This window comes from Ochotona princeps, chromosome 2 (assembly GCF_030435755.1).
Source record: "Ochotona princeps isolate mOchPri1 chromosome 2, mOchPri1.hap1, whole genome shotgun sequence".
Taxonomy (NCBI): Eukaryota; Metazoa; Chordata; class Mammalia; order Lagomorpha; family Ochotonidae; genus Ochotona; species Ochotona princeps.
The window spans coordinates 132,309,716-132,452,023 of NC_080833.1; the positions used below are offsets into that span (position 1 = coordinate 132,309,716).

The 142,308-nt window shown below is 50.1% G+C and overlaps 3 protein-coding genes, 1 long non-coding RNA gene, 1 other non-coding gene and 1 pseudogene across 5 annotated transcripts; 2 read left to right on the plus strand and 4 right to left on the minus strand.

Annotated features, from left to right (window-relative positions):
• Nucleotides 1–1,353: 1,353 nt before the first annotated feature.
• On the plus strand, nt 1,354–63,649 carry LOC131478296 (transformation/transcription domain-associated protein-like). Its single transcript, XM_058656917.1, is given in 49 exon segments — nt 1,354–1,422; nt 1,623–1,749; nt 1,752–1,813; nt 3,201–3,366; nt 5,165–5,421; nt 6,940–7,155; nt 9,857–10,008; nt 11,195–11,391; nt 12,729–12,946; nt 13,056–13,253; nt 13,837–14,097; nt 14,517–14,678; nt 16,152–16,248; nt 17,778–17,899; nt 18,138–18,308; nt 24,508–24,576; nt 26,658–26,711; nt 26,831–26,851; nt 28,305–28,424; nt 28,669–28,788; nt 29,023–29,140; nt 29,143–29,180; nt 29,258–29,439; nt 29,607–29,805; nt 30,070–30,197; nt 31,393–31,396; nt 31,738–32,004; nt 36,501–36,645; nt 36,648–36,706; nt 37,377–37,534; nt 37,625–37,772; nt 38,773–38,883; nt 39,518–39,664; nt 42,812–43,013; nt 43,372–43,497; nt 46,829–46,975; nt 50,900–50,928; nt 51,551–51,814; nt 52,678–52,880; nt 54,681–54,732; nt 55,018–55,205; nt 55,207–55,277; nt 56,855–57,080; nt 57,605–57,822; nt 59,014–59,198; nt 61,128–61,338; nt 61,417–61,585; nt 61,587–61,599; nt 63,050–63,649. Coding segments are annotated over 49 exon segments (7,152 nt in total). The 3' UTR covers nt 63,335–63,649.
• Nucleotides 63,650–71,581: 7,932 nt separating this feature from the next.
• LOC101529259 (E3 ubiquitin-protein ligase SMURF1) lies at nt 71,582–91,572 on the minus strand. Its single transcript, XM_058656928.1, is given in 18 exon segments — nt 71,582–72,473; nt 73,095–73,170; nt 74,749–74,950; nt 75,613–75,736; nt 76,423–76,557; nt 77,123–77,301; nt 78,505–78,619; nt 81,713–81,816; nt 83,061–83,259; nt 84,529–84,675; nt 85,790–85,805; nt 85,808–85,867; nt 86,458–86,699; nt 87,865–87,940; nt 89,124–89,189; nt 89,335–89,468; nt 90,432–90,540; nt 91,566–91,572. Coding segments are annotated over 18 exon segments (2,091 nt in total). The 3' UTR covers nt 71,582–72,373.
• A 221-nt stretch (nt 91,573–91,793) lies between these two features.
• On the plus strand, nt 91,794–93,843 carry LOC131478298 (angio-associated migratory cell protein-like). Its single transcript, XM_058656937.1, is given in 4 exon segments — nt 91,794–91,803; nt 92,144–92,588; nt 92,590–93,411; nt 93,453–93,843. Coding segments are annotated over 4 exon segments (1,353 nt in total). The 3' UTR covers nt 93,529–93,843.
• A 1,319-nt stretch (nt 93,844–95,162) lies between these two features.
• Nucleotides 95,163–95,602, minus strand: LOC131479536 (U6 snRNA-associated Sm-like protein LSm4; annotated as a pseudogene).
• Nucleotides 95,603–100,458: 4,856 nt separating this feature from the next.
• On the minus strand, nt 100,459–103,030 carry LOC131479537 (uncharacterized). The gene is made up of 3 exons (XR_009244947.1): nt 102,961–103,030; nt 100,934–101,101; nt 100,459–100,545 (listed from the first exon to the last, which is right to left on the minus strand). It is a non-coding gene; the product is annotated as an uncharacterized LOC131479537 (long non-coding RNA).
• LOC131479734 (small nucleolar RNA ZL1) lies at nt 100,628–100,818 on the minus strand. Its single transcript, XR_009245083.1, has one exon. It is a non-coding gene; the product is annotated as a small nucleolar RNA ZL1 (small nucleolar RNA).
• Nucleotides 103,031–142,308: the final 39,278 nt, after the last annotated feature.

Consider the following 142,308-nt stretch of genomic DNA (forward strand, 5'->3'; position numbering starts at 1 on the left):
TTGGAGATTGTTTCGCCCTTGATGTTCATTAATGTTTGCTTCACATAGTTAGACGCTTTTGCATTTGGCGCATATGTATCTCTTCTGGTGATCGGGAGATGCCAAATTGATTTTGTTCATCACTCAGGGACTGCAGAGTTGTTGTTAAAATTACAGCTCAAAATCCAGAGAGGGTTGTCCTGTACCTGAGCTGGATCAGACATCTACCAGTGTGTGCCATGAAGTGACATAGAATGTCCTGCTCCCACAGAGAACTCTTGTGTGTTTCAGCAAATGTGGAGACCTAGCTAGTGCATGGTGCACCTACCATTGCTTTTGCAAGCCAGGTCGATGCTAGAGCCTAGCCTAGTTTGGCACACACCAGATCCGTCCACATGCATGTTGAGGTATACTGCAGTCCTTTCCAGTGCAGTTTGCCACCCCATTCTGGCTCTTGCACTCACCAGTGGGAAACATACCCTACCCGGGGCATTCTCTTAGCTTCCTGAGAACACCTGCTCCCAGCCACAGAGCTTGCCCATGCCAGTGGTTGCTCTGACACAGCCTGGCATAGTCCATCACCCATCTTGGCCTTTACCAACAGATGCTGCTGCAGCCTAACCAGATTAGCCAGCCCAAGGCTCACTTCTCATGGTCAGCGAGGTTGGGTGCCCCCTAGCCTTGCCAAACTTTCTGCCATCCCTGCCTTTCATGCTAGCAGATGCTATGATGGGCAACCCTAATGACACACATTCCATCTGGGATCCTGCATATACTAGTGTGACAAGATTTTCTCTGGCCCTGCCACATCCAACAGTTACCCCTCCACTAGAAATACTCAAAAAGAAGTGGTTCAGCCTTATCCGGACTGACCACTAGCCAGGCTTGCCTCATGTGCTCAGCAGTGAGAGCTAGAGCCCAGCTGGGGAGATCCCCACATCCCCCCCACCAGGCCCACTCCCACACCCAGATTTCACTTGTTCCACAGGTTTCTAGCCCCTAGCCCTGCAGCCTGCAACCTCTGTCTTGTCCTTCATGTGAGCTGATGCATGTTGTGGCCCAGACCACCCTACATTATTTTTTTCAATTTTCCTACAGGTGCTGCATCCTGGATGAGCTAGGTCTGTTCCCAGCCCGAGTTTCCATGAGTGCCAGCAGGTCCCATGATCATGCTCAGCCCAACCCATGGCTCCCCTAACTCTTGAGCAAACCAGTGAGTATTGTAATTACACAAGGGTGAGTCACATATCCCGCACATTCTTCCTCAGACATGGTTCTCTAGTGTGTTAGTTTCATAATGCAGCCTAACATCACCAGTCCCTCTTCCTATCCTCAGAGGCAGGTACTGTGCTCTAGCGGTGCCAGGTTGGGGCCATGGTATTTGTGCCTCAGCTGGCAGTAGCAATTAAGCATTTGTTGCTTGTAGGTTGTTCATCTTTGACGGTGAGAATATCGTAGAATTTGGTGCTTGAAGCTCTCAGAGCTCGGTGGTCCCATTAGGCTTTCTCTTCATGCGTGAATGATTCAAAGCTTAGTGTCGGATTCAGGATTGGCTTTGTGTTTGGGGAATGCCCATCAAATCACTGTGTGTTGATGGGAGGGAGGGGGGTTCTGCTGCTCACAAGTGGCTCTCATCTTGCCAGATTGTCGCCAATTCCTTCTTGGAGAATCCAACTACCTCTGCCTTGTTGGCTACCATTCTGGTGGAGTTTCTCCTGGACCGCCTGCCAGAGATGGGCTCCAACATGGAGCTCTCCAACCTGTACCTCAGGTGTTCAAGTTGGTCTTTGGCTCCGTCTCCCTGTTTGCAGCTGAAAATGAGCAGATGCTGAAGGTAAAGCTCCCTGAGCTAGGTGTCTGTATTCACGTCTGATTCTCACTCGGAGGGGATGCTTGGTGACTTGAGTGTGTGCTGTCATTGCTGCGTGTTTGCCACCTGAGGGCTGGAGGTGGCAGCATTTTCTGGTCTCTAAACAGAGCTTAGGTTATCTGATGACTTAGGAGGAGAAACGTGGAAGGTTGGGTGAGCCTGTATGTTGAGATTAGCAGTGCTGCCGAGTAATCTCTCCCTGTGGATTCTCCAGGTCAAGCTGGAGCCACTGATGTTTAAGCAAGTGACAGTGTGCAGGGACGTGTGTTTACCTCTCTATTTGCAGTCAAGACCAGGAATCGGTTTGTGTTTGCTTCATGTTCTGAAGAAATGAAGAAGTTTGCATAGTTAGAGCTCATCCCTTGAGTCTAGAATGCCCAAAACTTTTCCGCTGTTACGTGCTAAGAATAGCACGTGGCAGAACAAAAACAACCTTGTCAGAATTCATTTCCTCTTAAGGCATAGTGTTCAGCTGCCACAGAAAGCTGTATGCTGCCACTGTTTGCATCTGAAGAGAGCTTTTTTGAGGGGAAAGTGGGGGTGTAGACAGTGGGAGTGGGAGTGTAGAGGTTGATGTTTGTAATAACAGACAAGGTAGGGCCCGGTCAATGCCATAGTTTTTAAAGTCCTCGCCTAGCACGTGTCAGGATCCCATATGGTCACTGGTTTTAATCCCGGTGGCTCTGCTTTCCGTCCAGCTCCCTGCTGGTGGCCTGGGGGAGCAGTCAAGGATGGCCCAAAGCTTTGGGACCCTGCACCCGCGTGGGAGACCCGGAGGAGCAACTGGCTCCTGGCTTTGGATTGACTCAGCTCCGGCCGTTGTGGTCACTTAGGGAGTAAACCATCAGACAGAAGATGTTCCTTTCTGTTTGTCCGCCTTTCCAATAAAAATAAATAAATAAATCTTTTTAAAAAACAGACAAGGTAAAGATGCAGAAGACTTTATCATGATCTGTGGCCAGGTAGCTAGCACTGCAACCCCTTCAAGTGCTTTCATTGTTGCCAGCACTGGATGCGGTGAAGTGGACAGATTGGCCCCATAGGACACACCGAGAGGCTAGGGCATTGGAATATTGTGCCAAAATGAATGTCACAGAAAACAGTCTGTACTGTACTCCCACTGTACACAGGGCAGCGACTGTGCCAGCAGAGTGCACTGCCTGTCGTACGTGTGCCGAGAGGTGTCGTGTTATGCAGCCCGGCACACGTCAGAACTGCCACGTGAGGGAGGCCAAGTGAATGTGAGGCACAGGGGCGGCAGCAAGGACTTCCTTGGTCAGTTACCTGGCGCTCTTGGGTTGCCGTGGCAGCCTGCCTGCCTGCAGCCCACTAATCCTTTGTTCCCCCACAGCCTCATCTGCACAAGATCCTGAACAACTGAATGGAGCTTGCGCAGACTGCCAAGGAGCTCTACAACTACTTCCTGCTGCTCCGGGCGCTCTTGCGCTCTATTGGTGGGGGTAGCCATGACCTCCTGTACCAGGAGTTCCTACCCCTCCTCCCAAACCTCCTGCAAGGTAAGGACATGGACAGTGTGGCTGTGTGTGGCCAGGTGTGTCTCTGTGTGGCTGTGCATGGCCGTGTGTGGCCAGGTGTGGCAGTTGGGGTTCATACCCTGTACTTGGCAAAGGTTATGGTTGGTGAGGCAGTATGTGACCTTTCCCTGACCTTGCTCTGGGACACTGAGGGAGCCGTGTTCAGGCCTTTCCTCCTCAGAGTTGAACAGGTTTGGGGGAGTTATGACTTGGTTGTCTTTTTTTGGTGTGTGGGAAGCAGGTCTAGAAAGAAAATGTCTTCTAAGAGTTAGAAAACTTGGATCAGGGATACCTAGGATGAGAAAAGGAAGGAAAAAGCAGGCTGTTAGTATTTTCTAGTTAGTTTGTAATTTGCATGAACAGGAGCTTACAATTTCTGTGACTAGGAATTATGAGTTAATTTTCTTTTCAATATTGTTTCTGTAGTAGAGAGAGTTGAGGACTGCACGCCCCTGTGGGCCTCTGACTGTGGGCGGGGTTGAGGTGTGGAGGAAGGTGAGTAGGATATATGCTTCAGCTTTGTTTGCTCTGTCAGCAGGCAGGAGGGAAGGGGGCCTGCCTTTTGCTGTCAGACATCAGCACTGGAGGGCGAGGGACAAGAATGCTTTGAAAATACTCACTTGAAGGGCAGTTTGGGTCCATGCAGTGTTTGTGGGTGTGAACTGACTTGAAATTCTGTCCAAGGGTTTTTTTCTTTCATGAGTACTTAGTTGTGAAAAGCTGCTTAGGAGATGCTGTGCTCAGGTGTGCCAGAAGTCCTCTGGGAAGGGTTTTGGGGCTCTTGCATCCAGGCCTGATCTGTCTGCAGTCGGTCTGGCTGGACCACTCGGCATCTTCCCTGTGTGCACACTACCGTCCCCAGCATGTCTCCCCTTCTGGCTGTGCTGGGGGTCCTCTCCCGGGAACGTGGCTCCAGGCCCCCTCATCATCATCCTTTGTTGTCCTGGATCTGACCCCAGTGCTTTGTTGTGGCCTCCCGGTGAACTCTCAGCTCTTCTACTGCAGCCAGTGCCACATGGGCATGCCCTGCTGGGTGCCCTGTTGGCTGTTGGCACTAAGAGGGGCAGCGGCAGGCAGGAATTCAGCAAACACTTGCTCATCTTCACGAATATGGGTGGGTTGGCTCCATGGTATGCAAAAGGGGAATTGAAAACCAATGTCCTGAGGCAGACCCGGGGCCCATAGTTAGGATGTGCACCCCTGTTGGAGCGGCTCCAGCTCCCAACGGCAGCTCCTGCTGAGGTGGCCTCCGGCAGGCAGCAGTAATGCTTCTGGTGGTTGGGTTCCTGCCTTGTGGTTCCTGGCTTTGGTCCAGTGCTGGCTGCTGAGGGAGGGACTCAGCACATGGCACACACACTGTCCTGCTGCTCCTAGTGAAGAACAAATGTTTCCTTCAGAGCATAGATTTTAGCTGTGTTCTGTTGGGAGCCTGAATAAGGAAGGCTGTGAATTGTCAACGTGTAGCAGTCAGTGACTTCAGATGGGGCTTCTAAAGAGTGTAACAGGTGTTTTGGAAAATGACTTAAAATGTAGTTTAAGGTTTAAGGGCATCATGTTTAGATGAGATTTACTATGCTGAGTGTGAAATGTGGTTTTGCAGTCATTGCCTTCAGCCTGCTTTGGGCGCCAGGGGAGGGGTGGCAGGTGTGGGTACAGGGCATGTCGCAGGGCACGGAGTCCTGCACACGGCGCCTGCTCCTAATGTTTGTGATGAGAGGGGCCGGCTGGGCTGTGCACGGGCTTGGCTAGGTGCTGGTCAGTCTCCACTTCTTCTTGACAGGTCTGAACATGCTGCAGAGCGGCCTGCACAAGCAGCACATGAAGGACCTCTTCGTGGAGCTGTGTCTCACAGTGCCTGTGAGGCTGAGCTCTCTGCTGCCCTATCTGCCCATGCTGATGGATCCCCTAGTGTCCGCGCTCAATGGCTCTCAGATGTTGGTCAGCCAAGGCTTGCGGACTCTGGAGCTGTGTGTGGACAACCTGCAGCCCGATTTCCTCCAGGACCACATTCAGCCCCTGCTCACTGAGCTCATGCAGGTAAGTGTGCTGACCCCCCAGTGCCAGCAGGGGGCGCCAGATGCTCGAGTTTCTGGTTTTTTTCCTGAGGATTTTGTCATCCTTGGAGTCTGTCTGCACTCATGTGGGCTTGTGCACCCTGAATCTGCTGTCCTGTAACATAGACAGCGATACCAGGGGTGTTGAACGGAAGCTTGTTTTGCAGTTGCCTTGCTTTCTGACCACTCTGCTGGGGCTGCAGTCTGCTCCCCGTGTGGCTGTGGACGGGGACCCTAAGATTGCAGTCCTATGGTAGTGAGTGAAGACAGAGAAGGGAAGGTGAGGTGCCTGCTGGCCCAGTCCTGGAGAAGGAGCAGCTGATGGTGGAGACAGTGTGAAGGCACAGATTTTGTTCAGAGGGTGTGATGTGCTCAGGCTCGAGGTTGCCCTTCGTGTAGCTGCTGTGCCGACTCGTGCTTATGGGCCTTGGAGGCCTGAGCTGCTTGTCGGTCCCTGTAGGACACAGGACTCTGTCCAGGTAGGGGTCAGATGCCTGCTTACTGGGCAGGGACTTGGCTGCTGCCGATGCCAGGGGTCTCTAGGCTGCACTCCAGAGTGGCCAGGAGACTTTCCTGCGCTGCTGACTCTCATCCCTGGGGCTCCCTCTGGGTCGCTTGGGGCGGGATGCTGGCTGACAGCCTGTCTCAAGGGCAGCATTGTGGGTACTGAAAGGCAGCTCAGGTGCTGGCCCAGGTGTGCGGGAGCAGCGTGGGGATGGCAGAGATGGCTGAGGCTCAGGACACCCAAGCAGAGGCAGGGTCAGCCACTGCAACCCGCCATCCTTGGGGCAATCTCTCCACTCCCGTCAGCCCACCAGGACAGGATGTGGGCCCTGAAGTCGAGAACTCTCATCCCAGCACCCCTGCTTCTAGGGACACGTGAGGCTCAGTCGGACTGGAGTGGCCTCAAGACTCCACCTTTGCAGCCGTAATTGAGGTTCTTTGAAGGAATGAGAGGATTGGGATTTTAAGAACTGAAATGGTGTGTGGAGCATGACTGTGGCTGGGCCGAGACATTTGGCCTTGTCCTAGAGGTGTTTTGAACTCATCGAGACTGTGACCTGCAGGAATCCCTGGCACTTAGGGTAACCCTGATCAAAAAGCGAGCTGAGTGTTGAGGGTGCAGTTCTGTGATGAAGGTGACACTGGGGCCCGTGCTTTCTGCTGTGGTGTTTGCCAACTGTATAGAACCCTGTAGGCAGAAGGAAAAGCCCTTGAACTCTGTCCCTCACTGCCGTGGGTCTGCGCCCGAGAGGCTTCTGCGTGATTGTCCGACATCAGAGCTCTATACGTGGCTGTAGCATGCACACTCCATCTGTTTCACAGAAGCACCATTCAACATTAGTGTGTATGCTTACGTGCTTTCAAAGTTGTATTCCCTGGAAGGATGACCAACTTTGGTGTCCCCTGAAAGGGAGCTATATGGGTGGGAGAGGGTCGCTGTGCTGTGACTTGGAGTTTTGAGTTGTGACTGTGGTTGCCTGAAATGATTTCACGAAAGCACATTGAATTTTATGCTCTATGGCGCACTTTACGCAACCCTGCCGACAGCATCTCTCATGTGGCCTACCGTGTGCTGGGGAAGTTCGGTGGCAGTAATCGGAAGATGCTGAAGGAATCCCAGAAGCTGCACTATGTTGTGACCAAAGTTCAAGGCCCTAGCATCACTGTGGAGTTTCCTGACTGCAAAGCATCTCTGCAGCTCCCCATGGAGAAGGTGAAGTGGGCAGTTGGGCAGCCTGGGGAGGCTGCCGAGCCTGCTGCCAAAGGGGCTTTCACAGGAGCCCAGGCAGGCTTTCTCCATGGACATGGGGCCTTGGCACAGTTCCTTCTGTCCTGATGCCTGGCCCCTCTCGCCCTTGAACTCCAAGATTCCTGCTCCACGTGGACTTTGGCTGCTGGCTGCAGTGTGATTTAAAACAGGCTGGCCCATCTTGTCCAGTGCTCAACTTGCTGCCCTCTTCCCCCTAGACTGGGCTCATGGCCTCTCATTCCTAGCTGTCCTCTGTGTCCCTTAGAAACGTGTTTCCTTGTGTGAAATACAGGATGTCCCCATCCTGGCTCATGATTGTGGTTGATTTTGGCCACAGAGACTGAGCTGGTCTTCCCTGCTTGTGTGCTGGCCTGTGGCCTTGCCTGCCCAGGACTGTTGACCGACTCACGTTTTGGCTGAGAGTTTACACAATGTCACAGTAGCCTCGTGAATACAGGCAGGCGAGTGTGTTGGAGGCCAGAACTCCTGCGTCCCTCATCAGCCAACCAGTTCAGCTCAGCCCTTGGGGGCCCAGGCTTTGCTGTGGCCTTGGCGGTGCCCAGTGGAGCTTGGTTTATGTAAGCTTCTGCATGTGGTGGGTCTGGTTTCTGAAAGAGATTTTCCATCTGCTGGTTCACTCCCCAGATGGCCACAAGAGCCAGAGCTGAGTCCAAAGCCAGGAGCCCGGAGCCAGGAATTTTCTCTGGATTTCCCACACATGTGCAAAAGCCCGAGTCCTGGGCCATCCTCCACTGCCTTCCCAGGCCCGTTCAGCAGGAAGCTGGTTCAGAAGTGGAGCAGCTGTCATTAGAATCGGCGCCCATAAGGGATGCTGGTGCCAGAAGCAGAGGACTGTGCTGCTCTGCCACCTCCCACACTTCCCTTTTTTTTTCCCAAATTTTAAATTTATTTTAGTTGTTATTATTATTATTATTACTTAAAAGGTGGACAGAACGAGAACAGATCTGCATGCTGGTTCACTCCCCACATACAATGGTCAGTGCTGAGCCCTGATTTAAATGTTGTATTGTTCTTTTTAAATACCAGACGTTCCCAAACACTGGGCAGGGAGGATGAGTGAGAGCCACTCTGGATTTGTTTTCAAAGAAGCACACTGTCCTCAGAGAATACTGGTATCCAGAATTCTCTACTGATGGTGGAAGCCACCCCAGCCAGCAGCTTTGTGTTAGTATCACCTTGTTTCATCCCATGCCGCTTCCTCAGCATGGGGTCCCATGAGTCTTTGCCCTGGTTAGTGTTGGTTGGAGAAAGAGAAGGCATGTGTCTCCCCCTTAACTTCTGCCTAGGCCAGGCATAGCAGCAGCTTCTTTCAGGAGTAGTTTTGGCCCAAGGAGCTGTAATGTGGGAGCAGTGAGGTTTGTCTGGGTCGTAAAGACAAGGAATGGTGCCATGGATGCCTTAGTGTGGACAGGCGTGCTTGCTGACAGCTGTGGACAGAGGCTGGGTCCCGGAGCCCACTAGATGCTGGGAGCCATTGACTTTCCCTGCCAGCCATGTTGTGTCTGGCAGTTAGCAGCTGGCTCACAGGTTCTACTGATTCTTAGTGGTCTGTAGTTACTGCCATGACTTACTAGCTGTTGCCAGCGACGGTAGACACTCGGGATCTCAGGTGGTGCATTTGTCACACCCAGGGATCTGGCCCTATTGTTCCCTCCCTCTGGTTCCTCCCACAGAGCTTGGGTTTGTGCAGTTGTGAGCACCTAACAGTTCTTGGATTGAGGTGTGATTGCTATGAGCACCGAGGTCTTGGCTTCAAGATAAGTATGTGTGTGATTGTGCTCTCCCCGTGCCTGTAGAGCTCATTGAAATGAAGAGGAGGGGCCCGGCGGCATGGCCTAGTGGCTAAAGTCCTCGCCTTGAAAGCCCCGGGATCCGATATGGGCGCTGGTTCTAATCCCGGCAGCTCCACTTCCCATCCAGCTCCCTGCCTGTGGCCTGGGAAAGCAGTTGAGGATGGCCCAAAGCTTTGGGACCCTATGCCTGCATGGGAGACCCGGAAGAGGTTCCTGGTTCCCAGCTTCGGATCAGCGTGCAACAGCCCATTGCGCCTCATTTGGGGAGTGAATCATTGGACGGATGATCTTCCTGTCTGTCTCTCCTCCTCTCTCTGTATATCTGACTTTGTAATAAAAATAAATAAATCTTTAAAAAAAAAAAAGAAATGAAGAGTAGAAGAGTTTATGCAGCTGTGTTGGTTTTCCAAAAAGTAGTTAGGTTTACCTTACTCCCTTTCAAAGAGCTCGGGAAAGCCATTTCTCAGGTTGAACTTGGGGCCCAGACCGAAGTGTATGGCCTCAGGAAACTTGTCTTGTTACTAGAACCTTGATGAGTGTGACACAGATTCTGGATGCATGTGTGTGTGTGAGAGAGAGAGAGAGAGAGAGAAACGGGCATTCTGTGTGTGGCATAGAATCTGGTTCAGTCCAGCAACTCTGTCCTCAGAGACTTCCAGGCTCAGAAAATCTCCTTAGTCACCCTGGCCATCTTACCTGCTTGTGGATCCTGCCACCCCAAGTATCGTGACGAGCTGGGGGTGCCATAGGAAGGATGCCTGATGTTAGATTGTTCTGTGTGTGGCTTCGTGTGAAACTTGTCAAAATTATGCTTTCAATACAAACTATAGTTTTGTGTACCTTTGTTGCAGGCCATTGAAACCGCTCTGGACTGCCTGAAGATTGCCAACACAGAGCCCTACTACTGGCGGCAGGCATGGGAGGTGATCAAGTGTTTCCTGGTGTCCATGATGAGCCTGGAGGACAACAAGCATGCGCTGTACCAGCTCCTGGCCCACCCCAAGTGGGTTGCTGTCTGCTGCCTGAACTGGGCATCTCGTGGTGGGAATGTGCGCTAGGGAGGACCTCCTGGGTCCTCGGTGTTGGGTGTGCCTCTTCAAGTCAGGAAGAGCATGCGTTTCTACCTAGGGATGCTTCTCTTGGCCTCCAGAATGTGGAGGAGAACTTGGGGTGCTTGGGAATTGGGGTGATGCTGTTTACCATCTGCCTTGTTTGTTGCCTCCATGTGGGTTTATGGCTTGAGAGAGTGAGGCTCCCGACCCATTTGCCCTGAGTCCTGTGGTGGCCTCCATGCCTGACGCCTCTTTCTGCAGCTGTGGTTCACTTCCCACATGGTCTGCAGTGGGTATGACCAAGAGCTGGGCAGGCTCAGGCCAAGGTGGGCTTACTCTCAGTGTCACAGTATTGGCAACAGTATCCTGCTTTGCTGAGCAGCCACTGAGCAAGAGTGGAAGTGGGAACCAGGAGGCTTCTTGGAGCACCTCGAGCCCAGGGGCATTTAAAGAGCACTGTCCCAGGTGGGGCAGTAGCTGAGATGGCTTTGTGGGTGGGTGAGTGTGGCGGGTGCCCACCCTCTTCACATCTAAAGGTGTTGTGTGTAGAAATGCCAAGTCCCAGTGGGTTTATCAGCTTCAGAAGCAAAACCGTGGCAGGGGGTAAGTGGGGTGAGATCTGAGAGGCTCTGTTGTTGAAGCTGTGGAAGTTGGAAGAAGCCTGCACCATTTTTGAAAGGTTTGGGTACTGTAGCTTGTCCTTCCTGAACATTCTGTTTTGGGTGTGTTTGCCTGGGTGCAGGAACTGGCAGGAAATGCTTTAGGGTGGCTGGCCTGTGTGAGTCTGTTCTCGCTGTGGCTTTTCACTATACCTTCGGGGTATAGTGTTTTCATGCTTGCTGGATTGTTGATTGAAGTTACTTCTTAGAATTTTGGTTTATTTAACTATCAAAGATCAAAGCACTGGCTTTATTAAAATAGGGAATGATGATAAAAAGACTATGCCATGGTCCAAGCTCATACTAAGGACACGTGTGGGTGTTTGTGGCACTGGCCATAAGGGTTCATGATGAGACTCATTCACAATGTCAGGTGGTGCTGGAGTTCAGGTAGGGAGATGAACTTGCCCAGGCCTCACTGTGTGGCTCCAGTGGCCCGGGGCTGGGTGTCTGATGGTGAGTTTCATTCTGTCTTCAGCTTCAAAGAGAAGACCATCCCCAGCGTCATCATTTCCCATCGCTACAAGGCTCAGGACACGCCAGCTTGGAAGACATTTGAGCAGGCCCTGACCGGGGCCTTCATGTCGGCTGTCATCAAGGCTCTGCAGCCCAGCACCCTGCCCTTTGTGGCCAGCCTTATTCACCATTACACCATGATGGCTGTGGCCCAGCAGTGTGATGAGTGAGGACTGCTGCAGGGAGCAGCTCCAAGCACCCCATTGCCTCTGGGCTTGTGCGTCCTGACTGCTCACAGTGCTGGTCAAGGTGTTTCCGTGGTGGATGTTGGGAAGATGGAAGGTCATTACCACATGTCAGCTGGGTAACGTTAGGCCCACTTGAATGCTTTGGCCCTTGTCTTTCTGAGAGATGGGGTCTGAGTACTTGTAGACGCTGCACTTCAAAGCCAGGTTGGCTTTTGATCTATTTCATGGTGTTCTGCCTCTCCTGGGTGATCTCTTCTAAGCTTTGGCTTACTGTTTGTGCTGCTGGGCAACCCCTACACGACCCATTTCTGCTCTCTGGAGCAGGCATTGCCACCTGCTGCAGGCCTCCCAAGCTCTTTGATGTAAAGGACCAATTCGGTTTGTCAGTTTTCATGTTCAAATTAGTACAGATGATGCTCTTGTAAGTGACAGTCGTGGCCCTGCCAGTTGCCATCAGGGCCACGATCTGTGCATTTGTGCATTCTGATGTCTCCTGGCAGAGGAGTAGCAGTCAGACCACCTGCTCCTGGCTGTGTGCTCAGAGCTCCTCACACGTGAGACTGGCAGGCAGTGCGCAGAACTTGGTGCCTGCTCTCCTCCTCCTGAGCAGTCTGTGCTATACGATTGAGCACTCGGCCAGGCTGGTGCTGGGTACCTGTGAGGCACTTGGCCAGGCTGGTGCTGGGCACCTGTGAGGCACTTGGCCAGCCTGGTGCTGGGTACCTGTGAGGCACTTGGCCAGGCTGGTCCTGGGTACCTGTGAGGCACTTGGCCAGGCTGGTGCTGGGCACCTGTGAGACACTTGGCCAGGCTGGTGCTGGGCACCTGTGAGGCACTTGGCCAGGCTGGTGCTGGGTACCTGTGAGGCACTTGGCCAGGCTGGTGCTGGGCACCTGTGAGGCGCTGCCTGCTGGTTGCTGCAGCTGCCTGGTCTCTGGGTGCACTCTCCATCATAGTTGGCTGCTGTTGCTGCCACTGCCTGTTTGTTGCACAGAGCTGTGCAGAGCATAACTCAAGTCATTCCCATGTCATGTCCCTCATCTACTTCATGATAAACCTAAAAATAGCTGGTTGGGATTCTTTTAAGCAAGTTTGCTTTAGAGTAACTAGAGATAATGGGAAACCAATATAGTGGGTAATGGAAAAACTTCAGAAAGCTAGTCTTAGAATCAGGCCCTTTGTTTTTAAGTTAGTTGGCTGCACTGGGCTGCTCACTCCCAGGGAAAAGTGACATAGTTTTGCAGCTTGAGGGATGAGTGTTCATGTTGTGTGCCGAATTCCGTCTCATGCCTTCCCCTCTCTTCTCAGGTCCATTCTTGCTGCCTTGCTACCAGGTGGGCAGCCAGCCCAGCACTGCCATGTTTCACCGTGAAGAGAATGGGTCCACGGGGATGGACCCTCTGGTTCTTATTGACGCCACAGCTATTTGCATAGCCTATGAGGAAAAGGAGCTGTGCAAAATCGGAGAGGTGGCCTTAGCCATGATCTTTGATGTCGCAAGCATCATCCTGGGCTCCAAGGAGAGGGTAAGGAAGGGTTGTCTTCTCATTTTGGGGGGGGGTCCTTGGCCCCTGAAGCCATTGAGGCGGTTGCAGGCCACTGCAGCCATGCACTTGAGTTTGCTGTCTCCCTCAGGCATGCCAGCTGCCTCTGTTCTCCTACATCGTGGAGCATTTGTGCGCATGCTGTTACGAGCAGGCTTGGTATGTGAAGCTGTGGGATGTGGTGTCCATCAAGTTCCTTATGGTGCGGCTTCCTCTCACCTGGGTTCTGCAGAACCAGCAGATGTTCCTCAAAGCGCTCCTCTTTGTCATGATGGACCTGACTGGAGAGGTGGGTGACGAGCGCTTGGCGGAGGCTGCTCACCTGCAGGGCAGTTGGGCTGGTGGCTGTGCCAGCAGCTGCCTGGCAGGAGGGCTGGCTGAGACTTGGATTTCATGACAGTGTCTTGTACAAGGACAGTGCAGAACTTGCTAGGCTTTCTCAGAATGTTTGGATGCCTGCTTGCCTTGGAAAGGGGTGGTCACAGGCCGGAGCACTCACTGGGGTGCAGCTGAAGAGGGAGAGTGAGGCACAGCCCTCATGTGTGCAGATGCGTCCTCCAAGTTGCATCCTTCATGAACCCACATGCATTTGTAATTCACACTAGTAAAATATGACAGCACTACTGGCTTGACTGTACTAACTGCCAGGGTCCTGCCTATTGGATGTATTCTGACAAGCAGGAATTAACTTACCGGAAGAACTGAGTGGTTCTGCAGTAGTCTACCTAAAGCAGCTGCTGTGAGAGGCATGGTTCTCCCACCCCTATTTGCCCCTGGGACAGCAGGTGGCACACAGGTGGGTGAGAGGCAGAGCATGTGGTGTGTAACACATGGCCTCAATGCCTTTGTCTTAAGATGGCCCTGACCTGCAGGTTTCCAATGGGGTCGTGGCCATGGCCAAGACCACCCTGGAACAGCTCCTGATGAGGTGTGCGACTCCCTTGAAGGACGGGGAGCGGGCCAAGGAGATTGTAGCGGCCCAGGAAAAGTCTTTCCAGCACGTGACACATGATCTGGTGTGAGAAGTCACCTCTCCAAACTCCACCATGAGAAAGCAGGCTATGCATTCCCTGCAGGTATTGGCCTAGGTCACCAGGAAAAGTGTGACGGTGATCATGGAGCCCCACAAAGAGGTGAGATTTCTGGCACCTGGGTAACTGGGATGAACTTTGGAGGTGGCTTTTCATTTGAAAGTCTGGAGTGCTGCTCCATTCATCCCCCTGTATCCTGTTCTGCCTACTCTCTTGCCTCTGCTGTGCGTGGAGTAGCTGATGCTGGCGCCGGCTGGGAGCTTGTTGGGGCCAGGGCTGGGACAGTTTGCTGAGCCCCTGTAGCACAGTCTGGTGGTTGTATGGTAGTGTTGTTGTGTTTTCTTCATCTTTAGAGAAGTTTCGATGAGTCACGGGCATTAACCCGTCGCACAGGGCACATCCCGCCTTCCCTGATGTTGTTCTCACAGTGGCTCTCAGACTGGTTGCTGGAAAGTGTTGTGTTGAGACACTTTGCTTTTGAGGGCAGCCAGTGAGCGGTGCGTCCTCCTTGGCTCTCCCAGGTGCTGCAGGACATGGTCCCACCCAAGAAGCACGTGCTGCTCCACCAGCCCGCCAACGCGCAGATCGGCCTCATGGAGGGCAACACATTTTGCACCACGTTGCAGCCCCAACTCTACACCATGGACCTGAACATGGTGGAGTATAAGGTGTTCTACACAGAGGTAGGGGTGGGTGTGGGTGTGGAGGCGCGTGCATGGTGCTGCCGTGTGTCTGCTAGCCCGTCTTTGTGTGCGTTCAGAGATGGCTCGGGAAATAATGCAGGTAACCAGCCCTGGCCTGGCCCTGTGCTCTGTGCAGGTGTGTCACCCCTGAATCTGGTGGAAGGGAGGCTGGGGACAGGAGAGGTGCAGCATAGTGTTGGTGGCCTTGGATCCTTGGAACCCTGTCAGCCCTCCAGGGGACCTGGCCTGGCTCTGACTTAGGATCCTCATTTGTCTTAGACAGCAGATCACTAGCCACTGCTTTAATCAGTCTGATGTCTGGAGCCAGTGTGTGGAGGCTGCTTGGACTTTCCTGGTGGGCTCCGGTGGTGCCCTGTGGTGTAGATGCTGTTGGTTCTAACACTGGAGTTGCAGGAGCTGAGCCTGATGCTTGTGTTGTCCGAGCCACCGAGTAGGTGAGCTGGGAAGCGTGGATGCGAGCTCAGCCTGCTGCTTTGCCTGCATCCAAATACCAATGCTGAAAACTTGCTTTTTTTTTTTAACGATTTATTTTTATTTGAAAGGTAGAGCTACATAGAGGAGAGAATCTTCCTTCTGCTGGTTCACTCCCCCTGGCCACAATGGCTAGGAGCCAGGAGCCTTCTCCGGGTCTCCCACGTGGGTGCATGGGCCCAACAACTTGAGCCAGCCTTTGCTGCTTTTCAAGGCCATAAGCAGGGAGCTGGATCAGAAGTGGAGCAGCCAGGATATAAACCAGTGCTCATATGGGATGCTGGCACCACAGGTGAAGGTTTAGCCTACTGTACCACAGTGCTGGTTCCCATGGCAAATATTTGTCACTGTAGATGTTCCAGTGTGGATATTAGACAGTGATGGACAGAAGTCAGACTGTGGAGGCAGTCGAGTTCCTGTATTCAGAGTCCTGTGGTGAGCTAGTGACCAGTGCCCATTTAAAAGTTTTGGGATATCAGTCACTTCTCTGTAGGAGTTGTCGGGGGAAGCTGAGGTGAAAGCAAGCAGGACGCCATGGTCCCCTCTGAGTCTGAGTTTCCGGTTAGGAAGCTGTCCTTCCTGGTCTTTAAATCCTGTGCTTTCTGCTTCAGCGTGCATGCTGTGGTCATGTGGTCCAGCTCTTGTTAGGGCCCTTGTGTCAGTGACATGCTTTTGGCTTAGGCAGGACCAAGAGCTCCTGGGAGATGGGCAGACAGCGTCCCTTGGCCTGTCTGGAGTCCAGGTGCGTTATAAGCTGCACCTCAGCTAAGGGCAGAGGCTGGCGGTGCTGATGGCCTGGGCCGCCGTGAGTGAGGAAGCTCTGTTCACCTGGATACTTGAGTGCTTCAGGATTGGGATGCAGTTTGTCTGTTGCTGGTTGAGTTGCTGTGTGTGTGTGGAAGATTGCTGTGCTGTGGTACTTGCAAGGTTAGCATGCCTTTACAGTATCAATGGGCTAACTGTCATCATTGTGTCTTCCAGCTGCTGAACTTGTGTGAGGCTGAAGACTCTGCTCTGACAAAGCTGCCTTGTTACAAAAGCCTCCCGTCGCTTGTACCCCTGCGAATCACAGCCCTGAGTGAGTTCATGCACATCGGAGATGGGCAGCAGGTGTTGGAGGTGTTGGTTAAGCTGCCGCCCGCAGTGCTCACGTCCCATTTGAGCACCAGCTCTAGTCCTGGCTGCTCCCTGATGTCCCTGGGAAAGTGCTTGGGCCCAACCATCCACGTGCAGGACTCGGATAAAGCTAGCTTTGCCTCAGCCATTGCAGTCCAGAGGGGTGAGTCAGTAGGTGGGTGATCTCTCCGTGATGCTGTCTTTCAAAGAAACAAATACATCTTTAAAAGAAAAACAGCTTTGCTGTTGACCACTATCTGATCCTTGTGATATTTGTGATCTTTAGGTGGGATCAACAAGTTGATTTGTTTCCTGAACTACATAATGAGATGTCAGGGGACTGTATGCATGAGTAGAATGTAAGAATTCTTTCTGTATAGTAGCTGTGTGTTCTGTAGTTGTGATTCAGGTGTTTAAGAGAACTGTCCTGTAGAGGCAGCATGCACAAAGGGGCCTGCAGCTCTTGTGCACCTGATGGGTCCTGAAGTCTGCTGCTGCTGCTGCTGCAACTTGAGTCACTACACGTAAGGATTGTGCAAAGTGTATACTGACAGTGTGTGGATGTGTAACCCCGAACAAGCTTTTTTAATTGACTCTTGCTTAATTATTATTGGACACTTAGTAAAATGTTGCCAGAATCCTCTCTGAGTGAGAGGTGAGTTTACTGAGAAGTCAGTTGGTAAGATGAGACAAGGCGAGGCCAGGGACACTCCACTGGTGGGAAGTGCATGTGGAGGGCATGTCTGGGGACTCCCCGCCGTGCATCCCAGGGCCATTCACTGCCCTTAGCTAGCCTTTGTAGTGTGTCTCCTCTCCAAAGAATGTTGGTGCTTTCAGACACTTAGAGCTTAATCCCCAAATGTGGTGGTGGCCGCCCGAGCAGACAGGGCGGTGGGGAGAAGCTGTGTGTCAGTTCCCTGGACAGTGGCTCCGATGTGACTGCTGTGACTGAGGATAGCTTGGGGCAGAGCGATATCAGGCCCCTCCTCCCCGTCCTCCAGCTTTTCCTCCTTTCAGAAGGTGTGAGGTTTCTCCTGGCCTCCCCCCCCCTTTCTTTGTTTTTAATTTGAAAGGTAGAAACAGAAAGAAAAATCTATCTGGTGGCTCATTTCTCAAATACCCCTAATGGCCAGACTGAAGCTGGCAGTCTGGGATTCAGTCCAGGGTTCCCAGTTGAGTGGTGGAGCACAACTCCTTGAGCCACCACCACTGCCTGCCAGCTTAGGCGCTGGTGGGAAGGTGCAGATGCAAGCAGGGCTGGGACTGGAACCCAGACACTCCTCGGGGTCTCAGCTGCCAGTCCACACGTCCGCCTCCACCGCAGCCTTTGTGGTTGGCTGTTGACATCCCTCTTAGGTATTATCAGCCACTTTTCCTGGGCGCAGATAGTAAGAAAACGGGCGAGAGGTTCACATTATTGATCCTCTGAGAAATTGTTTAGGTATGTTTCTGGTTTTCATAATGAAATTGCATTGATTTCTCTCTCCCAAGATACACTCGCAGCCTGCAACTACCTTCCTCAGTCCAGAGAGAAGATCATCGCTGCACTCTTCAAAGCCCTCAATTCCACCAACAGTGAGCTGCAGGAGGCCGGGGAAGCCTGCATGAGAAAGGTGGCTGTGTGTGTGTGTGTCTGTACACCCCGGCATGCCTCACACGAGGTTGTAATAAGTCTCTTGCTTGTTTCATAGTATGAGTTTTTTGAAATGTTATAAGTAAAGCCATCACACATTTCTGAAATACGTGAGTGGTATCCAAGTTTCCTAAGGAAAGGCAGACATGTGGTGCCAGAGTCAACACAAAAGTTTCTCTCTGTATTGTCTGTCTCTTTGTAACTTTACTGTTTCACAGTTTCTAGAAGGTGCGACCATAGAAGTGGATCAGATTCACACCTACATGCACCCTCTGTTGATGATGCTGGGAGATTATCGGAGCCTCACCCTGAATGTTGTGAATAGGCTGACGTCCGTCACGAGGCTCTTCCCAAATTCCTTCAATGATAAATTTTGTGATCAGATGATGGTAAGTTGTTGTGCAACACACTGGTACATGTGAGCTTAAGTTTGTTTTCAAGCTAGCAACCAGTCCATTCCTATGGTTTAAGGTTCAGAAGGTGTTGGGCATCTGCAGTCTCCTGCGGGTCCCAGTGTCCTTTCGCAGACACGCCCGTGAAGAGGTGCCTGTCGCTGGACACGGACAGGCTCCCTGGGCTCCGATGGGAGGAGTTCCCGAAGCCAGTGCTTGCCTTCCCCTGCATCCGAAGGGCTGCTGCTTGGCTTCAGAGTCTTTCTGGTTTCACTCTGTGGAGTTTCCATCCTTGATCGCTGCCCTATAGGGAAGGTTTAGTTTGCTCCTAGTTCTTTGTTCTCCTGGACACTGATGCAGTGAAGTTGTGTGTGGTTTCACATGCGTGCTCATCTCTAGGATAAATGATGTATTTTATCTTGCATACATTGTTGTGTTGCTTCTGAAGAGATTTAAAAAAAGATTTACTTTTTTTATTAAATAAAGCAAACATTTATTAAATTATGATAAAAACATTCCATCAAATTACAAAACCTGAGCAAGAAAAACAAACGGCACATGCTTAACTGTAGTTGACATTCAAATGAAATTTGCACTCCCAAAATATTATACAGTAATTAGAAAATACCAGCCAAAGTAATATTAGGATACTTTTACATGCGATCTCAACAAATTTGAACAGAAGCAAGTTTTAACAAGGGTAAATTTTACAGTGAAACATAGCAGTAGATCAAGGATCTTAACATGTTTGTTTTACTGCTCTTGACACTGTGATACAAAAATAAGAGGATTTACTTGACATTTTTAGTAAATATCTCATGGGCTGTTGAGTGCCTTACTGGTGAAAAGATTTAACTGGCTAATCTCATCAATCCATTTTGTAATTTAGTAAGCATCAATTCTGCCCTACATAACTCTTAATGCAATTCACAGCACACAAATGGTTATCATATTAAATACATAATCAACTCGGACTTCTCAACAACGAGGAAATTAGTAAACCATCAAATGGACTGCTTACCATACACTTTCCTCATAACTAAATAACACAAAAAAAAATCAAAATAATATTTGTCATCACTCTAAACTATTGCCAGCAAATGACGAAAACTGCCAATTTGCCATATTCATGTTCACAACATGCTAAATATACTCTGCTGTTCCTTCATCCATGGAATGCCTACATGCCTAGAACAGAGAATCTTCAACATCTCTTGCTGTGGCACCTGACTTGCAGCAATCTATATTTAGATCAGAACTAATTATAAAGAAGTACAATAATTTTAACAGTAACATCAGCCATCTTTTCAATGATTCCCATCTCTAACACTGCATATGCACTTTTACACATACTGATTAAACTAAATGCACGGCTCTTTCAGCTAACTATAAATCATAGCATTTTACAAGGAAAATGACTGACTAATGTAAATTAAACACATCAATCACAGCATGAATAACAGCAGCAACAATGTCAACAACAAATTGTAACACCTTGATTAAGTAATGTGTCACTGAGTAGGCAGCACATGCTTAACTAAAAGGAAACGCAGAAGTCTCTTAGGAACTATGTTTCCATCGCATGCTCCATGGGCACTTGATGAACTCCACCTTTCCATGTTGGCTTCCTTGTATGAGAGAGAATATATGGTATTTATTCTTTTGTGATTGACACATTTCGCTGAGCATAATAGTTTCTAGTTGGGACCACCTGGTTTTGAATAGAATAATACCGTTCTTCTTGACAGCTGAATAATATTCCATTGAGTAGATGTACCACAGTTTTTTTAACCATTGTTCCTTAGACGCACATCTGGTTTGTTACCATGACATTGCTATTGTGGATTGTGCTGCTGTGAATATAGGATTACAGATCCCCTTCTCATATGCAAATTTTACTTCTGTTGGGTATATTCCTAAGAGTGGGATTGCTGGGTCATATGGCAGGTTTATTTGCAATTTTCCAAGTACTCTCCATATGGATTTCCACAATGATTGTACTAGCCTACACTCCCACCAGCAGTGAAGGAGGGTACCTTTTTCCCCACATCCACGCCAGCATGTGTTGTGTTTCGAATTCTGAATGTAGGCCAGTCTTACTGGAGTTAGGTGGTACCTCAAGGTGGTTTTCATTTGTATCTCTCTGATGGCTAGAGAGCCTGAGCATCTTTTCATATGTTTGTTAGCTATTTGTATCTGTTCTTTTGAGAAATGTCTGTTCATTTCCTTTGCCCATTTTGCTACAGGGTTTATTTTTTCACTATCCTTGGGTTTCTGAAGCTCTTTGTAGATCCTGGATATTAGTCCCCTGTCACTTGTGTAGAATGTAAAATTTTTTTCCCATTCTGTTGGTTGCTTCTTCACTTTTCTAATTGTTTCCTTTGCTGTACAGAAACTTTTTAGTTTGATATAGTCCCATTTGTTCATTTTGGATTTGATCGCCATTGCTTTAGGTGTCTTTTCTAAAAAGTCTTTCCCTGTTCCTATATCTTGGAGTGTGCTTCCTATGTTTTCCTTAAGTAGTTTAATGGTTTCTGGGTGTAGGTTTAAATCCTTGAGCCAATTAGAGCTGATTTTTGTATAGTGCGACAGGTACAGATCCTGCTTCTTTATTCTGCAAGCTGCTATCCAGTTGTCCCAACAGCAGATTTATTTATTTTTATTGGAAAGTAAGATATACAGAGAAGGACAGAGAAAAAGATTTTCTGTCTGCTGATAAACTCCCCAAGTGGCTGCAATAACTGGAGCTGAGCTGAGCTGAGCCAATCCGAAGCCAGGAACCTGGAGCTTCTTCCTAAAGTATACATACATATACTTTTTAAAAAAATTATTTTTTATTTGAAATGCAGTTAGAAAGATCTTCTGTCTGGTGGTTCACTCCTTAAATGCTTGCAAGAGCCAGACTTGAGCCCATCTAAAGCCAAAAGCATCCTTCTGGGTCTCCCACGTGGTACAGGGTCCCAAGGTTTTGGGCCGTCCTCGACTGCTTTCCCAGGCCCAAGAAGGGAGCTGGATGGGAAGTGGGGTCGCCAGGACACAAACCAGTGCCCATATGGAATCCTGATGCATGCAAGGCGAGGACTTTAGCCGCTAGGCTACCTCACCGGCCCAAGATTTCTTTTGTTTTAATCAATTTTCCCTCTGTCCTATAACATAGATGAGGCTGCCCCCCCTTCCAAACACTGTGAGTAAATTTAAAAACTCTTTGGGTTTTGAGAATCTTCAGAAGTGTTTAAGCAGACAAAATGTGTTTGACAGTGTTTGTAATTGAGGTGTTGTTGCTGACCCTTGCTGTGCCCAGCATGAGGGAGGTACCTCAGTATGCATTTCGGGTTTGTTACTTGGGATTTCCTGGTGCATCCCTATAAGCAGGACTGTGGTGTTCACACTCCTGTTTCCTAAGTGACCTTTGACTATTCTGACATTTTAAAATGCTGCAAAGTTTCTGGTTTTGGTATACTTCCCCCAGCTCTAGGTAGCAGTTAGTGGGTAGAAATAGCCATGTGTATATGGATACATTTCCAGGGGAGTGAAATGCAGATCTCATATATGAAGTTACTTCAGAAAGCTCATGGGAAAACTGGTGCATGGATTTCAAATTTTTTTTTTCTAAATATTTCTCATCAACTTATGACATAGCCTTAGGTGCAGAGTGCAGAGCTTTTTATTTCACATAGGTCATGCTTTCTCCACACTTGCAGACATGGAGTGACTAGTAAATGACCAAACACTGAAATTAGCACCAGCACCCAAATATTAGATTGTAACGAGGACGTAAGGTGTTCTCTGAAGTTGAGTTTTCCAAGTTGGAAACTCCTTCCTCTTGAGCTCCTAAGTACATATAGTACACGTACACACCTTCACTCCTCCTAGGGTCATACGTAACACACCTACGCAGTTGCCAGGGACACACGTGACACACCTACGCACCTGCCAGGGACACATGTGACACACCTGCACACCTGCTTGGGGACACTCATAATATACCTACACAGCTAGCAGGGACACATGTGCTACCTGCCAGAGTCACACATAACACACCTGTGTACCTGCCAGGGACACACGTTACACACCTACACACCTGCCAGGGACACACGTGACACACCTATGCACCTGCAGTGTTGGGCTGAGACCTTCAGGAAGGGTTAAAGAGGAGCATTACACCAGTGAAATTGCACTGAGCGTTTTGTGCTTCCCCTGTGTGGTCTGTGTCTATTGTAAGTGCCCTGAGGCCAGGTGACTTTCCCTAAAGCCAGCTGAGTGCTTTTAAGGTTTTTTTTGTTTGTTTGTTCGTTTGGGTTTTTTTTTTTTTTTTTTTTTTTTTGCACTTTGGTATTGTTGCTGTTTTGTGGGTAGTTGTAAAATCCCACAACAGCAGAGCATCAGTGTCCCTGGACAAAGAATGGTGTGGGTCTTGCTTACCCAGCGTTTCCTCAGGCACCCACCCAGTGCTCTGAGGCCTACCTGTGCACCTGGTGGCAGAGCTTCTGCCTCTGCTGGCAGGGCCTGACTTAGCCTGAGCTGACTGTGCTCAAGGGCACATCAGCTCTTCAGGATCCAGCGTGGTCACTTGTAGAGCTTTGTCTTGCATGGTGTGCTCTTGTGGTTGCCAGCTCGAGGCGTCAGCTTCCTGTTAGAATTTCTGAAAATGTTCCTTGCCGAGTTTATAGTTTTAGCTCTTAAGTTTAGGTCTCTGAACTCTTGTGAGTGAGTGTTTGTGTGTCATGTGAGAAAGGAGCCATCCTTGTTCTCTGGCATGTGATACCCAGTCCTGAGTTCACGCTTGAGATGCTTGGCTCCTGAAGTCTCTCTTGTGGGTGCTTGTTCAACTAAAAGTGATTATTTTTCCTAAAGATTTATTTTATTTGTGTTGGAAAGTCAGATACACAGAAAGGAGGAGTGACAGAAAATGATATTCCATCTGCTGATTCATTCCCCAAGCAGCCACGACAGCCAGAGCTGCACCAATTCAAAGCCAGGAGCCTGGAACCTCTTCCAGGTCTCCCACATGGGTGCAGGGTCCTAAGGCTTTGGGCCATCCTCCATTGCTTTCCCAGGCCACAGACAGGGAGCTGGATGGGAAGCAGGGCTGCCAAGACACAGACCTGAGCCCATATGGGATGCCAGTGCACATTCAAGGCAAGGACTTTAGCCGCTAGACTACCACTGTGCCAGGCCCTAAAAGTGAATTTTATATGCCAGTTAGTGTCAAGGTTTTCCTTTAGGAAATCTAAAAGCAGAAAAAACAGTGATGGATCTGAGCATTGTCTCCACCTCTAGTTCTGTCATCCTTGTTGGCGTCTGTATGAACAGCCATCCCAGTAGGTGCAGCTTTCATTCCGTGATAAATCCCCTTCAGGGCTTTTGTTGGTAAAATGTTATATGTTTGATACTCTGAAAGAATGGCTGGCACTTGATATCTTTCTCCGTATGTGTTCCTCGGATGTGCTGCCTGCCCTTCTGACGTGGGCGTCTGGAGGAGCACGTGTGACATTGAAGACCCGTGTGTTCCTGACTGCTTTAGGCTCCAGTGCTTGTCTGTTTACTTTGTCCAAATGAGCCGGCTCCTGTGTGCTGGGTCCGACTGATGGCAGGGCACCTGCTCCCAACGCAGCATCTCCTCATGCCAGGCAGGTGGAATTGCTGCCCAGCTGGATGCTCTCCTTGTCTGAGCAGCCATCTGCTGCTCCTCAGCCACAGTGGCCACCTCCTTCTTCCTGGCCTCAGGCCGTGGTCCCTTGTCTTGCTGCCTGAGTGGTGCAGGAACATCAGCTTTTCTCTGTGTGCCTGTGCAGGTGTACAGCGGCTGCGGGCCCTCCTTCCCCGTCCCCCGTCCGTAAGGTTTACATGACTGGTTATGCCTAGCGTGTCTCTGTGTCTCCCCGCTGGACCACGAGCTCCACTGGGGTGGGTGTGAGTGCTCCTTTGGGGAGTACAGTGCCCACAGTGGAGCCAGCGGGAACTGGAGTAGGGCTGGACAAATTTCAGCATGCCCTCCATTGTATCAGGACAGTGTGCCTTCTAATTGACAGAATGTGAACAGATGCTGGTTCCTTATCTCCCTTACTTGGTGCTTGGGCCATCTCAGTAACAGGGACGTGAAGCGCAGGGGCACTGAATGACCTAGGGCAGTGCCCTGGGAGCTGGATGCACCTGTTATGAGGCCGTGTCGTCTAAGCATGTGCTCTTTCCACAGCAACAGCTGTGCAAGTGGATGGAGGTGGTTGTCATCACCCATAAAGGGGGCCAGAGGAGCGACGGAAATGTGAGTGACTTGCTTGTTTCTGAGCAGGGCCTCCGGCCGCGCCGCTGGGCTCGTGTTCACGCTGGAGCCGGTCAGAAATCAGTTCATGTCATTGCAGTCCATGTGAATTGTTAAAACCCACATGTTGGCATTGCATTTTGCTTTCCGTCTCCTAATTGCTGAACATTCCTTTCCATGTTTAAAATCTCCCATGTGCTCACTTGAATCACCTTGCCGCTGATGAGAACTGGGGGAAGCTTGCAATGTTAGTATTTCCATCTGACTAGTTTGCCTTACACGGTGTGTTTTCTAGATGTTGGCAGCTGCTGTTGACGTGGTGGTACGTCCCTCAGCTGTTGTGTCCATTGCTTTTCATCACTGGGTGGTCGGTAACGTCTGTGTGTAATTGTCATTGCCTGACAGAGCCAAATAGAGCTTTCTCAGGACTTGACAAAGCGTTCAGGAGACTGTCATGAAACATCACAAAAACACTGGCCGGGGTGTTTTCTAGGCTGCATTCCCTGTCCTGATTGTTTGCCAAACAATAAATGACCCCTGCAAAGCACATTTGTATGGTTTTGAGGAAAAAGCCAGTGCACTTACATCTTTTCTAAGTATCTGATGTTGGTTATCATGACTTTTGTCTCCTAAAAAATGTATACTTCCTGCTGTTTTCAATCTAATACTGTTTGTATGTGTCAAATTTACAAGTGTTTTTTGTACCTTGATGCTGTCTTGTCAGTGGAAGTGACACCTGGTGACCGGTGTAGCAGCGGCCCCAGTAGGGAATCCCTCCTAGTTCCTCGGAGGTGTCCCTCACATGGCTTTTCTATCTTCTGGTGCCTGTTTGTGGAATGCTACTTTTCATCCAACTTGTGTTTCTTTCTAAGTTTTTCTGGCTTTATTATGCTTTCCTTTCTTCTTCTGCTTTTTTTTTTAACCATTCTATGTCTAGAGTGTGTTATTTAGCCTCATTTCCTCCTGCCTCTGAACAGCCAACCAAGCAAAACTAGAAGAGCATTTGAAATGGTTGGGAAAGGACCCCTGAGAGGGTGTGGGATTTTTGGTGGAGAACAATGAGGACCTCCTGGGTGTGTTAGTCCTGGGAATGGCCACGGGTCTCACCACTCCCTGCCAGCTCTCAGCAGTTTGTCAGGAACACAACTGCTAGGTAGCTAGATGACTTCCACCAAATCAGAAGGCTCTCTTAAACCTTGCTGGAAGTGATGTGGAGGCAGGGGCAGTTGTGGAGGGATTGGAGTTGGGCCCGGGGGTGTCACTCTAATCGCCCTGTGCACCATTCAAGGAGCCATGGCATCCAAAGGCAGAGGTGGGACCTTGGCCTGATCACTCAGGCTCTGGGCCAGGCTGTGTTTAGCTGTCAAGCTCTGCTCATTTTTTTCTGGGTGACAAATGACTGATAGACATTATTTTGAACCTGTTTGGAAGAATCCCTGCATAGGATTGCTTACTAGAGAAACTGTAATTGCAGAGATGTTAAATTTATGACTTCCTGTAGCCCTGGTGATCAAAAGTTTCAGCCGTCACCATGTTGAGGAGGGCCAGTTTGCAGAGGTGTGATCTGCTTACCTCAGGTCTGTGTGCACACATGTGTGCATGTGAGTGCACAGCCCTCCCTCCCAGCTTGTGTCACATAGACTGTGTCACTTCATAGGGTGACCCTGCTCGTTGGAGTGGCCTGTGTGTGGCATCCTCACGTGCCCCGGATGGGTTGCCCTCTTCTGGAGACAGTTGGGAAAAGGGTGGTTTTTTGCCATTTGTTTAAGTGTCTTAACACTCACGTACAATCTTGAATTATTCCCCAAGAGATTCTGTGTGAGTGCGTTGGCATGTGGCAGGGTCTTACAGGTTCTCCCCTCAGATCACCCTCTGAAGCCCTCTTGCTGATGTGTGACCAAGGGGCAAGGTCCGCTATGAGCCACTCTTCCTCTGTGGCTGTCGAGCTTCCTTTAAGTTCTGTGTCTCTGACTGTTGTGTCTTCACTGTCCTGTTAACTCCAATCATCTGACGGTGTCGGCGTGTCTGGAAGTTTCTCTGCAAATAACACGAATGGAAAAGCTGACTTTCCTTCCCATCCTGAGGAAAGCATTTCAGAGTGCGGGAGGTGTTCCTTGTCTCCATTCTGTCAGTTTGAGGTGAGAACCATCGATTAAAGTCAGTTTATGATTTACAATGTGAAGAAAAGTTTACCCTTTCTTTTCTTTTCGACCTTTCTGTTGCCTTTTTTCATGCTGTAATTTTTGTTTTGGTTCAGCCTGCCATGGAAGGGGTAGAGGTGAGAATTTCAGTGGAAGTGCAGGAGGGGGTCGTTGTCATACTGGTTTTGATGTGACTCGTTAGTTGTGCTGTGTTTCTGTACTGGACAGTGCGTTGTGCCTTTGAGTGCGGTGACCTGTTCGTCTGTCTGTGGCAGAGTCGTCTTAGTATCATTGCTGTGACTTGTCTGGGTGCCACGCATGTTTCCAGTCAGGGCACGGGAAGCCAGACCCAAAGTTCCCCCGTTTGCTCCATGTCAGGATGCCCCTCTCCCAAACCTCTTGGGATGTTCATAGTGTGAACTCAGCCAGCCAGCAGCCTCCCAAGAGGAAGCTCCCCAAAGAATGTATGAGCCCTGTTAGAACTGGGGAACCCTTGTATTTTCTGCCTTGGCTTAACACTTGGCCCTTTTTATAGCTCTCTTTCAAGTATGCACGTGTGCACACACACACCCCGATGTAGGTGCACCACAGTGCAGCCTTAGCTCTCTGGGCCTCCTTCCTCTGTGAAATGAGAATGATAATGTTGTTCCTTTCTGTCTTGAGTGCTGTGAAGTTGAAGGGAGTGATGTGATCAACAGCACTTGGGAACAGAAAAACCATGGTGTGAAGGAACCAAGCTAGAGGGCTGCACTGTTGCGACAGTGCTCCTTCATCTGAAGCCTTCAGTTCTGTAGAGGAGAACGCTGATGGTGGGAGAGGTGACCCAGAGCTGATTTTTCTTAGTTTGGTCTTAAGGGACCTTCTGAGAAGCATCCCCCAGGCCCAGGCTGCTGACCTCAGGCCCTTGGACCAGTGTTAATCATCCCCATTTCACCCCGTCTGGCCCTCATGCAGGGTGCCGTCTTCCCCAAGGGCACATGGAGGTGATGGCAGAGGCAGGGCTGTGAACACAGCTTGTAAAGGTGGAGTGAGCTCCCAGCATTCCCTGCCAGGCCACCAGCTTCTCAGAGAACACATGTCTCCCATGATGTGGGGCCTCATTAGTCATCCTTGTTTTTAGGCCTGACGGTGCTTTGGGCTACCATCAGTTGTCCATTCACTTTGATAATTGGTTTCCAAGGGCAATACTTGAACATTTTTTGAGGAGCTTTTCTCTGCTGGGTTTTGAAAGCCAAAGAAGTCTGTGTCCTGAGAACTTAATGAACCAAGAGGACTCCACGATGCCACAGCAAAATGGGGTGATCTCCATGCTCTCAGGCCCGACTGTCCCTGCCTGAGTGAGGGGGTCAACATAGGTGCCACACACCACACCAGCCACCCTGCCGGTGTGTGTGAAGACCCCATGACAGAGGGACTCGGCAGGGCCCTGCCTCAGGACCCACACGGTGTAGTGTGAAGCAGGTACGCTGTGGCTTTGTCCATGTCCCTTCTGCTTCGTCGGCCAGTAAGGCTGTACGAGGACCTAGTGACAGTGCCCTGTCTGGCCAGCAGCACCGATGGCCCTCTGAGAACTCTGGTTTTCTTTATCAGGAGATGAAGATCTGTTCGGCCATTATCAACCTTTTCCACCTGATCCCAGCTGCACCTCAGACCCTGGTGAAGCCTTTGTTAGAGGTTGTCATGAAAACAGAGCGGGCCATGTTAATTGAGGTAGGCTTGTCCACAGCAATGCTTCCCAGCAATGCCTCCTCTCTGTTGCCGGAAGGCTGATTTTCATTCTGTGATGGCTAAAGTGCCCAAGCTGACAGCACACCCATGCAGACACTGCCTTCAGGCTGCCAAGGCACTGCACCTGGGGAAGGGGTGTTCCTGGTGGATGGGGTAGTGGGCAGAGCTGGCCCCTAGGCCTGGGAAGAGCAGTGTGGGAACATAGTGCTCCCCACATGTGTTGCAGGCGGGCAGTCCTTTCCGAGAACCCTTGATCAAGTTCCTGACTCGGCACCCTTCACAGATGGTGGAGCTTTTCATGATGGAAGCCACTCTGAATGACCCGCAGTGGAGCAGGATGTTCATGGTGAGGGCTGAGCTCCTCTGCCAGGTCTTTGGGCAGAGGAAATGCTCAGGTCCTAGGGTCACACTGGGTGGGTATGCTGCCAGGCCTGTAAGATCATAAAGTGCAATTGCCTTGAAAAGCATTTCCAAAAGGTGCCAGGTAGAGAGCTTTGGAAGGAGCCTTAGAATTCATGCCCTTCAACATTTTGTGTGTTGAATTAGTTTAAAGTGGCTTTCCTGTCTCTTCTGCTTCCAGAGTTTCTTGAAGCACAAGGATGCCAAGCCCCTGCGGGACATGCTGGCTGCCAACCCCAACAGGTTCATCACGCTGCTGCTGCCAGGTGGTGCACAGACAGCTATGTGCCCCGCTTGCCCAGCACCAGGTGCCTGGACCTCCAGTTCCAGGCTATCAAGGTAGCTTCCTTGACAGGGCCCTGGGATCCCCAACATCTGCTCAAGACACAGTTCCTAGACTGTCTCTTCTCTGACAGATCATAAGCATCATAGTTAAGAATGATGACTCTTGGCTGGCCCATCAGCATTCTCTGGTGAGCCAGCTGCATCACGTCTGGATCAGTGAGGCCTTTCAGTAAAGATACCGCAAGGAGAACATGGCGGCCACCAACTGGAAGGAGCCAAAGCTGCTGGCCTATTGTCTGCTCAACTACTGCAAGTGGGTGCCCCTGTGATCTTGGCCTATGCATTGGCTGAGCTGCTCTGGGGCCTGGGATCTGTGGAAGGGGCTGGGCTGTAACCCTGGGCTGGTGGAGGGCTCTCAGAGGTGCTGCTGTGGATGAACTTGGCCACAGGCTAGCCTGTCATCTCGTCTTGATCCCTCAGATGGAACTACGGAGACATAGAACTGCTGTTCCAGTTGCTGTGAGCCTTCACTGGCCGTTTTCTCTGCAACATGACATTCCTAAAAGAGTAAATGGAGGAAGAGATTCTGAAAAATTATAGCATCTCCCAGAAACGTGCCCTGTTTTTTCGCTTTGTAGACTTCAACAACCCCAAATTTGGTGATGAACTGAAGGCCAAGGTGAGCACCTGGGCAGCAGAGGGAGGCTGCAGGTGCTGGGGCAGAGTGGGGAGTGGGGGCTGGACCCTTTCCTGTCAGGCCCTGTCTGTTCTGCAGGAGGTAGGCGTCCAGGTTGCTGAGGGACAGAGCTCACAGTCGGTGGTGGTGTCCTCGGCTCTGTTCTGACCTCACAGTGCCGTGTGGTCCAGCTGCTTAGCCTCCCCAGGTTACTTGGGGACCAAGCACCTTGGCCTTATTTCCGTCTATCTTCTTATTTTTTTGTAGGCTCTGCAGCATATCTTGAATCCGGCTTTCTTGTACAGCTTTGAGCAGGGGGAAGGAGAGCAGCTCTTGGGACCTCCCAACCCAGAGGGAGACAACCCAGAGAGCATCACCAGCGTGCTCATCACCAGGTGCTGCTTCTGGCGGGCTGCTGAGTGAGTGTGGCTTATCCAGACAGCTGCCCCTCCCTAAAGCTTTTATTCCTGATTGTGTTCTTAGAGGGACATTGCATTGCTGAGCTGACAGGTGGATTTCTCAGGACAGTCTCATGCTGTCAGGAATCACCCCTCTCTATTAGCAGATTGCAGTCACAAACAATGTATCTCGGTAAAAATTCAAACCCCAGGCAGTTACTGTGGGAAAACATCAAAATCTCTGCACAGCAGAACTTTGATGTTGTGTTGTTTCTAGCTTTACAACCGACTCTGCTGCAAGTCAGTGAAAATCCTCACTTGGTTGTGTTTCTCTGGGATCTGGGAAGCACAGTGGGTTGGGCGGGCTGTGTGAGGTCAGTGAGGTTCTGCATCTGTAAAGAAATGCTTGCAGCTACCCAGGGGGCTTGTTGGGTGGGCTTCTGCACTCGCTATCATGTTGTCTCGAGACGTGCTGTGTGCTGTTGGTGTCCCTCATCTATGTGTGGCTGAGTAGTCTCGGGACGGGGCTGCTCTTACACGTTTCACCTGGGATGAGGCCAGAGGACACAGTTGATAGGTCCCCAACCTCGCTGCCGCTTCCTTCCTGCCGTTTTTGATTCTACCCTGAGAGCTGAACCTGGGGATTTATATCTATATCTATATCTCTATATATGTTATGTATATATATATATAATATCTATATCTATATCTATATCTATATCTATATCTATATCTATATCTATATCTATATCTATATCTATATGTATATATATTAAATTGGAAAGTCAGAATTACAGAGAGGAGAGACAGAAGGGTCTTCGGTCCACTGGTTCACTCTCCAAGTGGCCACAATTGCTAAGGCTGAGCAGATCTGAAACCAGGAGCCAGGAGCTTCTTCTGGGTCTTCCATGTGGGTGCAGAGCCACAAAGCTTTTGGCCGTCCTTGGCTGCCTTCCCAGGCCACAAGGAAGGAGCTGAAAGGGAAGTGGGAAAGTCAGGACGCACACCAGCACCCACATGGAATCCTGGTGGATGCAAGGTGAGGACTCTAGCTACTAGGCTACCATGCTGGGCTCAGGACTTTCTCAAAAAACACTGAAATGGTCCGGCACAGTAGCCTAGTTGCTAAAGTCCTGGTCTTGCATGCCTGGGATCTCATGTGGGTGCCAGTTCGTATCTCGTATCGCTGCAGTGCGGTGACTTGGGCAGTGAGCCAGTGGATGGAAGATCTTTCTCTGTGTGGCCTTCACTTTGTAAAAATCTGACTTTCCAATAAAGATAAAATAAAATCTTAAAAAATAAAAACAACACACTGAAATGAGTGAGTGACTTTATGGTCCATGTATGTAAAAGAAGTAATGCTAATGTTGAGTCTCACTCCCTTAGCAATATGTAGGATTAACATGTCTGTGAGTTGAAGAGGAAAGTGGAAAGTGGACTGTGAGGGTGTGTGTAGCATCTGAACGTGGGTGAGCCTTGGTGGGGAAGGTAGTTCAGAACTGGAAGTGAGTTCCCTCCTTCTCATCTTGGCCGGCAGGTCCTCGACCCAGAGAAGCAGGCGGTCATGCTGGACTCGCTGAGGATCTACCTGCTGCAGTACACCACGCTGTTGGTGGAGCACGCCCCGCACCACATCCACGACAACAACAAGAACCTCAACAGCAAGCTGTGCTGCCTCATGACCTTCGCATGGCCCTGCCTGCTCTCCAAGGCCTGCGTGGATCCTGCCTGCAAGTACAGTGGACACTTGCTGCTGGCACACATCATTGCCAAGTTTGCAATACATAACAAAATCGTCCTTCAGGTACCTGGCAAGGCTCCCCCCACAGCCTCCCTTCCTGTGGCCATTGGAAATGTTCCCCTCTGCCTGCCGTCTGGTGAGACCTAAAAGCACTGCTGCCGTGTGGTCCTGCATGGGATGATCAGACTCGCAGACCAAGTGGTGTTAACAGAGCTGGACGAAGGGGAGGAGGTGCTGTTGAGTGTGGGTGGAGTTCCAGCTGGGAGGGGAGGGTTGCTCCCACCCACTGTCACTCACATGGTCATGGGTATGTTCTACCAGCCTCCCAGTGCCTCAGTCCTCCCTTTTTTCCCATGCCATGCCCTCTGCTGCCTTTTAGCCTGGCTTTGTTCTCCTGTCTCCCACTCGTCTGGCTGGAATTCTGGCTTCTGGTTGTGACTTGATTGTTTCTGTCCAGATCCCAGACCACTACTCCTTCTGGGACTTCTTCCTGAGCTGCCCTTTGGTGGTGGCTTTGACATCAGGCAGAACTGGGTTGAGTTTTGTTTCCTCCACTTGAGTGTCCTGTGCTCCTGAGCAAGTTACTATCCATGCTAGACTCAGAAGCCCAGCATACGATTTTTAAGAAGTTTCTGGAAATGGGAGGTATAGAAAGGTGGAACACAGTGGTGCAAAAATGCATGGCACCGGTATTTTGAATGGTATCTTGCTGGTTAGATCTTTTTCCAACTTGGGGCTATTAGCATACACTATGGCTGTTGATTTTTGTTCATTAATTTTGTACCCTGCCACTCCACCGAACTCTCGTATAAGTTCTAGTAGTCTCTGTGTTGAGCCTTTTGGCTCTTCTATGTAAAGAATCATGTCATGTGCATATAGAGAAAGCTTGACTTCTTCATTTCCTATTTGGATTTCTTTGATTTCTTTTTCTTGTCTTACGGCTTCAGCGAGTACCTCTAGAACTATGTTGAATAGCAGTGGAGAAAGCAGACATCCCTGTCTTGTTCAAGATTTCAGTTTGAAGGGTTCTAGTTTTTCTCCATTCAGTATGATGCTGGTGTTGGGTTTTTCATATATTGCTTTGATTATGTTGTGGAATTTTCCATCTATGCCTACCTTGGTTAGGGTCTTTAGCAGGAAGTGGTGTTGGATTTTGTCAAAAGCTTTTTCTGCATCTATTGATACTATCATGTGATTCTTGTTTTTCAGTTTTTGGATGTGGTGTATCACATTGATGGATTTCCTTATGTTGAACCACCCCTGCATTGCAGGGATGAATCCTACTTGATCTGGATGAATGATCTGTCGGATGATTTTTTGAATTCTATTGTCTAGGATTTTGTTGAGTATCTTAGCATCAATGTTCATCACAGAGATAGGTCTGTGGAAATAAACCTAACCAAAAATGTAGGAGACCTATTTGAGGAAAACTACAAACTACTGAAAAAAGAAATTGAACAAGACCTAGAAAGATGAGTAACATCCCATGCTCCTGGATAGGTAAAATCAATATCATTAAAATTCCTATATTGCCAAAAGCAATATATACATTCAATGCAATTCCAATCAAATTGCCAAAAACATTCTTCATGGAACTGGAAAAAATGATCCAAAAGTTCATCTGGAAACACAAAAAACCACAAATAGCTAGAACCATCCTGAAGAACAGGAAGTTATCAGGGGGAATCACAGTCCCGGACCTCTGGACATACTACAGGGCAGTGGTTATCAAAACAGCCTGGTACTGGCACAAAGATAAAGAGGAAGATCAATGGAGCAGAGTAGAAACACCAGAAGGGAAGCCACACAGATACAGTCAAATAATCTTTGACAAAAGGACAAATGATAATCCAGGCAAATGGGAAGGTCTCTTCAATAAATGCTGTTGGGACAACTGGTTGATAGTCTGTAGAAACAAAAAGATAGACCCATATCTCTCACCATATACTAAGATTAGATCTAAATGGATAAAAGATCTAAACCTGCATCCCGAAACCTTTAAACTTTTGGAAGAAAATGTTGGAAATACTCTGCAAGATCTAGGGGTAGGTCCCTACTTTCTAAGAAGGACACCAAAAGCAGTAGAAATCGAGATCAAAATAAACAAATGGGACCTCATCAGACTAAGAAGCTTCTGCACAGCAAAGGAAACAATCAACAAAGTAAAAAAAGCAGCCCACGGTATGGGAGAAGTTCTTCGCGCATGATATAGGTGATAGAGGACTAATCTCCGGAGTATACAAAGAATTACAAAACAGCCAAAACACCAAAATAAACAAGCCACTCAAGAAATGGGCATGGGAAATGGGCAGACATTTCACAAAGGAACAATCCCAAATGGCAAATAAACATATGAAAAAATGCTCAAGCTCCCTGGCAATAAGGGAAATCCAAATTAAAACATCAATGAGATACCACCTAATGCCAGTAAGGGTGGCCCATATGAAAAACACCAACAACACTTGCTGGTGAGGTTGCGGGGAAAAAGGAACCCTACTCCACTGCTGGTGGGGTTGCAGATTGGTACAGCCTCTATGGCAATCAGTATGGAAAACATTCAAACAACTCAAAATCGACATAGCGTATGACCCAGCTATAGCACTCCTAGGAATATATCCAGAACACTTGTTTTATGAGAAACCAACATGCACTCCTATGTTCATTGCAGCACAATCAGTAATTGCAAAAACATGGAAACAACCAAAATGCCCATCAGCAGAGGATTGGATAAGAAAGCTATGGTTCATCTACTCCGTGGAATACTACTCAGCTATTAAAAAAAAACCAAAATGCAGTTCTTTGTGGCCAAATGAGCCAAACTGGAAACCATTATGCTAAGGGAAATGAACCAATCCCAAAAGGTTAAATACCACATGTTTGCCTTAATTTTTTTAAATTATTTATTATTTAACTTTATTAATTACATTGTATTATGTGACACAGTTACATAGATACTTGGGTTCTCCCCACCCCTTCCCAAACCCTCCCACCATGGTAGATTCCTCCACCTTGTTGCATAACCACAGCTCAAGTTCAGTTGACATTCCCCCATTGCAAACGTATACCAAACATAGAGTCCAGCATGTTATTGTCCAGTCAAGTTCAACGGCTTCTTAGGTATACCCTCTCTGGTCTGAAGACAGAGCCAGCAGAGTATCATCCCAGTCAATTGAAAACTCCAACATACCATCAGCAAAAATTTACATCATTATGGAATTGTCATAGTAATGAGTAACCAATATGTTAAAAGAAAATGCGAGTTCCCAGCCACCTTCTGTGACCACCTCACCTATACTTCAATTTTAGTTTATACACAACATATAACATTCAAAACATAACATGTTATACATAACATCATATCATCTTAAATTAAGGCAAACATGTGGTATTTAACCTTTTGGGATTGGCTCATTTCCCTTAGCATTATGGTTTCCAGTTGTTTGCCTTAATTTAATATGATATGATGTTAAGCATATCATGTTATGTTATGGATATTATGTCATTTGTAGTATATTAACTAAAATTGAACTGTGAATGGGGGGTCACAGAAAGTGGTTAAGAAATCGCATTTATTTTTAACATGTTGACTGCTCAATACCATGTCAATTAATTCCATAATGATGTTAATTGTTGCAGATGGTATATTAGTGCTTTTATTTGACCGGGAGGATACTCTGCTGACTCTGCCCTCAGACCAGAGAGGGTCTTCCCAATAAGTAGTTGGACTTGTCTGGACTATGGGATGTTGGACTCTATGCTTGGCAAATACTTGCAGGGAGAGAATTTCAACTAAACTTGAACTATGGTTATGCAGCGGGGTGGAGGAACCCATCATGGGGGGAAGGTGGTGGGGGAGAATCCCAGATTCTGTGTAATTACAACACAATGTAATTAATGAATAAATTTAATTAAAAAAATGCATGGCACCAGGATGCACTTGCATCCATTTCATTCTTCTGTGGCCTTTGGATCAGTGAACCGGTGCCTTGGCAGTTACTTCCTGACCACTTTCTCTTGAGAGCTAGCAGGGTGCTGAATTCCAGACCTCAGGTACACCCGCTTGTCACCCTGCATCTCCAGGCCCACTGATGAGGACTGCTTTCCCCATGGCCCAGACACTGGCTGCCTGTCCCCTCGACCTTCGGTCAGGTCATGTTTATTGTCCTTGTGGCCCTATGTTAGGCCTTTGCTTCCAACCCAGACTTTGTAGTTGCTGTTGGTCCTTGACCCTAGCCTCTTTGACTCCATTTTCCTCACTGCAGCCAGAGGGAGGGGGTCCTGTGGCCGTTCTCATGTCCTGATGCTTAGGTTTAACATGAGAGTCCTGCTGAGGGCTGAGGCCACACGTGACATGGGCACGTAGCAGGTGTGAGAGTCAGCATGTCTGTTGATATAAGCCAGGAGAGAGAAGGCAGTGAAGTTGTTTTCTATTAAGAGAATCCTGAAGATCTTATTAAAAACTGTGTCACAGAAAAACAGACATGTCTTGGTTTCAGGTGGTGGAAAAGAGTGGAAAAGCCACTCGTTTCCTCCTCCATCAGAATTTCTGCTTCCTGTAGGTGTACCACCGTCTGCTCAAGGCCCATGCCATGGAAGCACGCGCCATTGTCAGACAGGCGATGGCCATTTTGACGCCTGCAGTGCCTGCCCGGATGGAGGACGGACACCAGATGCTGACCCACTGGACCCGGAAGATCATCGTGGAAGGGGGCATACAGTTCCGCAGCTCATTCACATCCTACACTTGATAGTGCAGTACTTTAAGGTGTGTAAGGAGAGCCGTTGGCTGAGTGGCCTCTGGCATTGACTTTGGATGTTTGCCTTTCTTTTCCTTCAGTGGTCAGGTGGTCCTTCACCTGTTGGGAAAGCTGTCTGCCGCCCTGCATTTGGGTTGTGTGTGTTTGTGTGTGGAGATGCTGTAGGGTAGGGGCATGGCCCAGGGCTGTGCTGTTCTCTGTGTCAGGCTACATTCGTTGTTTGACTCAGTGCACCCCAGATGCAGATGGCGGTTGCTGTCAGGAAAGCAGTCTGGGTGGTGAGCACTTACAGATTTTGGTAGCTTTGCTTGAAGAGTTATACTGCAGTCCCTTCTTCATAGCCAGATGACCTCCTTGGAGGTCTTGGAGATTTTGCATAGTGGAGAAGAAATTGCATAAAGCTAATTCTTCCCCATCCAGCTCTTTCAATGTTGGAAATTTGCTTCTCAGTATGTTTTCAACTGTTATAATGTCAGGTGTGATATCTGACATGTGTGAAGAGGGCTTGGTCTGGCAACTTGTGAGGGTGGTATGAAAAGGCAGAGGTGTCAGCAGAGGAAGGGAGGAGATCCACACCAGTAGATCTTCCACGAAGTGACGCATCAGACTTCATGAGCAGGAGCTCAGGTGGTGTGGGGGACGGGGCTGAGTGGGTTGTGTGCGGGTGTGTGCCCACAGGTGTACTACCCGGTGCGCCACCACCTGGTACAGCACATGGTGAGCGCCATGCAGAGACTTGGCTTCATGCCCAGTGTCACCATGGAGCAGAGGAGGCTAGCTGTGGACCTGTCAGAGGTTGTCATCAAGTGGGAGCTCCAGAGGATCAAGGCCAGCAGGTAGGGAGGAGGCGGGTCACGGGGAGCCCCGCCTGCTGTCCCCAATCGCATTCCTCATCCATTCCCCAGCGATGAGTCACTAAAGTCCAGTGTGTGTGTTAAGCCAGATTCAGATGTGGACCCCAGTTCCAGTGGAGAAGGCATCACATCTGTGTCATCGTCCATCAAAAGGGGCCTGTCAGTGGACTCTGCACAGGAAGTGAAGCGCTTCCAGACGGCTACTGGCGCCATTAATGCTGTAAGAGCCTGGGCCGCCCCATGGGCACCGTGCGTGCCCTGAGTGCACCTGTGCTGAGCCAGGCCTGAGTGGCGAGCCATAGCAGGGCTGCGCCCAGCAGTGGACTTCCCTCAGTACCACACTGTGAGTTGTGCCAGCAGTGCTGCCTGTGTGTGTGTGTGTTTAAGGTAGCAGGGTCTGTGGTGGGCCTTGGCATCACGTTCACACCCCTGGTGAGGTTGTGGTCCTGGGAGTCCCAAGTTCCGTGGCTTGGCTAGCCCTGCTTACTGCTTTCTGTCCTTGATCTCTGCTTCTCCAGCCCTCAGTATGCCACCACCGCCTGTGGCTCTGGGTCCCCGCTAAGCTCTGAGAATCGTGGCATTACCCTCTTGCTGCTCGTCTGGTTGCCAGCACCCCCACCATCCAGTCACGCAGGCCTGTCTCCACCGTCAGGGCCCACACCTCTCTCCTCCCACTCTTTCCCTGCACCCACTTTTACCCTATTCTCTCAGGTTTTCCACAAAGTACTTGGAGTTCCAAAAGCTTAAGTTTCTGGGCAAAGGTTTCTGTTCTGCTGTTCTTGGAATCTGTGACTCTTCCTATCATTGTTTTCAAAACTGGCAGTTGGAAAAAAGACTGTTTTTCTTCCCCTGAAGACTGTGTCCCTGGTACCTTCTCACATTGCTCTCCCTCATCCCCATGCTTGCAAGCACCCTGGGGGGCTCGCCCAGGATGTATGCATTGGCTCCTTGGTCCTCTCTGCCTCCCGCCTTTCCTGCTTCTCTTCCCTGAGGGCAGCTGCTGCGCAGTCAAGCTGTCCTTGGGGTTAGTCCTGGCCCCTCCACATGAGCCTTTGCTTCCTTGTGGCTGCTTTGTGTGTTGCTCATCTGCACATGTGCCTGGCCTGTCCCCAACATCCCAGCCCGAGGAGTGTCCATCTCAGGGAGGCACCTTGCACCCAGTGGTGGGGAAATGAGCAGCTGCTGTGGTGGGGGCTTGCTGAGCCCGTGACTGTCCCTAGGTGTTCGGGCGGAGCCAGTCATTGCTGGGAGCTGACTGTCTTCTGTCCAAGCCCATTGACAAACAGCACACAGACACCGTGGTGAATTTCCTCATCCGTGTGGCCTGTCAGGTACGAGCGTGGGAGTCTGGAGCCAGGGCCTGAGAGCCGGCTCTGCCCCTTGTCTGCCACAGCCCACTGTTTGACAAGTGTGCTCGTGCGTGCCATTGACACTGTGAGAGAGGCAGCTCTGCTGTCTGTGGCTCTGAGTCGGCTGTGTGTCGGTGCTGATGAAGGCGGGCAAGGTGGGGTAGGGCTCCCACCTGCAGCTGCGTAAAGTGGCCACACCTGGTATTTCAGTCTTTATATTGGAGTCCCTCCTTCTCAGTCTGTGTTTCTGTGGAGTTGTTGAGAATCCACTACTGAAGTGCATTTGAATGTTTCAAACATTTAGTGAATTTTACCAAGTCTCTTGTTGTGGTGGGAAATCAGTGCTGTGTAGCAAATACTTTGAAACAGAACAGTGCACCTTGTTGGTGGGGTGATGCTGTTGAGGGCTCAGAAGTCCTGAACATCTGCTCCGGGTCCAGCCGGTGAGAAATGACTCACATCGATGTGCATGCCATGGGCACAGAGTGAGAGGGAGAGGCCCATGGGGGACAGGCAAGTGGCAGAACAGCGTGGGTGGGCAGGCAAGGGCCTGGGCCTGGTCAGGAAACGGCATCCTTGGCCAAGCTGGTACGCATTGAATGGGAACGCATTGCAGGTGAATGACAACACCCACACGGCTGGGTCCCCTGGGGAGGTGCTGTCTCGCCGATGTGTCAACCTCCCCAAGACCGCCTTGCGCCCAGACATGGGGTCCAAGTCTGAACTTAAGCTGCAGTGGTTCGACAAGCTGCTGATGACTGTGGTAGGTGCTGGCAGGCCACCATATGGGCACTGTGGCCTGGGCTCGGGCTGGGTGCGTGTGAATCCTGGCCTGCTGCTGAGGCCTGAAGTCTCCCACGTGCGATGCCCATCGTGGCCTCTTCACGCGCCTGCTGCCGGGGAGCTGCTGGTCTCCCTGAGAATGGTGTCCAGCCTCCGCTCAGCAGCACCTCTTCATCTGGGCAGGTTTGCCCAGACGTGCCGGTTTGGACAAGCTCTTGAGTTGATATCTGGAAACAATCTGTAACGTGAGCTTGAATTTTTCACATGGCTGTTTTAAAGTTGAATGTGTAATTGGTTGTGGATCACTGTGTCATGCTGGGAAGGGCTGGCCCCCATGCTGATCACTTAGCTGTCTTCTATTTTCTTTTTCTTTTTCCTTTTAATGTTTGATTTATTGTTTTTATTCAGAAGACATAAAAGCGTATTTTTATAGAGAAAAGACAAAGTTCTAACATCCGCTGATTCACTCCCCAAGTGGCCATAATGGCCTGAGCTAAGCTGAGCTGCTCTGAAGCCAGGAGTTTCCCTCCAGTGGATATAAGGGCCCAAGCACGTGGGTCATTCTCCACTGCCTTTCCAGGTCATAAACAGAGAGCTGGGGAGGAAGTGGAGCAGCCAGGACATGAGCTAGTGCCCATATGAGATGCTGGTGCTGCAGGTCCTGTCTCAGTATTTCTATTAAAACTTTAAGCTCAGGGGTCCAGCACAGTAGCCTAGCGGGTAAAGTCCTGACCTTGAACATCTTCCCGATCTCATGGGTGCTGGTTCTAATCCCAGCAGCTCCACTTCCCATCCAGCTCACTGCTTGAAGCCTGGGAAAGCAGTCGAGGACGGCCCAAAGCTTTTGGACCCTGCACCCGCGTGGGAGACCTGGAAGAGGCTCCAGGCTCCTGGCTTCGGATTGGCACAGCCCCAGCCATTGTGGCCATTTGGGGAGTGAATCAATAGATGGAAGATCTTCCTCTCTGTATATCTGACTTCAATAAAAATAAAATAGATCTTACAAAACAAAAAAACTTTATACTCATTGCATTCTGGTGCTAGCAAAACCCCCTTTGTCTTGCTCTACTCATTTCATTATGTCACAGGTTCCATTTCTCTAGTTTTGTGATGGAATTTGTCATTTATGAGTGGTTGTTACTGGAGCCTGCAGAGGCTGACACACTTCCTGGGTTTGGGGAATGGTTGTCCAGTGTGGTCCACGGCCCTGCGGCTGCAGCATGGCCTCAAGTCCAGCAAGGTGGGTAGGCACTAAGGTATCTGCACACTGTCCCTGTGGCAGACTGGAATGGCTCCTGGCAGTGCAGGCCAGTGGGAAGCGCAACCGTGTGGCCAGTCTGCCCATCAGAGGTCTGATGCCATCTTGAAGTGGCGGGCCATGCTGCCTTGATTCCTTAGCCTGAGAACCTAGCACACAGTCTGCCAGCCCTGCTCCCTGTGTTCTGGATTTCTGGTACTGCCATCATTTATTAGATTAACACCTTGATGCACAATTTGAAACATCATGTTGTGTTTTAACTAAAACCAGAACATAAACAGGAAGGGCTAAGTATTTGGCCCAGCAGTTAACTTGCCACTTGGGACACTTGCATCCCATATTGGGTTACCTGGCTCGGCTCTTGGGTCCAGCTTCCTGGCTTCAGGCAATGACTCAAGTGCTGGGCACCTGCCACCCACATGGCAGACCCTGATGGAGTTCCAGGTGCCAGCTTTGTCTGGCCTAGTCCTATCTGTTGTGGGCATTTTAGGGGGAATAAAGCAGTGAATAGGAGAGCTCACCTTTTCTTTCTGTTTCTCTCTGTCCTCAAATTGACATGAAAGGAAAACTTAATTTTAAAACAGTGTTGGTTTGCAGTGACTCAATTGGCAAATCCACCCCTTACAAATGTTGGGATCCTGTGTGGGCATTCACACCTGGTCCACTCCCCATCCAGCTCCCTGCTTGTGGCCTGGGAAAGCAGCCAAGGACACACAAAGCCTTGGGACCCTGCACCTGCATGGGAGACTGGAAGATATTCGCAGCTCCTTTTCGAATGACTTGGCACCAGTTGATGTCGCCCTTTATGGAGTGAACCAGCAGATGTCAGATCTTTCTCTTTGTCTCTCCTTCTCTATGTAAATCTGCCTTTCCAATAAATAAATCTTAAAACTAAAAGAAAATTTGTTACAGTAGCTTCCTTTTTAGTGCAGATCTTAGTGACTTTTAAAATAGTATCATTGAATATCTATAGTTTTAATGAGCTTTTTAAAAGATTTTTTTAAAGATTTATTTCATTTTTATTGGAAGGTCAGATATACAGAGAGGAGGAGAGACAGAGAGGAAGATCTTCCATCTGATGATTTACTCCTCAAGTGAGCACAACAGCCGGTGGTGCTATGCTGATCCGATGCCAGGAGCCAGGAACTTCTGCCAGGTCTCCCACGCGGAAGCAGGGTCCCAAGGCTTTGGGCCGTCCTCCACTGCTTTCCCAGGCCACAAGCAGGGAGCTGGATGGGAAGTGCAGCTGCTGGGATTAGAACCGGCGCCCATATGGGATCCTGACGCGTTCAAAATGAGGACTTTAGCCACTAGACCACGCCACCAGGCCCAAGATTCATTTATTTTTATTATAAAGTCAGATATATATATAGAGGAGGAGAGACAGAGAGGAAGATCTCCCATCCGTTGATTGATTTCCTAAGTGACCACAACGGCTGGAGCTGAGCCAATTTGAAGCCAGGAGCCAGGCGCTCTTCCAGGTCTCCCTGTGGGTGCAGGGTCCCAAGGCTTTGGGCCATCCTCAACTGCTTTCCCAGGCCACAAGCAGGGAGCTGGATGGGAAGAGGGACTGCCAGGATTAGAATTGGCACCCATATGGGATCCAGGCATGTTCAAGGTGAGGACTTCAGCCGCTAGGCCACCATGCTGGGTTCTAATGAGCCTTTTAAAAGGGATTTTGATGTTTAAATGTTTAAAGCAAATTTGTAATGGAAGCATTCTTAGGAGATCCTGTGTGGTTTCTACCTGTTTTATGCATATGATGCATTTTTTCCATCTTTATAGTTACCTTCCAAAGACTTGTTGTTATCTAGCTTTCTGTGTTTTCTTCCACTTGCTGCCCTGACTGTTCTGTGTCTTCCATTGTAGGAGCAGCCAAATCAGGTGAACTATGGGGACGTTTGCACGGGGCTGGAGCTGCTGAGCTTCCTGCTGACAGTATTGCAGTCGTCTGCCATCCGCAGCAGCTTTAAGCCCCTGCAGCTCAGGATTGCTGCCTGCATGGCATGCCACCTGCGAGCCGTGCACAGCCTCCTCTCACGCCTCATGAGCATCTTCTGGACAGAGCCGAGTAAGTACCCCTCCCTAGGGAGGTCCCACTCCTGCACACCCTCTCAGCCTTTCCCTTAAAGCGCCTTTGACCTAGGACTTTGCTCGGGGCTACAGTCACTGCTTTGTTGTTTTTTGCTTTGGAAATGCTTTGCTTTTCCCTTAAGATGTTAGAGATAACTGAGGTTACAGTGTCATACCAGGTGTCTAACACCTGGGCATGCCAGAGCTTGATGTGCTGGAAGGCAGGGGGAGGGCAAGGTTGTGAGAGGCAGGGCAGCGGTGCGTCCTGTTCTAGGGTCAGTTGGCACAAACCAGAGCTCAGTCACTAGCGTGAGGAGCCTTTCCTGCAGTACCCGGGTCCCCAACTGGTGTTGTAGGTACTTCCAGCGTGGCCTCCAAGTACGAAGAGCTCAAGTGTCTGTATGCGGCTGTTGGGAAGGTCATCTATGATGGACTCCCCAGCTACGAGAAGGCCGTCAGTGCTAACCCCTCGCAGCTCTTCGGTGAGTGGATGGGTGTCTACTGTGCTCCCACAGAGAAGTCTGGGACGGACTTGGGCTCAGGGTGCTGGGAGGAGCTGCTCAGGGTCTGTGTGGTGTTGGTGCCCCCAAGGCCCCCATCTCCTGGACGCTTCTCTCCAGTCCATCCTGTTCTCTCATCTTGGCTTCTGCTGTAGGCTTTGATTGAGAGCTGTCTCAACTCGGTGTCCACTTGTGGGGTGGGACCAGTGATGTCACTCCTGCCCATGGGCCGCTCACAGGGGACTTGTCCCTATGTGTCTGTGACACTGACTGGTGCAGGTGGAACAGAAGTTGATTTTCTAGGTGTCTGTGGCTGCTGGACACATTGAACACCAGCTCGCCATAGTCAGCTTTGGCTGCGATCAGAATTTACATTGCTTTTCTTTAATTTAATATCCATCGTGTAAAGAATAAAAGTCACCAGTATATAGACACTTGCAAAATAGTCCTTCTTTTGCAAATGCTTGCAAATTTGGGGAATTAGTGAGTTAGTTTGAGGTAGATGGTGTGTACTTCAAACTGACCACCTACTCTGAGATTCAGGTGCCAGATGAGTTTGCAAACATTGTGCCCCAGAGCTCTCTTCTGCAACCAGGCAGGCCTGGGGGGTAAGGAGTGCTTTTGTGACTGTAAGTGGGGTCCTCTAGATCCTTGCTTCCATCTTTCCTCCTTGTTCGTTCTTCAAAGGACCCAGTTTTTGAAGAGCTGACCTCCACTGGCCCCATCTCCCTCCTTTGTGGAGGAGCAGCTGTAGGGTGAGCTGGGGCTGGGGAGTTGGCCATGGTTCTTCTCCCTGTGTTAGAGCCACAGCTGGCTTGGTGGAGCAGAACACAGCAGCCAGGAGCATCATGATGCAGCATGCTGGTGGCTGTCCTCACAGAGTCAGGCTGGCCGCACGTGGAGTGGTGGGTTTGGATGAGGCCTCATGCAGGCCTGACTGGGTGTGCCTGGGCTGGTGCACCTGTAGATGGCAGGTGTCCTTCTGTTGTCTGATGGATGCAATTGATGGGCTCAGGTACTAAATTTCATCTGCAGGTCAAGGTCAGGATGACTGAAAATGCCAGCTGTGAAATATGCTGCCTGCCCGTTCATGTTCCAGCTTGAGCTTTGTTAATTTTCATTGATCTCATGGAATTAAAAAAAAATTTATTAATCAGGCCAGTATTATACCTCAACTGCCTAATCCTCCATCTTGCAGGACCAACAGCCCATACAAGCACCAGTTTGTGTCCTGGCTGCTCCACTTTCTATCCATCTCTTTGCTCCTGACCTGGGAAAACAGTGGTATATGGTCCAAGGCCTTGGGATCCTGCACCTACATGGGATTCCCACAGAAGCTTCTGGCTCCTGGCTTCAGATAGGCTCCACTCTGTCTGTTGCGGTCATTTGGGGGAGTGAACCAGTGGGTGGAAGAGCTTTCTCTGTCTCTCCTATCTGTAAATCTGCCTTTCCGATAGAAATTTAAAGAGAGAGGAGGAAAGGAAGAGTTTTTATTGGATGGTTCACTCTCCACATACGCACAAGAGACAAGATTGTTCCAGGCTGCAGTTAGGAGCCTGAACTCCATCCAGGTCCCTCATGTAGGTAGCAGCGGCTGAAGTACTTGAGTCATCACCTACTGCCTCACAGCAGCAGAACACTGAATCAGAAACAGAGGAAGGAATGGAACCCAGGCCTTCTGCTGGAGATGGGGGATCCCAAGTGTTGGCTTAGTGTGCTGTGCCACAGTACCCTCCCTCTCAGAACTTTTGTCATGTTCAGATAGGCTAGATAAGGAAAAACAGGTCTTCTTTCCCTCGCTTCCAACTATGTCCTCAGATAAAAAGCCTCACTCAGGCCAGTTCGCTGTAGCATATAGAAAGCTGAATTTTAAACTGAAGGTAATGTGAGGCCATTGTTTGGTGTGGCCGTGTTGGCAGAGGTACACATCAGGAATGGGCATGCCATGCCTTATAGTAGGCAGGCGTGGTGTTGGCGTTTGGGTTTATCTGTACTTTATCCCTGTATGTACTATTGCAATAAGTAGTCCTGGATGCCAACTACATGTTCAGTGTCTTTTCCATCTTGACTAGGAACTGTTGCTATAATTTTTGCACCTTGAAAAGTGGGACAGAAAAACTAGCATGGACTCTTGGTTCTTTTTGACACTTGTGTACTAGAGGAGCCTTTAATACCATAAATACAGCCTCGGTGTAGGACCTTTAGGACCTTTTTTTTTTCTTTGAACAACAAGCTCTTTTTTTCTTCTTGAGATTTATTTATTTTTTTAAAAGATTTATTTATTTTTATTACAAAGATATACAGAGAGGAGGAAAGACAAAGAGGAAAATCTTCTGTTCGATAATTCACTCCCTAAGTGACCGCAACGGTCGGCACTGCGCCAATCTGAAGCCGGCAACCAAAAACCTCCTCCGGGTCTCCCACACGGGTGCAGGGTCCCAAAGCTTTGGGCTGTCCTCAACTGCTTTCCCAGGCCACAAGCAGAGAGCTGGATGGGAAGTGGAGCTGCTGGGATTAGAACCAGCGCTCATATGGCATCCCGGTGCATTCAAGGCGAGGACTTTAGCCACTAGGCCACAGCTCTGGGCCCTTGAGATTTATTTATTTGGAAGAGCTACAGAGAGAGAAACAGAGAGAGATGGACCTCTTTTGGTCTCTAGTTTACTCTCCAAAAAAACCACCATGGCCAGGGCTGTGCCAGAGTAAGGCCAGAACCCTGGAATCTCATGTAGGTCTTCCATGTGGGTGCAGAGACGCCAGCCTTCAGGCTGTCCTCCACTGTTTTTCCAGGGAGCTGCGTCATAAGTTACATCCAGGGCTTGAACTAGTGCTCATGAATGCCAGTGTCGCAGGAGGTGACTTCACTCTGCCCCACAGTGCTGGCCCCCAAGCGGTTGACCTCTAAAGGGAGCCTTGTACATCTTACTGGCATAGCCCAGTTACCAGCGATGTTCCTCTTGTGCCTTGAGGCCATTAGGAAGGTGACTTGGATAGAGAAGTGTGACACCGTGACATCACCTTAGCAGTGATCAGTGTGGCTATGATGGGTGTGGGTACACTGGACGGGGGCAAGGGAGGGGTCACTGTCAGGTGGGCAGCATGGGATTTCATCATGCTCTTGGGATGGCATGTGGTTAAACTGTGGATTGCTTATTTCTGGGATTTTCTACATACTGTTCTCAGAACTTAGATAGCTAAAGCCTCCGGAAGAGAGCACAGAGAAGGGGACTGGGAGTTGCATGTTAGATTGCATCTTCCTGCTGGTCACCTGTTGCTGCTCTTCTGTGAGAGAATTGGCCTTTCCCCACCGCAGGGACTCTCATGATTCTCAAGTCCGCCTGCAGCAACAACCCGAGCTACATAGACAGGCTGATCTCGGTGTTCATGCGCTCCCTGCAGAAGATGGTGTGAGAGCATCTTAGTCCACAGACGGCGGCGGGGAGCACAGATGCAGCCTCAGGTGAGCACAGTGCGGGGCCTTGGTACTCAGCTGCCATGGCGTGAGCACTGGATGTGTCTGCTGTACTGCACTGAAGCACTGAGTCATGGGCTGCAGGCCCAGCTCGGGGCTCCAGAAATCTAGGTGCTGGCTGTTGCACACACTGCAGAACCCAAGCATCCTGAATGTGACCTGGGGAGGCCTGGACTGACCTCATTGGCCTTTGGGAGGCACATGCCTGGTGGACCGTCTCGAATGACACTGTCACACATGAACCCCTGACTGTCACGATGTGTGAGACGTGCAGCCCTTGGCAGGAGTGGAGGTCTGGGGGGTGACATTTCAACAGGACAGACAGGCATTCTTCTTGCCTGCTAATTCTTGACCTCTACCACACTTCATTCTTCAACTCCCTCGTCAACATAAGCCCCAGGAGGCTTAGGTTTGCATGCTGAGCAAGTAATTCTTACCTGTTCTCCTGAGAGAAACCAGGTAACCACACTCCTGGTTTGTTGTGTGTTTTTTTTTTTTTATAATCTATTTTATTGTGTTGTTGTTGACAATCTTTACATAGTTAATTACACTTAAAGAAAGAAAAAGAAAAAAAAAGGTTCAGGGGGATAGGGAAGTGGGTAATGCCACCATGTCCATATTGTTTCCATCTTGTATCTGAGGTAAAGGGGGATATTGAGGGAGAAGCCCCACCCAGTTTCCTGCCCACCCCGGGTCGCGGATGTGGGGCATGCTCTGAGATATGTGCTCGAGTGGTGTTAATAGTTCTCCAGTTATGAATCGCTGCCAGTTTCGCTCGATGAGGTCGTCCACTGATTGATATGGTCCATCATAAAGTCTCCGTTTGCCCCATTTTTCGCTGCCAACATATAGCTGAGATGAATGATTGACCTGTTCTGTCTTCTGTCTTTTCTTGATTAGAGTTCTGAGTCCAGCAGTTCGATTGGGGAGATCTCCAAAAAAACTTTGAGGTATTCCCAGACTAGTTTCTTGCATGTTCTAGCAAGCACAGGGCCCGGCACAGTCCATCACCCCGATCAGCTGGTGGTTGCAATTGCTGGGTTGGTTCTGTTTTCAGTCCCGAGTTGCACTGGAACCAATGGGTGTTGCAGTCCAGTCTGGTTCTGCCCAGCATGTACTCAGCCCTCACACTAACCGGTGGGAGCTGCAGACTAGTTGGGGCGACCCACGATAACCCCCACCAGGCCCGCCCCCTACCCTGGTTTGCCAGTATGTGTAGCAGAAGACCAGTCTGTCCCCCATCCCATTTGGCTCTGGCACTTGTCAATGGGTATTAAAGCTTTGTTCTATCTAACCAACTCAACCATCCAGCCCTCACGGGTGTTGTTGAGTGCCTCTCTATCTAGCCATCCCAGCCCCCGTCCTAGTTTTCATGCCCTCCCACGGGACTAGTGACCCAAGAAGGGGGAACCCACTTTTTCCCTCCCAGGTCTCTCTGTCCCGGTTTATGCACTCTTTAAGTGGTTCTGTGATTTGACTTGACAGAATTAGTCCCCAGTGCCAGCTTCTGCGGCTATGCCCAAACATCCCTCACCCACTCTAATTTATGCTTGCACCAGCAGGAATAATCAGCCCAGCCTGGCTTTTCCCTGATCTATTCCACATGCAGCGCACAGGTGTTGTAGCCTTGCATAGTCTAGTCTGTCTCTATCCCAGCCCACGCTCTCCAGTGGGAGTAGCTGTCCGGCGAGGGAACCAGCCCCTTAATCCCCCCGCCAGTTCTGCCCCTCCCTTCCATCATGGATCTCACGTGTGCTGGTTGGGTGCTGCATTCATATCCAGTACAGGCAACCACGCCCTGGCATTCCATAATGTGTACTGGTTTTGTCGCGACCAAACCCGGCTCATCCCACACTCTGATCTGGTGATCGAATTTGCCAGTGGGTGATATGGACTGATTCAGCCTGGTCTGCTCCTGACCCATGCTGAATGTGTGCCAGTGGGAAGCTTTCCATGGCCTATTCTGGACTGTTTCCTATCATGCTTCTTGCGCTTACCTGCAGGGACTGTGTCCTGCCAGAGGAGTTGCCCAGGCTCCTCTATCAGAACCCCTCCCAATGGCAGGTTTTGCGCATGCCAGGGGGTCCTTGAGCTAACCCAACTCAGTTCACCTCCTGTCCTAGCAGGAACAGTGGCTTTTCCTGGCTGGCTTTCACCCCATTCTGGTTCTTGTTGGATGTTTCAGCCCGGCCATGGCTCGTCCATCCCCACATACAGCTCACGCATGGCTCAGTAGGGGGTTGAGACCCAGCCTAGTCAGTCCCACATCTACCCTCTGGTTCTCCATGACACCAGATGGTGTTGGGGTCTGAACTGGCCTGGTGCATCCAATCCCAGCCCACACTACTGCCTCGGGTGACTGCAACTGTTTCCTAGATAGAACACAGCTCCAATTCTAGCACATACGCCCCTTGGTGGGAACCTCAACCTAGTTAGGGTGTCCCGTTACCTCCCCGATTGGGCTTGTTCCTAGCTGTAAATCATGCATCTGCCCGTGGTTGCTCTGAGGACCAGTAGGTGAAAGAGCCTAGCTCGGTATGACCTGTGTTCCATGCTGGTTTCTAGTTTTGCCTGTAAACAAAGGTTTGCTCAGTCCTGCCCAGTACATTACGTTTCATTACCAGTTTAGACATTTTGGAGCTACTATGCCCTGCTAGTCTGACCCCCAGATCTGGACGGTGTGTTCACCAGCGAGAGCTATGACTCGCCAGGGGAGCTTCCCAAGTACCTCCACTTGATCCACTCCCAAACCCAGTTTACATACATGCCATTGGTTTTTAGGCCAGTGCCCGGTGTACTCTGGCCTCCCATTTGGCCTTGTATGAGCTGGTGAATGTTGCAGCCCGGCCCACCCCACAACCTATTCAGGATGCACATTTGGGTGCTGCTGCCTTGCCCAGTCCAGTCTATGGCGGATCCCTTTACCTGTGATTGATGGCAGGCTCCTTGGTCACACCTAGCTTAGTCCATAACCACCTAAAATTTAGGTTTACCAGTGGGGCCAAACTTTCTACAGGGTGTGGCCCACACATCCTGCACAGAATCCACCCCAGGATAAGGTTCCAGAGTGCTAGTTAAAATTATGGACCTGCCTAATGTGACCAGTCTCCTGAATCAACATCATGTCAGGCAAAAAAATATCCTGCTAGACAATCCGGGGCTTATCTTTTGCATTATAGGTGTTCAAAGCTCAGCATTATTGAGTGATTAGAAGTTCTCCAAAAGAAGAGTTACTGGCGTTGGGAATCTTTAGGATTGACTCAGAACCCAGAAACAGTGGGGTCACCCTAGAGCTATCTAAGCAGCAATTCGGACATCCATTACCCCAGAGCTCCCCGGCCGGGCGGCCAGCAGGCAAAGCCTGGCACCACATGGTGCACTGGCTGCCCTGGGTGAGGCCAAGGACTCGTTCACTGCCTTGCGGCAGTGTCTTTGGCGTGAGCCCCCAGCATTGGGTCCGACCCGGCAGGGGCACCCCCCACAGCTGCCACACTGTGAGGAGCGGCAGTTGCCCCCGAATCCCAAGGCCCGAACCCCTCCCAAACTCACCTAGCTGCCAGATATTAGCAGCTGGGTGGAGCTAGGAATTTTAAGCCAGTTGCCAAGTTCCCTCATGGCGCACTTACCCTGAGGAATGAGCTCTCTTGGGTCCTGGATGAGGCCGAGGACTTGTTCACTGCCTTGCGGCAGTGTCTTTGGCGTGAGCCCCCAGCATTGGGTCCGACCCGGCAGGGGCACCCCCCACAGCCGCCACACTATGAGGAGTGGCAGTTGCCCCCGAATCCCAAGACCCGAACTTTTTTTTTTTAAGAGACAATCTTCCATCCACTGGTTCACTCCCCAAATGGCCGCCACAGCCAGGCTGAAAATAAGAGCCAGGAACGTGATCTGATTTTTCTCATCCGGGTGCAGGGGCTGAAGTGCTGCCACTGCCGTCTGAGGTGTGGCATCCTTGGCTCTGCATGTACTTGAACAGGCCATTTGGGTCAACATGTGTCACGCACCCATTCCTTGGCCTCATCATCACAGTGAGCACCTGCCTGTTCTTGTCCTTCAGCTCTGAGAGGACAGACACAGGTCTGGGGAGCTGAGCAGTGGCCCTCCTGAGCCCTCAGCCCCTGGTGCCTTGGATTGCATGCATGGCTGGTGCCAGACCAGTGCCAGTAGAGGGCTTGTGGAACACTCGGGTAGAAAATGACTGACCAGCAGCACGTGCCGGTTGGGGAGTGGCATGGATACAAAGGGAGGTATAGTCAGGACATGTAACCTCCTGAGGAGCTGCCCTGGGCCCTGAGGCTGTGCGGAGGGAGTCAGGGAAGCCAGCTGTGAGGAAGATGGTGGGTGAGAACTGGAGAGGAGTGTGGGGAGGGTGCAGCTGTGATCTGGGCTGTCAGGAGGAAGCTGAAGGGAGTGCAGCAGAGGGGACAGGAAGCTCGGCCCGCTGAGATGGGAGCCTGAGCCAAGGGTAGTCAGAAGGATTGTCCAGACACCACCCAACCTCTGGGAGAGCTGTAGATGGGAGCTGTGAGCTCCCTTGTCACCTGTGTGTTATGGACCTGTTAGGGTAAGCTGTTCGATAGTAACTGTGTCCACACACCCTGGCATCTGGTGTCTGCCTTAGGCTCACCTTTGTCCCTGCCTCTGCAGCTCCTCCTGGCCGTGTGTGAGAAAAGCACGCCCATTGGTACCAGCTGCCAGGGGGCCATGCTCCCGGCCATCACCAACGTCATCAACCTGGCCGACAGTCATGACCGAGCCACATTCGCCATGGTCACGCACGTCAAGCAGGAGCCCCGGGAACGGGAGAACAGCGAGTCCAAAGAGGAGGTGAGGCCTTGCCCTGCAGGCAGGGGCAGGTGTCAGGGCCCTCTCTGCCTGGGGGGAGCGTGTGGCCCGAGCTCAGTGAGGTCTCTGTGCTGCCCTGTGCTGCCCATGTGAGCACAGCACTTCCCAGTGACCCAGGGCTGCTTGGGATAGAAAGCTTTGGCCCTCTGTGAGGGAGGGCCTGGCAGAGTTATGCTGTGCAGGGGCCTCAGCCACAGTCACCCGGGGCAGCAGACGGGTCCCCGTTGCCCCTCGCTCTGTAAGGGTGTTTATGGTCTCTCCCGTGGGCAGGACACTGGCTTGTGTCAGTGAGAAATGAGAATTTTCTTCACTGTCACTCAGGACTGGACCGTTGATGCATAGATGTTCATGTGTAGAGTGCACACAGTGCGGCAGCTTTGAGGAGAGTCTTACATGTTTCTACGGGCACACACAGCAGTTGATGGCTGTGTTTGATGACCCAGTTGGCAGTGGCTTCCTGACACATGCAACGGAAATGAGGCTCCCAGCTCTGCCCAGCCGTGCTCTCAGCATGGCACAATGGTGTCCTCAGCCTGGTGTGCAAGGCAGCTTGAGGAGTGAGGGACTGTGTAGTTCCTCGTCATCTTTATTGTTTTCACTGTTCAAACTTGGTGCTCTTTATTTTGCTCCCCGTAACCCAAATACGAAATCAGAGTGCAAATGCCTTGATAATATTTTTTTTGAAAAAATGCTATATCTGGTCTGGTTAGTCCTACTTTTATTTCAGAATTCAAGATTATGTAAACACTTGACAGATTTCCAGGAAACTTGCTGCGAGAAACCTATAGGAGTCGTGTTTTTTGTATTTTCTTGAATTCTTTGGCCTGTTGGCTTTTGTTTTATAGGATGTAGAGATAGATATTAAACTGGCTCCTGGAGATCAGACCAGCACGCCCAAAACCAAAGAACTTTCCAAAAAGGACATTGGGAACCAGCTGCATATGTTGACCAACAGACATGACAAGTTTCTTGGTACCCTGAAGGAGGTGAAGGTCTGTGCGCATGACTGCAGGGATGGTGGGGGGGGCCGCCAGTCTCCTCCCACCCCGTTCTGACCGTTAAAGCAGGGAACCCCACAGCAGTGGGAACCTCTCCTTGTTTAGACCTCCAGCCCTCTCCTGTCTGCTCAAACCATCGCAGCCCTTCAGCTCTGAAGTGGATGTGTGCCATGTGGATTTGACACAGTTACTGTGTCTTATGTGGGGAAACAAGAGAAGCAGGTTGATTTGCCCATTACTGTCCTTTAGAGGTCGTTACCAAGAACATAGTGAGATATGCTTGCGTGATTTGCACGTGCAGTCAGGGAGAGGAGATTGAATAAATGTGGTCAATCAGGTGCTGTGTGGGAGCAGACTCTCCCAGTCCATCTGGTTTTGGTGTCTACACCACTGCCGCATCCACACAGATAGGAACTCGGGGTCTACACTGCTATATCTACACAGATAGGAATTCGGGGTCTATGCCACTGCCGTATTCACACAGATAGGAACTTAGGGTCTTTGCCGTTACTGCCAGAGTGTGATTCATTATGGGTGTTGTTGTTTCTGCTTAGAGGTTGAGAAGCCGTCAGGCTTCAGATCCTGAGACATGTTTGCAGAGTCTTAGAGAGACAGCGATGATTCAGTCCATGTCGGAGTTAGGGTTTCTGCTGTGGCCTAGTGGGTGAAGTTGCTGCCTGCCACGCCAGTATTCCATATGGATGTAGGTGCGAGTCCTGGTTGTTCTGCTTCCACTCCAGCTCCCTGCTAATGCACCTGGGAAAGCTTGGACCGACCCCTTCATCCCAGTTCAGCCCTGGCCATTGTGGTCATTCACAAGTGAGCCACCTAGGAGAGATAGATCTCTTTATGTCTCTACTCCTCTCTAGTCGTTACCTTATCAAATAAGCAAATATATATATATTTCTAATGTAATAAAGAAGTGGATTAGGAAACAAGTTGAGTGCTGTGGAGACAGGCAGCAGGGATGCGGATTTGGAGAGGTCGGCATGGAAGTCACTGCTTTGTCATTCCTGAGCCAGAGTTACGTCATGCTGAGATGGGATTGTGAAGCATCAGGGCTTCTGCCCCGTGGTTGTCATTCCTGGGCTCCTCTACCTTGGGAAGTGGTGGGCGTGTTGGAAAGAATAGTCCCCTCCCCAGGGCGTGGCCTCTGTGTCCTAGTCTCTGTGGCCTGTCCCAGGCTCATGCATGGAGAGACCACAGCACCCACATCCGTGTGCTCTGATCTCTGTGCACCCGAATGAATCAGACGCGAGTGGAGAGCCGTGGAGTCCCCGCTGGCAGCCTGAGCAGAATGATGCTTTGCCAGTCTCTGTGCCTTAAACAACAAGTCTTGGCCTCTGAGCCAGAGGCAGGGTGAATCACAGCCATGTGCAGGAGCCAGGCCCCCTCCGCCACTGTCCCCCTTTGGGGCCAGCCTCGTGACAGACACTAGAATCTCCTGTGCCTTGTGCTTTCCCTGTTTGAACTGTTTGTGTCCTTGGCTTCTGCATTTTGAGAGAAACAGGAACACAAGAGTGATTTCCCTGCTTGAGTTTGCTGGGTGAGAAATGAGAACATAATTGTGACACGCGTGTCCTAGGCACTGGGCAGCCAGGATGCAAGCTGTTGCCTGATGCCCTGGAGCCAGGTCAGCTCCAGGCAGCACGGAGGTCTGGCTGTCACTGAGAAACCTTGGCAGGGGCCGCCTGTGGACAGTCACATGTGTGCGTCTCCTATCTGCCTGGATGTTCCATTCCAGTTCATTCCACTTGGTTCTGGCCTTTCCTGTCACTTTGTCCTGTCTTGTCCTGAGAAAGCCGGGTCTTGCTGTTAAACACTGACTCGGGTCACCGCTGTGGTCACAGTTACCTGAGCGGGCATGTGAACGCACTTTCCAATGGTGGGACTCAGTGTCCTGTGGGTCTTTGCAGCAGCTGGGCCACCTCCTTGCTGGCATTGTCTGGCTGCTGATAGAAAGCTGCATGCCGAGGCCCAGCTGTTTGTGTCCTTGGTTTGCCTGGCAGCCCCATGTGCTACTGGGCAGTGTGGTATTGTGAACCTCCAGGGTGTGCAGCACCCAACAATGAGACTTGGCCTCTTCTGGGTTCCAAGTGGGTCTAGAAAGAGCCCAGGTGGGGAGGGGCCGGCTGCTGTCTGGGTCAGAGGCTCCGCCTCAACGTGACTCTATCCCTTGTACCCCAGGTTCTCCAGCAGCTGCAGCAGGGCCTGGCCAAGTGCTACTCGGTGGCATTTGAGAAGACCCGAGCTGTGTCTGATGCCAAAATCACCCCCCACACTCTCAACTTCGTCAAGAAGCTGGTGATCACATTTGGTGTGGGCCTGGAGAACATGTCCAACATGTCCACTATGTTCTCCAGTGCCGCCTCTGAGTCTGGCCAGGCGGGCACAGGCCACTGCCCAGGACCCCGTCTTCCAGAAGCTCAAGGGCCAGTTCACGACCGGTGAGTCCTGCTGCCCGTTTCCTGGGATGGGGAGCATTCGTGTAGTTAGCAACTCGGTGGGTCATAACGGCTCTGTGTTGGGTACCCCGTGAGCCTCTGTGGGAAGGACCAGCTTCAGAACCCAGGCCACAAGCGTGCCTGAGCCCGCCTGCTGCTGCGTCTGCCACAGGAGGTGTCAGCTGGAAATGGGGCTCAGGAGCCAGCAGGGGCTCAGGCCCAGCTGCCCTCCCCTTCCTGGGACCCTGCCTTCAGTTGATTTTGAAGGGAACATCAGAAGGTGAGGTGATGGGATTTAATGCTACAGGACCCGGAGCGGCCATGCATCCTGGTAGCAAACTGAGAGGGTGTTTGTTTTCCTGCCTTGGTCCTTGGTCGAGGTAGCGTGTTCCCCAGACCCCATGCGAGCTGAGTGCTGCGTCTGCCTGGTATTGCATGGCCCAAGTGTCTTGATATGTCACATTGGGAGATTCCCCCCCACCCGGGGCATGCACGTCCAAACACACACACACACACACACACACACACACACACACACACACCCCTGAGTTATTACCGTGTGAAAACATTTGTGCAGCACAGTTTCCCAGGGTTAAAACATTTCAGTTTAATTACTGCTTTTGTAACCTTGTTTAAACATCTTTAAAACTCTTTTCTCGCTGATGGGTTATTCCTTGGAATACGGGTGGTTCCCATCTGTAGAAAACATGTTCTTTTAAGATTTAGTATTTGTTTTGAAAGTCAGAGTTAGGGAGAGACGGAGATCCTCCACCTGTTGCTTCACCCCTCAGATAGCCACCATGGTCACGTTGGCCAGGGCTAGACCAGGCACTTCATCTAAGTCTCCTGTGTGGGTGAACGGGCCCAGGGACTTGCTACCTTCTGCTGCTTTTCACAGGCTTTAGCAGGGAAGTGGATCAGTGGTGGAGCAGCTGAGACTCAAACTGGAACCCGTACGAGATGCCAACCTCAGAGGCAGCAGATTTACCCCGTATACCACAACATTGACCCAGATAGTGCATCTTTTAAAAAGACTCACTGTGTTTTCTTAACACAGTTAAGAACATCTGCTAAATAGGTTGAAGTAATACAAAGTGGAAATTCCCCTTAGCCACAAGAGACTCCAGTGTCAAGGAGGCTCCACCTGCCAGCCTCATGTTCCCCAGAACTGGGCTCCAGAGTGGACACTGACTGCAGTCACCCCAAGAGCTTCAGCCTGGGTGGGGAGCTGGGGGCATGCAAGCACACAGGGCTGTATGTGCCCTGTGGCTTCTCTTGATAAGCCCAGTAGCCTGCAGGAGGGAGGATGGCCTGGGCCTGTGGGCGTCGCCTCTGAAACAAACACTGAGCAAATGAGGGTGCAGGAGGTGAGGGCACTGGAGGGGACGCTGGAGGGACACGGGAACCCCCATGGTGGTCTCATGGCTGCCGCATTTCCTGAATGTCACACACCTGTCCCTCCGGGGTCCCTACAGTAGTCAGGAGCATCCCGACTCTTGACCCCTTACTGTGCATTGGGGAGAGAGTCGACTGAGGTTTTTAATTGAAGATGCATTTTAATATTGACTTCTCTCTTACAGATTTTGACTTCAGTGTTCCGGGTTCCATGAAGCTTCATAATCTGATCTCTAAGTTGAAAAAGTAGATCAAGATCCTGGAGGCCAAAACCAAGCAGCTTCCCAAATTCGTCCTCATAGAAGAAAAGGGCCGCTTCCTGAGCAATTTCTTGGCACAGACAGCTGAGGTGGAAATCCCAGGGGAGTTCTTGATGCCCAAGCCAATGCATTATTACATCAAAATCATGCGGTGAGTGAGCTGGTGGGTTGGGCAAGGCTGTGGGGGCAGAGCTCGAGTAAGCCACGTGCACGTGTCAGACATCGGATGCCTAAGGCGGAGGTGGTTGGGGAGCTGCAGTGTCTCCAAGGGTCTGCTCTCACCACTGGCTCAGCTATCTTGAGTGAAGCTTGAGTCTGCATTCCATGGCACCCCTGCTGAATCGCCTTAGGCTGGGGTAAGAAAGTTCTTCCGTCTCGAAAGGAAGGGACTGCTGGGGAGCCACTAGGCACGCATGCTGCTTGCGTGTTGTGCCCCACAGTCTGGGACGGTTGTCTTGGTGTTCTCTCTGGGTTGGGTGCAGCCCCACCTTGCTCTCCTTGCTCTATATTCAGAGCTTAGGACCTTCTGCCCCTGACATGGCCGGTTCTGCCAAGTTATAAAACGTGGTCCTGCTGTGGCTGCCTTGTCTGGGAGACCAGCTGACCCACAACAGGCTGAACGCTGCAGTGGCTGCCCAGAAAAAGGGAGGCTTTCGTTGTCTGCCTGCCCTGGAGGTTTATGCCCAGGGTGGAAATCGTGCAGAAGCACAACCCGGCAGCCAGGAGGCTGTACATCCATGGGCACAACGGCAAGATCTCCCCATACCTGGTCATGCACGACGCCTGCCTCACAGAGTCGAGGCGAGAGGAGTGTGTGCTGCAGCTGCTGCGCAGGCTGAACCCCTGCCTGGAGAAGAGGAAAGAGACCACCAAGAGGCACCTGTTTTTCACAGGTACGTGAGCCATGTGCTGGCTGCAGCTGCCCCTGCGTTAGTGTTGGGGTGTGGGGCAGGCCTCTGGTAGTCCTTGCTCAGGAGCAGGCTGCTCGACAGGGGACTGCGGTTCCCAGCTGCCCATGGTGCACTGGGGGCCATACCCATGTGCCTGTCACCCTGCTCCTCTGGCCCCTATCTGGGCACTGCACCTCCTGGACTGCATATCCACAGTCCTGAGTGACTGGGGGGCCAGTCACAAGTAGCTGATGAGTGACAACCCTGAGTGGAGTTGCCAGGGACCAGGCTGGCAGTGACCAACTTCCGTTTGTAACGGGCATGGGTCACACTTGAGATGCACCCGGAGATGGGTTATTGCTGGGACATGTCAGCCTCTGTGACCTAAGAGATCTGACCTTTAAATTGACAGACTGATAAAACAGCCCTGGTTTAGCTGATGCCACCTTTGTTCATGGTAGTCAGGTTTGCCTGTGTGGGCTACACTGACACCATCCTCCGGTGCAGGGGTCGCCGTGGCTGGAGGCCCACAAGGGCAGGTGGCAGTGGGGCCCCGCCTCACAGGCAAGAAAATTCCTGCTTTCTCCAGCTTTTCTTTGGCAGATGGCATAATACCTTCACCTGATGACTCAGTGTCATTTACCCCGCAAACAGCCCTGGGGGTAGGTACTGTCAACCCACTTATAAATGAAAAAGTGAAGTTCACCCAAGTCTAGGAACATTGGCCAAGGGATGTCCCTGGGAAGGCAGACTCAGGAGGTGGGGGCAGGTGCCTCAGCCCAAGGCTGGCCTGTGCCAGGTGTGCTTGTCATTGTGGGTAAAGTAGAATGGGAATGGGCTGTGAGTCCCGTGCGGGGATGCTGGGTAGTTCTCGGGGCCACCCTGGTTCTCCTTACCTGTGCCATAGAACCCGAGTAAAATGTACCCTGCTTTTCAAAGCTGGAGAGCATCACGGTAGACGTTGCTGTAGGGGAGACCAATCACAGCTCCGAGCAGGAGGCAGGGACTGTGGCCCGCGGTGGGAGGGCGTTGACAGCTCTTTGTGCCTTGAGCCGGCCTTGTCTGAACACAGGCGATGCAGCTGTCTGCTGAGGGTGCGGGGCTGTGACTAGGGGACCCCACGAGCTGTACCCCTCGACACATACAGGTGCCTGGCAGTCGGAGGTGGCACTGACCTGTGGCTTCTCTCCGCAGTGCCCTGGGTCATGGCTGTGTCCCAGCAGATGCGCCTTGTCGAGGACAACCCCTCCTCGCTGTCACTCGTGGAGATCTACAAGCAGTGCTGTGCCAAGAAGGGCATCGAGCATGACAAGCCCATCTCCCACTACTACCACCAGCTGGCCACTGTGCAGGCGCGGGGCACCCAGGCCAGCCATCAGGTACCACTGGGATGAAAGGCAGCAGGTGTGGCTGCGGGCACCCACTGCTTTAGTCACTGCTCCCCCGCGAGCTGGCAGGTGTTACAATGGCTGAATGCTTGGGTAGCCTGAAAGTGCTCCAGCTGGGGCACATCTGTCCTGTGCTCTGGAATAGAGTGGGAGAGTGTATGATGGGCTCACTGCAGCCAGGCACGTCTGGACAGAGGGGCCTTGGCCTCCAGGCTCTGCAGACCAGCTGAGTCGCTGCCACGTGGTCCTTGGTATACCCCGAGAGGAAGCAACCACAGAGAATGAGCCCCACATTACCTGGGGTCCACTTCCTTTCATCTGGGGCCCGGGGGCTGTCTCCCTGCCACAGCACTGCCTGGGCATGCTGTGCTCCCCATGTTCTGATTAGGACTTGGGGCAGGCTCCTTTGTGGCTCGGGCCATGACCTGGTCGTGGCGACCCAAGGGTTGGGGAGTCCTCGGGAGGCTGCAGTGCACACTGCCTGCACAGCCCTCTCTGGTTCCGCTGACAGAGCGCAGGGCTCCCTAGTGTGAGGCGTGCCAGGGGCAGAGAGGCCAGTCAGGGTGTCCCGGCAACGTTGGCACCTCGGGCCTCCGCCTGCTCTTCATTAGGCTGTCATTCCCTGGTGTTGCTACATCCTTGACCCTCAGAGAGCTTCCGCATCACGTCAGGAAGACATGGCCTGAGGCCGGCCACTCCCTGGTGCTCTCTCCTGAGCCAGACGTGGAAGCGCTCCTGGTAGTGCCGGGGCTGCCAGGGCTGCCTCTCCTCAGAGGAAGGAAGAGTGCATCAGGATCCATTTCTTCTTACTTTGAAATGACCTGGTGCATGGATATGCACACTGGGTCAGTCCCCTAGGCAACTAGAGATGAGTCATGGCTTATGCTGCTGGTGTGGGAGTCTGTGTTTTCATTTCCCTTGGACATGGGTCCAGGAGTGGAGTTCATGGTGACTCTGAGCATCTTCTGAGGACGACGTGCTAGGTGGGAGGAGCTGGCCTGCCATTCATGTGGGAGCAGTCGTGAGAGGCATGGCCTGTGCTTCCTGCCTGGCTGTGTGTTTCCTTTGGAAAATGTTCACGCAAACCTTCTACTCATCTTTAATTTGGATGGTTTGTCTTGTCAGTTCCAAGAATTCTTGATAGACCTGACTGCCAGGAATTGTGTACTGGCCATGTTTTCCTGATTTGTTAGTGTGACTAACAGAGCCAGGCATGTCTGCGCGTCAGAGTGCTCTCTGAATCTGCCGCTTTGTTCTTTGGCTTTCCTGGGTGTGTGCTGTGAAGGCCCAGCATGATCCGTTTAGCGGCAGAGTTAGCCTGCACCTGTTGTGTGTGGGAGATGGGGGTTCTGCCTGGGTGGGCAGTGTGCAGCTGGAGAGTAAATTCAGGGTCTTAGCAGGTGTCCATGGGCACACGTGTGGCTGCTGTAGGAGTGGATGGGGTGTTCTCTGCAGTCTTGAAGTGTTTTGCTCCGTGTGTGGGAGAGGAAGGCAGCGGGGAAGTGAGTTACTGATGGCCACAATCCCATGGTGGTGTGCAGCCATTTGGTGGTGTAGACCTTGAGCCCTTTCTGATTGGCTGACTGGGGGCCCAGCTAACTGGGTGAGCTCCTGTGAGGCTTGCTAAGCCTGTGGTGGTGGCCAGCCACACAGGTCCCTGGGTGGAGCTCAGCTTTGGGTCTGTCTGCCTCTGCGCAGCTCAGGCAGCGTTTGTGTCTCACGGCTTGGCTTGGAGACAGAGCTGTTGGTGTTGGTCAAGTGGCTTTCCTGGGTGCTCCTGTCAGACGAGCCCCCCCCCATGCAGCCCAGGCTTGGGGTGCCCTGAGAGAGGCTGGGGAGCTCTCGTGTGCTCCTGTGGGCTCAGGCAGCAGCAGCATGCCCCCGGCACTTGCAGGGGGTGCAAGGCTGTGCGTGTTGCAGGTCCTCCGAGACATTCTCAAGGAGGTGCAGAGCAACATGGTGCCGCACAGCATGCTCAAGGAGTGGGCGCTGCACACCTTCCCCAACGCCACCGACTACTGGACCTTCCGCAAGATGTTCACCATCCAGCTCGCGCTCATCGGCTTTGCCAAGTTCGTCCTGCACCTCAACAGACTCAACCCCGAGATGTTACAGATCGCTCAGGTGAGTGGCCCGTGCAGTCGGCTGTGCCCCTGCCACAGCTGCATCCTGTGGCCGGCACCTCTGAGACATCTCTCTGGCATGTTAGGAAAGCTCAACATTGCCTACTTCCAATTTGACATCAACCACGTGACCGGGGACCTAGATGCCAACCGCCCTGTCCCTTTCCGCCTCACCCCCAACGTCTCTGAGTTCCTGACCACCATCAGGGTGTCTGGCCCGCTGACTGCCTCCATGATCACCGTGGCACGGTGCTTTGCCCAACTTCAAGGTGGGTCATGGCAGCACCGTTACAGAGCGGGCATGGGCTGCGGGGCCGACGGTGCCAGTGGGAGGCAGGCGCAGGCTGGGGCTGGACTCTGGGCATCTGCTCCTTAGGCAGATTGAAATGCTCACAGAGTAAAGAGATCTAGAAGTTTCTGCCAGGTTGTTGTCCCCAGTGCTTGCTCTGCACGTCTGTGGGCCCTGGCATGCCACGCAGGGACCTGAGGTATACAGTGCAAGGCCAGGTGCCCTGGATGCCCCGGTTAGCATGGGGCTGCCCACACGCTGTTTGCCTGGCACTGCCCTGGCTGCTCTCATCACACTCCCTGACTCGCAGAGGCAGTGCTGAGGCTGGGGGTGGGATGACTCTTTATGTGTGGCAGGACACAGGCTGGGGTTCGAGTCTCATTCCTCATGGTCGGAGGCCCGTACTCTGGAGACAGTTATCTGTGTATTCCCATGACCCACTTCCAGGGAGACATCGACATCCAGAAAAGGCATCAGAAACCAGTGGTTCTCCAGACAGTTTCTTGACAGTCTTCAAACCAACACTCCTTAAAAAAAAAAAAAAGATTTATTTATTTTTATTTGAAAGGCAGATTTACAAAGAGAGGGAGAGAGAGAGACCCTTCACCACTGGTTCACTCCTCAAGTGGCCACAACAGCCAGAGCTAAGCCAATCCAAAGCCAGGAGCCAAGAGCCTCTTCCAGGTCTCCCACACAAATACAGGGTCCCAAGGCTTGGCGCTGTCATCTGCTGCTTTCCCAGGCCACAGGCAGGGGAGGATTGGAATTGAAGCAGCCAGGGCAGGAGCAGATGCCAGGATGAGATGCCAGCACTGCCGGCAGGGCATTAGCAGGCTATACCACCATGCCAGCCCGCTTTAAATCCTTTTAAAGTTTTATTTATTTTTATTGGGAAAGGCAAAGGGTGACAGGCAGAGAGAGAGTCTCCCATCCACCAGTGTATGCTTCAGATGTCACTGGGGTCTGGTACTGGCCTGGCACAAGCCAGGAGCCCGGAGCTCAGACTGGGCTGCCTTGACAGACACCCAGCCAGCAGCTGCTGCCCAGGGCTCCCGAGCAAGCAGTCCAGTGCAGGCCGTGGGCATCCCGCACAGTGCCCTGCCATGCCGAGCATCCCCCTCAGAGCCCTTGGCTTCGTGGCAGGCTCCGTGTTACATGCGGCCTGGCTCTGCAGTGACAGGCCTGCCGGAGCGGGTCAGGTACCTGCACCATTGTGCACAAAGCACACGTAGCCTCGAATTGCGTTTTCCGTGAGCGTCGTCACGTGATACTGTGCTTGTGGAAGTGGCTGTTGCGCAGTGCACAGGAGGCCCCACGGTGAGGAGCTGGTGCTGTTGGGGCCACCTGCTGCCCGTCCTGCCCCGGCAGTGGGGAGCCCCTCTGGATGCTCCCTGGCTCCGCCTGGGCCATGTCGTGTCTCCCTCCCCCAGGTGGACGGCATTCTCAAGACGGTGCTCTGTGATGAGATCATCGCGTGGCACAAGAAGACGCAGGAGGACACCTCGTCGCCGCTGTCAGCCGCAGGGCAGCCTGAGAACATGGACAGCCAGCAGCTGGTCTCCCTGGTGCAGAATGCCGTCACGGCAGTCATGACCCGCCTGCACAACCTGGCCCAGTTCGAGGGCAGGGAGAGCAAGGTGAACACCCTGGTGGCCACTGCCAACAGCCTGGACAACCTGTGTCGCATGGACCCTGCCTGGCACCCGTGGCTGTGACCACCCTGGCTCCCAGGCTGCTGTGGCTGACTGATGGTCGGGAGCCCTCGCCTGCTCACTCGCTCCCCTGAAGCCACGAGGGGTGGAGCTGCAGGGTCACAGCACCATGTCTTGAGGAGTGTCGGGGCCGCGGCCGCCCCGAGGGGTGGGGCTTCCCCTTTGGAGCCGCTTTGTGGCTCTTTTTATGGTGTTCCTCCCCATGTGGGATTGCAGGTTGCACATATGTGTGTTTTAAAATCCCCTTGAGAAATAACGGCCGCAGTGGCCCTGCAGCAGCCCCAGGAAACCACCATGGCGTCCAGCAGCAGGGCGTGGGGACAGCCTGCTGGCGACCGGGCGGAGCTGGCCTTGGGCTCGCGTGTGTCAGCATGGGCCAGCGGCGCTGTGCTGTCCGTGGGCAGCACCAGCCTTCCCTGTTGTGGACTTATTCAACCCAGTGGAGCCCATGCCAGCCCCGGCCACGGGCCACCGGCCGCCTGCGCGGCTCTTGGCTGTGTCGTAGGCGCTGTCAATGTGCCTCATGGACCACTTTCCTCCCTAATTTAAAAAAAAAAAAAAAGAGAAGTTTGTCAACTTTAGTCCTTCTGATAACTTCACATTTTTATAAATCTTGAGCATCAAGAATGTTCTATCTAAATTTGTACAGTGTGATTTTTTTAGAATAAATATTTTATAAAAGGGTCTGCCATGTCTTATTTGGGAGGGTCCCCTCTGCTGCAGCTTGCTCAGCTCTGCAGCTGCAGTGGTGTCCCCCAGGGCTCCCCCGAGGGACACTGGGTGATGCAAGGAAGAGCGGTGCAGAGCAGCTGGCGGGCAGGGCACCTCGTGCATGTCTGGTCCTGACGTGGAGACGTGGGGACAGTCCCCAAGCACTCTTGAGTGGCAGCAGGTAGATGGACTGGAGTTTGAGAGGTCTGGCCTGGTGGGCCGTGCTGGGCTTCTATGAGGAGGCCAGCCCTGTGCTTGGCTGTAGGGCGCTCAGCTGGGCCACCACACCCAGAGCAGCAGTCCCTGCCTTCCCCTGAACCCTGGCTGTCTCAGGCTGCAGGGTTCACAGGCCGCAAGCAGGAAACTGGAGCTGGATGGGAACCAAGGTGCTGGGATTAGAACCGGTGCCCATATGGGATCACAGCACATTCAAGGTGAGGACTTTTGCCACTAGGCTACTGCACCTGGACCATAGAATACATTTATTTATTTATTTATTTACTTACTTACTTATTTATTTTTATTGCAAAGTCAGATATACAGAGAGGTGGAGAGAGAGAGGAAGATTTTCTGTCCGATGATTCACTCCCCAAGTGACCGTATGATGACTTGATGACTCTGAGGTTGACACAGACGTCGCCTTGCAGGGAGGCAGCAGTGGTATTCACCGTGCCTCTCTCTGTTGCTCTTGGTCGTCGCTGTTCTGCTTAGCAGCTTCCTCTCCTTAGGGCAGGTTTCCAGGCTGTGTTGCCCACTGGCAAACAGGTTGATTTTACAGATTGCACCTGCCCCAGTTTTGAGGGTATCTGTAATCAGTTTCCACATCTGTAGACTGTCCAGTTTTCCTTCAGTTTGTTAATTGGTTTCTAGTTCTTGCATTGCAAATGGAAAAAGCATTGTATGAGCTCAGCATTTAAAAATATATTATTAGTGCTTGTTTTCTAGCTTTCATGTAGGCTACACAGGTTCTGGAGAATATTTCATGGGCTTTTTAAAAAAGATTTATTTATTTTTATTGGAAAGTCCAATATACAGAGGAGAGACAGAGAGGATGATCTTCCGTCCGATGATTCACTCCCCAAGTGAGCTGCAACAGCCGGTGCGCGCAGATCCAAAGCCGGGAACCTGGAACCTCTTCCAGGTCTCCCACACGGGTACAGGGTCCCAAGGCTTTGGGCCGTCCTGGACTGCTTTCCCAGGCCACAAGCAGGGAGCTGGATGGGAAGTGAGCTGCCAGGATTAGAACTGGCGCCCATATGGGATCCCAGCTTGTTTAAGGCGAGGACTTTAGCCACTAGGCCACGGCGCTGGGCCCAAGGGCCTTGGTTTTCCTCTGAGCATTCCCCACCCTCTCCCGGCGCCGTGGCTGCTGCATTGCACCCTGCCATCCACAGTCCTGCATGCCAGCGCATGCTGCTCCTCCAGGCTGCTGCCAGCGGAGCTCTTCAGCACGTGACCTGCAGCTCGGGACTCGTATGTGCCGTGTTCGCAGAAGGGAGCGGGAATGGGGTGGGGCCAGGGGAGATGGGCCCGCGACAGAGCAAGGCATCTCCCTGGGTGCTGGGGCCCTCCAGCCGGAGCACCGGTCAATGTTTCCACCACTCTCTAGTTGTTACTGCGCTCTGGGGGAACAAGGGCCTGAAGGCTCACTCTCTCAGTTGGAATCTTTTCTTCCGGTTTCCGGCAGTGTCGGTTTGCTGAAGTGTCTGTCTCCACAGTGGGTGAGACCAAGGCCTGCCTTTGTTTTTCAGAAGCGGACACAGCTGTTTGGCTGAAATCTGAGGGCACGTGATGTGTCACTGTGGCCGTTGGGGGAGTGGCAGCAACAAGCCTGTGTACGAGTTCAGCTTCACAAGAGGAAGCTGCTGTTCTCGGGCCCTGGCCAAGCCAAGGACTGGCCCCTGGGAGCAGTGTGTCAGAACAAGGTCTGGCTGGCAGATGCACACTGGGGTGGAAGCTCTTGAGGGTTGGGCCCTGCCAGCCCTGCGGGAGGATGGACATGGGTCCTCCTGGGCACCACAGCCTGGTCCCTGCACCACCATACCTATTGGACATTCCTTCCCCTTCTGTCCAGAGGATGCCCTGCCATGCCTCCAGGTCGGCCTATCATGGCTTGTCTGGACCAACAAGCTGCCAGTTCTGCATCTGTGTTTACTTGCCAGCCCCACGCAGGCCAAGCACCCAAGGGCCCGGCCGACTGTCCCATCGGCACAGCTTGAGGAGCTTCCTGGCTTCGCGCCCTGATAACTTCCTGTGACCTGATGCTGTGGGTGAGCAAAGCCAAGTCCCGACTCCCCCAGCCCTGAGCCAACTGTGGCTGCATTTCCCAAGAGGGCTCCCGGGAGTGTGAGGTGTAGGAAGTGAGCCCTGGGCTGTGTGAAACCCTGAGGGGACGGGGCTGAGGAGGGGATTAGGTGTGAAATGCGGATGGAGTTATTGGCTTACAGCAGAGGCCCCAGGGACACATTCCCTGCTCCTGTCACGTGACTTGATGGCAGTATGAGTGGCAGCTGTGACCTAGGAAGACATTCCTCACAAGGTCCCAAGCCACCAGCACCTTGACCTTGGCTTTCCAGGTGGCTGAACTGCAAGAGAAACTTGCTGACCGTGTGCTGCCCTGGAGTACCCAGTTATGAGTTGCAGCCCAGTGGACTAAGGCAGATCAACAAGGACCCAGGTCCAAGCCCATGCATGCGTGACAGACTGACAGAGCCCAGGACACAGAAACAGCTTTGTGCTTCTACGGTGCAGATGAGTCAAAAGTCATCAAGATGGTGGGAGGGCAGGCATGGGAACAGGGACCACTGAAGCGACCTGGCCGGGGTCGCCTCAGCCGGGGTCCTAGCCCGGGAAGTTGAGACTTGAAGCAGCTGTAGATGTAGGGGTGAGGGAAAGGAAGAGAAGCTCAGAGCGGGGTTAAGTGACCACAGGCTTGCTGCTGGTGCTAAGTTCCCGCTTGCCCCACTGGCTGGGGGTGCTCAGTTTCCTAATGCTCTGTATTTCAACAACAAAATTACAAGGAATCTGAAGAAACGTTCAAAGGAACAGAATTCACCTCCAGGAAGCGTCACTGGAGCAGTGAAGACGTGAGACTCGAGCAATTCTATCTTCAATATGCTCGCACTGTGGAAATCGGGGTACAGGTGCCCGAGGAGGATCAGAGTGCAGCAGAGGGAGCTGAGTGCATGACTCAGCCCAGTGCAGAGAGCCCGCCAGGCCTAGGCTGTGCAACTGCAGGGTGAGCTGTCTGCCCCTTCCCCTGGTCCATCTGAAGAAATGATGGGTGCAGACCCCACATCTGAATACAGAATTGGAAACCCAAAGTTAGACCTTAAGAGTCCCCTCCTGAAAAGGATTGATGTCTGGGGCGCAGCCATGCAGTACCAGAAGTCAGCATCCCACGCTCCAGCAAGCCGAGGCCAAGACAGGTGCCGGGGGCTCACTTCCTTAGCAAGCAACACCGTGTGCCAGCTCGACACAGCACTCACCCGGGGGCTTCCGCATTCATGGAGAAGCAGATTAAGACGGCACAGAGCTGGGAGTGTGGTACACAGGCTGGGTGCCGGCAGCCACTCCCCCCACCCCATCAGTCCACGCTGTGCCCCCAGTTACTGCTGCCTGGGAACCAGGACTCTCACAGGACCCTGCCACCACTGCGGGACACCAGGACTGAGTTTGCAGCTCCCAGAACCAATCTGCAGAGTGAACTATGGCAGCTCTGCTCTTCTCTCTCAGCCTTTAATTAATTTATTTTTAAATTTGAAAGGCAGAGTTAGGAGAGACTGAAATGTCCCGTTCCCCAAATGGCCGCAGTAGCCACAACCAGAAGCCGAGCTCTTGCTGCCGTCCAGCACCTGTGGGGTGTTCTGCAGCAGAGGACGTGGCAAGCTCAGCTCACTAACGCTGAAAACACGGGTATTTCCTCTGACTACAGGGAGTGAAGCTAGAAAGCTGTCACAGAGAAAAGCTAAGAAATTCAGATATGTGAAAATCGAGCAAACTCCCTCAGCCAGGAGATCAAAGGATAAATCCTAAGGAAAATTAGAAATACCTGGAGATGAATGAAAATGAAGAAACACAATCAAACTTATGGGTGCCAGGAAAGCAGTGCTGAGCATGGACAGCTGCAGGCCCAGCAGCCGACATGTGTGTGGCCCATGGCGGGGCTGGGCCCAGCCTCCACTCTTCCTGTGACACAGCAGTCATGGATCCCAGAAGAGGCCTGACCAGGGCTGTACTGCTGGTTTCAAATCTCACAGTCTAATATAACCCCTCAGGGACTAGATAAACAGAAACAAACTAAATCCAAAGCTGGCAGAAATAAGCGAGCATAAAACCAGATCAATGGCTTAGTGCAGTAGCCTAGTGGTTAAATCCTTGCCTTGCAATGTGCCAGGCTCCCATATGGATACTGGTTCCTGTCCCAGCAGCCCCACTTCCCACCCAGCTCTCTGCTTGTGGCCTGGAAAAGCAGTCGAGGACGGCCCAAAGCCTTGGGACTTTGCACACATGTGGGAGACAGGGAAGAAGCTCCTGGCTCCTGGCTTCAGATCGGCTCGGCTCTGGCCACTGCAGCTGCCTGGGGAGTGAGGCAGTGGACGGAAGGTCCTTCTCTGTCTCTCCTCTCAGTAAATCTGCCTTTCCAAAAAAACAACAACAAAGAGATCAGCAAGATCTCTTTGCAAGATCTCTGTGGAACTGGGACATAAAAGGATTCCAAGAGTCCCATGAACAAGGCGATTCGACAGGAGCAGACATGCTTTCCAGGACCTGATGTAGCTGCAGCTAGTAAGGAAACAGACTCAGGCAGAGCTGAGGTCAGCTGGCTCCCTGTACTCTAGCCAACCTCCCAGGACAAATTTGCACAGTTCTCAGATTTTTCCAGAGAGAGATGTAGCGGAAGGGCTCCTCCTACCTTGTCCCGTATGGCCACAAGGACCCGGATACCAATGTCAGACAAGGAAAACCATGGATACCGCCCAGCCTCTGTGTGGGGTTTACCTAGGGAAGGGAGGGCGTCTCCCTCCCCCCAGGCCTCCGAGAGCTTCCTGCAGCCAACTGGGAGGCTGCGACAGTGGGCAGACTGCTGGACAGAAGCCGCCGGGAGGCAGGAGTCATCTCTGCAGCTGCAATGGGCTCATGGGGCTCGCCCCCAGATGGAAGGCCACCTGCCATACTTACAAGTGGCTGGCATGTCTCAGCAACACCATCACCAGGGCCTTGTCAGACCAACACAAGAAAGCCACCACCCTGAGAGCCCGTCAGCACAGGGCGACTAAGGGGACATTCTTGCATATGCTCCAGCACGGTGGGCCTCGGAGACATGCTGAGTCTAAGAATCCAGGAGCAGAAAATTCACCCTGCAAAAATCCACCTCAGTGAGGCACTGAGAATGGCAATATCATGGGTGCAGAAAATCAGAACAGAAGGGACCACGGCCAGCGAGATCACGACGGGCAGCAGGACGTCTTTGGTGTATACCAAGTGCTGGCGGCTGCAGAAGCGAATGTGTACTAGGCGCCCTGCGTGCACACAGGCCCGTGGTGCGTGCGTGTAGACCGGGCGCCCTGCGTGCACACAGGCCCGTGGTGCGCTTGTAGACCAGGTGTCCTGCGTGCACACAGGCCCATGGTGCTGCGGCGTGGCATTAGCTGATCTTTTTTTCTCCTACATTCTGTGCCACGCCTTTCGCGAGACACTCCCCAGTACTGCTGGCCACCAGCTGCAGCTGGCAGTCTCATTTCCATGGCAGAACGACAGACGCCGCCAGTGTAAAGTTGTGAGTTTATTGCATATGTAACCAAATGAACCTGACCTCCGGCTCTTGCCTGCTGTGCAGTCACTGTTTGCTTTGTGTTTCCACATTAAATACAACTATGATTTCTTTAAATATGTTTGATTTTGACGTAAAACAACATTAGTGTACAACTTTCACAAAATAAATCAGCAATAAAAACAGTGGGAAGATTAACAAGGATAGCAACAATACTTACAAACAAGACATTACAAAATAAATTAAAAATACATTATAAAGTGGTTGAGAAACAAAAATAAGCAAAGTTTTAAAAATTCATACTATGTTTCGGGAAGGCTGCCGTGGGACACACACCTGGCTGCAGGAGGGGCAGATGTCTGCCTTCCTGGCCTCTCGGTGGAGGATCATCTGCCCTGGGTGCGGCACGCACAGCTGAGCTGGATTGGTTGCCCTGGCCTGGGGCAGAGTCTCCACTGAGCCCCAGGACTCCAGCTCCTGGACAGCGGGCATCCTGCCCCAAGCAGCCACCTCCCCCACCCACAGGCTGGCAGAGCGCTGGTCGCTGCATCCCTGAGTGTCGGCTGGCAACCGCTGGTGAGGGCAAGCCTATACGTCAGGCCTGGAAGCTCTGGGCAGAGGCAAGGGGGCCAGTGGGACAGCTGGGCCCACGAAGGGCACAGCAGGCGAGATCACGGAGACCCATTGAAGGGGGCAACCAGGAGCTTGGACCAGTGGCTCGCCACCGTGTGTTCTTTGTGGTGATTTGAAAGGACCAAACCATGGTAGGTCTAAGCCACGGAGGCGCAGAGGTCTATTTGGAAAGGAGTAAACCAGAGCTCTGGAAAAGCCTGACTCCCACAGCCAACAGTGGTGCCAGGTGAAGTGGCAAACCCAGAGGCTTGTGCAGGCTGGGAGCCCCAGGATGCAGCCTTCTGCACCTGGCGCACCTCAGCAGCTCCTCCCAGCCACTCCTCCCTACAGCACGCAGGTAGGTTCTTCCCGTCCAGTTCCCAAGGGAGATGGACAGAGGCACTGGAGCCACTTTCCAGGCCATCTGCACAGCATCGCAGTGAGTGAGACACGCCGTGAGTCAGCTGTGGCAAGGCAGAGTTGGGAACAGAGCCCGCAGAGGGCCAGACTTCAGAACGATGGAACCTTCCACATCAGACCCTATCTGGGCCCCCTCTCCCCTGGAAAGTGCAGCACCTGCAACCACTACAGCTCCCCACATGGAACTGCAAACTGCTTCCTGGTCAAGCAGAGAACCAGCTTAGGCTGCAGTGGGGCAGTATGCGCTGCCGGCACAGCCCGAAGGTCCCACAGCAGCCAGGACAGAGGCGTGGCCATCCCACAGGTCGTCCTGAGCTGCCTCAGACCCACAGTGCACACCCAGTGCACTGCCAAACTCAAACTGAACAGTAAAATGTCTTTGTAAATGAACTACCCTGTACTTTTCCCCACCCCTGCTCAGAAACAACAGCAAACAGAACCTTCCAGGGGAAACTGGCTGCTACTGTCTGCTAAGAAAGTTGGGCTGACACCAAGCCGCTTTGCTGAAAGAAAATACTGTTTGAACTTTTGTGCAAATTGGAAATGGATTAGAAACGCAGGGGACAGCCTGGCTTTGGCCTTGCTCGTCCTGTGGACACACAAGATGCATGGGCAAGTGGATTTAGTAGAAGCTGTCACTGCCCCTGTCTGCTGCTGGGCCAGGTGAGGCTATGGTGGTCTCCCGTCATCACACGTGACATCCACGCCCCACTTTGTGTGAAACTCTACCTCTGGGCTGACTACATCATCATTAGTGCTCCTAAGCTGCTCTGCATGACACCAGCAACCATGGTAACAGCCTCATCGTGTTAGCTAAGCTCTCAGCAATGACCACAGATACACGTTAATACTTCAAGCAACACCGTCAGTGCTGGTTCATGCACAGCGCCAGGACCACCTGTGGATGGCTCTGGGATCACTTCCACAGCAAAGTGGAATCTGTGCACAAGACATTTTCCAGCCAGGACACCCTGCAGAGAACCCCCGGCCTCGGTGCCAGTGGATCAGACACCTTTGCCTCTCACAGGGACGTGTGTGTGGCCGACACCCAGCAAGCATCTGTTACCCAGTGACTGCAGTTAGCAATCCACCTGCCCCAAGGGCAGAAATGGGGGCTTGAGCTCAGGTGCCATCCACACGGCTGCTGGCTGGACAAGGGGCCTCGGGCTGTCTGTGGAAGGAACGACACCCGCTACCAAACCCTCAGTCAGCTGGGCTTGACCCTGCGCTATGGCGGAGGCCACCCCCGAAGAGCATCCTGTGTGACCGAGGCCGGAGGCTAAGCCTGGCCACGTTTTATTTGATGGGTGATGGAGGGAAAGGAGAACTATTATCCAGGAGGGGTCATGGGGGGAGCCACTGACCAAGGTCCCTGCTCCTTCCCTCCCTCCCCCAGCGAGGAGGAGGAAAGACAACCATGTCCCTTGGGTTATCTGGAATCCCAGGGCCTCGTGCTGTGCAGGAGGCGCACACTGGTGACACTGGGCTGGTGGGTGTGAGCTAGAGTCAGTGCCTTTGGTTGCCTCTCACTCCACGGCGAAGCCGCAGGTCTCCTCCACTGCCGTCAGCAGTTTCTCGTACAGCTTCTCATAGGACTCGTAAGGCACAATGTCAATCCGGTTAAAGCTGGATAGGAACAAAGGGCCCAAGTCACTGCTGCACCAGGCCAGCCCCTGCAGGGCACGGAGGGCAAGGACAGGCAGGTGATCCCTTCCTGGGGGCAGAGGGGAGCCCCACACCCACTGTGGCCAGTGCTGAGTGTCAGTCACATACAATCAAAGAGATCTCTAACACTGCTCCTGCCAACTGGCGGGGCCGAGGAAGAAGTGCAGGGAGATTCTTGAACCACAGAACAGATAACCCGCCTGAGCCCGCAATGTTCAGGTACTATGCAGTATTAGACCTGGGCATCTTCAAGATGCAAACTGGGGACCCCGCAGTGTTAGATGAGGTGAAGAGCAACAAACCCAAGCCACAAATGGCAGTTTCCGCGTGTGCACAGGGATGTGCAGCCAGGCAGGCCCTGGACGGTGGAGGCGGGTGTGGACCTAAGCCAGGGGACCCAGCACCAGCAGCCAGCATGCCCCTCACAGCACACTCATTCACGCTGACTTTGACAGTGTCCTCAGGGCCCATGACAGAGTACTTGTCCCCTTGAACACACATGAGACAAGGTGTTCACGGAAAGCAGCAGGACAGGGTGGGAGTGAGCACCCCCAGGATGGTTGAGCGGCCCGGGGTTCTTACCAGGTATGTGCCTTGGGCAGGTTGTCCGTGTTGGTGTCTATCAGGTGGATGGTGAACAGCTGGGGCCCTGCGGCGCCTGTGGAACCTTGCAGTAGAACATTCTAGTCACTGCACTTCCAAGGCAGACACCCAGTCCCCAGGGTCATAGAGGCCACATGGCAACAGAAGCCTGTGCCTGGTTTGAAGACACACCCAGGGTGGCTATAGGCTGCTCAGAACATGCCTGGACAGCCCAGGAGCAGCAAAGACAGCTAGAACCCTTCAGCACACCTGACCACAAACGGGAGCTGGGGATATCCAAGGGCAAACACTGTATGCCCTGGACTGGGGCCCTTTCCTTGCTCAGGCCTGGCCAGGGCTAACTGGCACCTCCCCGCCTGCCAATGTTGCAGGTCCCGAGGCTGGAGAGGCCCCGAGGCTCAGTGACCCGTGACCCTCATGTCCGCACAGGGACAGTCAAGGCAGGTTCTTTCCGAGATGCTGCCCGGCTGACGTTGCTGGGGAGGGACCATCACAGACCACAGTCACAAACTTGAGACACCATAAGGTGACTGTATTATTGGCATATGACATCATAAGGTGACACTGATACAGCAGTGCTGGGGTCAGGACAGGGCAGTAGGCTGAGCCTACCTCCTTTCACAGGGTAGGAGGGTAGTCAAGGCTCTCTGTGGTCACTGAAGGGATTCTCGCAGTCACACTCTGCAAGCCCCAATTCTCCAGGGTGCCTGGTTCACATCCCTGCTCACGGCTCCCTGGGCATCTGTCTTCTATGCCAGGGTCACTCCCACAGAGGGAGCTAGGTCTGGGAGCAGGTTGGCTGGCTGAGGCTCAGAGGTCAGGCAGGTGATGAGAAAGCAAGATCATAACACAAACTCTGGAGTCCTGCCCCGGCTGCCACCACACTATTTTTTCCTTAGCGATAGAGTCCCATGATCCCAACGGGTCCCAATTTCCCCACCATGTAAGCAGGACAGCTCCCAGTTGGCCAGCTCGCTGGGTTAAGAGGAAGAAAGAACAAAAGCATTTGGCCAGTCACCAGGCGTCACCATGCCAGATGGTCAAGCAGATGGGGCAAGCCTAAAGCCTCCTAGAACTCCTGCAGAAGCCAGGGAGCTGGGACAGCCCTCCACCCCCTTGGCAGTCTGCAAGACCAGGGTGTCTGGTTCTTGCACACCTCTGCTGGGCCCTTCAAAGGCCATGGAAAGTGGGGTCAGAGGAGGAGGGAGTGAAATCCATGCAACTTTTCACAATAGGCATTCCCCTCATACTATGGAAAAACAGTTTCTGCAACAAAATAAAGTCACACTTTGGATTCCACTGTTCCATGGACTTCTCTGTCTACGCTAAGCCAAGTTCAGCAAGGGGGGCTATGGTCCGCAGTAGCCCACTTTGGCCTGTCCACTAGTGCCAGCATTGCTTGCTAGCCACAGGTATGAGGCCTCACCCGGGTTCACTCCTTGGCTTGGTGGAAGTCGTGAGGAGTGGGTGCCCTTCTGTTTGGTGAGGATCCCACTCCTGCTTACAGAAGGCACCTGCCAGGTGAGGGCGCCACAGACCTAAATGCCAAAAGGAAGCTTCCTGGAGGAGCTTTCAGTCAAACAGCCCTTCCCGACACACCCAGGACACCACGCGCCTGACACAAGTCAGTCACCTTGCAAAGCCTTGAAGCCCTGGAGAGGGATACGTGTAGATCCCGTCACAAACTGCAAGAGCCGCGCCCTCCTCTCCTCGTGGAAGGTCTCCACCGCCTGCCAGAACCATCGCACGATGTTGCTGTCGGCTACACAGTGCTTCAGCTGCGTGCTTGACTTCCAGTCATTCAAGTCAATTTTGTCCAGGCCGCCTATGATCAGCTGTAAAGTGTTCCAAGCTGAGTGATCCAGCAGCAGCTGGGCCTGAGCCCGCGTTGGCACATGCCCCAGTCCAGGGGAGCAGCCGAGACCTTGGCTCCCAGGGTAAGTATGGTGGCAGGCAGAAACCCACAGGGTTCCAGGGCCTGGAGCCTAAGGCCTCTGCCTGCTGCCACCCGGGGTCTGTGGGAACAGCTGCAGAGGTGGCGTCAGAGCCCAAGGCTGCAGCTTTCGCCACATGGTGGAATGTGACATCAAAGACCCAACTATGGGTGGCAGTCCCGTGGTCTCCCAGGTCTCCCAGGTCTCAGAGCCACAGGGGGTGACCGTCAGCTCCATGGGGAGGGGCAGCAGAGCAGCCTCCAAGACTTGTTGACAATGTTTACTCCGGGGCTGCTACCCGGCTCGGGAGAGCGCCCACCGTGGCTGTGGCACAAGGACTGTGACAACCATAACTATTCCACCCCAGACCCCGAAGACAGAAGCCCCCAACACCCTGAATGACCTCCACAGAAGCTCCGGACTGCTTGCTGCCAAGAGATGCTCTCCTACCCACAGCACTGCAGCCTGGCACGTTCTGCCAGGCGTTTGAGTGCTCCCAAAGCTCCCAGGGCAGGCGGGGAGGCAGGCCTGACAGCCTTGCTGGCCGCGTGTGGCACACGCACCTCTACTTCCTTCTGGTCAAATGGCTTCAGGAGGTGCTGTGGGATGAGCTCGCTGAAGCCCTTCTGCAGGGCTAGGAACTGGGCCTCGATTCCACACATGAACCTCCAGTTCACGTACAGCCTGTAGGGACAGCCACAGGTCAGAGCTGCCCCCTCCCCACTAGTGACCGTGGGCAACACCCTTCCTGCAACAGGGCAGACCTGCTGGCTGAGAGCCCCTGTGCCCTTCCCCCGCCCTGCTGACAGAGGGGTGGGCATACACACTGAGCACGGGCACTCCTGATTCCCCACAGGAAGCAGCAGGGGAGGCTGAACCTGCAGCTGCACGGCACACCCCGGCCTGCGTGCTGCTCAACCCCAGACTGCCTGTTCACTCCTGGGCTCACCACCTGGTCCCCCCCACCCACCAGGCCCCACCAAGGAGCTGCCCAGGCCATGTCTACAGGTGACCTGCCGCCATTACCCCACGTATTCCTGCTTTTTTTTTTTTAAGGTTTATTTTTATTACAAAGTCAGATATACACAGAGGAGGAGAGACAGAGAGTAAGATCTTCCATCCGATGATTCACTCCCCAAGTGAGCCACAACGGCCGGTGCACGCAGATCCAAAGCCGGGAACCAGGAACCTCTTCCGGGTCTCCTACATGGGTACAGGGTCCCAATGCATTGGGCTGTCCTCAACTGCTTTCCCAGGCCACAAGCAGGGAGCTGGATGGGAAGTGGAGCTGCCGGGATTAGAACCGGCGCCCATATGGGATCCTGGGGCATTCAAGGTGAGGACTTTAGCCGCTAGGCCACACCGCCGGGCCCACATATTCCTTCTGGTTCTCCTCAGTGACGGGCACATTCCTGCCATCAGGCTTTAGCTCGTGCTGCAGGATGCGCCCGAAGGCATTGTGCTCCACGCAGAATGTGTGGTCCAGGACTGGCGTGATGTCATTCTCTCTGTGGGAGGAGCCCAGGGATATGGTCAGTGAGGTCCGGCCACCACCAAGCAGTGAGGGGAGCACTGACGGGACCACCCAGCATGGGGAGATATTTGGGGTGCCAAGGCTGGGTGAGGATGGGAGGACAGTGCCCAGGTCTTGCTGTCTCCACTACTTCATGACTGACATAGGTGAGCTGACAGTCCAGGGAGGTCGGGGCAGGAGCCCCCAGCAGACACCCCCTTCCGCACCCAGCAGGGCAGTTTCCCCCAGTGCATCAGGAACCAACACAGGCGACAGGGCAGGGTCAAGGAGTTTTCTGTGGGTAAGTCCCCATCCTGCCCCCTGTATGCCTCACATGAGGAACAAACCAAGCACCCGAAAACCTCTCATCTTTGCATTGAGTTTTCCTACAACCCTTCTGAATTGTGTATGCAGGTGTGAATATATGCATGTGTATGCACACACACACACACACACACACACGCACATTATGGAGCTGAGCCAGTGCTTGGGAAGCTGGTACTCCACACGGGAATCAGTCTTGTTTGGAGTTGAGCATGCTGAGCTGAGTCAGTACTCACAGAATCCACACCAAGCTCTTATGCAGCTCGGGATCCACCGACTCCAGGTCAGACAGTTGGATGGGCTTCCCCAGCAGCTGCTTGTAGAAGGGGACCGTGAAGCCCCCGTTGATGTAGTGTCCATGGAACACAGCCAGGCCCATGATCCGGCCCACAAAGTGGAAGTAAGACAAGTGGTCCTGGAGGGGGCGCCAGAGGACAGGAGTGAGTTAGGGCATAGGCTTCCCATGGCTTCTCCAGGCTCCTGCAAGCACTGTCCCACAGGCAACCAAGGGTGGACTCAGTGATGCATGGGCTGTGCTTATGGTGAATGAAACAGAACACAGTGAGGCAGCCACAATGCAGAACGAGCCTCTGGTCTATGCAAGCCTCTCTTCAGAACTGCTAAGTAACTCAGGTGAGCAGGTTAAACTGTGACACCCAGGGGGCTCTCATGGCAAAGTGAACTCGGCCACTGGTCAATGCACCTGCATTCCATACCAAAATGTAGGTTCAACCCCGGATGCTCCGCTTCTCACCCAGCTCCTTGCTAATGTGCCTGGGAGGCAGGCGATGGCTCACGAGCCTGGGCTCCCACCTGAGCCTCGGAGTTTCTGCCTCCTGGCTCTGGTTTCACCTGGAAGCTGGTAGGCATTTGGAGAGTGAACGAGCAGTAAGAAATCCTGCCACTCAGCCTTGCAGAAACAGATAGGTGGTTAGGCTGTTACTATTGTTATTTTATTATTATTATTATTATTGGTGCAGAGCACCTAGCTCAAACATTTCTGTGAATTAGAGCTGACGAGGGCAGAGAGTGCAGGACGGCATGCCCTGTGCCACCACATGCTGGGAAGCCGGCCCTGCCTCTCCTCACTGCTCTCCGAGAGCTCGGGAGCGAAAAGCCTGCTTCTCTGTCATCTTCCTCCATCCCACAAGAACAATGGACAAATGGGAGGCCCGGAGAAAAAAGGGGTGCAGAGTGAAGAAACAAGTGTGAGCCAACAATCACCCCCGACCCCCTGTCCCTGGAACTTCCAATCCCCTTGGCCGTCCCTTCATGTCCACACTGGTAACAGGCTCCTCCCACCTGGCTGTGCCCTGGGCACAGTGCTGATACAGTGGCCCAAGAGCCAGCCCAGGTTGCCATGCTGGTCTCATGTCCCAGCCACTGTCAGTGGCCAGAAAGACCCACAAAGGAACCATGGCCCTACTGACTGCAGACAGCGACAGCTCGGTCAGCAGCTGGGCACTGAACCCCCATGCTGCCTTGGATTGCCATTCGCTGTCTGCCCTCCACCCTCCAGGTTGTGGTGAGGCTGCCCGAGGCAGCCGAGAAGCGAGTGGCACACAGAGAGCCTTGGCATTCGCCCACAGCCTGCAGGCCTGCCCTGCCTTGCACTCACGGGGTTGATGGCGGAGTCAGGATTGATCTGCAGCAGGCAGCTGTTGTCCGTCGAGTACTGGAAGAGCCCGTAGTACGGATTCAGCATGTCATGGCACAGCAAATAAAGCCACTCCCTAGGAAGACAGGCACACCTCAGGGCCACGGCAGGCTCTGGCTTCCCATCCTGATGGGGCCGGCAATCTGCCCTGGAAGACCCAGGGTGTAAAGGCAATGGGGCCCCAGTCTGCGGGGACAGAGAGGGCACAGACTAGACAGATACGCCCAGGGGGAACCCACAGCAATGCGAAAAAGCTCCAGAAACCACCTGACAATACCTGGTCCCTCATACCCACTGCCCACTGCCCCAAGTGACCCACCCTTCTACATCTGTGGGCGGGGATTAGCTGTGTGGGACCAGGATGGCAACCAAGTCAGAGATGCGCTCCCTGCCCACACCTCCACTTGCTGCTCTCCAAACTTGGCAAAGCCATGCACCAGGTGCCACTGCTAACGGCATGCTCTGAGCTGACCCAAGTGGTCAGCAGGCAGCCTGAGTTGAGAACATGAGTGGCTAACTTGCATGCGAGGTTCTTGGTTCACTGTCAGGCTTTCTTCTTCTTGGTTGCGGTTTACCAATTTTCCACAGGATGGGACAAGTATCTGGTCTAACGACTACTATTGTACTACTACCTGGGTTCAGTTTCGAGTCCAGCCACCTGTGAGTGCAGACCCTGGGAGGCAGCAGGCGCAGGCCCAAGCACTTGGATCTTGGTCATTCAGCTAGCCTTCTGGCCCTGGGCTTCAACCTGGTCCAGCGCCAGCTGTCCCAGGCATCTGAGGAGTGAGCCAGCAGGTGGCTCACCTGCCTCCTCCATCTCCCTCTCTTTCTGCCCCCACCACCTCACTGCTCAGAAACCATTTTCTACAGGAAAATGCTCCGTATGAGGTGGAAACCTTCATATCTGAGAAGTGGCAGGGCTGTTGAGCCACAGACCAAGGCGTGCTCACCTTAATGTTCTCTTACATTCCTTTTCCAACATAAACATCTATCACTTATGTAACTTAAAAACATTAACTCTAGGAGTATTTGAATCTGCTTTGTGAAGTCCTTCAATGCCTGAGCAGTTCAGCTGCAGGGGGCAGGTTTGGGGTGCTAGTGCCACAGCACCAGTGCCAGAGCTGCAAGCAGCCTCTCACTCTGCCAGCTCAAACTGGCAAATGCTGTTTGGTCGGTAAACACATCAAGACAGTAGCCCCAAGTCTTATTCTGCAATTGTTAGTCTTTCAAACAGAAATGAGACAGAACAGGCGAGGAGAAGCACAAACGTAGAACCATCTGTCCAAGAAGACTGCGGGGATTAGGATGAACAAAACAAAGCTACAAGTCCTGCACAACACTGCGCAGCTCACGCCACAGAACAGGCCGTGAGCAGGGCTTCTGTGTCCACCCCACCAAGTTCCCCGGCTGGAGAGTCTTCACCCACGGGATTCTGATCCCCCCAGGTTTGGGAACTGAGACTGGAGAAGAACCTTTTGCAACAAAGCCAAGGACGCACAACTGTCTAGACAGGAAGTGATTAACAGACAAGCAAAAATTCAGCATGAGCCCGAGTGAGGCAAGGATGCATTTCCGTCCGTCCTGGACATGGTGAGAGAAGAGCTAACGAGACAGGCAAGAGAGCGCGGACGGAAATGACTGCCACGAAGCCTGGCCAGCTCAGATTCTCACACTGCATGGCAACTAGATACATGACACAGGGGTCTGCAAAATGTTTATGTGAAGTGCGTGCGAGAAAAAAAGTAGATTTCAAGTTTCTGCAATAAAATAAACCTCTTTGGAGCCCACTTGAACAGACTTTCTGCAGTACCATGTACAATGTCATCTGAGTTCCTCTACAATTCTAGATTAAAAAAATTTTTTCTTGGAAAGTTGGATATACAGAGAGGAGACAGAGAGGAAGTTCCCCAAACAGTCACAACACCCAGAATGGTGCTGATCTAAAGCCAGGAGCCAGGAGCTTCCTCCAGGTCTCCCACGTGGGTGCAGGGTGCCAAGGCTTTGGGTTGTCCTCGACTGCTTTCCCAGGCCACAAGCAGGTAGCTGGATGGGAAGCGGGGCTGCCAGGATTAGAACTGGTGCCCATATAGGATCCCAGCACGTGCAAGGTGAGGACTTCAGGCGCTAGGCTACTGTGTCATGCCTGTTCCTCTACAATTCTAAGTGTAATCCTGTTCAGACACAAGGGTGGTGGCCAGACCACGCAGCAGGTGACCTGGCAAGGCCTCCCCGCAGTTTTCCACTCCAGCATCATGTTGATTAGGGGACATCACGAAAAGACACAGGAGGAAGCAGAGAGGGAAGCGACAGGAGCCACAGAACCACAGACCTAACTGGAGCAGGCAGGTGGCCCGGCCAGCAGGTGCTGTCTCACAGCGCATGTGCCAGGCTCCCGTATGGACGCCGGTTTGTGTCCAGGCTGCCCCACTTCCCATCCAGCTCCCTGCTTGTGGCCTGGGAAAGCAGTCGAGGACAGCCCAAAGCCTTGGGACCTTGTACCCGTGTGGGAGGCCCAGAAGAAGCTCCTGGCTTTGGACCGGCTGAGTTCCAGCCATTGTAGCCACTTGGAAGAGTGAACCAGGAGATGGAAGATCTTTCCCTCTGTTTTCCTTCTCTCTGTACATCTGAGAAAAAGAATGTAAATTCAATAAACATAAAATCTCTGGAAAAAAAATCTTATTCCAGAACAGCTGAGGTCAGCACTCACAGCAGGCTGTGACAGCCTCAGGGACATCAATAATGGATTGCTGGCCTGTGCCCAGGAAGAAAGAGGCAAGCAGCCTCTCTCTGAAATAATTCATTGAGGCCAGTGCTGTGGTATAGTGAGTTAAGCCAACACCTGCAGTGCTGGCACCCCCATAAGGGCACTGGTTTGTGTCCCAGCTGCTCCATTTATGATTCAGTTTCCTGCAGATGGCCTGGGAGAGCAGTGGACGATAGCCCAAGGTCTCGGTCCCCTGCACCTGACAGGGGCATCTGGATGAAGCGCCCAGGTTTTGGCTTTGGACCAAATCCAGCCACTAGGGCCACTGAAGTAATGAACCAGTGGACGGAAGATCTCTGTCTCTCCCTCTGCCTTCCAAATCAATCAATCAATCATAAAAGAAAAAAGAAAGGTGTTGCCATAGTTCTACTGAACTCCATGCGGGAGGCAGGATGAAGGACTCACCTTGCCACCCCGCCGTAGTCTAGGCTGTCCTCCCCCAGGAATTTCACCATCAGGCGCTTTTTCAAGTCTTTTGGTCGCATCTTCATTATCTGGCGATAAGACTCCTGTATAAAGAAGACAAAGTCTCAAAGGACAGTAATCCTTCCAGAAGCTCTGGATAATGGGGACCCGTTATGAAAGAGAAGCATCTGATACAAGGTGAGCCTTGTCAGGCTCCTGGGCTTATCTGCCATCTAGCACATTCCCGCACCCTTGCCTCGAGACAACAGAACAGTTCCAGCAGCACCAGGCCTGAAGGACCCGGAGCTGCCTTCGGCAAAACAACCAAGGCCCAAGGACAGCCGTGCCCTGCTTGCTAGCACTGTCTCCCCGTCGGTTCATTGTGCTGTGCTTGACAGACAGCTCAAGTGTCATAACCAAACTGAGGATGCCAGTCAAAAATAAATGTTAACAGAATCCTGGGGCCTGTTTTGGTGTGGAACCTGGGACGCCCAGCACATTTCCAGTGAGTCAAAAAGGGAGGCAAGGTTTCAAGGGCACACAGAGCAGCATGCCTGGGACTGGCACAGCTCCTGCCAGCCCACACTGTCACAGACACATCGTCCCAAGGGCAAGCTGCTCAAGTGTCTGCAGGTGTTTCCAGTGGCCAGGCAGGTAAGATTCCAAGTTTCACATTTACCAGAGGCCACATTCTGCCCACATGGGATGAGGAGAAAGGATCTGGCAGCAAACTCCCAATTTTTCAGCTCCTTTCAGAGTCTGCTCAATGGGCCATAGGACATTTGGCTGGCTTCTCCCACTCCCCTGTGGCAGCACCTGCAGAGCCCGGGCCACCTCCTGAGCACCCATCTGCAGACTCCACCCACGTCTCCAAGGAGGGCAGGTCATGGCCCCACACAGCAGGGGTTTGATTTTCTGGTCTTCTTTTCTTGAGGAATTCCTGTGGGGTCCCCTTTGCCACAGGGATGCTGTGTAAGGGTCTGAGGCCTTCCGGGAAACCACCTGCTTGTTCACGGCTCCTGGGCAGGAAGTGTCCTGGCTGGTAGACACATGGGCAGACTGCAGGAACTCACACCACACACAGCGCAGAGCAGGTGGTTCCCGCTGTGAGCTGGTGCCCGCTTCCACAGCCCCTGGCCTTGTGTCCCTTCCAGGTGACTGCAGGAGGAGCTGCACAGGCCCTGGCCAGGACTCACACTATTTCATTGTGTCATAAAACCAACACCTCAACTGCCAAACGGAAAGGGGTTCAGAGGACAACACCATGCATAATGGAGTCCGCGCCCATCAGCCCAGGCCTCTCCGCAGGGCTGAGCCCATGTCCACGTTCCCACACTCCACTCCATACCTCAAATATTTCTTCTCTGGAAACTTCGATGCAGCAATGACCAGCTTGGGGCTGCTGAAGCGAGAGCTCGTGTCTGAGGACTTTGAGCTTCTGGACGAGGTCACGCTCATGTCTCTGGGCTGGAAGCTCCTCATCTTCTCCCGAGCCTTCGCTGGGCAAGGGCAGTGGCTGGCTGGGCTCCTTGAGTTGGCACTGGTGACTAGAGAAGGGGCATGGCAAGGTCACCTCACAAGCAGTGGCCCAGGAGCACCCAGCAGCACCCTGGGCCACAGCGGCCAGGGAGCGAGCTCATTACCCAAGCGGGGTGTTCCCTCTGAGGACAGAATCACCAGGCCTGATGGACCAAAACGGCTGACGGCCCCGTGAGCACAGACCTGGAGCTGGAGCACATTCACAGAGATGCTCTGCATCTACCTAACACTTTGCACAGTCATTATTGCTACACATCAAGGTGGAAATGGCCGTCACCTGTCCTGCACCTGTCAGGTCAGGCAAGATGGGCCAAAGCACTGGGAAACGTACCTTGGCTGTGGAGATGAAGTGCAGTCGATGGGAGGCAGGGAGAAGGATCAAGAGCAGAGGGAGGCAGCAGGATGCTGGCGGCCACCCTCGTCCTGCTCACCAGGAGCCTCCCGAGCCCGCTCCCTGGGCACCAACCCACCGTAAAGCAAAAGGACGGAGCGGAGTGACAGAGGGCGGGGTGTCTGTTCTGCTCACATCAGCCCAGTTAGAGGAGCTGCGTGGGATGTTTCCTTCAGAGGTCAAGCTCATTCCCAGCCCCGAGTTACCTGGGATTGGCAGGAGCAGCGTTGACTATGGCCAGACCTTCTAGAAGGTGCTCTACAGACACTAAGGAGAACCCTCCCTCTCAGTCTACAGCCATGCCTCTCTTCACATGCTGCTGGGGAAGCTGCCTAACACCATCACCTAACGTTGTGAATTTCAGATGGCTGCATCATCTGGCCTCAGCACTACTAAGTTTAACACAGCATTTTGAATTGTTGAGCCAGGGTCGTGTCGTGGTGTAACATGCTAAGCCTCTACCTGCATTGCCGGTATCCCACATGGGCACCACTTTGAGTCCTGGCTGCTCCACTTCTGATCCAGCCCTCTGTTTACGGCCTAGGATAGCAGCAGAGGGTGGACTAAGTGCTGGATCCCTGCACCCACTTGGAAGATCTCAAGGAAGCTTCTGGCTCCTATCCTCAGATCAGCCCAGCTCCAGCTGCTGTGGTCACCTGGAGAGTGAACCATGGATAGATCTCTCTGTGTCTCCCTCTCTCTAACTGCCTTCCAAATGGAAATAAATACATCTTTTAAAAAGGCTGACATATACAATTGAGCTTCAAATAAGAGGCTTCTTTTTTTTTGGCTCATGTTTCTTGTCCAACTTCAATATGGGGAAGAAAGAAAAACATTAGCACAGAAAACCACTGAACTGTAAAGGGAAAAATTTAAAAAGTCTTACTTCATGATGTGGTGTAACCTTGGGTCTGTAAACTGAGTTGTTCGGTTATTATGGTCTACAAAATATATTCTTCCTGAAACCGTACTTCTCACTTCCCACCCTGGAGGCAGTGGTCCGAGTTCATCACAATTCACACTGTTAAGGTCTCTAACAAAACAAAACACAAGACACAGAGAGGGTTGTCCAAGCGAGCACGTAGGAAGAACATCTCGATGAGGTGCCTGGGGCCCCAGAGGTCCCCAGCGAGGCTGCAGGGCCCAGGCCTGCGTGACACAGAGAGGAACAGCCTACAGACCACAACAGGACTTTCCAAGCTGGTGACCGAGGGCAGGGAACAGGGTCTCTCCAGCAACACACACTATAGGAAAGAGTCCGAATCGTGGCAAGTGTCTGCATGCTATGAGAAACTGCCTGGAAGCAGACAGCAGCTGAAAGCAGTCTTCCCGTTTCTGGAGAGCGCAAGGCCCAGGAGGGAAGGATTAGCAGGCACTCAAACACTCCTGGTGCTTGGCAGCCGCACCAGCACAAGGTGGTCTCATTTTGGAGCTGGCTTTTTGTGGAGTATTTTCATCCTGGTCAGATGGCCACGCTGTGTTTCTGATCAAGAAGCTTCCCACCAGCACAGAGGCCCACCCTTTCCAGGCCCAGTGGGTCCTGCAAACACCTCATTTGTTCACTTGTTTGCTTTCATTCATTTATTCATCCATCTGCAGGTAATATGTCCACTCTAATCATAGACACTGAATTGTAAATACAGCATACACTGGGAAGTCCACACAGACACGAGGCCAATTCTCAAATGAAACCAATTACAACTAAAAATAAAATGAGCCTTACTAAATGCTAGCCTGGGGGAGTGGGACAAGCAAAATAAAAGGCAACTTCTCTTTGTTATGGAGTGGGGCAGGAGTCTGTCTGAGCTGAGCTCAGCTAGAGGCCTTGGAGAGAAAGCTGTGTCTGCCCCCGGCAAGGGCCTCCAAGGCACTAGGCAACAGGTACCTTGAAGTAGAAGAGAGAATGGAATTTCCACGTTGCTTCTTCAGCTCAGTAGTATGGAAAACCTCAAGCATTTACAGTAATGAGACCAGCTGATCACCGTTAACAACTACCATCTCATGGTCAACCTTGCTACAGATGTCCCTCCAAGCCCACCCCGGCCCCAATTTAGCAGAAGCAAATCCCAGACATCCATGTATTTTGTTCACTCATGTTTTTAGTTTCACATGTGAGCGTTCACGCCAGTGCCTTTCAGAAACCCCACCTTGGTATCCGGGGGTAGTGCTGACTCCAGTCTGTGTGTGCAAAAAGTAAACCTGCCCTTGCACTGTGGTCCTTTGTTCTGCACAAGAAATTAGGGGAGACAATGAAACAAGTTCAATGTCATGATCCTCTGGTGACCATCACACAGATACTAAGCGTCTTTCAATGTTCTTTAAAGCCATAAAGATGAGCAGGAAAAAGCTGCGGCTCACCTCAGCCCGTCTCTATGGGGTCTGAGCCCCATCTCAGGAACCAAGCACGTCTCAGCTGCCCGTGCCCTAGCCCCACCAGCCACCACCTTGGTAGGGATGCCTCGGGCACAGCCGCCAGCTGGGATGAAGCTCGTCCTTGGCTCTCCCTGCTGGGACCATCAGCCCTGCCTAGGCTGTCATAGTTCTCTCTGTGGCTCACTCCAAGCCCCATGCTGCACCCCCTGACAGACGCCTGGCGCGGTGCCCACCACTGCAATTCTCTTTGATGTTCACTTCTTTTGGAATATAGGAGATCTCATGAAATCCCGGCAAGTGCTGAGCACTCAAGGGTGGGTCATCGGTCACCATCTGCCTCCTGCCGCCACCGCACCAACCTCGGCAGTAGAGGTGTGTGCGCTACCACCATGGCTTAGTCAGACACACGTGCTCTGAGAGCAAGCAGAGGGCATTCGCTCACCGTAGCCTTTGGGCAGTGCTGGGGACTGGTGGCCGTGCGGCCGGTTCTGGGGCATCTGGAGCGATCCTCGCACCTCTGGGTTTCGCAGTCGCTGTGCCTGAAGTCTTTGATCTTGTCCTGGGGACTCCACGAACCTGCAGTTTCCTCCACCAGCAGCAGCCGCGGGGCCATCTGTGTACGGGGCTGGCTCCTCCATGAAGCAGCTGAGTGGCCTCCCAGGCCCCGATTCTTCGTACACGGTTCTGGGAGGGAGAAGCCCAGTAGGCAATGGAGCACTGTGTGAGGACCGAGGTTGCCAGCTTGCGCCTACATCTTCCATCCCCAAGGACGCCCCAGTTAGACACGTGTGGCCACAGGGCACCAGACACAAGGGCCAGTGGTCTCACTCTTGGCCAGGGCTCAGGGATGACAGGAAACCCACCCTGCCCCAATAGAAGCCTGGGAGATGACACTGCATTGTTCTTAATTTAAACCCAAAAACTCCATTTCCCTTTGTATTTTACTCTCTAATACGACTCCTGGTTATTTAAAATACTACTGTGACTTCAGGTGCTTTCAAAATGTGAAGGCAATTGCCTCTAATAGGCTATTTTCTCTTGTAAGCAAATATTTTATTAAAAATAAAATCTCTTACATTAAAAAATGCTAAATCCACACCCAGGATGAGGGGCTAACATCACCACTGTTCCAGCTCCTCCCATCCGCCGGCTTATCTGGAGGGCAATCCCAACGCCTGATCATCTCAGTGTAATATTTGAGAATAAGGATCTAAAGTAGAAGGACTTTCGCTACTGTCTTCACTAAAACAACGCATGATCATCTTTCAAAGTCCCCGAGTGGCGGTCGGTGTTTGAGCCAGTTCGAGAGTCTCATCAGCCAGGCCCCGCATGTGAAGCCTGCACGCTGCTCTTGGCAGCCATGTCTCTCATGCCACCTAGAGCAACTCCAGGTCCTGCAGAGGATCTGAGGTCAGTGGGTCAAGTGTCCTGGGGTGCCCCATTCCGAGTGTTGCTTACAGCATCTGCTGGCAGTTGTGGGACCTATTCCTCATCCCTGAATTCCCAGGATACCTGGGAAGGTGAGCTCATCTCTGCTGGGAGTGGTGCCTCTGCCAGAAATCCACAGGGACTAACACCTGTGACCCATTCAGTAAGGGGTGGCCTATGGGCTGTCCCCCAAGTGTCACTGTGAACTCCCAGATTTTTAACCAATTTGGGATGCTACAAGTCGCGTTATAATCCATATGGCTATGTAAATGATCCCATTCTTGGCCTCCTCTGGGCTCCCTCCCAGTGGCCTTCACAGCTCCTACTACAGGCCGGCAGCACATTTGCAGGCCCACGGAGTGACCCAGGCTGGCCCTAAGGCAGCAGAGCCCGGCCCTCACACCGCCATGGTCATACCTACCCTTCATTCTCCAACAGTCCCCTGCAGTCTACCACGGACCCGCCAGGGCCTATCCTGTCTCGAGTCTGTAAAGTGACTAAAACAGAAAAGAATAGCTTGTGTTAAAATCCAGTGATGTTTCTGCAACTGTAATACAGTGAGCTGTTGTACATTCGCAATTGATGGGCAGAATCAAATAAGAAGGAACATGTTCTCAAGCATACACACCCCCCCCTACCCTTCTCTCCCCCTCCTTCCCTCCCTCCCCCCGAGGCTTTTAAAGGGCACCACCACGGATGGGTAAATCGGGACATGCTTTTCGAATGTATAAGGGGTGGGGTGGGGGGAATCCCTGAGCCTGTGGAACTGTATAATTAAAAAAAAAGTGTGGAGGACAGGGTGTTGTGTTTCTTACACTCTCCATAAATAAAAGTCTCAGTGGCCTTGTCTCTTAAGTAGACTTTGACTTATAGCTTAACAAAGATATGGGAAACACTTTTTTTTTGGGGGGGGGGACACTTTTAAGATCTGCAAAGTCTAGATGAGAATCAAAATATTAATTCTCTATCATAAACAACAATAGATATAAAGTTGAATTCCATTGCCCACTCTCCTGCCGAAACGCTCTTGCACAAAAGCAAAAAGAAACCACACTGGCTTCTGGGACGCAGCCTTGCTGCTCCTTTAGCGTGGGTCCAGTCTAGTTAAGAGAAGGCCTAGAGGTCATGGAGCCTGTCATTCCAGTGGCTGCTGAGATGCTGCTGCCTTTGACTCCTCGCAAAGCTACAGTTAACACTGAGTACCCTCAAACACTAATGAAATGGGTCTAAGCCACTGAGCAGGCAGTTCCTCTCCACAGCTGCCTCTAGTCCGCTGGCAAGGGCAACACGTTTTAGGTTTTCATTCTAAGCAATGCAGCCCTCTGACTGAAGATGGTGCTACGTGCGATTCTCCACAAATGGTCTGTGCTTTTTATCAGGTCTCCCAGAAGAAACTGTGCCCCACTCCTGCATATGTGGCCACCATCCTGAGATGAACTACCCTACAATAAGTGTTTATGGTGACACTGGAAACAACCCGCTATCTTTCTGCGTCGGTGTCACATTAACTCCACTTTCAATGACAGGAGGAAGGGAGAGAAAATAAGGACCGCCCAGAAGGGCAGAGATGGCCCACATGTGCGCCGTCACCATCGTCAGGACTTGAGGCCTCTCAGTGACCAAGAACCCAACATTAAGGTCTCTGAAAGCATCTTTGTATACAGATGGGAAAGTTCTTACCCACTATTTGGCCATGGACTGCATCAGTATCTGAGGGATTTAGTTTGCATAGATCCAAACGCTGGTCTGCAAACAAATAATTCAAAACTTAACCCAAGGAAAGGTAGCTAAGGAGGGAGGCAGGAATTCTGTATTCGGCATTCAACAACAACCAATGTCCCAGAAGCTTCCTTCGGTTGCACTGAGAGGCAGACAAGCAACACGCCTTTACATCCGGTGTCTTTCAACCTGCTGACGGCGTTGGAGAGCAGCCGCACACAGCCCAGGAAGCCAGCTCCCTGCTTCTTGTGGATTTTCTTGTGGTTCCACACGCTGATGGTTATAGAATCTGTCTTCCCAACGTACCTGCAAAGAACAGATTCCTCTGACTCAAGAGACTTCTCAACGAGGATTTCTCACAGACATCTTAGCTGACATGACTTTGGGAGCCTTACAAAATAACACTGGCCCCGAGTGTCATGTGAGGAGACAGTCCATACATATCCACCAGCTCCAGCGGGCTGGCGGTGAGGATGACATGCAGTATGTAACAGCAAGTGTACACAACCATGTAATAATCACAATCCCATAAAGCAGATTTACTATACATTAACAGCTCCATAGGATGGTGACACAGTCAGGAATCTCTGCCAGTCAGGCTTAATAAACACAACTGGTTGGGGCTAGCACAGTGGAATAGCAAACTGATTTCCTTTCTCCAGTGCCAGCATTCCATGAGTGCCACTTTGTGTCTCCCAGCTGTTCCACTTCCGATCCAGTTGCCTGCTTATGGCCTAGGAAAGCAGCAGAGGCTGGCCCAAGTCCTTGGGGTCCCAGCAGTCACATGGGAGACTCAGAAGAAGCTGCTGGTTTCAGACTGGCTCAGCTCTGACCACTGCAACCCTATGGGAAGTGAACCAGCAGCTGAAAGAACTCTCTGTCTGTCCCTTTTTCTCTCTCCCTAAATCTGCCTTTCAAATAAAAATTAATAAAAACTACAAGGTTCAAGAGTTCATCGAAATGTAACAGCATGTAGGGGACCTGAGCTACAGTGCTTTTTTTTGCCCCTCAGATAAAATGACCAAAAGCTTGAAAAGTGTGAGTATCACAGCTAAAAAAACAAACCTTAGCAATCTATGAAAACGCCGCATGCAAAACCACCCGCTGGCCTGATCCTGTACTTAGGCAACAGAAACATTGCTTTGGCAATTCATTTTTGTAACCAATAAAGCTAGCAACCCTCGTCTTTTCTTTTAGTGCTTCTCTTGCAAAAGTAAGAGGTTCCCTTCCCTACCTCAGCCCAAATGACTCAGAGAACATTCAACTCACAGATCATAATGCTGGTTCCACTCGGGGTCCAACGTGTTCTTCACAGTGTCGGTTGAGTGGCACTGGCCAGACCCGTCCACGACGACCTTTGCAAAGGGGTTGGGGAGCCCTGGAGGAGACAGGATGATGCTGTGGATCCTTCAGGCAAAGATGACCCATGTGCCTTCTATCCTCTCAGTGAAGGGTTAGTCAACTGGCAAAGTAAGCAATTTCCACTTTACTTTCTATGTGTGACTAGCCAGGATGCCTTCACATTCAGCTATTGAGAGAACAGCAAACTATGAAATAGGGTTAACTTCAAACTTCTGTTCTGGATGATGACTAAGTGGAGGCTAACTGCACGAGGGAGAGAAGTCTGGAACTGTTCTTAGGTAGAAGTTATGCCAGTGCCCTAGATTCCAGCTACAGGTGGTCTCACTTCTGCAAGGAGGTGTTCCCCGAGTCTAACAGGAAACACTCCTCAGTGCTAGAGTAGGGATCAGACAGGTTTATGGGATCTGACAGGAGGCAAGGTGCAGAGCCTGTGAGACGGATCTGGAGGGGAGACACCACTCTGGGGCTTCCCAACTACCCAGCCGGAGCCTCGGAGCCCAAGCTTCCGGCTGTGCATGTGTGAATCCCACCACACCGGAGCTGAGCAGCCTTCCTGGGAGACCAGAGGTGGGCGCAGACTCAAGGCTGCAGGCACCACCTTGTTTCTTAAGCAACAATTCCTTCCTTCAAAAAGGGATTCTGTATGACAGAGCTTTCACACCGTGGCTTACTTTCTAAAATGTGATCAACACCTTCAGTCAAATGCAGCAATTTGATAGAAAACTATCTCCATTTGTATTTGAATTAAGAACACTTCACCCAGCAAAATGCAACATCCCATGCTGGAGGGGAGGCAGAGAAAACTGTGTGTGGCCGGCCACGGAGTGACAAAAGCTGTTGGCATGATTTATCACTTCTGTGTGTGGAGGAGGCAGCCCTGAGGCTGCATGCCCCAGGAGAGGACATTGGTCAAACCAGGGATGGCCACTCGGTAACGAGCAAGACTTGGAGAATACACACAGCTTTACAAAAATGTCCTGGGGACACTGCCCATAGGAACCAAGTGGGAGGATACTGAAAACTCGGCCCACGGCAGCAGACCGTACATGTCAGTCTGGGAGGAACAAATGCATCCTGTTTGTGCCCTAACTGAAGAGGAATGAGGTGTACCAACAATCAATAGGGTAGACCTCCCAACTGGCCCAGCTCACTGGGGCACTGGAATGCAACAGGCGCCCTGCTGATGGGTCCCCAACTGCTACACAAGGAGCAGCCGGTTTCAACAGGCGGATCACCCCCCACAAGCTCCAAGACAAACAAGAAGTAATGATGTGGCCCAGTAAGGAGCAAGGTCACAGCCAGTTTTCTGGGCTCCCCAGGGCATTGTGCGGACCTCCTGCAGGGCCAGAGTACAGCCTGGGCTCATTAGTGGAGGTTTTGAAAAAGCCAAAGCTTTAGCAGGAGAATACTCAGCTTCCCCCTTCTCCTGTCAGGGCTGCTCCAGCCCACCCTCCCTCAACACCAATTTGGGGAGAGAGAGTTCTGATGGACAATCACCAGGCATCAAATGCACAGGCCTCATTTGGCACCTTCTGATTTGTTTCCTAATGGTAGAAAAAAAAAAAAAAAAAGCTAAAGAGCTCCTGTTTTTCTTTAGATAACAATGTAAAAAAACCCAGCAAAGACAAGGCTAGATAACCAGACCCTCTCCAGGGAGGTTAATAAACTGTCCGAATTGGAAAGCGGGGCCGCCGCTGACACCCCTCCGCTGGAGACCCTGAGCTTTCATGGCGATGAAGAGATTATCGAGGTGGTAGAACTGGAGCCTGGTCCACCGGATGATCTGGCCCAGGAGATGGAAGATGTGGATTTTGAGGAGGAGGAAGAGGAAGAAGAGGGCAACGAGGAGGGCTGGGTTCTGGAACCCCAGGAGGGGGTGGTCGGCAGCATGGAGGGCCCTGACGACAGTGAGGTCACCTTTGCCTTGCACTCAGCCTCAGTATTTTGTGTAAGCCTGGACCCCAAGACTAACACCTTGGCAGTGACGGGCGGTGAAGACGACAAGGCCTTTGTGTGGCGGCTCAGCGATGGCGAGCTGCTCTTTGAGTGTGCAGGCCATAAAGACTGTAACTCGTGCGGGATTCAGCCATGACTCTACCTTAGTGGCCACGGGGGACATGAGTGGCCTCTTGAAAGTGTGGCAGGTGGACAACAAGGAAGAGGTGTGGTCCTTTGAGGCGGGAGACCTGGAGTGAATGGAGTGGCACCCTCGGGCACCTGTCCTCTTAGCGTGCACGGCTGATGCAAACACCTGGATGTGGAAGGTCCCAAATGGTGACTGTAAGACGTTCCAGGGTCCCACCTGCCCCGCCACCTGTGGCCACGTCCTCCCTGATGGGAAGAGAGCTGTGGTTGGCTACGAAGATGGCACCATCAGGATTTGGGACCTGAAACAGGGCAACCCCATTCATGTGCTAAAAGGGCCTGAGGGTCACCAGGGTCCTCTGACCTGTGTGGCCACCAATCAGGATGGCAGCCTGATCCTGACTGGCTCTGTGGACTGCCAGGCCAAGCTGGTCAGTGCCACCACTGGCAAGGTTGTGGGTGTCTTCAGACCTGAGACCGTGGCCTCCCAGCCCAGCCCAGGTGAAGGCGAGGAGAGCGAGTCTAACTCAGTGGAGTCGCTGGGCTTCTGCAGTGTGATGCCCCTGGCCGCTGTCGGCTACCTGGACGGGACCTTGGCCATCTATGACCTGTCTACACAGACCCTCAGGCACCAGTGTCAGTACCAGTCCGGGATCGTGCAGCTGCTGTGGGAGGCAGGTACTGCCGTGTTCTACACCTGCAGCCTGGATGGTGTGGTGCGCCTCTGTGATGCCCGGACTGGCCGCTTGCTCACAAATTACCGGGGTCACACGGCTGAGATGCTGGACTTTGCCCTCAGCAAGTGAGTGATGGGGCCACGGGCCACATGGCTCTGTCTAGAAGAGATGCCTCCCTGGTGGTGACCACGTCAGGAGACCACAAAGCGAAAGTCTTTTGTGTCCAGAGGCCTGACCGCTAATGGCTACAGCTTCTGGCCTTGTGTCACCAGCAGAGGCGGAGGGGTACAGAGGGGTATGGTGGGGGCCTGGCCCCACTTTCCAGCCCCTCCATCTGGCCTGCCCCTCTCTATCCTCTCCTCCTCCTTAGACCCCACCCCTACCCCAGGGTGCTCCCTCCCCTGGTGCAGACCCAGTGACCCTGGGTATATGTGTGTTGGGGGGCGGGGGACAGGTCTCTTTCTCTCTCTCTCTCATTTGCTGGTGTGAGCATTGCAAGGCTGTGTGTTTGCAAGTGGGGAATAGATGGCGGGGGTTCCCGTTCCTTCCCTCCCTGAGACCCGGGGGGTGGAAAGGAGGACCCCGGTGCCTTATGTCCAACCCACTGGGTTCCTGGGCACAGCAGCTTAAATGGGCAAAAGGAGAGTTGACTCCTTGCCCTTTCTCGTAAACCCCCTACCAACCGGGCGGGCTCAGGCCCACCCCAGTCTCCTGCCTTATCTAATCAAGGACGTTGAATACACTGCTGCACTAGGGGTTTCAGGCTCCTGTTAGACTCCAAATGGAAGCCAGGAAACTGGTGCTGTAAGGAGAGCACCCCTATACCAGGGCTGCACCTCAACTTGCCTTTTGTCAGTGCTGTGATCTGTGGCTTGCCTGTGCTGTCAGACCCCGGAGGGCCGGTCAGCAGTGGCTTCCAGGAGGCAGGTGTGTGCCGTTTTGCAGTGTGGTGCTCACAGCAGTGCCAGCTACCTTCCCTGGGGGAGGGTTTGCAGTGCCCCTTTTAATGAACACTCTACTCCACCGGGGCAGCCTCTTCTGGAATATTCTAGTGGTTGGGGAGGCTGCCATCCCTCCTACAGATCCCATGGACCATAAACCAGAGCTAACATGTGGAAGGAGGGGGAGCAGCATTCCACATTTGTCTTAACACAGAAAGTTCCTCTGAGCTCGTGTCAGACCCAGCACATTCCATCCTTCTAGCCAGAAGCCGAGCGTCTGGCAAACACTTGCTCCAAACCAGGGCTTTCCACTCTCAGTAGCCTGCCTCTCACACCAGGCACAATGAGCCCGACAGCCACAGAAGTTGCTCCCCCTCCCTCTCCCGCTGCCCTCTTAGGAATGTGCTGTCCAGGTTTCCCAGGGCAGCTCCGGCACATCCTGACAAAGCCCCCTTTTCCCCCTTTTTTTTGGGGGGGGAGGGCTACAGATTTATTCTCGTAACAGGAGGAGGAGGAGGTGGGCAGTGCGTGGGCGCTGGCCAGGCCTGGTGGAACTGGGCTCATGCTGCCGCCGCCTCAGTCATCACAGGGAGGGGGTTGGGGGATGGGTTTAACAACCCTGACACAGACAACGAGGCTGTCTGTGCAGGCTTGGCCGTGTGAGGGGCCTCACGCACCCGAAGTGCAGACCCCCACTGTGTGCGCAGCAAGGCCAGCGGAGGGCGGAGGGCAGGGAGCCGTGTCAGCTTTGGCCTTGGCCCTGGAGGACCCAGGCCTTCACAGAACCGTAAACACCCAACAGGCTTCTGGCGTCCAGTGGTGGTGACGGGGTGGGTTCCGCAGCGCCCCTCCTTCCCCTCCCAGCAGTCCCGGGGGCCACCAGGAGGACGGGGGCTGGGGGAACGCTCAGTCTCTGGGGGTGCCCAGGGGGGTTCTCACTGCTTGCCCACCTGCCGGCCCGGCTTCTTCTCAGGCTGCTCTTGGCCTGTGCCAGGGATGCCACCTCGGCCCCCGGCCGCCAAACACACCTCGGCCCGCGCCGCCCATGCCGTGGCCCTATTGCTGCTTCTGCTGCTTCTGCTGCTACAGGCCGCCATGCCCGCGGCCCTTGGCCAGCACCTCCTCCTTGACCATGTCAATGATCTCATCCGGGATGTGCAGGTACTTGATGGTGCTGCCGTGGATGTAGCACTCGGGCATCCGCCAGAACTTGTCCCCGTCCCTGGACGTACAGATGACTTCCGCAGGTTGATGTTCATCCAATTATCACAGCTCACCAGGTTCCCGTTGTACGTCTCCCCGTTCTTCAGCTCCACCAGCTTGGGGTGGTTCTGTGCCGTCTTCAGCAATGACAGGGGAAGCATGGTGTGGACGGGGACCCAATGGTGTTGACGGGGACTCAATGAAGCTGATGTTGAGTTTTTCATTGGATTCTTTTCAACAATCTTTCGAAAGCCCCCTGTATAACTAAGTATCAATCAACTAAGCTTATTTTCCCTTTAAACAGTATTTCCGGAAGGATTCCTGTGGGAAAAATAGGGAGTGAAGATGAAAAAAAAAATCAAACAGGAACTAAACTTACTTCACTGGCACTATGGAACTCTGTTAAAGTTCCTTTTAAGAGATGTATGTTTAGGTAATACCCAAAAACAGAACCGGAGGAAGGGCAGGCACTGTGGCACAGTGCACTCGGCACCTGCTTGGGATGCTGGCAAACCGGAGAGCTTGGCTTCAGTATCAGCTACTCCACACTGCCAACCCAGCTTCCTGTCGGCACCAACAGCCCAAGGACTTGGGTGCTGGCCACCCACGGGAGACCTAGATGGAGTTCCTGGCTTTGGTCTGACACGGACCTTGCTGCTGCAGCCATCTGGCCAATGAATCAGCAAACACGAGGCATCTTTTTACTGTCTGTCCCTACCTCTGTCATTCTTTCAAACAAACAAATATTTTTTTAAAGTACTAAAACAAAGTATGTGGGAGAGTGTAACAGATAAAATGAAACTGGTCATATTGTGTAACAACTGAAATGAGTAACACCGGGCAAGAGGTCTAGGGCTGCCATTAAACCACTATTCTTTCTTTTGTTAGATGTGTGAGTTTGTCTACAATATGCAGTGTACATATACACATGCTCAACTGCAAATGTACACAACATAAAGTGTCAAAAAGACAGCCGAGACAAAAGAAAACCATGCCAGTTAAGTGAGGAGCTCATGGTTTTGGACAAAAACCAATGGCAGCTCATTTTTCCGGTGGCACCCAGGTGAGTGACCCCAGGCCCGCAGCCCCCCAGCAGCATCACACACTCTCGTACCTCTGGCTGAGCACATTACCTGGGCCGGCTTCTCCTGAAGAAACTGGACTTCTCCGTCCTGAAGAAAGGTAGGAAACCGCGGGATGATATGTTCCAGGAATGCAGAGTACTGAGGCGACAATGTCACATTCTAACAGCAGAGAGGAAAGGAAAACCTTTTAAGTGTTTGTGTACTTATTTTTACTTCAAATTCACGGATGACCTCAAAACAGTGTAGAAACAATTCTGTGAAGGCCACAGTGATCCCCAGATTCTGTGCCGATATAGCTTCAGCTCCATCAGGATGACTGCAGCTTCGGAAATCCAGTTTAACAGCCCAGGGAAGGCACTCAAATGCAGAGCAGAAGATGAAAGATTTGAGGTGGCCTCATCACAGAAGATCATCTTCCAAGAGGAGTCTCTGGAAAGTACCCGAGAGCAGTGAGGTGCCCCAGACATGCAGGGAAACGCACGCCACGCCGGGGCTCTGTGCAGAGAGCAGGGCCAGGATGCAGCCGCATGCCCACCAGCTCTACACTACAACACACGTTCTCCCCACACAGACTGTGGGTCACAACAGAGCATGACCAAGGTACTCGGCCCCTGCCATCCACGGGAGACCCCCCCAGGAGTCCCAGCCCAGCTCTGGCCACTGCTGTTATGTAGGGAAGCAACTTAGAGATGGAAAACTCTGTCCTTCCCTCTATCTGCTTATCAAATCAGTACCTGACTCGATCTCACTAGCATTTACCCAACAATTCAAAGGCCCATACAGAGGCTAGGAAACATTCTATCTGTTGAACCTAATCTTATTCTCTGGGTAAGGCCTTATTATAATACAACTTTCTCATCTCTTTAGGACACTAACCAGCACCCCAATAAACCTTAAAGCTGTGCAGAATATGAGAATGCATTTTCTCAGTTGTGGAACAAGGAACCGAGCCAGACAGTGACTTCCTACGGAAGACGTACCCACTGTGGAGCCCACACTCACCAGGCTCTCTGCCTGGGTGCACTTCCTGACGGGCAAGCTGCATCCAGGTAGGGCCAAAGCTGCAAGCTGAGACAACAAACCACACAACCAAGGTAGCCCAAGCAGACAGAGTGGGCAGGGCAGAGGGCAACGGGCTGCTTCCCTGTAAGGCCCCTTGGAGGGGCAGGGGTCTGGACTGCATGAAGGGCATCAGGGTAACACTTGCCAGAGTCTGACTTCAGGAAGGAGAGACCACTCAAGACACTACAAGTGGAGCATGGTTACCATAATGGAGTTCAAGTCCAGGCAGAGGGCAAAGACCTACCTCACACCCTCACACCAGCCACCACTCCCATGTAGCTAGGAGGACCATGACGCCAGCCCCCACAAAGCCACAGTTGGGCATCTGCTGAGCATGGAAGTTGAATTCCCCCAACAAGTTACAGGGACGCCGGAAACCTTGTGCTTTCCAGAGATTCTCCTAGCCAAAACGAGCTCTACCCAAGCTCAAGGACCTCACTGAACGACCTACTACAACAGCTGTTATCAACACTGTTAAACAGAACAGAACAGAGAGTCCTGTGGCTGGTACTGGAGTGCAGGGAGTTAAGCTGCCACCTGCGATCCCAGCATCTCATAAGGGCGCCAGCTAGTGTCCTCGCTGTTCCCCTTCTGATCCAGCCCCTTGCTTAGGCACCTGGGAGAACAGCAGAAACTGGCCTAAATGATCAGACCCTTGCTACTTACATGGGAGACCTGGAAGTAGATCCTAGCTTCGGCCTGGCCCGCCTTGGCGACTGAGGCCTTTAGGGGAATGGACCAGGGGATGAAAGATATATCACCCACTGTGTCTAACTCTACCTTTCAAATAAGCACATAAATCTTAAAATGCGGGCCCGGTGCAATAGCATGGTGCTTCAAGTCCTTGCCTTGCATGCACTGGGATCCCATATGGATGCCGGTTTATGTCGCAGCAGCCCTGCTTCCCATCCAGCTCCCTGCTTGTGATCTGATAGAACAGTCAAGGACAGCCCAGAGCCTTGGAACCCTGAACCCATGTGGAGACCGGGAAGAGCTCCTGGCTCCTGGCTTCGGATTGGCTCAGCTCCAGTTGTTGCGGCCGCTTGGGGAGAGAACCATCGGACGGAAGATCTTCCTCTCTGTCTCTCCTCCTCTCTGTACATCTGTCTTTCCAATAAAAATAAATAAATCTTTACAAAAAAGAAACTTAAAACGCATTTATGGACATAGAGTCCCTATCACATTTCATTAAGAATGTCCTCAGCATAAACCAAACTTAACCGACATGCAAACAGGCACCATGACCTACAGCCAACAGAAAACTACGGACAGCCCAAATGCTGAAACCAACACGAACACCATCAACAGGGCAGGACCTGAATTATGAACAGACAAGGAATTTACAGAGAAGTAAAATCCATGTGGAATCAAATAGAAATTTGGTTTTTTTTTTAAAGATTTATTTATTTTTATTACAAAGTCAGATATACAGAGATGAGGAGAGATAGAGAGGAAGATCTTCCATCTGATGATGAACTCCCCAAGTGAGCGCAACAGCTGGTGCTGCTTGGATCCGAAGCCAGGAGCCTCCTCCAGGTCTCCCACACAGGTGCAGGGTCCCAAGGCTCTGGGCCATCCTCGACTGCCTTCCCAGACAAGCAGGGAGCTGGCTGGGAAGTGGGGCTTCAGAGATTACAACCGGTGCCCATAAGGGCGTGTTCAGGGCGAGGACTTTGGCCAACAAGCCACCACACCAGGCCCAAATAGAAATTTGATCACTAACAATAGAAAATAAACTGAGAAAAAAAGGGCTGGAACAGTAGCCTAGTGGCTAAGTCCTCGCCTTGTGTGTTTTGGTATCCCATATGAACTTCAGTTCTATTCCCGGTGGCCCCGCCTCCCAGCCAGCTCCCTGCTTGTGGCGTGAGAAAGCAGGCGAGGATGGCCCAAAGCCTTAGAACCCTGCACCCACGTGGAAGACCTTGGAAGAGGCTCCTGGCTCTGGATCAGCTCAGCTCCAGCTATTGCGGCCACTTGGGGAGTGAATCATCAGATGGAGGATCTTCCTGTCTCTCCTCCTCTCTGTATATCTGATTTTCCAATATAAATAAATAAATAAATAAATCTTAAAACAAAATTAAACCCCAGCAGATAAGTAGCCAGTACAACAGAGAAGTAGCCAGTGGGGCCAGTGCTGTGGGATAGTGTGCTAAGTCACAGCCTGCAGCACCAGGATCCTATAAGAGTAGCAGTTCAATCCACTCCCAATCCAGCTCTTTACTGATGCATTTGGGAAAGCAACAGAAGACGCCCTGAATACTTTGGGTCCTGCACCCATGTGAGAGACAACTAAGACACCCTTGGTTTTGGTCTGACACAGCTCGAGCTGGTGCAGCCTTTTAGGGAGTGAAGCAGCAGATGGAAGATGTCCTCTGTCTCTGCTTTTTCCATGTAAGTCTCTTTTTCACATAAATAAATCTTAACAACAACAAACAGCAGCTGGTGTGACTGCCTACTGATCCAGAGGATGACCCAGTCTAAAAGAGCAAGCAGGAAAAGAATGAAGCCAGCCCAGTTTTGAGGGACCTGGGAGAGAACAGAACACCACACAATGTGAGGCCCCAAAAGAAGGCACTGTGCCCGAGGAAGGTCACCCAAGGCCTGAGTAGCGCAGCCGCACTCGGCCTGACGCAGGATCCACAACCCGCCCACTGAGCGTGCTTGGCAAGGCCACCACTTGGCCAGCAGGGTGTTAAGACAACCACTAGAGTCAGGATTCCCTAACACTAGTGTGGAGAGGACAGATAAGCCTATGTACTAACTTGCAAATTTCAATTTTGAATACAACAGGAAATAAAATGCAAAAATGTGTAACTCTGGAGTTGTTACGTAAAAAACAGACTCACACGGCAGCTGCAGGAACACACAGCAATATGTGCTGGCTTCAACATGAGAAACATGAAGTACGAAGCTCATACCTCAAAATTCTCGATAACTTCTTGCATCATTTTTAACTTTGTTTCATCAGCTGTAAAAGACAAACCAAACCATCAGGCAAAGGAAACCAATTAAGGATGTTCATGAAGTGACTAGATTCAAGCGGCTTGGGAGAAGCAATCAGATCTTATCAGTTTTGCTGTCACGGCCCAACAGAAAACACTTAGCTAGTTTCCTACACCCGGTCACACATCCACACACAGACACACAGTAAACACACTGACACGGACGGACACACACACACATACGCGATCACACGCCTCTTTGGGGATCCAGCCTATTTTGCTCATCATTTTGCTTCTGCGTGAAGTAGGACAAACAAGGATCACACCCATGCAAGCAGCTCCAGCCCCACGGCTGCTGAATGCGGTGAAGGAGCCACGGCAGAGCACTGCTCCGGGCAGGGAGGACCCACTCACGTGTGTTCACATCCGTGAGAGCTGCCACAAACTGGAGGTATTTCTTCATCAGTGTAGTTTGGTCAACCACGGTGGCCCCTTGTGTTGCGACAAACGCCATCTTGCTTTGGGGCTGGTTTACACCTCACGAGACAGGTCTTGGGTCCATCAAGTTCAAAGTCACCCAGCCTACAAAAAGGAGCAGAGGGTTAACCAACTGATCAAGGGCGCCAACTCACAATCACGGGGAAAATCCTCCCTAAACGTTTCTATCCATAAACCCAGAATATAACACGATCCCATCTGCTTCTCCGAGCACCCAGGTCATGTGAACCCTCCTCACCTACTACTTTCTTGGCTTGACTCTTAGAAAAGCAAACGCTGTCCTTTCCTAGTTTTCCCTTCCTACCCCTAAGCCAGGGTAGGCACACATTTGCTTGTAGAAAGCCAGATGGTAAGTAAGCATTTTGGTCTCTGTGGCCAGGGGTCTGACACCACTCAGCTTTCTCATCAGTTACAAAGCAGAAGCAGCCAGTTAGCGATCAGGCAAAGGTGATTGCGATGAAGCTTTGCCCAGCGACGCTTCATGAACCTCTCGTCATTCTCATCCATAGCACAATTTTTCTTTTGACTTTTGCCCAACCATTAAAATTGTCAAGACCATTTCCAGTTCACGAGGTTGTTTGAAAACAGGCAAGTGGGGGGTTGGCCCCACTGTACTCCAGCAATCTCTGCCCCAGGTGGTCTGGGATTCTCAAACTTCACTGTGCATTAAAACTCCCAGGTGTCGGGGTTGGCTGGTGGTGTAGACAGCGGGTTAAGCTATCGCCGGCAACACGGGCACTCCCTATGAGTACTGGTCTGAGTCCTGGCTGTTGCACTACTGACCCAGCTCCTGGCTGGTGATCAGGGAAAACAGTGGACAATGGTGTGAGTGTTTGGGTCCGTGCACTGGCACGGGAGACCGGGCCAGAATTCTAACCCCTGGCGTGGGCCTGGCACAGCCCTAGCCACTGTGGCCATCTGGGGAGTGACCCAAGCCACAGAAGGAAGACCTGTCTCTTCCCCTCTTTCCATACCTTTCAAATGAATAAGTAAATCTTTAAGATTTCTTTTTGCTTGAAAGACAGATTCACACAGAGAAGGAGGGAAGCAAGATCTTCCATCCACTGGTTTACTCCCCAAATGGCCACAAACCACTGGAGCTGAGCTGATCCAAAGCCAGGAGCCAGGGGCTTCCTACAGGTCTCCCACATGACTGTGGGGTCCCAGGTACTTGGGCTGTCCTCCACTGCTTCCTCACGTCATACACAGAGCTGGATGGGAAGTGGGGCAGCCAGAGCATGAACTGGCATCCATATGAGATGCTGGCACTTGAAGGTGGAAGATTAGCCTGTTGAACCATGGCACCAGCCCCAGAACAGATAAATCTTTTATTTTAAAAGAAAAATTACCAGGTGCCAAAGGTAAACTGGCAACCATCACTTGGGAAACAGGCTATTTACAGCTTGCACAGAACTGCGTTCTCAGAAAACACCCCTTGAAATGAGCCAAGGTTTCCAAAGGCATCTCAGCCACCACCCGGAGGGCTTCCGCAGCAAGCTCACACACAGTTGGGGATCTGGTTTCTGCCCTGTAAGCTGGTGGGCAGGGCGAAAGCTGCCACCCAAGATGCGGGCACCCTAGATGGGTGTCCGCGCTGCTCCACTTCCCATCCGGCTCCAGTGCAGGTGCCCTCAAGGGCTGGGCCGTTAACCCACAGGAGACAGGGATGAAGCTTCCGCCTTCAGCCTGGCCCAGTGCTGGCTCTTGCAGTCATCTGGAGGTGAGACAGGTGTGAACCAGCAGATGGAAGATCTCAATCTCTCTCTCTTAGACTTTCAAATAAATACATTTCTTAAAAAAAAAAAAAAAAAGCTGTGCACATAAAGTGTATCCCTCCTGCAAGCCATTTTCCTTATACAATTCACTCTGCATTAAACAGGCTTGGTACTCCATCTTCAATACAATCCGCCATCACCACAGATCTCGCACTACGGGGTCCACACCTTCACAGCTGACCGGACACACAAGGCAAGAGGGACACGCGGACACCTGCCAGCTCCTTCAGGCCGCCCTAGGCATGCTCGCGGGGTGCGAGGTGGGGCGGAGGAGGCTCACTTTTTGGCGAATCACATAGAGGATCCCGTCAGGCACCGAAGGAACTGGCATTAAGGCCAATGCACCCAAGGACTCGGCCAGCCCTGCTGAGGCAGGAATGACTGAACCCCAACACCCCAGGCCCACACCCCCCAGCTGGAGGGGGCCCAAGATCCAGGGCGGGACCCCAAGGAAACGGGATCCAAGAAAACCCAGGACCTAAGAAAAATCCCTTTCGTCCAGCCTTAAAAAAAAAAAAATCCTTGGTGAGGGCTCGCAAACCCTCCTTCACGGAAGTCCTCCATTTCCCGGGGACCCCCGTCAGGCACGCTCCGCTTCCCGCGAGGATCCTGACAAACCCATGCGCCCTTCGAGAAGCGGCTCCCAGGGCCCCGGAGGCCGAGGGCCCACGTCCGGCTGCCCACGGGCCCGGGAGGAAAAGGCCAGAGCCCGGCGCCCCAGCGCCCTGGGTCCCCCGGCCGCCCAGCTGAAGCTAACCTGAGGCGGCGCCGCCGGGCCGCAAGGGGCGCTGTGCTCACCAGTGCCCCGCCTCAGTGCGCGCCGGGGCCCGCGAGTCCGGTGCCAGGCCGGGCCCAGGAAGGCGTCACCGACCCTGACCAGTCATCGCCCCAGAGCTGTCCTGGGGCAAACGCCTCCTCCTCCAGGTCGCCTTCTTTTGTGGCCTTGCCCGCCCGGAGCTCTTCCGGAACTGCCTCCCTCCTTAGGCTGTGTTACGGCAGGCGCCGAGGGACAATCTCGACACCCGCTCGCCCTGCGTGTGCTTGCCCCAGTGGCCCCGGTTGCCCCCGCTTGTCTCCGGGCTTCCTCTCAGCTTGAACCCCTGCAGCAGACAGGTATCAACAGGCACCTTAACCGAGAGGGGTTGAAGTGAGCTGCTCCTGGTTGTGGGGAATTGGGGGCCTGATCTCCATGCTTCGCCTGCTGGCACCTGCCTGGACTCCCCTTAGGCCCATGCCATCGCCCCTAACCCACCAGAATTCTCCCACTCCCTTCCCCCAAAGATGGCATTTCACACTGGACAGTGAGGAGAGGTGCCTACAGATACCTCCTAGCACCAGCCCCGTCCAGGGTGAACCATGGCTTCTAGCCTGGGTTCCTGGCCTGAGAGGAATCAAGCAAGTCCTAGTAGGTTCTTATGCTACCTAGAAGAAGCTACCTGGAAACAGAATTCTCACTCTCCCCTCCTCCCCGGCTCTCCCCCCCCAAAAAAAGCAGGAAGTTCAGATTTGGAAAACACATTAAAAAATTCAAGGGTTGGTGGTTTGTAGCCTCCATTGGGGCGAGAGAGGGAAAAGGCAAAGCAAGGCAACAAGGGAGCAGTGGGAACGTCCTTGCAGGGGCAGCTGGTCCAGAAGCGACCCCCACCCTGCCGTCCACTCACAGCAGGTGCCCAATACCTACCCCGCAGGGTGCTTCGGGCCAGTACCCACCACAGGGGGCTCCTGGCACCACCTACCGCGAAAAGGGGCTCCTGGCAGTGCCCATCACCTGCACTTCAGGAGGCTCTGGACAGGGACCACCACGACCCCACAACGAGCTCCGGGCCTCTCTTAGAGGCCGCGTCTGCACCTCCGGGGCTCAGCTGGGGCAGGCGGTGCTCCCATGGCCCTGTCCACCCGCAGGGGACTCACCGTCCACTATCATCCCGCGCCGTGCGCTCCTGGTTCCCTCTCGGACTTCGGCCGGTGGGGGCCAGGCAGCCGGCGAATTAGCCACTCAGTCCCGCAGAAGCTCTCGGGATTCATCCAAGCAAGCAAAGCCCGGGACATGGAGCCTGCAACACCACAGGGACAGCACAGGAAGCCTGGGCAGTGTGGCTGTGCCATGCACGCATGCACACGTGCAACGCTTTGGGGGCCTGCACATGCGCCATGGAGCACCGGAAGCTGCCTCCCAGGGTCCACCTTAGGGCCCAGGGCAAGTCCCAGGACTACATTTCCCAAAAGGCAACGCGCCACGCCAGAAGCAGCCACTAAAATGGCTGTCCCTGACTTGACCGTTAAGGATGCTCATGCTGCAAGTGCTGGCCTTGGTGGGGAGTATTCCCATCCAGATGCCTGCTAGAGTTCCTGGAAAGGTGGCCGAGGAAGGAAGAAGTGGCGGGACCCCAGCCGCTCACGTCCCAAACAGAAAGACTGGCTTCTGGCTCTAAACAGGTCCAGACATGGTGGCTGTGGAGCTTTGGGGACCAAAGGAGGAGGTGACTTTCCTTGTCCCTATCATCTAACCCACAGGCACCTGCCAGGTTTGCACCCTTGGTATTTCTGCACTCCAGTGCAGGCAACGCCTCCCGCTCCAAGGCCCTTTCAGGTGAAGCCTCAGTCACCATTTGTGCTCAGGGCCAGCAAGGGAGTCAAGGGACCACCACCCCATGGTGCACCAAGACCACGTGACAGCACGCCAGATGGAACAGAAAAGCCAGCATGCATGGTGGAGGAAAGAAGACTGTTTTATTACATGTCCCCAAGAGGTATAGTTCACATTCTCCCTTCACAGACAGACCACAGTCCTCATGCAAGTTCCAGGTGTCAAGGCCAGATAAAACTGACAAGGGAATCTTGGCAAAAGTCACTAACAAACACCCATTATCTCCACAAACACTCATTCAGGAATTTTCAGGATTTGATATGTAGTATGTTATATAAGAATAAGCGGTAAAAAAATTCTTAAATGGAACAAAATTATATGTATATATATATGAGTCAAAATGTCAACAAAACTCTACAAGCAACGTTTCCACAACAGTTTCTGTTTCTGAACTATTGCAATAAATGTCACAAATTACTTCTAAAAATAGATTTTAAAAATATTTTCTTCACAAAAATAGATCATAAATGTAAACATTATATAAGAACTCCATATGGAATATGTACTCCATTAGAAACATGGCTGAAATTGGAGTGCAATTCATGCAAATTATGAGTCCAAATACTTCCTCTTTCCAATGGTTTTTGACCGTGGGGACCAGAAAGATGAAGACAAACTAATTAAATAAATAACTGGGTAGGGCTGCAGCTGCTGTCTCAGGGGAGGAGATCAACTGTGCCAATTTGTTGGAGTCTCGGACCAGATGAAACTGGATTGAATGCCTGTCCCACCACACAGCCCCGAGAGTGCCCACAGCTCCCAGAAGTTCATGGTGGGGACGCTGATCTAGAAGTGCCTGAGTTGTTCTAGACTGCTGCCCAGCAGGTCTCTCCCCTGTCTCGCAGTGGCCCTTGGTGTCTTGGCTGTTGCTGCTGCTGAAGAACATGTCCCCTGGTCTCACCGACCTGGAAGCAGGAGAGACCAAGTCAGACCTGACTCGAAGCCAGTTGTGTCTGAACTCTGGTCCTCAGCCATCCTGGGCCTGTCAGTGGGGGTCCCTGACTCTGGGCTGGGGTGGGGCCACTCGCCAGCAGGAGCGCCCATGCCCAATCCCGGACCCTCACCACTCAGCTCACGGCTCAAGGTGCGTCCTTGCCCAGCCCACATCCCTATGGGAACTAAGGAGTCAGTGGTGACCACCACGTGGGATGTTCCAGTGCTTACCCTTCCAGCATTCTGGTGGCTCAGTGTAGTTCTTGCCACAGAGGAAGAAGATGGCTGCTTGGGGGCTTCGTCATCCTCTTCCATGTCGTTGGACAGGCAGCTGAGGAAGAAAGCCCATCTCTCAGCACGAGATGCATGGACAGTGGTAACGTGTGGACAGTGAAGGTGCGTGCACCATGAGAACACATGGACAGTGGGACTATGCAGATGGTGAGAATGTGTGGTCAGTGACCTTTCACAGCAACAAAAGTCAGAAACCAAAAATACACCACGGCACAGCAAGCTAAGCCTCCGAAGCTTCCCATATGGATACTGGTTCGAGTCCCAGATATTCCACTTCTGACTCAGATCCAGGCTAATGCACCTGGGAAAGCAGTAGAGGATGGCCCAGGTGCTTGGAACTCTGCCACCCACTGGGAGACTCAGAGTCAGCCCTGGCTTCTGGCTTTGGAATGCCCTGCTCCAGCTTATGGGCAGTGAATTAGCACATGGAAACTCTCTCTGTTTTGCCTTCTCTCTGTAAATCCACCTATTTCAAATAAAGCAAATCTTTAACAAACAAATTGAGGAGGAGGAGGAGACTGGTGTCTCAAGTCCTTGGGCACTGTGGGGAGCACAGGCCCTGGCGCTGCCATGCTGCCAGGCCGGTCACCCAGGAGACAGTTCAGGTGCTGGGTCCACGTGGCCGTCAGTGCTACAGGTCATCTGTTGGCCAGGGGCAGGGGTTCATCCTGGCCAGCACAGGCCATGAATGAGCACTGAATGGGGAAGTGGAGTCAGTGGGGAACAGGAGAGAGGGCAGAGCTGCCAACAAGCAGGGAATAAATGCAAGACAGGAGGGGGGACACAAAAGTCTCATGGTGATCTTCCTGTAAGACTTTGGGGTGTCTGCAAACAAAGGTCATTGCCAGTACCAGGTGGAGGACCAAGAGGGGCCTCAGGGCTGTGAGAGCAAACTCCCTGGCAAGGTGGACCACATCTTGAGCTGGAGCCGGAGCCAGTGCCAGCAGAGGGCAGGGACCTTGGGACCATGTGCACATGGGTCCAGCTGTCACCTCTGCTGGGACAGTAAACACTCTTGTCGCTCGCCTAGAGGACTCAGACAGGGAAGCTCGCTGTCCACCAGCTATGGCTCCTCTCCCAGCTCCAACTTCACGATCATGCGTGGCTTGGAGACGTCATCGCCTGTTTGTGAGAAGCAGGGCCCTCAGATCAGGGCGGGGCTGCCAGGTTGCCCAGCACTTATCTGTACCCTATGCACCACCCAGTGGGCATGAAGTGGCCTGACGGCGCCACCCAGAGGGCACTCAGGAGGGCACTCCTCACCCATGGGGACCAGGTGGCTGTAGTTCTCCAGCATCACCTCCCAGTAAGCCCTCCTCTGCACTGGCTCCAGCTGCTGCCACTCCTCCTGTGTGAAGCCCACAGCCACATGCTTGACCAACATGGGCCCCTGCAACAGCAGTGAGACGCCAAGTGGGACATGTGCGCAGAGTACCCTGGTGCCCGCTCTGCCTCGGGGCTCTGTCCTGTGCCACACACGACAGCCAGCCCAGCCCAGCCCACAGGACCCAATGGCGACAAACACCCACCATGATCCCCCACCAGACTCCTTGACCTCCACCATTGTGCTCTTCACGGCCAGGGGCCACAGTGCACACGGCCAGCCCACCAGCTGCTGGACTGCCCCTGTCACCTCATTTTTCTAGATTTTTTCAAATAAAAGTGGAAAGGCAGAGTCACAGGGAAGACACACAACTAGATACAGAGATAGATATAGAGAATCACCTGTTGATTCTCTCCCTGAATGGCCACAATGGCCAGAGCTGGGCCGTGTTCTGCTGCTCTCCCAGACAATAAGCAGGGAGCTGGATCAAATGTGGAACAGCTGGGACTTGAACCAGCACACGTTTGGGATTCCGGCCAACAACAGGAATCTACTCCAGTAAAAGGTCATTTAAAACAGAACCGTGGCGGCGTGGCTTAGTGGCTAAAGTCCTTGCCTTGAAGGCACCAGGATCACATATGGGCACAGGTTCTAATCCCGGCAGCTCCACTTCCCATCCGCTCCCTGCTTATGACCTGGGAAAGCAGTTGAGGATGGCCCAAAGCTTTGGGAACCTGCACCCACGTGGGAGGTCCGGAGGAGGTTCCAGGTTCTTGGCTTTGGATCGGCGCAGCACTGGCTGTTGTGATCACTTGGGGAGTGAATCATCGGATGGATGATCTTCCTCTCTGTCTCTCCTCTCTGTATATCTGACTTTGTATTAAAAAAAAAAAATTAAAACAGAACCGTGGACTGCTCTATGCACTCTGCACGTGGAAATCAAGGGCAACAAGAGGGACCCAGGAAAGCAGCTCCTGCTGAGCTGGGACACACTGCAGCAGCACACCAGCAACCCCACAGCCACCACATCCCACAGCCAGGTTCCCACTGACAACCCCACAGGGACAAACCGGAAGCAGCACACTGGAGCCCAACCAATCCATCAGCAAAGTGCAAGTGAATGTCCGAAAAAGCCGAAGTAACAAGCAGAACTGCCAGACTGACTTAGGGGGAAAAAAGGCAAGATGTAACAATGTGCTACCTACAAAAGCACACTTGTCAAAAGGAAGGTGCAGGGGTCAGTAGTGCAACAAGCTAACCCTCTGCCTACACACGGGCATCCCATATGGACACTGGTGGGAGTCCTGGCTGCCCCACTGCAGACCCATCTCCTTGCTGCTGGCCTGGGAAGGTGGTGGAGAATGGCCCAAGTGCTTGGCCCCTGCACACACGTGGGAGACCTGGAAGAAACGCCTGGCTTGGCTTAGGAGCAGCTCAGCTGTAGCAGCTGCAGCCATTTGTGGGGTTTAACCAGCAGATGGAAGAGCTCCCTGTCTTGGGTCAGCTCTGGCATGTGGGAGTGAATCTGAACACAGAAGGTATTCTCCTCCCTCTGTCAGTCCACCTTCCAAATAGATGCAAAGAAATAATGAAGAGAGATGTGAGGGCCCGGCACGGTAGCCTAGCGGCTGAAGTCCTCACCTTGCACACACTGGGATCCCATATGGGCACTGGTTCATGCCCCAGCCGACCTGCTTCCCATCCAGCTCCCTGCCTGTGGCCTGGGAAAGCAGACGAGGATGGCCCAAAGCCTTGGGACCCTGCACCTGCACGGGAGACCCGGGAGAAACGCCTAGCTCCTGGCTCCAGATTGGCTCAGCTCTGGCCATTGTGGCCACTTCGGGAGTGAATCATCGGATGGAACTCCTCCTCTCTTTAAAGCTAACTTTCCAATAAAAAAATTAAAAAATGTTAAAATTAAAGGGACGTGAAGATGCAAAGAGGTAACAAGTGAAAGGTGAACAGGCTGTGCCAGTCAGCCCGGATGTTCCATGAAGATGGCAGTCCTGGCCGGCCCAGGGCCCAGCCTGGGGAGGTCACCAACTACAGTGGTGGGTGAGCCAGTCAGGAGGACATTACTGAGAGGCAGCGATGGAGAGATCTTCCACCGTCCAGTTCACTCCACAAATGCCAGCAATGGCTGCAGTTGGACCAGGCTCAAGCCAGGAGCTTCTGGATTTTCCATGTGGGCAACAGGGGCCAAGTCCTTGAGCCATCCTCTGCTGCTTTCCCAGGCCCCTCGCAGAAAGCTGGGTTAGGGAGAGAATCAAGATGGCAGAATAGGGTAAGGACACGTTTAAACGGACGGAGAAACACTTCATCAGGATGAAGCAGAGAGGACACATTCCAGGAAATAGGAGAGGACAGAACAGCAGCAGGGGGGTACCTAGAGACTGTGAGACACAGGAAAGCAGCAGACACAACGGTGTGGTGTTGCAGTGACTGATACTCCAGCTGCATTCAGTATACTGTGATCTGAACTCCACCAGCAGCTGGAACTCCACCAGCAACCAGGTGGGAAGGGACTTTGACTGGGAGCTTGGGAGGTGAGCCCATACTAAGAACTGTCTGTCCTGCTGGTCTGTTTGATTTGAGCAGAAGCAGAGACAGAGCAGCAGATCCCAGATGGGCAGTGCAAGAACAGGGTGGATTTCGCAGCCCAGTCAGCCTCCTAGAGCTGAACTGGGCACCATTTTGCCTAAGGAGGCAAAGGGGAAGGACTGAGCATAAACTGAGCTGGGAGTGAACTCTTTTTTGACTCAGATAATTGCAGCAACGCAGCATTCCACAGGTTCCACCTAAAACACGTCTGGGTAGCCCTCAGACTTGACGGCCAGCAGATCAAGAACTCTAGTAGGGGCATGTCAGGCACCATTTTGCACACTGTGACAAAAGCTTTAGGACTGCAAGGACAACAATGAACTGCGCATGTGCTGAACTCACGAGAACACATCGAGTTCAGTAGACTGCCCAGGTCCCACAGGAAAATAACACCGTCTATGGCATCATACGGGTCCAAATAAGTCCATGTGGCACCCAGACCTAATATCCAACAGGTCTGGCAAGATCACCAGCAACAACAACCTAGCTATATAGGATACCTTGTGTCTCCCTAATCCTGGGACCTGCTCCAACTGAAAGTGGCAGTAGATTGTACAGATAACGGTGCAGCCTCAGCACAATATCACAGGTGGTGGAGAGTGGGGAGCCAGGAGTTGGGGCTACAGAGACCATGGTGGAAATTTAACATAGGAACCCAGACCTGGAACCAGCTGGAGGGAGTGGCACAATTGGCTATAAGCAAAGAGCTGTGTTCCAACAGACACAAGTAAAATCGAACTGTAGACTTGTGGGTGACACAGCTTAGAAACCTGTCCCAAGCAGAAGAATCTGATAACTAGAAGTACAGTGTCCAAAAGCAAAAGAAGAGACAAAGGCACAATAAATATTACTGAACTCCCTGCAAAGGAGCAAAACCCTATGCCAACCTCCGAGTTAACTGAGGAAGACATCGAGAAAATAAGGGAGACACAGAACTGAGAAAAATCATTTTAAAGCTTCTGATCAACAATGAGAAGCACATACAAGAGTTCAAAGAATTTGGCCCAGCAGCATGGCCTAGCGGCTAAAGTCCTCGCCTTTAAGGCACCAGGATCCCATAGGAGCGCCGGTTCTAATCCCAGCAGCTCCACTTCCCATCCAGCTCCCTGCTTGTGGCCTGGGAAAGCAGTCAAGGACGGCCCAATGCATTGGGACCCTGCACCCACATGGGAGACCTGGAAGAGGTTCCTGGTTCCTGACTTCGGATCAGCGTAGCGGCCCGTTGCAGCTCACTTGGGGAGTAAATCATCAGATAGAAGATCTTCCCCTCTGTCTTTTCTCCTCTCTGTATATCTGGCTTTGTAGTAAAAATAAATCTTTAAAAAAGAGAGAAAGAGGAACCAAGAAAAATGGCCGACCACGGAGGGTTGATGTAAAGGGGAAGGGAGAGAGAGAGGGGCAAAAAGTGCCAGAAGAAGGAGCAAGTCTAGTTAAAAATAGTATACACAGGTGTGCGAATCCCACAGGACACTGCAGAATCAACAAGATCCATGCAATTTAGAGAATCAACCAAAAATAACAACAAATAAACCAAAGCAGCACTCAGCGGCCAGCTCAGTGGCACCACAGCTCGAAAACAGGTGAGTTGGGAACCCAGCACGGGGGAAAGGCCGGCGGGAGTTTTGAACAGCCAATTTTGGGAGATCGTTGCACAAGGCCCCGCCAGTGGTGGCTGGAAACTGCAGGAGTGCTGAAACCTCTAGCACTGGTGGCGATATTAATAACTTTGGTGGGACCCAGGCAAAGACAGGGACGGCTAAGTAACACACATTAACACATAAGGAACACTACGGTACCGGAAGGGCGCTAGGACCCTGAAGTGCGGTAGCTAAACTAAATTCTGGGCCAACCCAGGCCGAAGGAAAGCGGCCGTGCCTCAGACAAAAAACCAAAGCAAAACAACAACAAAAAAAAAAAAAGAGAGAAAGAAAGAGATTCTTAATATGTGCATACGCATGCATATGTGTGTGTATATATTGCATCATATTAGAATATATTTAGATGAAAACTAGCTTATTATGTCCTCAATCTGTGTCTGACTACAATAGCTAAATACTTCTGAAAATAAAACTACCACTGATTGTCACAGTCCAAAATAGAGTCTTCATTTGCCCAGTATTTCGCTGCCCAACATATAGCTGAGGTGGTTGATTTGTTCTGTCCTCAGTCTTTTCTTGGCTAGAGTTCTGAGTCCAGCAGTTTGATTGGGGAGATCTCCAAAGAAACTCTGAGGTATTCCCAGATCAGATTCTTGTATGTTCTAATAAGCACCGGATGACAATCAGTGGATTCTTTAAAGACCTCATCGAGCTGGGAGTGGCGAGATTGGCAGTGATCCATAACTGGAGAACTACTGAAACCACTTGAGAGCAAGTATCTCAGAGCAGGCCCCACATCCGGGACTTTGGGCGTGTGGGAAACTGGGTGGGGCTTCTCCCTCAATATCCCCCTTTGCCTCAGATACATGAAGGAAACAATATGGACATAAAAGTCTTACCCACTTCCCTAAGCCCCTGAACCTTTATATCGTAATTAACTATGTGAAGATTTTCAACAATATAAAAAAAATAAAACTACCAAACCCAATATGGAATGAGAACATAGAGACTTCTATTTCTTGGATGAAAGTGTTAATTGTAAAGGTGACGGGACTCCTAGAAATCTGGAATCTCCAAAGAGACACCTGCACCCTGTTATGAGAAAAAGGTCCTGCTTCCTGAAACACCAGGAAGCAGCTAGGAAATATAAAGGATCTTGGAGTTTTAGGATTTATGGGAAAGACAGCTACCTTTAAGGCATGCTGTTTTACTAATGTCCACATTGAAGTAGGATCAGGATTTCACGCCTATGCATTGCAAATTTCCAGTATCTGCTTTCTGCTTTGTGTCACCAAAAGCCCCTAATCATGTCTTTGCCCAATGTCATGTAGATTTTGATTTTTCCACAGATACTTTCTATAAAAACTCCACACTTATTTTGTTCAATGTGCTTCTTGTCCATGGAAGGATGTGGCTCTCAACTAGAAGTTAAATAAAACTCCTTTCACTAACATTGGAGTCTCACAAAAATATTTTTGAAGTCTTACACTTGGAGCATTTATTTTTTAAAAATTAAAAAGATTGACTTACTTTCATTATATTTCAGGACAGAAAGAGAGGATTCTTCCACCCATTGGTTCACTCTCCAAATGCCTGTAACAGCCAAGTCAAAGCCAGAAGCTCAGAACTCCATTTGGGTCCATCACAGGGCTGACAGGGATAAATGTACAGGAGTCATCATTTACACTCTCCAAAGATGCACATTAGCAGGAAACAGGGTGGGAAATGCAGAAGCCTGCAACATGAGGAGGCACTTCAATATCAGATGTGGGCATCCCAAGTGGATTTATTTGTTGGATTACAAACACATTCCAGCTGTGTAAGTTTCAGCGAGGAAGAAGTCCATTAGCCTACCTAATCAATTCCAGGTCTGCTTCATTTTAACGTCCTTACTATTTACTGCATATACTAGGTGACTTTGAATTTTTTCACTAGTCTTTTCTTTTTTTTTTTAAGATTTTTTTTCATGCCAAAGTCACATATATAGAGATGAGGAGAGGCAGAGACGAAGATCTTACGTTCAATGAGTCATTCCCTAAGTGACTGCAATAGCCAGTGCTGCGCCAATCAGAAGTCAGGAGCTAGGAACTTCCTCCAGGACTCCCAAACAGATGCAGGGTCCTAAGGTTTTGCTCAGTCCTTGAATGATTTCCCAGGCTACAAGCAGGGAGAGGGATGGGAAGTGGAGCTGCTAGGATTAGAACTGGTGAACATATAGGGTACCGGTGTGCCCACAGTGAGGACTTAATCTCTTAGGCCACGGCACTGGGACATCCACAAGCCTATAAATTATAAATTTTAAGTATCTGAGAAAGAGCAGGGTTAAATGATTGCCAAGGGGAGACTGAGTGGGGCTTCTCCCTTTATCTCCCTCCCCATTTACCCCCACATACAGTCAAAGAAGAGAAATGGGAATAATAGCCTTACCCACTGTCCTGTAGCCCTTGGACCTTTTTACCCTAATGAACTATATCAAGATTGTCAAAAATAGAATTAAAGACAAAAGGAGTTTTGGTTAGCTTTAGGAGTTTGATTTGTGTTTGAGCTAGGGATGCACTTAGTACTAGTAGAAGAAATCGGGTCATCATTTGGTCTAGGGGTATGATCAGGTAAAGTCTAGGGCTTGGCTTAGAGTTACAGAAAGGGCTGGCCTCAGGGAAGATTTGTTTCAGGAACCCGGCTGGTTCAGGATGAAGGGAAGCTTTAGTGTTGTGTTTGGGTGTGGTGTGACACTTGGAGCTATGACTCTGCTTGGCATTATGTTGAGCCTGAACGCTCATATTTCAGTTAGATTGTTTTAAGGGGAGACCGAAAAAAGATGGCCGACTGCAGAGAGCTGGTGTAGGGTAGAGTAGGGAAGGAGGGGAGCCGATCCAGCAGAGAAACAGGCCAGGAGGCGCGAAACTGTAGGGAGAAGAGCAAGAAGGTCACTGGAGTTCACTAAAGCAAGAAGATCTACACAGCGTGAAGGAACAGCCGCAAAAAGTAGGAAAGAAAATACAGCACGCTGCGAGAAACCTGGTGAGTCACGATCCCAGGCAGGGGGAAGGCGGCAGAGGCTCAACCGCCCCAGGGAAAACAGAGGCGGCTGGAAGGATAGGCGCCCACACCGACAGGGGCACCAGTCCCCTGGAAGGCAGGAGCCCCCAGAGGAGGCTACTGGACTGATCATTGGGTGCATTATCCCTGCAGAAGTGGAGGAAAAGCAGGGGAGATTTCCCAGAGGCTTGCCTACCCGCTGCTCAGCGGCTCTGGGAGAGTGCAGAGGGAACAGGAGCGGCGCTGTGGGACTAGGGCTCAGAGATCCCTGTATGGGCTCCGAGCTGTGGACTGGCTGCGGGAGAGTCCGTGGATCTTGTTGCTGGACTCGCCCGGAGCCCCAGAGGCTGGGCAATGCTCGACAGGGCTTCACGTCCTGGGCAGAGGAGCAGTCTAGTGGGGGCACGTCTCACCTCAAGGGCTCTGTGCCTCTCAGAGATCCGCTTCCACCCTTGAGAGAGTGCAGCTGAGGAAGTGGCTTCTTCAGGGCAGAGTCCCCAGCTGGGCTCAGCTAGAGAGGCCAGACCAGAGCGGGCTCAGCTGAACTGGCTGGACAGGTTTTCCCAGCAGGAGCCCGCTCGGAAAGACCTGTCTGTGGTGTTGCAGCCCTCGGCGGAGCAGCGCTTCCGAGTTTGGCACTGGGGCCGCGGAGATCTCCAGCCCAGCACAGGCCGGGGTTGGGGATTTTAGACTCCGAGCAGCAGGAGCCCTTGCTGTGCTAACCTCAAGCCCTGAAGGAGAGTCTCGGCTCAGCACTGAGGCAGAGACCCCCGCTGTATTAGCCTTGTGACCCAAAGCCCAGGCGCGGCTCAGCAGAGTGAATCTGTAGGGCACTGCCTTTGAGAGGGAGCCACAGGGGAAGGGGCCTGGCACTAGGGCTGGCCCACAAAGCCTCCTGACCCAGCTCGGGGCTGTGATCTACAGACCCTGAAAGCAGCTGGTGACTCAGGCAGTAAGCCCTGCTGGGCTCAGCCAGAGACCCCAAACCAGAGCCGGCTCAGCTGAAACACCGCTAAAATCTCAAAACAACAAGAAGCAAAAACACAATGAGGAGAAGTATCAGAAAAAGCAATGACCCAGAGGAAAGATCAAGCACTCCCTCCCAATACAACCAAAAACTAATCCCAATATCTGAGATGCAAGATGAACACAGAGAGGAAATACCAGATAGGGAATTTAAGAAGCTAATGATGAAATTCGTCAGAGAGAGTGAAAAGCGCTGGGAAGAGTCTAAGGCATTCGAAAACCATATCACTGCAGAAATAAATCAAGTCAAAAAGGAAATCCTCGATATAGAGCACAAAATTGAAAGCCTAACCAACAGAATGAACACAGCAGAGGACAGAATATCAGAATTGGAAGACAATCAGAATGAAAGGCAGCAGCTCATCAAACAGTTGGAGACAAATCTAGAGAAAGCCAATAGGTCCATACAGGAAATGAAAGACAACCTCAAAAAATCAAATATTAGAATAATAGGCCTTCCCGAAGAAGTGGAAAAGGAGACAGGCTTGCAACGGGTGCTCAATGAGATAATACAGGAGAACTTCCAGAATACTGGAAATATAAATCCAGCACAAATCCAGGAAGGACAAAGAACCCCCAGTAGATACAACCCAAACAAACTGTCTCCCAGACATGTGGTCCTCAAGCTACCTTCAAGTGAATACAAGGAAACCATTCTAAGACAAGTAAGAAAAAAGGATAAGATTACTATCAGGGGAAGGGAAATCAGGATCACAGCCGACCTATCAGAAGAAACGCTCCACGCAAGGAGAGAATGGGGTAAAACCTATCAAATCCTGAAACAAAACAACTGCCAACCAAGAATAATGTACCCAGCAAAGCTCTCATTTATATTTGAGAATGAAATCAAATACTTCAACAGTAAAGAGAAACTCGAAGAATACATCAACACGAAACCAGCTCTGGAAAATCTCCTCAGGAAGGTGCTAAACCCAGAAAGAAAAAATACAAACCAAAATCAAAGATGGCAAATGGGAAGACCTCCCCACTAAAATCCATACAAGAAAAGTCAACCAATCAGAAACTCTAATAGTCGCAAATACACACTTGCACACTTACACTCATGGCAGCCCAAAACCAATTCCTCTCAATATTATCTCTAAACACAAATGGCTTAAACTCACCAATCAAAAGGCATAGATTAACGGAATGGATCATCAAACAGCACCCAACTATATGTTGCCTACAAGAGACACATCTAACCAGAAAATCCTATAAGAAATTTAAAGTGAAAGGATGGAAAAAGACATTTCATGCCAATGGACGAGAAAAAAAGGCTGGTGTAGCTGTTCTAATCTCAGATGACCTAGACTTCAAGCTGACAGACATCAAAAAGGACAGAGAAGGACATTATATATTGGTGAAGGGACTGATCCATCAAGAAGTAATTACAATCGTGAACATATATGCACCTAATTCCAATGCGCCTAGCTTCGTGAAGCAACTACTTACAGACTTAAGGGGAGACATAGATACACACACAATAATAGTGGGCGATCTTAACACCCCGCTAACAACTATAGACAGATCAACAAAACAAAAACTCAACAAAGAAACAACAGAGCTCGTACAAACATTAGAACAACTAGACTTGGTAGACATTTATAGAATTTTTTATCCTAAGACCACAGATTATACATTTTTTTCAGCAGTGCATGGCACCTTCTCCAGGATCGACCACATGATAGGACACAAAGCAAATCTAAATAACTTCAAAAAGATAGGAATCATACCATGTACCCTCTCAGACCACCACGGAATGAAACTGGAAATCAGCAATTCAAAATGCCCAAGGAAATACAGAAACTCTCGGAGGTTGAACAATATGCTATTAAACGAACAATGGGTCAGGGAAGAAATTAAAGATGAGATCAAAAAATTTATGGAAACCAATGAAAACTCTGATACAACATTCCAAAACTTGTGGGACACTGCCAAAGCAGTGCTACGGGGTAAACTCATCGCAATTGGAGCTCATGTCAAGGCCCAAGAAAGTCGCCAAATACAGGAACTAACCACACACCTCCAGGAATTGGAAAAGCAGCAGCAGATGAGCCCCACACACAACAGGAAACAAGAAATCATCAAAACAAGGGAGGAAATCAACCAGCTAGAAATAAAAAAAAACATACACAAAATCAACGAATCAAAAAGCTGGTTTTTTGAAAAGATAAACAAAATAGACACCCCGCTGGCCCGTCTGACAAAGAAAAAACAAGAGAAAGCAAGAATTAACAGCATCAAAGATGAAAAAGGCAACATAACAACAGACATTACAACCATTAAGAACATAATCAGAAATTACTACAAAGCACTGTACTCCAACAAATCAGAAGACCACCAAGAAATGGAAAAGTTCTTAGACTCACACAACCTGCCAAAACTTAGCCCAGAGGCAACAATCAACCTGAACAAACCCATAACTGAAGCAGAGATTGAATCAGTGATTAAAGACCTCCCAACAAAGAAAAGCCCAGGCCCAGACGGCTTCACTCCAGAATTCTACAAAACATTCCAAGCAGAACTAACCCCAATCCTCTACAAACTCTTCAAAACAATAGAAAAGGAAGCAACCCTTCCAAACTCATTCTATGAAGCCAACATTACCTTAATCCCAAAACCGGGCAGAGATCCTACAGAGAAAGAAAACTACAGACCTATCTCTTTGATGAACATTGATGCTAAGATTCTCAACAAAATCCTAGCCAACAGAATTCAAAAACACATCAGACAGATCATTCATCCAGATCAAGTAGGATTCATCCCTGGAATGCAGGGATGGTTCAACATTCGGAAATCCATAAATGTGATACACCACATCCAAAAACTGAAAAACAAGAATCACATGATAGTATCAATAGATGCAGAAAAAGCTTTCGACAAAATTCAGCACAACTTCCTGCTAAAGACTCTAACCAAGGTAGGCATAGATGGAAAAATCCACAACATAATCAAAGCAATATATGAAAAACCCAATGCCAGCATCATACTGAATGGAGAAAAACTGGAACCCTTCCCACTGAGATCTGGAACAAGACAGGGATGTCCGCTTTCTCCGCTGCTATTCAACATAGTTCTAGAGGTACTCGCTGAGGCCATAAGACAAGAAAAAGAAATCAAAGGAATCCAAATGGGAAATGAAGAAGTCAAGCTTTCACTATATGCAGATGACATGATTCTTTATATGGAAGAGCCAAAAGGCTCAACACAGAGACTACTAGAACTTATACGAGAGTTCGGTAGAGTGGCAGGGTACAAAATTAATGAACAAAAATCAACAGCCATAGTGTATGCTAACAGCCCCAAGTTGGAAAAAGATCTAACCAGCAAGATACCATTCAAAGTAACAAAGGAAAGCATGAAGTATCTGGGAATTAACCTAACCAAAAATGTAGGAGACCTATTTGAGGAAAACTACAAACTACTTAAAAAAGAAATTGAACAAGATCTAGAAAGATGGAATAACATCCCATGCTCCTGGATAGGTAAAATCAATATCATTAAAATGTCTATACTGCCAAAAGCAATATATACATTCAACGCAATCCCAATCAAATTGCCCAAAACATTCTTCACAGATCTGGAAACAATGATTCAAAGGTTCATCTGGAAACACAAAAAACCACGAATAGCTAGAACCATTCTCAAGAACAGGAAGTTAGCAGGGGGAATCACAGTCCCAGACCTCTGGACATACTATAGGGCAGTGGTTATCAAAACAGCCTGGTACTGGCAAAAAAATAGAGAAGAAGATCAATGGAGCAGAATAGAAACACCAGATGGGAACCCACAGAAATACAGCCAAATAATCTTTGACAAAAAGACAAACGACAACCCAGGCAAATGGGAAGGTCTGTTCAATAAATGCTGTTGGAACAACTGGTTGATAGACTGCAGAAACAAAAACATAGACCCACATCTTTCACCATATACTAAGATCAAATCCAAATGGATAAAAGATTTAAACCTACATCCAGAAACCTTCAAACTTTTGGAAGAAAATGTTGGAAACACACTGCAACACTTAGGGGTAGGCCCTCACTTCCTAAAAAAGACTCCAAAAGCAGTAGAAATCAAGACCAAAATAAACAATTGGGACCTCATCAAACTAAGAAGCTTCTGTACAGCTAGAGAAACAATCAACAAAGTAAAAAGGCAACCCACAGAATGGGAGAAGATCTTCGCACACGACTTAGGTGATAGAGGGCTGATCTCCAGAATATACAAAGAGCTACAAAACAACCAAAATGTCAAAACAAACAAGCCACTCAAGAAATGGGCATGGGAAATGGGCAAACACTTCACAAAGGAACAAACCCAAATGGCAAATAAACATATGAAAAAATGCTCAAGTTCCCTGGCAATAAGGGAAATCCAAATTAAAACATCAATGAGGTACCACCTAACGCCAGTAAGACTGGCCCACATGAATAAAAGCACCAACAACACTTGTTGGCGAGGTTGCGGGGAAAAGGGAACCCTACTCCACTGCTGGTGGGGCTGCAGGCTGGTACAGCCTCTATGGAAATCAGTATGGAGAACATTCAAACAACTCAAAATCAACATACCGTATGACCCGGCAATAGCACTCCTAGGAATATATCCAGAACACTTGTTTTATGAGAAACCAACATGCACTCCTATGTTCATAGCAGCACAATCAGTAATTGCAAAAACATGGAAGCAGCCAAAATGCCCATCAACAGAGGATTGGATAAGAAAGCTATGGTTCATCTACTCCATGGAATACTACTCAGCTATTAAAAAAAACAAAATGCAGTTCTTTGTGGCCAAATGGGCCAAACTGGAAACCATAATGCTAAGGGAAATGAGCCAATCCCAAAAGGTTAAATACCACATGTTTGCCTTAATTTAAGATGATATGATCTTATGTATAACATGTTATGTTTTGAATGTTATAGGTTGTGTATAAACTAAAATTGAAATGTCAATGAGGTGGTCACAGAAGGTGGCTGGGAACTCGCATTTACTTTTAACATATTGGTTACTCATTACTATGTCAATTAATTCCATAATGATGTAAATTTGTGCTGATGGTATGTTGGAGCTTTTAATTGATCGGGATGATACTCTGCTGGCTCTGTCTTCAGACCAGAGAGTGTATACCTAAGAAGCCGTTGAACTTGACTGGACAATAAGATGCTGGACTCTATGTTTGGTATATGCTTGCATTGGGGGAATCTCAACTGAACTTGAACTGTGGTTATGCAACAAGGTGGAGGAATCCACCATGGTGGGAGGGTTTGGGGAGGGGTGGGGAGAATCCCAGTACCTATGAAACTGTGTCACATAATACAATGTAATTAATGAATTAAAAATAAAATTAAAAAAAAAAGATTGTTTTAAAAATCTTGGGATTATGATTGGCATAGGACTATGGTTAGGGTGAGCAGTAGTAGAGATGGACAAGGATTAAGGTTAGTATTTGGGACAGGGTTAAGTCAAAGCAGAGGTCGATGAGAGTAGCGCTAGGTGTAAGATTAGAATTAGGGCTACTTCTACAGGAAGAGTTGAGACTAACTCTGGCTGTAACGCTGACTCAGTCTCTTGACTTTTGATAGCTGTAATCAGCAGACAGACTATAGGTCTAATCCTAAACCTGACGTTGACCCTAGTCATAAATTCAAGCTACAGTAGCCATAACTCTTTTGTTTTTAAGAATTGTGATGTTTTATTGGAAAGTAAGATATACAGCACTTACCCAACCATATTTCAAAGCCTAGCACAAATACTAATTACAGCCTAGAGCACACCCAAAGCCAGACAGGATGATCTCCAACCCTTGCTATCATCCTAACCCTCATGCTGATACTAGCTTTAGCTCTAGCTCTAGCCCCAGTCCTAAAAGTGATCCTAGCCCTAAACACAACCAAATCCCTAGGCTCAACACCAACTCCCACCCTGACACACCTGGAGCCGTCACTGTCATACTAAGCCTAGCCCTAACACTGAACCCAATCCCACCAACATTTCTAAACCTAAACCACAATGCTAATTGGAATCATCACCCTCATTAGTACACTAAACCTAACTAAATCCAACTGTAGCCAAAACCTTCACCACAAGATTTGGACCTAACACTACATTTGGACCTCACCTTAATCCTACAAGAACTGTAGCACTAGCATTAGCCCATACCCTAACATGAACTCTAGCTCTAAGCACAATCATTCGGACATTGACTAGAACCTCACCATAATACTCAAATTCACACAAAACAACCTCTTCATCCTCAATGTAGCCACAGCTTTCATCCTAACTTCCAGTGGAACCCTAACTGTATTCTGATTCCACACAGTGCTTTCCACAGTCCTAACAATAACCCTAAAACTAGCACTAACTCACACCAAGCCTGAACCGGAAATGGAACCCAAACTCTCTATCTGGCATGAATCCAAACACTATTCTTCACCTAAAACTAATCCTCACACAAATCCTACTTCATGCCACATACAAAACCTGAGTCTGGACCTAATCTTATTGGTAAGTTGAACCTTAACCCTAATCCTAACCCTAACCCTAACCATTGGGATAACCAGAACTCAAATCTCAAAACCTAACAGTAACCTCACTACTAGACTTGACCTTTAGCATTAGACAGCTAGCCCTCACCTTAATTCCACCTCAGCATAATCCTAGCTCTAGTCCTACTAGTAACACAAATCAGAAGCCTCAATCGAACCTTAACACTCAACCTCGAAAGAACCTGAAATCAAGGCTTTGACATCACGGCAACCAGATGCCTAGATAGCATTATAACCCTGATTCCAACCCTGTAGCCAACCATGGTATTGATCCCAACAATCTACTGCAAGTGATCTCTCTTACACTATGCTGAACCAGTTACATGACACTGGACTGCACTAGGGAAAATTCACTGAGAGCCATGTCAGGAAATGTGATGGAGTCTGCCTGTGGAAATCAGCTTGATTTGGCTCTTCCACATTACATAGGTTTTTCCACACACTACCTCTCATGGAGAACTAGGATTCGATTGGCTCCTTGAAAAGACACAAGGATTCTCATCGACGGAAAATGGAAATGCTTTCATAGTACCAGTGTTGAAAAGGCCCTAGGCGTCACTACATTTTCAGTGGATTTGCAAGCTCACAATCAAGGGAAACCCAGCCCCACACACTCACGCTTTGCTGGCTTCCATGGAGTCTGAATGTCTCCCTGCCAGGGCCTATGGAGAAGAAAGATGAAAGAAAGCAGAGCTTGAGCCACTCACCATCTTTCTCCACCCCACAGAGGAGACTGTCTGTCACCATGGCTTTTCTAGAATGCTGATGCTGCAGGATTCCAGGCTGCTATGACCAGGCAGCTGCTGATTGGACAGCTTATAGGGCCACACAGTCCTGTGAGGTCTTAGAGATGCAGCCAATCAGAATGCTCCCTGTCATCATGCCAGCCACAGGGAGTGACGTGAGTGAAGCAAGAGTGATGGCCGAGCCTGTGCTGGGCAGAATCAGGCTGGACTGCAACACCCATTGGTTCCAGTGGAAGACAGGCCTGGAAACACAACCAACCCAGGCAACATTAAGCAGAGGCTGAACCACACTATCTTTCTCCACTACGCAGAGTAGTCTAACTCTCTCCATGGCTTTTCTAACAAAACAGTGCTGTTTTCGTGTTCTGTCTCCACCAAGAAGAATTCCACGTGAAATTATTAATGGCCACCATGCATACAAAGTATCGGAACTGCCAAAAAACAGTCATTCAGGACAAGTGACAATTTCCTAATCCATGGCATTGATTGAACATAAAAATCAACTTGTATACCTATAGGTAATACATCTTAGAAATCTGCACTAAGAAGAAGAATCTCAGAACCAGAATGGCAATGACAATAAGTAAAAGAAGAGACAGAGGCACTAAGAATGGTACTGAAGACAATCCAGGGCAGAAACAAATCCTCAACCACCCTCAGAGTTAACGGAGGAAGATACTAAGAAAATGGAGACACAGAATTCAGAAAACCCATTTCAAAGCGTCTGAACAAAAATTTTTAGCACCAACAAGAGCTCAAGGAGCTTAAGCAACATGTTACACATGAAATAGCAGCAATTAATCAAATCTAAGATGATATATCAGAAATTAAGAATACTGTGCAGCCTATTAAAAGTACAGTGGAGAGTCACAAAAATACTATGAATGAAGCAGAAGAAAGAATTTCAGAATTGGAAGATATTTCCTGTCACCTTAAACAAACAAACAAATAAAGAAAGAAAAGCTAGAAGCAGAGCTGGGGCAAGCTATAAATTATCCAAGATTAAAAGAAACAATTGAAAGGCCCAACATAAGAATGATGGGAGTCCCAGAAGGTACAGAAAGAGAAGCTGAAATGAAAAGTGTATTCAATAAAATGATACACGTAAACTTCTCCAATCTGGAGACAGAATTACAAAACTATATACAGGAGGGCCACAGAACTCCCCACAGACTCGGTCAAAAGCAAAATTCAACACAAAACATGATAATCAAGCTTTCTTCATTGAACAAAAGGAAAAATCCTTAAATGCACATGTGAAAAAACTTGACTGACATACAGAGGAAGCCCAATCAAACTCACAGCTGTCCTCTTAGAGGAAACACTACAGGCCAGAAAAGAATGCAGTGACATATCAAAATTGAAAACTGTTGGCCCAGAATAATTTATCCTGCAAAGATCTTCTTTGTCTTTCAAAATGAAATAAAATTTCTCTGTAAGAAAGAAAAAACTCCAAGATTTGCCTCTTATAAACCTGCCGTATAAATGATACTTTAAGATGTTCTCATGAAAAAAAAAAAAAAAAAACAAATAGCAAGTACAAAAACCAAAGCAAACATGTAGAACATCCCACTAAAAGTCTTACTGAACCTAAAACAAAGAACAACCCATTGCTAAAATGACAGGACCAAACTGCCACCTATCCACAACACTGAACGTAAACGGATTAAACTCCTCAAACACCACAGATTAGAGGACTGGATCAAAAAATAAAACCCTGCTATCTCCTGCTTACAAGAAACACATCTCATCAGCAAAGATCAGAAGAAACTGAAAGTGAAAGGATAGAAAAAGATATTCCAAGTGAATGGTAAGGAAAAATGTGTAGGTGTAGCCATTCTTATATCAGATGATATAGACATTGATGTGAAAGCATTTACAGAGATGAAGAATGACACCACAAAATGACTCAAGGATCCATTCAGCAAAAAGAGATCACCAAAATTAATGTATCTATGCCAAATGCCAAAGCGTCTAGCTATGTGAAACAAATATTAACAGGTCTACAGGCAGAAACAGATTCCAATACAATCATTGCAAGGGACCACAATAAACCATTAACATCAGCCAACAGATCAAAGAAAATGACAAAGAAACAAAGAAACTAACCCAAACTCTAGAGAAAATGGAATTACTTCATAATTTCATTCTAAAAACAGAGAATGCACTTTTTTTCATCAGTACATGGAACCATCTCCAGAATTGGCCATGTTATAAATAGGCCACAAAACAAGCATTAGTAATTGAAAACTAAAATAGAAACCATACCATGCATCTTCTCAGATCATCGTGGAGTGAAGCTAGCGACCAAGAAGTCAAAACACCAAAAAAGACTTACAAACACATGGAGACTGAATAACATGTTACTAAATGAGTAATGGATTAGAGAAGAAATCAAGGGGGAAATTAAAAATTGCTTGCAAATAAATGCAGGGGAGGATACAACATATCAAAATGTATGCGACACATCAAGCCTTATTTAAGAGGAAAGTTCATGTCAATTAGTGCTTATGTTAAGAAACTAGAAAACCACCAAGTAAATGAGCTAAGCTTGCAGTTGAAGAAACAGAAAAGCAACAACAAAAGCAATTGCAAGATTAGACCAAAAAAAGAAACAATCAAAAAATGGAGGAAATAAACAAATACAAACAGACAACTGCACATAAAATCAATGAATCAAAGAACTGGTTCTCTGAGAAAACAAACTAGACTCTGCACCAGCCCAAATAATTAAAAACACAAGGGAGAAGATACCCATCAATAGCATCAGAGGTGAGAAACGAAATATGACCATACATACCTGGGACACAGAGAGAATTATTACGAACTATTGCAAGGAACAAAAAATCAGAAGAGTTAGAAGAGATGGAGAGTTATTTGGACACGTACAATCCACCAAAAGTGAATCAGGAAGCAATTAACAATCTAAATAGACCAATAACATGCAGTGATATTGAATGTGTAATTAAAGCCCTCCCAACCAAGAAAAGTCCTGGGCCAGATGGCTTCACTGCTCAATTCTACCAAACATTTCAAGAAGAACTTACTCCAATCCCACACAAGCTTTTCCAAACTACAGAAAGAGAGGCAATCCTTCCAAACTCTTTCTATGAAGCTAGTATCACCTTAATACCAAAGCCAGATAGAGAAACAACATAAAATCAATATCCTTGGTGAACATAGATGCAAAGATTCTCAAGAAAATGCTGGCCAACAGGATCCAACAGTACATCAGGCAGATCATGCACCCGGGCCAGGTGGAACTCATCTTAGGCAGGCAGGGATGGGTCAACATTTGCAAATCAATAAATGTGATACATCACATAAACACAATGAAAATAAAAACCATATGCTCATCTCATGTGTTTTGATTTCAGTTTCATTTCTTCTAGATACTTCCCTTTCTCTTGTCAAACCATGACTGGCTCATGGATTACAGAGTGGCATCACTTCACCCAAGAGTCTTGTGTTTTCTTGTTGTCCCCCATGCATTGGTTACTCAGTGGCACGTTGTTTGACAGTGCTGTAATTTTGTTGTTGTTCCAGTTCATGCTGGTTGTTGACCTTATTTCATGGCTTCCCACTGATGGGAATATATAGTGATGGAGTAGTACAAACTACCATATCCAGATGTGGGCATACAATGCCATATGCATCTGCTGCCAAATCAGAGATGCAATCCCAATGAAGATGTCAGAAATGTATAGAAAATGGGATGCTGGCTGGACATTGTCTGTAGGAGCAAAGTTGGGGCACACTTAAATAACACACTGATGGAATCATGACTCTTTATGAAGGACTATATTATCATAACATACAGAGAAAAAACTGTCGGGGTGGGAATCCCAGTCACTACCAAAGTGTATCATGAAAATCAAATATTCAAAATACAATTCTAAATAAATAAATAAGTAAATGAATTTATGGCCTGGCACAGTAGAGCAGTAGCTAAAGTCTTTGCCTTACATTCACCAGGATTACTTATGGGCATTGGTTTGTATCCTGGCTGCTCACTTCCCTCCCAGCTTCCTGGGAAAGCAGCAGAGGGGGGCTTTATGCCTTGGAACCCAGCAGCTGCCTGGAAAACCTGGAAGACATTCCAGGCTCCTGCCATAACTGAAATTCAACTCTCGCTGCTCTGGCCACTGTGCACACGTGAGGAGTGAACCAGTAGATGAAAGATCTTTCTTTCCATCTCTCCTTCTCTGTGTAAATCTGACTTTCCAATCAAAATCAATTAGAAAGTAAGTTTATCAAATTGAAACTTAAGAATGTAGTTATGAGCTGATTTGTACTTATCACTCCAATTCACACATTATAGCACATTCAGAGTGGGTTGCTTTCAGGAATTGCCTTCCCAACATTAAACAGAATTGTGACATTGAAAAACATGCTAAATGTCACTGGCTAGTAGAGTTACAGGACAATCTCAACTTAATTTCATTTATGCATCAGTTGCAAATTAGGTAATACTTTTATACTACAATGTAAGTATGATTGTCAAATTAAATACTGCCTGGTGGGCATGACTAACAGCCTATCTGCCCATGGCCTGAGGCAAGGCTTCCACCCATGTGTGCAGAAGGTGACCTGTGACATGATTGGAGGGTCTAAAGGGATAAACATGACTTCTACTCAATTACAGTGTCATTGTTGGGTGGGAGGCCTGTCAGGGACTGTGTGGATGATCCCTCTGAGGAGACAAGGACATGAGGTGTGACAACCACACTGAGAAAGATCGGGACTCAGGGAATGCAAGGCAAGGGAAGCAATGCACCATTGATTGAACTAAACATTAACAGATTACCTAGGCAACCAAGGAAAGCCCCTCTAAGGATAGCCAACAGGAAAATAAAATAATCACCTTAGCAGCAAAGGAATAAACATGGTTTTCAGGAACAGATTCTAACAATCAAACCAATCAACTGCAGAAGGGGATAAGATCGGCTACAAACAACTAATGAGAAAGGAGGCACAGGGAGGTGCTGCTCATTCCCAGCCATGCTTGGCCAGCAAGACAGCCACAGTCCTATACAACAAGTCTACTTCCTGCTAGCACTCTCGTATGAGTTCTGGGATCCTGGGGCATCTGATGAACTGGTTCAGAGGTCCACTTCCACAGATTGCCCTTCGGACTTCTCCTTTTCTTGTCCATAAAAGTGGTGCTTGCTTCACAATAAATGGACATGCCTTCAAACTTTCTCCACTGATTCTTGCACCTGGAGAACACTGATGCTTCATCCCTTCAATGGTTTTGGGGCCAGGTGGCAGGAAAACCCACAAGACTCAAATGCAATAAAAACAGATTCCAAAATGGACGAGGAATTAAACAGATATTTCTCAGCATGATTCATCATTAGGAAAATGAAAATGGCAACCACAATGTGACAACATTTCATGTTCATTGCAGTGTCCTTCATTCAAAAATGCTCACAAAGAGAAATGGAAATTAGGTTTGAGTTAAGTGGAAACTGATGAAACTAATATTACAAATGGTACTCAAGGATTGCCTGTGGTGTTAACCATTTCACAAACTGCAGCCCAGTACAGAGTATCCCGTGGAAGATGCAGGGAGCATGTCAGTGTTTTCATGGTCTGTCCCTGCTTCCTTTGAAAGCTGTCAGTATCTGTGGATTGAACTGTGGCCTGATGGGCTGAGCTTCCCTTTTGGGTACAGTCCATGTCCTGTGTGTTCCACTTTCAATTCAGTCTCCTGCTTTTGCCCTGGGAGAGCATTAAGGATGGCTCAAGGCCTTGGGCACCTGCACCCATGTGGTAGATCTAAAAAAGGCTCCTGATTTGGAAAGGTTTAGCTCTTGCCATTGCTGCCAAGGGGAAAATAAAGTTACACATGGAAGACCTCTTTCTCTCTCCTTTTCCTGAAACCTTGCATTTGAAATAAAAATCAAAGAGAATGCAACAGGAACCCAACCCTATGGTTTAGCAAATAACGACACTGGCATGCCACATGGACATTGAATCATATCCTGGATGCTCCACTTCTGACCAAACTCCCTGACAACAGGCCTGTAAATGAAGTGGAGGATGGCTCAAGCACTTGGTTCCTGTAATCAACTTGCAGACCTGGACAATATTCCTGGCTCATGGCTTCAGACTTGCTCATCTCTGTTCATTCTGGTTATTTGAGAAGCAAACCAGCACATGAGAGATGTCTCTTCATCTCTGTCTCTCTCTCTCCTTCTCTCTCTCTCCCTCTTTCTCTCTCCCTCTTTCTTAGTACACCTAGCTTTCAAATTAATTAATCTTTCAAAAAAACAAAACCCCAAAAAACTAAGCCCTTGCAATAGCAAAGCCACCCTTCAGTAGGACATGGCATTGTGGCATAGCAGCCTAAGCTACAATCTATGTCATTTTCAATCCAGTTCTAAGTCCATATGAATTGGAGGCAGTGGCAGATGACTCAAGCACTTGGGTGGGAGACTCATCTGGGACACTCAGATGGACCTCCTGCTTCTTCTGTGGCATGATCCAGCCCTGACCACTGTGACCACTGGGAGAATCAATCAGCAGATAGCAGACATATCTTTCTCTGTCTCTCTCCTTTTGTTTTCTTTCTGCATGTCAGTCTTTAACAATATATGATGATCAATAAACACAAGTTCAAACTTGGCAAATTCTTAGTTTCCATACAAATCACGTAATAGTAATCATGTCTTGGCTATGCTATTAAAAACCTCAAGGGAAAGTTTCAATCAGCTCTTACAGCTCCAATAACGTAGTTAAGAGAATTTTGCCTTCTTTCTCTCATACTTGTTTTTTCATTTTTGTTTAAAAACCATCATAAAGTTCCTAAAACGAAATGTAAAACAAGGTGAGAAGTAAACAAACAACTTACTGAAGGTGTGTGTGTGTTCTCCAGCCTTGGAAGCATGAAGCGGCTGCAGGGCTACACCTGCAAGAAGAGAAGGTGGGCAGAGGGAGTGATGAGATTTTCTTGCTTGTTTCCAAAAACCCTAGTGATTCTTACTATGCTAAGTAATGTCAACGCAGGAAGCAGACACAATGCCTGGAGAAACCAAGAAAATCGGTTTCTATGGGCAAGAGTGGTGCTTTACAAGTGCCAGGAAAGCTTCCTGGAACCAGTATCAACAATTCAATAACTGGCAGTGATGAAACTCAAGATATCATTAGGTTAATAAAAACAAGTACTACTTATTTACAAATGTTGCTGAACATGGCGCCGTAGCATAGTGGCTAAAAGTCCTCAACTTGCATGTGTTAGGATCCCATATGGATGCTGATTCATATCTTGACTGCTATATTTCTATTCCAGCACCTGCTTGTGTCCTGTGAAAGCAGAGAAGGATGGCAAAATACTTTGGGACTCTGTACCCATATGGGAGACTTAGAAGAAATTTGTTGCTCCTGATACAGATTGGCTGACTTCTAGCTGTTGGGGCTACTTGCAGTGTGAGCCAGGTTATATAAGAGGTTTCGTTCTGTCTCTGCTCTCTTTAAATTTGATTTTCCAATGAAAATTACATAACAACAACAATGAAGTGACTGTCAAGTGCTAACTTATTTTTCGACAACTATCGTTACTATTGTTCAAATTACAAAATATAAAACATATGCTACAGAGAAAGAATGGGGTGGTATAAAGTATTTCTCTATTTCTACAATGAGCTGCATAGGACTCCAGGTAAGGACTTCCATTGGAACATTTCTTACTGTTAACACTAACATCAGTAGAAGGCAAACAGCTTTCAATCAGAGCAAATTTGTCTACACCTATATATGGAAAAATGATATAATATATATTTATATTCTATACAGCTTTCTAGTAATTGTTCCAAATGAAAGTTCTTAAAATTTCAATGACACTTTCCCATTCCGAATCCCACAATGACACTTGACTTTATGATTTTATTTGCCTTATCAGTGCCCAGCCAGTGGTGGCTGCTACTTGGCAAGGTGATCACACAGGTATATTAACTAACACCATATGAAGAAAAGAGAGTCAAACCAAGTCCTAGAAAATCACAAAAGAAAGAAGTGCACAGGAAGGAAATGTTAGACTCCAATCCTTCTACCCTACAAATACCTCATACACCATCAGAATCCATCCACAATTTGTAACAAAAGAATATTTCCCATATGTAAAACACTTGTCAGGAATCAGCATATGAGAAGTAAAGGCAAGAAAAACGTTGCCATCAGTACAAAAGCAAAAGCAAAGGCCTGCATTGTGGTATAATATGTAAAGCTGCCAACTGCAACACCAGCATCCCATATGGAGTCAGCTGTTCCACTTCCAACCCAGCTCTCAGTTAAACTCCTGGGAAAAGCAGTGGGAGATCATCCAAGTGCCTGGAATCTGATTAGCCACTTGGAAGACCTGGAAGAAGCTGCAGGCTCCAGGACTCATCTTAGTCTAGGACTGGTCATCTTGTCCACTGGGGAGTGAGTCAGTGGAAAGATCTCTGTCTTTTTTACTTTGTAACTCTCACTTGAAAATAAGCCATAAGCCAATGCATACTTTTTCTTTTCTTAAAGATTTATTTTTTTTTTACATTTCTTTTTTTTTTATTCATTAATTACATTGTATTATGTGACACAGTTTCATAGGTACTGGGATTCTCCCCACCCCTCCCCAAACCCTCCCACCATGGTGGACACCTCCACCTTGTTGCATAACCACAGTTCAAGTTCAGTTGAGATTCCCTCATTGCAAGCATATACCAAACATAGAGTCCAGCATCTTATTGTCCAGTCAAGTTCAACTCGTTTTTTTTTTAACATATTGGTTACTCATTACTATGTCAATTAATTCCATAATGATGTTTATTTTTTGCTGATGGTATGTTGGAGCTTTTAATTGATCGGGATGATACTCTGCTGGCTCTTCAAACCAGAGAGGGTATACCTAAGATTTATTTTATTTTTATTGGAACGTCAGATATACAGAGAGGAGAGACAGAGAGAAAGAACTTCCATCCCATGACTCACTCCCCAAGTGAGTGCAACGGCCGGTGCTATGCCACACCGAGCCAGGATCCAGGAGCTTCTCCCAGGTCACCCACAAGAGTATAGAGTCCCAAGGACTTGGACTGTTCTCGACCGCCTTCCCAAAGCAGAAGCAGGGAGCTGGATGGGAAGTGAAGCTGCCGGGAACAGAACCGGCGCCCATGTGGGATCCAATGCTTTCAGGGAAGGACTTTAGCCATAAGACCTCTAAAATACATATTTATAAAGTATATTTATTTATTGGGAAGGCAGATAGAGAGCAAGATATCTTCCATTTACTGATTCACTTCCTATATGACAGTGCTTGTTGGGCCAGGCAAAAGTAAAGGAATTAGAGCTTATTCTGGAAATCCCACATGGAACCTTGGACCCCAGCACTCTGGACTCCTTGGACTACTTTCCCAGATGTATTATTGAGGAGCAGAATTGTAACTGATGCAGCCAGATCTTGAACTGATACCCATATGCAGGTAGCACCTTGATTTGCTGTGCTACAACATTACCAAGAAACAAATTTTAGGCAATCAAAAACAGCAAACCTGTGCCTGGAATGGTAGCCTAATGACTAAAATACATGCGTTGCACATGCCATGATTCCATATGGGCACTGGTTCTGATCCAATGGCCCAACTTTCCATCCAGCTCTCTTCCTGTCGCCTGGGATAGCAGTCAAGGATACCCCAAAGCCTTAGGACGCTGCATTTGCATGACAGACCTGGGAAAGGCTCAAGGCTCCTGCTCAAAGGCTCAGCTCTGGCCATTGCCACAGCTTGGAAAGTCAATCACCAAACGCAAGATCTTACTCTCTATCTCTACTCCTCTCTGTATATCTGATTTTCAAAAAAAAAAAGAAAAAAAAAACTCAAACACTAACAAAACCAGGATTTAGTCACCTCCTGGGACAGAGTTAAAGAGACCTAGACCTGAACTGACAAAGGCTTTCAGTTATAGAGCTTACAGTTTTATTGAAACTTGGCAGAAAATAGAGTTGTCAAGAATTTTCGGACAGTGTTGGACTGTGCACTAGCAAAATCGTGCAAGAATCAGGCCTGGGATCATCTTAGATGAAGTTTCTTTGGAGGTCCCTCGAACTGAACTGCTGATCTTAGAACCCCAACCATGAAGAGACTATCATCCAGTGAACTCTGAATAGGTTTCATTGCGATTAGAACTGCGAGATTGGCAGCAATCCAGAATTGATGGACTATCAAAACTGTTTGCGCAGGACCCTCGGAGCGGGCCTCCCATTGGGGATCTGGGATGGGTGGGAGGTTGGGTGGGGTTTTTCCCTTTGTTTCTCCCCTGACCCCAGATACAGGGAAAAATGATAATATTAGTGTGGAAACGATGGTACTACCCACTTTCACCCTGTAGCCCTGGACCCTTTGTACCCTAATCAACCAAGTAAGATTATTATTAAACAATAATTTTTTTAAAAAAAGAATATTCTATTCTTTCTGAGACCATTGAATAAACTCAGGTTCCATTCAATAGAACAAAGATGTAGCATCCAAATCAGGACACATCATTCCTACAGAAGTGGGAAAACTGCAAATCAAAGCACTAGGACATAACAGACAATGAGCTCTGGGAAGCAGCCTGCTTACACTTCACAGGGAGATCCACACTCAGCAGCTTACTCAGGTTCCCAGGCCCTGTGGATCACTCTCACTGAGGACACTGTGCCCAGAGGGCTCACTGCACTGATTGAGGGAATCCTAAGCAGCCAGCAGTGTGACAGTGTGGACCTGGGAACTCCTCACAATCTGCAGTGTCACCTCCAGCTTCTTAGTTCCCTTCTGAAACAGCACACTCAAACCCAGTGATGCTTGGGGCCACTGGGATTTTCTCTTAGCACTTCTAACACCAGATGTGCTATGCTGCTATATACAAATTTAACACCAACAACGAAATCCTAAACAACTCAATTCTTTCTTCATCTATTAGCAATAGAGGCCTCAGAGTCAAGGCACAAACTATATACACAGGTGCAGATTAATGTCAGTGGAGAGCAGGTGTTAGGTCTCTCTGATCTTTTACCCCCTTTAAGAAGTTATCTGGGAACCCCACCCAGACGTATCTCCTTAACCTTAGCTTATCTTGGTTCTGGGTGGGCATGTTATATAGAATAAGGGCTACTCTTTTGTCTCAGGAAATCCCCATCACCTTAAAATACTTGTGCCATATACTGAGCACAAAAACAGTATTTTTTTATTCAACCAAATACACTCACAAATTGATAAGTGCTCCTGCCACCAGAATTGCTCCTTCACCATAATTCTTTGTGGGTACATAAACACCTATGAGTTGACAATTTTATTGATGCAAAATGAAACTCCTGGGTACCCCAAGCACATTGTCCGAGCGTTTACTCAGGCCTTTGCAAAGGTTTTACTCCCTAGCTAGGAAAGGCTGAGACAAACAAGAGTTCAATCACTTCTGCAATGATCCTTAAATATCAGCTTTGAATTAGACCAAAGGAAAACAGAAATCTCAATTTCCCAGAGAGACAGAGAAAGAGAGAGAGAGAGAGAGAGAGAGATAGAGACAGACAGAAAATCAGACCAACGTGAAGATCAACCTGTCCCTGGGCACTCTCCCCTCCTCACTGCACAATTTGGAAAGATGGGAGTCCTAAGGTTCAAGGTCAGGGCTGCAGAGTGGGACAAGTTCCCCATCCTGTCCCCTCCCGCCCTGGGGCCTGAGGAGATGCGCTCACACACTCACCACTTCCCAGCTCCAGAGGAGTCCAGTGTCCTCCAGAGGGCTCCTGTGGGGCAGGGATTTCAAAGGGCAGCACTGGCTCAGCTCCCTGGGCCTCTCTCAAGAGCAGAACCAGCCAAGCAGGAATGGTGGCACTCGAACACATCAGCCAGCCTTCTTCTGAAGCAGGGTTTCAAGGCCGCTTGCAGAGAAGTCATACTGTGCACAGCCAATGAGAAAGACACTGGGCTTAAGGGTGGACACCTGGAGGGGGAAAAGGGGAGGGGCTTCACATCAGATCTGAGATAAGGTTCCTATATTGCAGTTTGAGCTTTCCCTCAGTAGGGGTCGCTTTCTCCTGCTGGCCTCTTTCCTTGTCTCTCTAGTTCTAGATCCTGTTAAAGTCTAGAATCCTAAAAATAGGTGACAACCCCAAAAATGAATTACAATTTGCTGAATGTTCAATAGGTTTTGGGACTTTCTTCTTTGTGTTGGTTTTTAAACGTTGGTACATTTGACCTTTTTCTTTCAATATTTTAAATTTTTATTTAAAAGGCAGATATGCAGAAAGATAGACACACAGAGAGAAAGATATTCCATGGCATGATTCACTCCCCAAGGGCCCACAAAGGCTTGTGCTGAGTCAATCTGAACCCAGGAGCCAGGAGTTTCCTCCGGGTCTCCCATAAGGGTGCAGGGTCCCAAAGGTTTCGGCCTTCCTGCATTGCATTCCCAGGCTACAACAGGGAGCTGGATCAGATCAGAATTGGTGTCCAGATGGGATCCCAGTGAGTTCAAGGCTGGGACTTTAACCACTATGCTATCGCATCGGGCCCCGCTTCCCATCCAGCTCCCTTCTCGTGGCCTGGGAAAGCAGTCGAAGAAGGCCCAAAGCTTTGGGACCCTGCGCCCGCATGGGAGATTCTCCAGATTCTGGTTTTGGTTTGGCTCAGCTCCAGCCACTGCAGTTGCTTAGGGAGTGAATCACTGGACACAAGATCTTCCTCTCTGTTTCTTCTCCTCTCTGTATATCTGCCTTTCCACATAAATAAATAAATCTTTTTTTAAAAAATGACTGAGACGGGCCCAGAGCCATGGCCAAGTAGCTAAAGTCCTCGCCTTGAATGTCCCAGGATCCCATATGGACGCCGGTTCTAATCCCAGCAGCTCCACTTCCCATCCAGCTCTCTGCTTGTGGCCTGGGAAGGCAGTCAAGGATGACCCAAAGATTTGGGATCCTGCACCCACGTGAGAGACCTGCAAGAGGCTACAGTATCCTGGCTTCGGATGAGCACAGCACTGGCCATTGTGGCTCACTTGGAGAGTGAATCATCGGATGGAAGAGGTCCTCTGTGTCTCTCCTCTCTGTATGTCTGACTTTGTAATAAAAATAAACCAATCTTTAAAAAAAATGACTGAGACACACAGCAGATCATTATCCATCTCTTCAGTCACTCTAAATGGCCTTAATAGCTGCGGCAGAGCCTTTGAAAGTCAGGAGCCAGGAGCTATTCCAGCTTCAATATGTGGTTACAGGGTCCCAAGGACTGTGGTCATCCTTTAAAGGAGTCACATAATGACAGCAATGAAACCTTCCTTGTGAAACACAGAAAATAGTGTTTTAAACCTTTGTCTTGACCGAATATCAACACAAAGACAACACAACATTCAAATGAGTTTTAGAGCAATGCTGTGGCAGGCAACATTTTCATAAACAAAAATTATTTCACTTTAATTTGAAAAGGCAGCTTTATAGAGAGAAGGAGAGGCCACAATGAGCAGAACTGAACTGGACTTACTTGGGTCTCCTGTGTAGGTGCAGAGTATCAAATACTTGGGCCATGCAAAGCCTTGGGAGCCTCCACCCTCCTGAGAGACCAAAAGAAACTCTGGGCTCCTGGCTTTGGATCACCTCAACTTTGACCATTGTGGGCACTTGGGGTGTGAATCAGTGCTCAGAAGATCTTCCTCTCTGTCTCTCCTCCTCTTTGTATATCTGACTTTACAATAAAAACCAATACATCTAAAAAAAAAAAACTTAACCCGCTTCAGAAAAGTAAAAACAAAACAAATCAAAAAAAAAAAAAAAAAAAAAAAAAAAAACTTAGGCCATTGGCCACTGCTTTTCTAGGCCATAAGCAAGGACTCAGATCAGACATGGAGAAGCTGGGACATGAACAAGTGCCTACACAGATTCTGGCACTGGAAAGGTAGATGAATAGCCTGTTTAACCAAGGTACCTGGCCAATGGCAGGCAAGCAATTCTTAAGCAAACAATTGCATCAGTACTAGATGAAGGTGATGATTTACTAGTGTATGACTAAGTTAACATTTAATAAGAATCTATGATATATATTATCATAACTTACTTGATTTGATAAACTTTCTTATAAATTTTGTATTCTTGACTTTTAGGTAATACTAGTATAAGTTTTGAGAAAAATGGCTTTGCATATACGTAAATTGCCTTTCATTCTGTAACTGCATGTCCTGCCAACACTGGAGTTCCTGGCTTCAGGCAGGAGACTGCACGTTGGAATGAGCAATGGTTTGCTGAGAATATTTTCATAAAGTAAAATGAAAATTTTTTAGAATTGTTTTGGTAATCATTCCTTAATCAAACTGTGGTAATAAAACAACTGGATATTGTGTAAAAGTGTGATGCTTGCTATAAAATAAAGAAGGCAACTATTCTGAGTTGTCTGTTATAAGTATCACACTGTAGTGCTTTGTGTCTCACCTGCTCTTCTTTCGTGCCAATCATGCACCCTTCCTGAGCTCTGAAATTCGCTGCAGCTGGTCTCCAGCAAGAATTAGGACTACAGGTAAAACTATGATGATAGTTATGGTTATGGTCATGGTCACATATATGGTTATGGCTATGGCTATGATTATTGTAAGAATTAGGGTTATCTTTAGGAGTTTTATTTGTGTTTGAACTGGGGATGCTCTTAGTAGGGTCATTTGGTCTAGTGGTACTGTTAGGTAAAGCTTAGGGCTTGCCTTAAAGTTATACACAGGGTTGTCTTTAGGGAAGGTTTGTATCAAGAATAGGGCTAGGTTCATGATTAAGGGAATCTTTAGTGTTGCCTTTAAATCTGGTGTTACAGTTGGAACTATAGTTGGCATTATGTTTAGTTTAATGCTCACATTTCAGTTAGATTGTATTAAAATTCTGGAAATAGCATTTGGGTAGGATTATGGTTAGAGCTAGTAGTATGGATGGGCAAGAATTAGGGTTAGTTTTTGTCATAGGGTTAAGTAAAAGCATAGGTCTATGACAGGTATTTGCATTAGGTTAAGATTGATTAGGGCTAGTTCTATAGTAAAAGTTAACACTAGTATTAGAAATAAGGATAGAGATTTGATTGGCAATATTGTTAGGATTACAGTTACGATTAAGGAAACTTGTAGTGTCAGGAAAGGGCTAGTATTAAACTTGGGTGAGTGCTGCCATTGCCTCTAGGATTAAGATTGGTGTTAGCATTAGGGCTGGGGTTAAGGCAAATGCAAATGCTGAGATTAAGATTAAAATTACAGGCCAGGCAGCATGAACTAGCAGCTAATGTCCTTGCCTTGAACACCCCAGGATCCCATATGGGCATCAGTTCTAATCCAGGCAGCTCCACTTCCCATACAGCTCACTGCTTGTGACCTGGGAAAGCAGTCGAGGACAGCTGAAGGCTTTCGGACCCTGCACCCACGAGGGAGAACCGGAAGAGCTTCCTGGTTTCCGGCTTTGGTTCAACACAGCACCGGCTGTTGCTGTCACTTGGGGAGTGAATCATCGCATGGAAAATCTTCCTCCCTCTTTCTCCTTCTCTCACTACATCAGACTTTGTAATCAAATAAATAAATAAATCTTTTTTAAAAAGGTTAAAATTAGAGTTAGAAGTAGAGTGATAATGGGCATTAAGTTTAGGGTTAAGGTTAGTGTTAGTGTCAGGGCTGTGACTTGGTATTACTCTTAGGGTGGGGTTGGGATTAGGTTTTGGGTTAGGATGAAGAGTAGGAGTAGAGTTAGGACTATGGGTATGATTGGTGTTCATGTTATGGTTAATGTTATGGATACTTCAATGGTTATACAGAAAGGTTAGCATAAGGATTCAGGCAAAGGTCAGGGTAAGGATTTGGAGCTAGAATTAGAGCTAGGGCTAAGGCTACAGTTGGGATGAGAGCTGCAATAGGGTTACTGTTGGTTATAGATAGAATGATAGGATAGAATTAAGATTAGGACTAGGACTAGATTCGGATTAGGTCTAAATTTCGAATTGGAAATCAGCTTAGTGTTAGCTATAGGGTTATGGTTAGTGCTCGCAGTAGGTCTAGATGAGAGTTAAGATGAGGGGTGCGGCTAACCCTGAGCATAGACAGTAACAGTCTCAAGAACTAACCCTCGCCCTAACTCAAACCCCAACCTCAAACTTTAATATAATCCACAGTCTGCTTCCAGCCCCAACCCTAAATCTAGCACTAATGTTAGCATTACTCTTAATCCTAACCTTGACCCTAATGCTAACTCAGGCTGCTGACATTTTGTATCTGTAGCCATCAGTTAAGCTGTAGGCTGAACTGTAACACTAACATTGACTCTATTCTTAAATACAACCTGAACTAGCCATAATACATTCAAAAAAATTACTCCTTTTTATTTCAAAGTCAGATATAGAGAGAGCAGGAGACAGAGAGGAAAATCTTCCATCTAATGATTCACTCCCCATGATGTCACAATGGCTAGGGCCGCACCAATCTGAAGCCAGGAGCCAAGAGCATCTTACAAGATATGGGCAGGTTCCCAAACCTTTGGGCCATCCTAAACTGCCTCACCAGGCCACAAACTAGGAGCTGGATGGAAAGCGGGGCTCCTGTGATGAGAACGGGAACCCATATGTGATCTCAGACCCTGTAAGGCAAGAACTTTAACTGCTGGGCTATTGTGCCGGACCCAGCATAATTCACACACAGATACTAACCATAACACTAACCATTGCAATGACCATACCCCTAATCCTATTCAGAAGAGGTTTAAACCTCAAGAAATAATCCCAGCCCTAACTCTAACAAAACTAAACTTAATCCTAACCATACTTCTCCTTCTTAATCCTCATGCTGATACTAGCTCTTGCTCTAGCCCCAATCCATAAAGTGATCCTAGCCCTAAACCCAACCAAATCCCTAGTCCTAACACTGACTCCAACCCTGACACAGATGGAGCCATCACTATAATACTAAGCCTAGCCTTAATACTGAACCTTACCCTAGCTGTATTTCCAAACTTAACACTAATGATAACTGGAATCATACCCTAATTATAACATGAATCCTAAATCCAACTGTAGCCAAAACCTCAGTCATAAACCTAACACTAGATTTGGACCTCACCTTAATCCTAGAAGAACTTTAGCACTAGCATTAGCCCACACCCTAACATGAACTCTAACTCTAAACATAAAAATTCTAGCATTGACTCTAATCTCACCATAATACTAAACTTAACATAAAAAACTTATTAATCCTCAATGTAGACACAGGTTTAACCTTAACATTAATTGGAAACCAAACTCTATTCTAACACCACACAGTCCTTACCCCAATCCTAACAATAACACTCAATCAAGCATTAGTGAAAACTAAGTTTGAACCTAAAATATAACCCAAACATTATATCTAGCATTAATCCAAACACTAATGTACCCTAGCAGTTATCCTAATGCAATTCCTACTTCATGCAACATACAAAACTAGTGCTGTACCTAATCCTATTTGTAAGTTTAAACCTAACACTAACCATAAGGCTAAATATAGCTCAAATCTCAATCCTAACAGTAACTTCAATACCCAATCTAACCTTTAGCATTAACCCGAGCCCTAACCCAAATTACATGTAGTCTTAACCCTAGTTCTATTCCTAATGATAACCCAAGTCATAGGCCTAAATGGAACCCTAACACTAACATTTGCCTAATCATAAATCTAGGCTTTAACCTAATCACTACCATATCAATAGATATAATGATAACCCCTGATCCTAACCCTACACTGAACCACAACATTAAGACTAACCATGTCCCTGAAGAGACATCCTTTACACTATGGTGTGCCTGTTTCACAACACTGTATTTGAGCAGGGAAAACTCACTGAGGGCAATAGCAGGAAGGGGATGTGATCTGCGTACACAAATCAGCTTGACTTGGCTCCTGTGCATTCCATATATTTTTTCCAACACTACCTTTAGTGGGGATCAGTTTAGTTCCTTGAAGAGACACAAGTATTCGCATCGATGGAAAAGTGAAATGCTTTGATAGTACCTGTGTTGAAAAGGCCCTAGGCTTCACTACATTTTCAGCGGATTTGCAAACTCACAATCAAGGGAAACCCAGCCCCACACACTCACGCTCTGCTGGCTTCCATGGAGTCTGAATGTCTCCCTGCCAGGGCCTATAGAGAAGAAAGATGAAAGAAAGCAGAGCTTGAGCCACTCACCAACTTTCTCCACCACACAGAGGAGGCTGTCTGTCTCCATGGCTTTTCTAGAATGCTGATGCTGCAGGATTCTGGGCTGTTATGACCAGGCAGCTGCTGATTGGACACCTTGTATGGCCATGGATCCCTATGAGACAAAATAGATGCAGCCAATCAGAATGCTCCCTGTCACCAGGACAGCCACATGCACTTATGTGAGTGAAGCAAGAGTGAGAGCCCAGGCCGGAGCTCACTTTCAGAGCTTTGATAATTCATTTGGTCATAGCCCTCCAAAGTTGTTGTGTGGTCACCTTATTGTTGGACCAAGTCATCTGTCCATGGGCCTGCTACCTCACTGTAATCTGGAGCTTGATACAATGATTGGCAGTTGTTATAATCCTATGCATGTTAAACTTCCATAACCATTCACTCATACACTTCTTTTGGAACTTCTCTTCATGCTCCCCACCCATGTGTTATGTTTTGTCATGGGTGATATTAACAAGTATGTTGGAAAGAATACTTACAAAACTTACATACATACATCTTCTTTTTGATGCATTTGTTTTTTATGTAGTCACTCTTCTTAGACTCACCCCCTGCCTGCCC